Consider the following 111,961-nt stretch of genomic DNA (forward strand, 5'->3'; position numbering starts at 1 on the left):
ACAAGTACACATATAAAGGATAGTTTGAAAATGTGTATAAAAAACATAACATAACGTTGCAACAGTCAGACCACAACAAACAACCCTGGTCTACGTACCAAGACTGGAGTTGATAAAACTGGACCAATTCAACTTCTTAATTTTCTGATTTTAATCCAGATTGTTTTGCCTCAATAATAACATAGATCTTATTGTGACGATGAAGTATTTCAGGTCTTTTGTAAATGCGATTCAATTTCTAAACCGATTTTGTCTTCAACTGTTCCGTTTCAACGCACAGTTTGGTTTCATATACTAGACGGAATCCGTCCTTTATATTTAAACACTCAAATCAATTTTAAATGTATGCCATGATTCCAGGCCAAGACAGCAAAAAGGAAACAAAAGTATCAATAACAAAATATGGATATAGACAACACTTAAAACTCAGTCGTGCACAAAAACAATTAGACCGGTCATCAACAACAAAATTAAGAAGAATGGATAGATTTTCTTGATATGAACGAACATTGTCTCCACTGTAGTTTTCAAATTCATTACTGAGCAAAATTTACATATCAGTTTTTGGCACTTATTTACTGAGTTAGATTGTATAAAATGGTTTGTATGTGCATTAAAGGTGGCCAATATTGAAGCTTTTTTTTGGTCAATTATCAGAAAAAGAAAAAAAGTTTAACATTTACCACATATATAGATTGATCTATCTCGACCATTTTTTTTATTCATCATTCTTATTATTTTCAATTTATCAAGTCCGAATTCATTCAGGAAGTTGCATAAGATTATTATTTTTATTCTAGGTTTCAACACGAGTGGTTATTTGGTCAGTTTGAAAAGAGAAGAAATTAAGAAGAATGGACAGATTTTCTTGATATGAACGAACATTGTCTTCACTGAACAAAGTTTGCAAATTCAGTACTGAACAAAATTTACATATCAGTTTTTGGATTTTATTTACTGAGTTAGATTTTATAAAATGTTGGACTCAGAAGCACAATAAAATAAGCATGCCATTTACTATCTATGCTGACCTATTGTTCTTTACTTTGCCTAAAATATCAATGCTTATGTTCAATGCTGACGTACAGATTTTCATTTGTTTTTACTATGTATACCCGTTTGTTTTTAATATGTATACTCATTTGTTTTTACCATGTATGCTTACATTTTGTTGTACCTGCCCTAAGTCAGAAACCTGCTGTTCAGTGGTTGTCATTTGTTGATGTGATCCATAGAGGTTCCTTGTTACTATTTTTTTCATATAGATTAGACTGTTGGTTTTTCTGTTTAAATGGGTTAGCACTAGTCATTTATGAGGCCCTTATTAGCTTCCTGTTCTGTGTGAGCCAAGTCTCCATGTTGACGGCCATACTTTGATCTATAATGGATTAATTTTTACTAATTGTGACTTAAATGGAGAGTTGTCTCATTGGCACTCATACCACATCTTCTTATATCAAATAGCATATTGATATTTTAACTTTGCCTTTTACTTTTCATGCTGACTTATGTATTTTCTTTTTGCCATTTTCATTATCTTCCATGCAGACGTATGTATTTTCTAGATTGTATACTATTCCTGCTGACATAAGAATTAACAATTTTTGCTATTGTATAAAGGCAACAGTAGTATACCGCTATACTATCCATGTTGACATCTGATTTTCTTTTTGTCTTTTACCATGCACATTTACATATGACATGATTGTTACTATCCATACTGACTTATAGGTTTTCTTTTTTAAATCCAGTCGATTTGTCTGGATTTTAAGCAAAATTGCTCAGATTGTGGTAAAAGTACCAAATTTAGCCCAAAAGAAGTATATAGGTCATGGAATTCATTTCCAGCTATGTACCCATTCTGAAAAATGAAATTAGCGGGAAAGGCGGCCATTTTTAAGATGGCTGACGTTTGATTTGCATTAACTACTTTAAAAATTCATGAACATTATATCATTACAGATATTGACATGAAATCTGGTTAAAAAAGTGACAACGCTTATTTCAATTGTCTTGTGGAACAAAATTCATTGAAATTTAACCAATTTTTGGGTTTTGAAAAGTCTTAAATTCCAAACCAGATAGATCTAAAGGTTCATAATTCAGTGACAAGAAATCATTTGGTTGATATTGTTTATTTAAAAACAATTTTCATAAAACCTCCATGGCAGACATAATGAGTATCACATCATACATGTAATGTCATCAGTATATCATATGCTATAATGTTCTCAATTGAAGTTAATAAAATATCACACAATGAATGAGCTATACATGTTTTGTAAAACTACACAATATCTGTCTCTGGCTATTATATCATATCCAGAAGTGTTCGCATATAGTCCAGTCATTGTGTGAAACAATTTTTCAGTTGGTGGTTTTAGCATCAAAATTTGCAGTCTTTTAGTCATGGGCAAACGATGGACACATTTCAGAAAATCAAAAATGATCATCTTTTGGCAGCATTTTTTAATTACCGTCAGGAAATTGATAAAAAACAGTTTTAGAAATTCGTGAAAAATAAATGGCTTTACCAATTGGTATATTCATCACAAATGACAAGGACTATCATCTGAGGACTTCAGATATTGAAGTACTTGAGGCCCTCTTGAATGAAAAAGGCAAATGTTTACGAAATAGAGCTATCTGATCCAAAACTTATTTTACTTACAGTTTTGCCTAAGTATTTATTTTACCACAGAATTTACATAAATATAATATAATATTTGACCAAACTTTGTCGAAAAGGATTAAAATTGTAGATATTGATATCGAATAACATAATGAACAAAAAAAACTAAATTGTTAGGACACGTTTAAATTTACAATGCCAAGCAGATATTAAAGAGACCAGCCAAAGACATTGGGGCTGGTAATCAGTCCTTAAATGTATACAAAGATGTTGCACATTGCATTGCTTCCTCCCACCGCTCAATTAGGAACAGTTGCATGTAGGCAAAGGAACTGCAGAAACACTCTTGAATCACAAGACAAAATGGCACAAATACTGTCGAAACAAATTTTCAGATCTTAAAATATTTCTTAATGTACAACGAAATTCAAGATTTTTTTTGTGATGATGTATTTGACGATCTCCATGATGCATCGTCATTTATGATCAATGAAAGAGTACATGACTAAGATCTTGTACTACACGACACTGTTCTCCTAGCCAATCAAAGTGGTGCTGAAGATGTGATATCACAAGAGGCTAAGTACCATGCTTAACATGACAAGTAGGTAGAATATATATACACAGAAAGAAAGCAAGGATTTAGTTATCCACTGAATTATGTTTGCTGAAATGATAGAATACACAGACAGCACATGGTCTGGAACAGATATTGTTCCAATCTCCAAGCTTGCCGATCGCGCTAAAACAATATAGTAAACACATTGAACAACTTGGAGTTGTCATGGAAGGTGAAATTGATACAATGCATCTAAAGAATCTAAAACTAGCTGTCAAAACAGACCAGTGAGCACTCAAACAAGGCAGATTTGCTCTCCTGATCTTGAAAGGCGGTATAAGTGAGACTCTCAAACAGGCCACATATCAAAAGCGTGTAACTTAAGGCATCATCATAGCCACACCATTTAAAACAGTTCGAAGAGATATGCTTGATATGAACAGCTTTACATGGATATAACAGTTGTCATCATGAACCAGTTCCATAGACATTAGTTTCCTTATTAAGAATGATTCTAGTTAGGCCAATCATTGAGACTCTTTGAACTGCTAGTATTCCAGTTGATTTGGCTATGATGATGCCTCAAGCTTCATCGTCACAACATTAAAGACATAGCCTGTTTCAAAACGTCCCCAGCATATCTATTGAAAATCAGGAGAATATGTGCTTGCATATCATCTAAGGCAGCTAATATCAAAATTTTCAAAAGCTTTGCATTAATCATTCCTTCCATGACAACTCTGAGTTGCTATTAAAATATGAACTGTACAATTTAGCGATATCAGAAAACTGGAAGATTTGAACAATAGCCATCAATGCAATCTATTTATTCGGCAAGCACAATTTAATGAATAACATACTATTGACTTTCTTTCTGTGTCTTTGGGTTCTGTATTATTGTCTTGTGCAGTTTTAACATCCATTTGACATTATACCGCGACTCATGCAATATTGAATCTCCAGCACTGAAATTGACTAAGAGAACAAGGGTTTGTAGTTCACAGTCACATACTCTTTTGTCGATTATGAATGTCAATGATTCATGAAGATCGTCATATATACCACCACAAAAAAAAAACCTCACTGCATGCATTGCTCTTGTTGATTCACAAAAACTGTCTCTAGTTATTGTACTGGTATTTTCAATCGATGACTCATTTTCAAACTTCAAAACCCTGTTTTTTTTCGCTTTTCCTGAGGAAATATTGTGAGATCTGAAAATTTATTTTGACAACATTATTACAATTTTGCCTTGGGATACTGGAGTGTTTCTGCAATTCCATGACCTTTATTTTATAACTGTTTCAAGTTGAGTGATGAGGGTAACTTATTGAATGTGCAACATCTTTGTATACTAGCATCAAAGGACTGATTACCAGCTCTAAAGTCTGTTCTGTTTTGTATCTGTAAGGAATTGTTAACAATCACATGTCCTCTCTTGGAATTTTACAATTCTTTCCTGGCTATCTGAATATTGAAGTTTCCAGCTCCAGTCATTTCAATAACTACAAGTCTTATCCTTTTCGTATACTGTGATCATAGATTATATTGTATACTGTGGATTCATTTATTTTCGTGGGTACCAATTTCCGTAGATAAAAGAAAACTTGTACGTTCGTGGATATTTAATTTCGTGATTTGCCAAGGTCTGCATACAAACCTATTTAGAACTTGTCAATTGTGGAACATTCAATTTCATGGTTTACCTGTACCCACGAAATCCAGGAAAATTGGTATCCAACGAATAATAATGAATCCACAATATAAGTCATTTTCTGTGATAAAAGGTTATTTAGGCAAACCTGCCACTTGACCTTGACCAACTGTATGCCCTAAATAATCAACAGTGGCCTGGCAAAATTCACTTTTACCAAGATTAACAGTAAAATTTGATTGTGACAATCTATCAAAAGTATCATACAAATGTGTTAAATGCTGTTCCCAGCTATCACTACATACAATTAGATCATCAATATAAGCATAACAACAGTTTAAATCTTTTATAACATTATTGATCATTCTTTGAAATGTAGCTGGTGCACTTTTCATACCAAATTAAACGGCATTACAGTATATTGAAATAAGCCATCTGGTGTAACAAAAGCTTATATTTCACGAGCTCTCTGTGTCAATGGAACTTGCCAATAACCTTTCAACACAATTGTCTATCCTTGGAATCGGATAGGAGTTTGAGACTGAATTCACTTTTCTGAAATCAGTCACGAAACGAAAGGTTTTATCTGGTTTTGGCACAAGGAGACAAGGAGAGCTCCATTAACTGTTACTCTGCTCAATAATATCATTGTCAAGCATATATTTAATTACTTTTCTCATAACTTCAAGTTTGAGTGGATTGAGCCGGTAAGGATGTTGCCTAATTGGAGAAGCATCTCCTACATCAACATCATGACAAACAGCAGTGGTTTTGTTTGGCACATCTGGAAAATGATTTTTAAAAGAAAATATCAAAGTTTTTATTTCTTCTCTACGATCAAAAGACAGGTGTGCAAGTTTTGAGTCTAAATTTAACAAAATTTCTGAATTTTTCAATCTAACTGTCTCTTCCATAGTTTTAGAACTAAAAGGTGGTTCAATTACATCTGGTTTGTCATGATTGTTCTCAAATTTAACCATACCTAAAGTGGCAACTGGTTTACTCTCACATTCATTAGTACGCTCAAAATATGGTTTTAACATATTAATATGACACACTCTGTTTTGTTTGCGCCGACCTAGAGTTTTTACAATATAATTCAAATCATTGATTTTACTCTATATGGTATAAGGACCACAATATTTAGCCTGTAAAGGATGTCCAGGGACTGGTAAAAATACAAGTACCTGATCACCAGGCTTAAAAACTCTATCCCTGGCATCTTTATCATACCATATTTTCATCTTGTTCTGTACATTTTTTAAGTTTTTCTGAGCAATTTGACAAGCAGTATACAATTTTTCTTTAAATCTAGATACATAGTCTAAAAGATTCAAGTCAGTATGTTCAGTAAGCCACTTTTCCTTAGTCAATTTTAACGGTCCCCTTACAGTATGGCCAAATACCAACTCAAAGGGACTAAATCCAAGGGATTCTTGAACAGCCTCTCGGAATGCAAAAAGTAGAAAGTGAACTCCATCATCCCAGTCTCTGTCAAATTGAAGACAAAAAGTTCTAATCATGTTCTTCAATGTTTGATGAAAACGTTCTAAGGCACCTTGCGATTCGGGATGGTATGCACTTGATCTATACTGGTACACGACTTGCTAAAATAAACCTGACATGAAATTTGATCCCTGGTCAGACTGTATAGACTTAGGAAGTCCTACTAATGTGAAAAATTTTATAAGTGCTTTGACAATAGTAGGTGTCTTGATATTTCTTAGCGGAATAGCCTCAGGAAAGCGAGTGGATGTACACATGATTTTCAAAAAATACGCATTTCCAGTTTTGGTCTTTAGTAAAGGTCCAACGCAGTCAATTAGAACTCTGCTGAAAGGTTCGTCAAAGGCTGGAATAGGCAGAAGTGGTGCTGGTGGTATTTTCTGGTTTGGCTTACCAACAACCTGGCATATATGACATGACTTGCAATATTCTGCAACATCATTTCTAAGTCTTGGCCAGTAGAAATGCTGCAAGATCTTAAGGCAAGTCTTCCTTATACCTAAGTGTCCAGCCAAGGGGGTGTCATGGGCAAGACCAATAATTTCTTGCCTATAAACTTTAGGCACCACCACTTGGTATACCACTCTCCATTCCTCCTCTGGGGTAGCATCAGGAGGCCTCCACTTCCTCATTAAAATGCCGTCCTGATGGAAATAGCATTCCGCCATTTTGTCTGCTTCCTCCTGTGGTTGAGCCCTCTTGCAGAGCTGAAGAACCTCAGGGTCTTTATTTTGTTCTTCGAAAAGGTTCTTTCTGTTTACTGAATGGTAGTTTACGTCTGGCCATGGCATAATTACATTCATGTTAACATTAGGTGGTCTTATTAGGGCCTTTTCGGAGCTACCGGGACCTTCATTGTCGGCTAGGAAAGTGAAAGTCAAACTGGTTTTCTTGAAAATCCTCATCTTGTTGTTTTCTAGCCATCGCCCTGGTGACAACACAAGCTGGATACAATTCAGCAGCATCTTCAGGTAATTTAACATCCACCACCGGTTCACTGGTAACAATTGGTTCAGCAACCACTTTGTTCCTAGCTAGATCATTTCCTAGCAATAATGTAACACCCTCAACAGGGAGATTAGAACGAACACCCACAATAACTGGTCCAGTTATCAAATCTGACTTCAGATAAAAACGATGGAGAGGAACATCTATACAACCTAACTCTACACCTTGTAACAAAACGGAGGCACCAACAGAAGTCTTTTCGGACAAAGGCAACATGCCTTCTAACAATAAAGACTGAGAAGCTCCAGTGTCCAGTAAAATCTTAATAGGCTGAAGAGTGGTATCATCAACAATAGAAACAAACCCATCAGACATAAAGGGTTTATATTCCTCCATGTAATCACAAAAACTAGACTTAAAAGCCTGATTCGCAGGACATTCCATGTACTGGTAACAACGGGTGTCGTACAGGCACTTGACTTTGGCTTATTATCTCGTTCATTCTTCTTCTGGAGTCTAAAACAATCAGCCATCAGGTGACCATTCTTCTTACAATAAGCACAAATCAGTGTCTTCTTCTCAAAAGTATCAAATTTTGGACTAGACATATTATAACTGGACTGACTCTTATTCTGTACAACAGGCTTATTATCAGTACGCTCAGTGCTTTGATTTTTGTAATTTCCACTGGAAGTATTAACATTTTGACCCTTGAAACTTCTTTTATGTGAAAGAGTATAATTATCTGAAATAACAGCTGCATCATGTATTGTCTCAACAGTTTTGTCGTCTAAATGTGTTTTTAAGTCTAAATGAACACATTGTTTGAACTCTTCTAATAACATCAATTGTCTTAGGTTATCAAAATTGTTATCTGTTTTCTTTGACGTACGCCATTTATCAAATAGATCTTCTTTTTCCCGAGCAAATTCCACATAGGTTTGCGAATCAAACTTTTTATAAGATCTAAATTTCTGTCTACATGCTTCTGGTACTAGCTCATATATATATAAGCTTTCAAAACTTCCTGTTTTACCGTGTCATAATCGGAACTTTTTTCTGATGGAAGTGCGGAGTATATTCAGCGGCCTTACCCTCAAAAACACTTTGTAGCTTTGTAGTCCAATATGGCTTTGGCCAATTCAAATTATGAGCAATTTTCTCAAACTGTGGAAAATATTTATCGACTGTTTTATCACAAAATCTTGGAATCAAACGTATATTTTTTGCTGCATCAAAATATTCTGATTTCAGCTGGACTTTAGTGTTGCTTTCTTCTTTGAACATTTCAATTTTTAATTTCTCCATCTCTAGCCTTTCCCTCATTTCAAGTTCTGCCTGTTTTAATTTAAATGCATCTTCTTTTTCTTTTATTTTCTCCATCTCCAACCTTTCCTTCATTTCCAGTTCTTTTAATTTAAGTTCATGTTCTAATGCAAGCTGTTTTAATTTGATAGCGTCAACATTTTCGACCTTAAGTTCAAGAGCCTCTTCACCTAAAATTTCTGCATCAACTAATTTGTCTATTACCAAATTTTTTATGATTTGTTTTCTCATAGATACTCTAAAATTTAATTTCAGATGTTTAGCAAGCAACACTAATTCCTATTTCTTTAAATTATCAAACCCCTCCAGGTCTGGCGTTTTCAAAAATTTACCGGCATCAAATGCCATTTTGTAGAATTTTGTTGGCTAGTTATAATAAAAATACTGAATAAATTTTGAATAAGATATTTTCGTTATCCCGGACGAGCCCCCAATTTCTGTTACGGCCGAAATCACCTGTAAATTGTAGCCAACAAAAGACACAAATCAATTATAAAAATTAACAAGATTTATTATACAAAAGTTTACACAACTATTACTGTCAACTTAACTGTCAAAATATGAGTCCAATCTTTTATCTTTATCTGTATCCGGAAATCTTCTTGGAATCCAATCTGAATATTACGTTCACTACTAAGGTCACAATCCAGTATGATGTTGTTTGTAGAATTAAAGTGTCAATCCAAATGCGGTGAATACTAATGTCTATCGATGTCTAAGTCTAAGTGTGCGCGTTTAACTTTAGTGTCTGTATATATATAGTTGTCACGGAAAATTCTAGAACACTCTAAAATGGAACGTCCTAGAAAGTTATAACAGAAGTTTCTAGTAGAATGTAGAAGTTTATATAACGCATCTTTTATTAGGATCATTCTGGAAACATTATGTAAGTCAAATCGAAAATTCCAATCATTCTGTGATTGTTCCAGTGATTTCTTAACTGCACAGTTCTAAGATTATTCTGTAAACAACTATTAGGCCACACAGCACAAATCAGGCCAACATAACTAAATACAATAATTAAAATATCATAACATTAGGCAGACTAAACTGTACCTGTAGTATCCTTTATCTCTAGTTCGATGGGATAGATGTAACAAAGTCACCAAATTTTGTATTATTCAGTGAGAGAACATCAACTATATAGCAGAACGTAAAGTTATAGGATATTGCTAACTTCTTATCTTTCTTCCAAAGAAGTTCCTGTATGAAGTCAGCCTCATAATAATAAAGAAACAATCGGGAAAAAGAGGGGCACAATTGGTTCCAATTGTAATTCCGACAGTCTGTTGAAAAAACACGTCTTCCAAGGGTAACACAAATGTTGTCAATCAAGGATCTTGATTATGTCAGTTTCATAGAATTTTTTGTTCGAATCAGAGAGATTCTTTACAGAGAAGGATTTATTCCTCCAGAAGACAAGCTACGTCTACGTTCGCCATTTTTTTTTAATGAAACAAAGCTATAGTAACTCTTTGTCTTTTAGTTTGGAATGGGGAATACTTGTGTAAAGTGTAGAAAAGTCAAAAGTAAAACAGATTACACTTGACCACTTCCGGTCAATCGAAATTTACTCCTGGTCATGAGTGAGAATTTTATGTATCAATATTACTTAATATATGAAGTCTGAGAATTTTCCATGAAAGAAGTGCAAAAATGGCTACTTTCGATTTTCTTTAGGTCACTTCCGGTTGTCATTTTTCAAGGTCATGTCACCCATCCTTTTGTAAAAGGTCATATGACTTTATAATGAACCAAGTTGAAGTAACTAGATATCATTGAGATGGGAGCCATCTCTGTGGGCCCCGCTGTGAATAATGTGCATTAAAAAATTGTATCTTTACCATAGGACATGGATTTGTCAACTGAAATCAAAGTTTTTGACCTTGACCTTTGATCTATGAAGTTGTAAATAAATTATGACACACCCTTTGGTGTTGGTTTATTAACATGTCAAGTATAAACTTTGAAATAAAGGTTCTCAAGATATAGAGCGGACACGATCTTTACCATAGGACATGGGGTTGTCAACTGAAACCAAAGTTTTTGACCTTGACCTTTGACCTAGGAAGTTGAACATAAATTATGACACACCCTTTGGTGTTGGTTTATATACATGTCAAGTATAAAGTTTGAAATGATAACGGTTCTCAAGATATAGAGCGGACACAATCTTTACCATAGGACATGGGGTTGTCAACTAAAACCAAAGTTTTTGACCTTGAACTTTGCCCTATGCAGTCGTTCATAAATTATGACACACCCTCTGGTGTTGGTTCATATACATGTCAAGTATAAACTTTGAAATGATAACGGTTCTCAAGATATAGAGCGGACACAATCTTTACCATAGGACATGGGGTTGTCAACTGAAACCAAAGTTTTTGACCTTGAACTTTGCCCTAGGCAGTCGTTCATAAATTATGACACACCCTCTGGTGTTGGTTCATATACATGTCAAGTATAAACTTTGAAATCATAACGGTTCTCAAGTTATAGAGCGGACACGATCTTCAACACATGACACAGGGTTGTCAACTGAAACCAAAGATTTTTTACCTTGACCTTTGACCTAGGAAGTTGTACATACATCATGACACGCCCTCTGGTGGTGGTTAATAAACATGTAAAGTATAAAGTATGAAATCATAATGGTTCTCTAGATATGGAGCGGACACAAAGTGTTACGGACGGACGGACGGACAGACTGATCACTATAGGGGACCGCCTTTGGCAGGACCCTAATAATCTCATAATTAGACATTTCACGGCATTAACTCCTATTAGATGACATTAGATTGTTGCAGAATGAATATAACATATCTTCATTACCAATAAAGCAAACATTTTGAATTTGTTCTTTTATATATATATCTTTGAAAGTGTTGGAGAAAATACAAAAACAAGGAAAGTCAAAATTGAGAACTTGACCTTTATCTTGGACCTTGACCTCATTTTCTAGGTTAGAACCTAGGGACCTCAAATAATCAGATTTCAGGGTTATACAGTTAACGGTTTATGAGTTAAAAAACATACTTACAAATTTATTTGGTAAAGGAAGATAACTCCAATTAAATTTCATCGAATGATAATATATAGGAAATATCTAAGCGACATATTGCTAAACAAAATTTTACGTGAAGTTCAAAATTTGGCGGAAGAAAAAAAATATAATCAGAAAGGTCTTTCCACAGAAAAGTTTATTTTTAATAAATGATTTATATTGATTTTATGGCAGCCATTTTCAAATGGCGAACTAGAAAATGCATTATTGTTTTCTGAAATTGGTATATAGTTATAACTGTTTGATATTATCTAAAATAAAATTAAAACTCTGCAAAGTTTGATGCTTTTACCAGATTCTGAACAATTGTTACACAATTTGACTTGACTATTTTGCTTGTTACTATCCATGCAAGCTATCATTTGGATTTAATTTGAAAATCGCTTAAAAAGATTCAGTTAGGTAAAGATTCAAGATGATTGATTTTAATACATGGATTCATTTCTGTGACGTATACAATTTTCTGACGTCAGACACACAAATCAATGAATGTGTTTGTAGATAGATATTTTTGTGTTCTGTTAAATTGTTCCTTTTAAAATTGTTATACGATGATGACTGATGTACCCATATTCTGACTATTTTATTTATTGTGTCTGTTTAGTTAATGCATCAATGTAAATATAACGGAATTTGATGAGACTGTCATCAAAGTGAGAGGGTTAGCGCTATAAAACCAGGTTAAATCAACCATTTTATACATTTGAAAATGCCTGTACCAAGTCAGGAATATGACAGTTCTTGTTCATTCATTTTTGATGCGTTTTGTTATTTGATTTTGTCATGTGCTAATGGACTTTCCGAATTGATTTTCCTCAAAGTTCAGTATTTTTGTTATTTTACTTTTTTCTAAAATTGCAGTATATTAGGCAAAACTTGTCTGTAATGTCTGCTGAAGTATTTGTAGATCTCAAGATTATAAGCTGAGGAATAACTGGTCTATAAAGCTAGTTGTAAGGCAACTACAGTTAATAAAAAAATCTGTTCCCCTAGACAAAAGTCAATAATTTTTTTCTATTAACCAAGGAGTTGACTTCACACAACTTGTGGATTTCGTTTTCTTTCTTTCTTCCTTCTTTTTTTTCTTTTTTCTTATTCAAATGTTCCATCTTAAAATACTGATCTGCAGAGACATCCATCAAATAATAGTTTTAGAGAATACAAAAACTAAATGAAAACTCAAGTGTCTATAGAAACAACATTTATTTTGGTTGACCTTAACAATATAAAGTCATAACTTTTAAGTATAAGAGCAGGGAATAAATTACCTTCATCCAACTTCTCGTTGAATCATTTACACATATTATATTATAACTATGAGCAATTATCATGATGTTCACAGAATGCAATTAAAAATTGCTCAAATAAAGTTCTACCTTTAAAGACATCAAGACAATATCAAAAAAGAAATTTTTGTATGAAAAATACAGCAATTTCAATTTTGTCCTTGACAGTGAAAATATTTGCTACCAAATAAAATAAATAAAGCAAATCAACTCAATTAAAATCAAAACTATGTCAAATTTTTGTTAATCGTTGCAATGTTTTAAATAAAACTAATCTCATACAAGAGTTGCAATACTAACATATTTGATTATATAAAACAATTAACAGACATTGATCTTATAGTAATATATGATCTGTATGATGAACATTCAGCTACATGTAATAAATTAACATGTTCAATACTTTCAAACTATAGCATATGATTAATGGATAACAGATCTATTCTTAACAATCCCATTGAAATTGGTTAAAAATTTGTATTTATTTTCAATTAAAAATTTCTTGCTATTTCACAATGCTGTGCTGTTGCACAATACTTAGTTAAACTGTTATATATAATAATTTACACACCCTGTTTGGTATCAGTATTTTTTGCTTATACATGTAAATATTAATCAGAAATAATCAATGTAAATTTGGAAAATTTTAAGGAAAAAAAACCCCAAATTATGAAGAAAACAAGAATGTGTCCATAGTACACGGATGCCCCACTCCCACTATCATTTTCTATGTTCAGTGGACCGTGAAATTGGGGTCAAAACTTTAATTTGGAATTAAAATTAGAAAGATCATATCATAGGGAACATGTGTACTATGTTTCAAGTTGATGCAACTTTAACTTCATCAAAAACTTCCTTGACCAAAAACTTTAACCTGAACTTTGCACTATCATTTTCTATGTTCAGTGGACCATGAAATTGGGGTCAAAACTATAAATTGGCATTAAAATTAGAAAGATCATATCATGGGGAACATGTGTATTAAGTTTCAAGTTGATTGGACTTCAGCTTCATCAAAAACTACCTCGACCAAAAACTTTAACCTGAAGCGAACGGACGCACAGACGGACGAACGGAGGCACAGACCAGAAAACATAATGCCCCTCTACTATCGTAGGTGGGGCATAAAAACCTGACAATCCTGATCACTTTATTACTATTGGTATTGTATGAAAAAATAGAAGGGTCAGGTATTACAAACTTTAATGATAAACAGCAAGTAAAATTAGGAATTAAATGACAAGGAATCATTGAATTAAATAAATAAATAAATAGCATAAACAGTAAATAAAATTATCAACAGCTTTCCATTTTACATGTTTAACATGATCATAACAGAAATTTTCATTGCACATTTTGCATTAAAAGCATGATACTGTAGGTCCATATATCTCCCATACTGGAAACTGTTGTATGTGAATTCACTTTAAATTTATCTTCCTTTAACCACCCAAATCAGCTTCAGCTTTTGTACAGTTTAGTTAGAAATTTATCAACGTTCAACTTCTTTAGGTCAACTGGTGTCTTCAACTAAAAAAAAGCCAAAAATATTAATTGCTTACAACACAGACATGGACAGTTAGTTTATTAATAAGACTTGTTTAATCAATTGAACACTTTTTGTACTGTACAATGTGTTGAATTTTAATTTAAAAAAAATGATTGAAGATTGTTAGCCTAATACATGTACATGTAATACATAGATCTAGCATGTTTAGGGGCAAATTTTATGAAATGATAAATAGCATATAAATCAATACTTACAATTTAAACAAATATTTATTTTTACTTTATTTCACTTATTTTCCTAAATTTAGTGTATAACTTAATTATCAAAGCAAAGCTTGTTTGTTACTATTGAGGACCGTTATGTTGACCTTCAACTGTTTTGGACTTTTTTTGTTGTTGTCTCATTGACATATTCACTCCATCTTCTTTTATTCAAACCTTAAAAATCATAAACAATAACTACGGCATAATTTTAAAACTAAGAGATAGCCAAATTACTATTTTTTTGTTTTAAATTTGACGTCAATATACAAAGACCCCTTTGGTATGTCTTTTCAATAAAAGTTCTTACAACATGCCAACAGTATTTTATCTGTTATTTTTTATCAAATAAGATGTACTATTAAGATTTTCGTCTTTAAAATCTTTGCCAATTCTTACAGAAAACCTATCATCTGTCCCAGTTATTATGAAAGATAAAACTTTTAGTTTTCCTGTTTCAATGTGAGCATGATTTTGTGATCAATTTTGTTCAATCTTTATTCTTTTTACGTCTCAAACACATATTCTCTTACAAATTTTTAACATACTTTTCCACTTTATACACATTTGTAGACATTTTCCAGTGTAAGCTGTTCAACTGCATTTCTCATTGACAGCTAGTAATGTTAACTGTATATATAAAATGTATGTTAAAATAACTAAATACCCAATCTTTCAACTGTTTATTGCTACTTTCAGATATCTTATGTTTCAAACAGTATGACAATATTTGTATTTTTAATTGATATAAATATTTACCTTTCTTGATTTAGGTCTAGATTCTGTATCCTGTAAAAATATACATAATGTAGATGTAGACATGACACCTATATTTCTTTAACATGTTTAATACAGATTCATCATATTTTTTATGAGATTTAGAATTATTGAAAATAAGCTTCAATTATTTCAAAATTACTGATTATTCTACAGTGAAAACCACTAGACTGATCCCTGTTTATATTTAAAAAAATATTAACAATGCATCTTTAGAGTAAATTAGCACATGAAATTCAAACAAAATCTGAAGTCACAAAAATGTCTCAATCCATTTTACTGTTTATGGAATCACCTTGTGTCCGCATATTCAAACTGTAAAGTGGCATTTTGTTAGATAAAAACATAGTTTAGTAGACTTCATAAGTCATAGTCACTACATTTTGTACTAGTTTTTGTTTTGATTTTTTTTTTATTGTGATTTTACTTGTTTGTTCAGTTGTCCCTATAAAAATACGAAAAGATGAAGGTTTGCGTGTGTGGACAGTTAAGTATTTACTTTGCAGGTCTGATACTTTCATATGTTAAGAGCCTATTATCCACAGAAAGTTCGTAAGTGGTTGAAATAAAAACATTGTTCAGTAATCTTGTCAGTTCTTGTAATAAGGCTTTGGTTTAGTTTAATTATGTATTCAGTGTAGACACCTTATTTTCCTGTTCTTCCTAAAGATTACATTCATAATTTGCCTAGTTTCAACTTTCAGGGATAATCTTTCACCTAGATGATCAGGATATATTCAACCTCTTACAATAAAGGCTAAAGTCCATATCTTTTATATATTATTTTTCAAAGGGAGAAATTGTAATAATTACCATTTTATTATCTTCTGATTCATCCCTGGGTCTCTTGCTTCCAATTTGTATTCTATTACAGTTTCCATCTTCCTGAATGTTTGTTAGGTTTCTCTTGACTTTATCAAGCAGCTGCGGAGATTTACCACAACTTTGGGGCGTGGAACTTAATCTTGGACTTCGTCTTAAATTTGTGAATTCACTTAATGTTTTCTTGGGTGTTCTTTTAGTCTTTAAAATCTTTTCTGAAGCCTCAGTATTTTTTTGTTCATTAGTAGATACAAAGTAAAGACCACTACCACATTTCATAGAAGCTGTTATCCTTTTCTTTGGAGGAGTCATTATATATTTACCAGTCAACTGAGTATTTTTGCTAGAACTACAAATAGTTTCAGTTTCTCCATGTGATTTAAATGTCACTGGTTTTGAGGTAATTTGGCTCGATACTGGATCCTTGTTTGATATTGTTTTGTTGGGTGAATTCTCATCTACTGATGTTCTTTTTTCGTATACTGTTACATTTGGGGAATTCACAAGCGTAGTGTCACTTACATCACCAGAAATATTCTTCCACGGATTTTCCCAATCGCCTTCAACATCAATATCTGAACTACCAGTTGACAATTCATTGTCGCTACATTGTGAATTGACCAATTTTTCAACAGCTTTTGTTTTACATCCAGATTTATTCATCATGTTCATATCTGCCTTTTTAGCCATAGCGTTAATTTGTTCAACCTCTGAAGAACAAGTGTCATTGGAACTATCTTTTGTAAGATGGATATCATAAAAGACCGGCATTAACGGTGAACCATCAATGTTACCAGTACCAACTGGCGGCTTTGGTGTAATATTTCTTAATTTACCTGGACTAGATACTTTTGAAGATGAGGTAGTTTTCCGATCAACAGAATTTTTCAAATTAATATGAGTATTCAGTGGTTTCCCTAAAAATTTGTCATTCTTTGGATTTAAACCAAACTGACCAATAAATTTCTGGCAAGAAGGAGAAACATTAAATCCTTGATAGTCACTGGCTAACTGTTCAACAGGAGTTCTTGCACGAATGGGCAATTCATTATGTAAATGTCCTTGCATTGGAATTTGTGACTGAACTGAAGCCTGACTTTCAGTTTGTTCTGGTCTATCACCAAAACTCTGTGAAGAGTTCCTACTTTTAGTTTGAACTGGTTTTACATTAAAATTTTGCGATGAGTTCTGGTTTTGTCCATCTTTCAGTGGTATTTGAATAATAATATCTGTACTGTGTGGTCTAACATTCATGACTTGTCCATTGTTCATGTGAACATTTCCGCAAGCATCTGGGATCAAATCATCATCAGTTGAAATAAAATTGTTCACTTTGTCTCTCTGTACAATTGTAACATTTTCTTGTTGTTTTCTCTGAAATACAGCACTATTCCCATCTTCACTTTCAGTTTCACTTAATGGTCTATAGATAGATATGTCTTTTTGACCAATATTCAAACCAGATATGTCACTAAAATTTACACTTTTGGTTTCAATTACAGGTCTATAAATAGATGTGTCTTTTGTCACACTAGAAATGGCACTAAAATTTACAACACTAGAAGGTCCCATTGGCTCATCAGCAGTTCTTTTACTAGACTTGATTTTTGGAGTTAGTATATCTCTTGTTGGATAAATTCTGGCATCATTTTCAGTCTCATTTCCAGAATCAATTGCAATGACATCAGGTATTATCTGTTTCATAACAATTGCAGGTTTTACTGGTTTCTTTCCTCTTTTTGACTGAGTTACATTTTGTTTCTGTTTTCTTTGTTTCTGTTTGCCATTGTTTACAGAGACTGCTAAAGGACTAGAATTAGACTTAGAATCAAAATTCAAGGGTCTCATATGTACAATTTTTGTTCCAACAAAATCTGATATTGGTGTTGCTGTATAAATAGCTTGGACTGGTGGGCTGTTTGGAACACCATTTAAATTAGGAGTATTAATATGCTGAATTATGTTTAAGCTGTCACCTGAAACTTGTTTGACTGGTGATTCTAAATAATCAGAATTTGGTGTATAAATTATATTATCAAATTTAGATGGAGGTGTTCTGGCATGCATTACATCTGTACTGGCTTTTGGTATCTGTCCCATTTCATTTTCATCTGCAACTTGTTCCGTTACCTTTTGAACAGTTGGTGTCAAAACTATGGGATCATTAAGCATAAAATTGTCATTACTATTTCCATCCAACGTTGGCATTGAAAGGATTTGCGCTATTGGTTGTGGCGATATTGTTCTTTTATTCATACAAATTTTAGAAGATTTACCATTAGGTGCTAAATTTTTTGAGCTTGTTGGAACATTGTCAGGAATTATTACTGTATTTGTGCATTCAGAAAAATGTGTATTCATTTTAAGAACACGACCTAAACATGATGGTCCAAGCTTTATAATTCCTGAGGGCGTCTTTTCTTCAATAGTGCTAGCATTTTTCAGTGGCACATGTCTGAAGTCCTTAGAAGTTGGTGAAATACTACATAGAAAGGTTTGTGGTTCAGATTGTGATGTTTGTTTACTAGCATCAGATTTCTTTCGATTAGATGCAGGTGTTTTTCTTGAACTATTCCCTGACTTTGCTGAAGGAGTTCTTATAGGAGTCTGTTGAGATTTCCCACCTTTCTTTTTTCCTGTGGGAGTCTGTATGATTCCTGTAGATATTTCCTTGGTCTTCTCTTGTCCACAATCCTTTTTTACCTTCTCTGGGGATGCAATCTTTATCAATGCTGATAAATCTAAAAAAATACAGATTATAAAGTGTCTGGTCATTACAAACAGTAAACATATTTATTTGGTATAGTATTTAATCCATACTGTAGCTATACATTTTATGTATAATAACTTATTATGGAAATTTTTGTTTTATTGTTTCCTGTCATATGTTCATGCTTTTGGAATGAAAATATAGAGAAGAAATGTGATGAAATATAGAAAAAAAATTATTCCAACAGAGAGAAAACCAACATTGTATATCATATAAAAAAGAAGATGTGGTATGATTGCCAATGAGACAACTGTCCACAAGAGACCAAAATGACACAGACATTAACAACTATAGGTCACTGTACGGCCTTCAACAATGAGTAAAGCATTGTATATTCCATTGATAAAAAAATGAAATGTTGTTCTTTTGTAAACCTGGTCTGTTCTTTTACTTTCATTCCTTCTAAAACTGATCTTACTGCCAAATAAAATGCTTGTTTAAAACCTTCCAAAGCAGATTTGCTTTTGTGTGTTAATCTTTCTTGAGTTTAATGTGTACTTCCAGTGAAATCTAATGATCAATCATTAAACTTAATTTAGAGAAGAAAAAAAATATACCAAGATAACTGACCAAAGAAGTACGTCTGGTACACAGAGAAGGCACTTTCAAAATTGGGTGACCAACTATGGATACATATTTTGAATTACACTTTTTTTAACACATGTATGAGATAAATCATAATATATTGAATTTTGCAGTTATCCAGTAATCAGCCACAGAAAAGTATGAGACAAAAAAAGTACTTGACATTTTTATCGCAATAATTGCTAGTACATTGTTTTCCATGAAAAATAAATGAAATTATCCATAAGTATTGAGCTAGTTATTATCTCCCTTGAAAATTTAGCCCATGGTCTTTAATGTATCAAAAAAGCTTCTAACTGGAGTTTTGTTTTCTTAGTCCAGTTATTTACCATGTTTATGTTAAACTAGAATATGAACATTTTCCAATTGCATAAATTTTTGTCATAAACCTATCTTCCTTAGACCTTAACGCTTTTTATTTTCTGTTCAAGAACCAACATATTTTCCCAGATACTTTATTTCACTTTAGCCCTATCTAGCCAACCTAGGAACATTTTATTTACACAATTTTCTAAACTTTATTATGTAACCATCTAAGGGAATAAATAAAACATGTTTGTAAAATTACAGTCCAGATATTTTTCTACTTGCAGAAGTCACAAAAATGAATTGCTTAAAAAAATTAGTTGGTTCACAGTAAAATTATGAGAGGATAAAATGAAGTGAACATGTAAGAGGTTTCTGATTACCATTTCTGAACTTGCAAATAGGATAATTTACCTGAAGACCATTTAGAAGCTGATGTAGTAATTAAAGGTGATGATTTTGTCCCTTTGTTGTCATTCTTGGGCTTGAGAGGATTACATCTAATCTGTGGTCTGGGTGTAAGCTTTTTATCTTTTGGTTTACCAGCTATTGGGGATCTGGTATCCTTACTTTTGGCTGTGCTGTTTTGGGAATCTTTCTTCACAGGTATTTCTATCGCATTTTTTGAAGATGGTGATGCCTTTTTACTATTTTTTGGAGACTTTTTTGTTTTATTAGAATCTGACGAGACTACTTGCTGTGATGGTAATCCTATATCTGATTCTACATTATGCACAGATGCTGAGTCTTCTATTTGTCGACAGTCCTTTTTCTTTTTAGATTTGGAAGACTTTTTTTGTGATTTGGGTGATATTTTTTGGTTATTTCTATTAGATGGTGTCTTTGGAGATACTTTTTTGTTCTTCCTCAGTGATCTGGTATAAGCATTTGTTTGTCTTTCATTTGCTTCTTCCTGAAACAAAAGATCAAGAATGTTAACAAATAGAAAATTTATCAAACATGTAAAATTCAATCTAAAATACAGTAATCCCACTGTCTATAATCATTTCCCCCTAGGAATATATGAACCATAATTTGCTATTGGGCTCGTTTCCTATAACTATAGAAAAGTGATAAAAATGTGTATTACTGTAAGAAAAGTAGTAACTACATCTAAAGATGCCTTTATTTTTATCAACATACAAGTGTATGCTACTCTTCCCTAGAAAAAAAATTGAAATTAACAAATTTTAAAGATTATACGACCGTATTTTTGTGTCGTTTCTCGCGTTACTTTTCGCTTCCGAAGTGCATAACGCTGACTGATTTATAGATAATCGTCACCGGCAAATTCATAACTTTTGCTTTCAAATAATAAAGAACATCGACCAATAAGAAGAGTCAGATGAAAATGCCGAGAACTATAAGTATTTCTGTAGCAGGTGTAAGAAAACTAGCGTTACTTTGGTTTCCAATTTCGTAACGCAAATTTTAGATGATGTAATCTGCTTTGTTGTAATAGAATTCTTTATAATATGAACTCTCGTGAGATGTTCAAACAGGTAAATCAGAGATCGTTTACATTCTAGTTTTGTTCTTCGTAATAATTAAGTTAGAAAATGACGTTATCGTTATGCGTTACATTCCAAACGAAACAGAAGTCCAGTTATTTCCTTTTTTTTATTAAAATTGTTTTTGTCGTTAAGTTCTAATCATTTCCAGTCATACGTGAAACATGTGACTAACATGTGATCACGCTCTTACGGCCGGATGTATGAAATACTAGGTCTAAACATTGATTTTGTTTCCAACGGGATGTTAGCAAACATAATCTGTAGACTTGTTTTGTCTTGTTTAAAAAAGGAAAATACAATTTTTAAAGAGATTGCGCCGGGGGTCTATTATTTTTCCTATGTGCATAATGTTACAAATGTACATACGATCTTGTGTGAAAATAAATTCCCAATGACTTGACAAAATTGATTTCAGATTTGACAGACGTTATAACACACTTTGTTTCCTGATAACGATGTAAAGGGTCCTTGGAAAATTCAATAGACATTACGACTCTTATCATTGTGCCGATGATCGTAAGATTGATTTTGCTTCAGCAGTAAATATTACTGGATATTTTAGGTGAATAAAGATAATTTAATAAAAAATACATGTTAATATACCGTTACACTTGGAATGTACAAAGTTGGTATCAGACTACACGAAATCTGTCGGACCGTCGGACAAATCCGGTGAATAATGGATCGGTCTGGTAAAATTTTGTTGAATTCCAGTCCGAATGTCCGGTGTTTTTTTTTCATGGATTTTTCTAACATTCTAGCAAAATTGCCAAACCATCTCAAATTCATTTTCATCTTTATTATTCATCACAGCGATGTTTATTTTGTTCAACCGCTAGCTTTATGTCGATCATCGCCAACCAGTGATGTGTAAATCCGGGTAAAAACATATCTGACTGTCAAAAACAACAATGGATGCCATCATTGGCACAACCGGAAATGTAAATAAAACCGGATCAGATTCTGGGAACGGATAAGGATAATTCCGGGTTTGCCGATTCAAATACAATAAATGAATAAAAATCCAAGCAGATCAAAAAATTTAGCTATAAAATATAACCACAAGAATTGAAAACCAAAAGATATACGAAAAAGAAATAAGAAACAGGAAATAATATTTTATACAGAAACTCTAAATTATGTTTAGTTCACAAACATTGTCAAAATCCAATAAAATGGGACATTACTCTTCAGTCAGAGCTCAGACATAAATAAGTCTGAATCTGCTTTTGACTCATAGAGGTCTAAATTTGTAAGTTTTAGGATTTGTCTCCCTTTAATGCAAGACAAAATACGACTTTAATAAGTCAAATATTGTTAAGCAAGAAATGATTGACCAAAATCAAAAAGTTGCAAATATCGACTCGTACAAGTCGATAAGTTACCAAAATTGGTTAACTTCAAGACCCACGCATATTTATAAAAAGGTCATGCATCTAAATCAAATAATGACAACATTGAAAGCCAATGCTTTGTCTTCTAAAGAAAAATATGAATGAGAGGCTAAAAAATGGGGGAATCATGTTAATTAACCTTACAATGCAACCACCTGGATCCACACTTAATGAGGTAAAACATCTGTGTTAAGTAAGGATGTTCAATTAGATAATTAAATATAGATAGCTCAAGTCCTTGTGAACTCTCAGACAGGTTTTTGCTGTCATAGGTGGTGTACTTTGGCCACCAAGTCAAGTTAAGTTTTTTCATCAACATAAATAGACCTAAACAAGTCTGTCATTTTCTGACTTAGATAAGTCTAAAATTGAAAACACATTTTTATAATAAATACATGTTTTGACTTCTTTAAGTCAAAAACAGAAATCGACTTGTTTATGTCTGAGCTCTGACTGCTCTTCACTGAAATGCATTCAAGCAATTGTGCACAACTTTCATAACAATATCCCCTCTTGTTACATCATTTTGTTTTAATTTGTGCATTTTGGGGAGGAGTAGGGCACAACAAAGTCATATGTTTGTTGTTTTTTGTCGGATAATATACAATTAGATGTAAAAAAAAAAAATTGGTCTGGTAAAATTTCATTCGGTCTGGTAAAGCTAGGATGCTTACCAGACCGAATGTCCTGTAAAAATAAAATTCATTCGCGTAGTCTGTGGTATCTTTGTCACAATTTTTAATTATTTTTTTTTTATTCATGTTTCTGCAAACACTTTTCAGAAACGCAATAAACTTGTCAAAGGAGAAGTAAACTTTTACCATGCATGACTTGAAAGGAAGTACTTTATTGATTTTAGCCCACTAAAGTAGGTTAAAATGTGGAAACCATGTAGATGGTGTACAGGTCACAAATATCACATGGTGCCTATTTTAAAGATTTTAATTCCAAGTTAAAAAAAAATTTCTTTACAGGATTTAAAGAATTTTACATTGCCAATGATTTGGAATAAATTGTATATAACTGGAATTTCAAAACCAAATATAAATACATTTTTTTGGCTAAAACATCAAGATACAACGATTATGGTATCCTGTATCAATGAAGAAAATATGGAAATTTCTGAATAAATTGTACTAATTGTTTTCAAAACAAGCACATATTTAGGAGTTTTATAATACTGTTACATTTAAGATGGATTTTAAGAAAAAGTATACTGTTCAGATTATTTTAAGCAGATTTTGCAATAAAATAAAACTAAAAAAATGCTTTCGGTTTCTTATGGTTTCCTGTCGCATTTAAAAAAAACTTTAATTTAACATTGAAAATAGATTTTAAATATTAACATGAAGCAAGTAACACTAGTAATCATGTTCATTTATGTCTTTTGAAATATATTGTGCAAAATAAAGAAAATAAAGATTGGTTTCCTGTTTGGTTTCCTGTCACGTAAACGGTGAATCAAAATGTATTATTTTTTTCTTGAAAAACTCAATTGTTCCATTAATACTATTCTAACACCAACACAACCCACAGAATAAAAGTTAAAGTTTTAGAACTTATAAAAAAGGATACAAAAAGAAACCAAAGGCCGAATACCAAATTATGGTCCATACATGTATATATTTGTTACAACTGTACAGAGGTGAAAAATCACCTTGATCTACATTATCTATAAAGTAGAAACTCACTCGGACTTCTAATCCATTCAAACCTCACCCTTAAGCTTAATAATCAGGTAGATGTATTTTGGTGCTATTGGTTCATTGGATGTCTGTCTAACTGATGTTTTCCCCATATTATTCACATTAAATATATATTCAAGATTGGAAAAAAATTGTATCTTTTCAGCTTTTTTGTGTAGTTTTGTGCAAATGTTATTTGTTTTTGATTATCATAACTTATTTAAAAATATTAAATGAAAAGATTCATTACATTTTATATCATTATTTTTTCTAAATTTCACCACAAATTCTGAACAAACCTGGCTTTTGGAAAGCTCTGACAGATTTTCTTCAAATGAAGAAAACAGCTGTTTAACATCTGATGGTAGTCCTTTAAATGTTTCAGTGGTATCTTCCATCTGTACTGTAAGAGGACTCGCCCTTTGTCCAACTGGTGTACTACTGTTTTCTGTTGCTGCTACGCCCTTCACAAATGTTATATACGAAGTAGATTTTGATACTGGATTAGAACCTGTTGTCACTGGAATAGACTGGTTTGATGGTGTACTGATAGCGGAAGAAATGTTATTTGATGTCGGGCCAGTGTTGTATGACGGAGAACATATTATGCTTGCAGATGGCAATGAGTAATTTGATGCTGATGATACCAGATTTTGATCAGAAGTCAATGATACAGAGGATGTTAAACATTTTGATGATCCAGACTGGCTGACTACTTCTGGATCTATTGACTCTTGGTTTAACATGGTTGATAATGATGGTTGTAAACACACAACAGATCCAGATGTTGATGTAACAGAAGTTGACTGAGATGATAATTCAAGTCTAGAAGATGATGATATTGTCACTGTTGGTGTAATACTTGATGATGTTGAAGTGTGAACAATTGAAGAAGTCATATTTGAAATGACAGAAAAATCTGTTGGAGTATTTAAAGTTCTTGTGTGAACAGATGAGTAACTTTGTAAAACTGCATTTATTGAATCCTCACTCACATATTTATTCTCAAAGCTTTTCTCAAAACGTGTTTTAGTCGTCACAATAGGAAATGAAGGTGTAAAGTCACATTCAGCGCTATTGATAGGTTTAAATCCAGAATTTATAGTTGTATTATCACATGTTTGATAATTTGCCGTAGTCACTGGTAATAAAGGTGAGACAGTGGACACCATACTATGGACCTCATCTAGTCTGTTATCTGATGAACAGGAACCAGCTCTGGAATCTGAAATTTAATAAAATAGCCATTTTTACATTAGTTTCAAGGTATAAATGACCTATCAGTTTGCCACTTAACTTCTTTCTAAAGGTTTTATACAAATATTTTTGACCTTGCATCTATTTATTAACAAGTGAAAATTTAAAAAAAAGATCTTATTATTGAATTGACATAATTGGTAGCCTCCTACATCATTTTGTCACTGGTTAAAATTTGTTTCATTAGCTATCATACCATATTCTCTTATTAACCATCAAATGTAGTTATTACTCATTGTAAATGAGAAACTATGAATTGTTGTCACCTGTACTAAAACATTTGTATCATAATCCCATTATTTAAGATGTGAATTTTTTTTTTAATTCCAAGTCAGTTCATGAATTTAGGATCAATAATTAGTGTCCTCACTCATCATCCATATCATAAACTATTAGAAAAGATTCTCAACCTTTACTAACAAAATGTTGATGTCTATCAGTGTTTTCCATTCGGCATTTAAGCCGGGTGTGCCGACCACCTTCTTTTGAAAGCCGACCACCTTTCGATTTTAGGAGGTGGTCGGCTTTTTTTTCAAAATCCGGATTTTTTTTGGTTCCGTACCGTTAAAATTTGAATACTAATCCCGCCTTTGACAAAGATGGCGTCCAATCGTCAAATTTCAATGTTTTCATTAATCAATCAGGGGAAAAGAAAGGCAGATGACGATGATGATAAAGAAAATACTAGACCAAATAAGTTAAATAAAATTGATAGTAATGTTGAAGTTGTGGAAATTGAACAAAAATCAACCAAACAACGGAAAAGACACGCTAGTGAAGACAAATATGAGCAAGACTTCAAATGATTTATACTATAGTCACAGAGGAAGGATACTACTGTTCTGTGTGCCAAAAATACGGCACAAAAGCAAGAAACAGGACAGAAACCTTGATCGAAAGGCCTTAAATCCATGCTGATGCATAAAATTGTAAATGAAAGAAGAGATAAAAGAGATAAATTTTTGAAAAAATAAAATCAAATAATATTTGACAATTAATATGACTACTTCTATTTATGTTTGTTCAACTCCATTAACATGATTAAATGTGAATATTATACTAATCTTTATTTCTGTGACCCCAGCGTGCACCCACAGTAAATTAAAAAAGGATGGACATTTAAAAAAAAACCACCCGGTTGCAAGTTATTTTTTTAAAACACCCACCTTACCTTAGTGAAAAAAGGAAAACACTGTCTATGTTCATTGAAACCTAGAGTGACATCTTTAATCTTAAGAGACTGCAAAATATTAATTTAATTTTATAACTTATTTTGTTCTAATAATTAGCTCATTTTTGTGTATGACGTCATTTACCAGATAGAGGTGATCGCCTGTATCCCTGCACTCTAAAAGTTCATCAAGCGTCTTAGTGATCATCATTGTGCAATTTTGAGAATTCAACTTGCTGAATATTTCATGCAACATAGCATCCTAGTTTTCCTACCACTTGCTCAACATAAAAACAGAAGTGATGATGCTCCTAAACGCATGTATGATGTTCACTAAAACCTGTTTTTGGTGGAAATGCATCAAACTTGAAAGTTGTCTATTGTCCCTAGAGGGTTACATATACATTTGACCAGATGATACAAAATTTGTTTAAGGAAATGGAAGCCATGAAATAATGAATAATTTTTATTTGATTGTTCATTGTCAAATGTGAACATGCATCAGCCTTTTATTCATGTAGCAATTGTTTCAAATGCTGCATTTGTTTTTTGCTTACTGGGTATTTCTTTTTACTATTGTTTCAATTATTATTATTTACCTTCATGAAATAGTTTGAACAATGAATCAAACACAGCGTCTCCTTTGGTCATATCAATGACATCATTAATCTGGTCACCAGTCATCTGGGTTTCCTGAAAAAATATCCACATGTATAGCTAGTTTGCTATAAAGAAATCGTTGTTTTGTAAATGCTTCTTTTTAAGGAAACATAACTTCATTATCTGTCAGCATGCTTAGCTATTTCTTGATGACCAGCTTTGTTGGTGGAGGAATCTAGAGTACTGTGAAAGTACTTTTATTTGTGGGGTACCAATTTTCGTGGTTTTAGTGGATGACTTTATCCACAAATTTAAGTGTCCAACGAAAGTAAACAACCATTGTCCAAATCAAGACATGGAAAGATCGCCATCAGTAGGTTGGACTACTGATATGATGTGGAGAATATATTGAATAACGCCAAATCTGAGAATACTTTAATAGCAGTCACAGAACTACAACCACATGCAGGATTATACTTATTTAATCTTTAATAACCTAAACTTCAACTTTAAACCTTTAATTCTCATAAAAAATATTTTCGATCGATGAAAGTCAGATTTCCGGTATTGATATGCTAGTATGATAAAGTGTTCATTTCATATCCTCATAGTTCTTGTACATATGGGAAATGATAATTTCATGCTGGGCTTGATTTTGATAAGAATTATTTGACAATTCAAGATAAGTTAATAGCATTTGTTTATTTTTACTGTTTTCTTTAGGTGACATGTTTATGGCCTAATGAACACCTTTGATGGTCTTAATCTGTTGATCACTTTATCATGGGTTAATTAGTGTTATCACTACGATTTACACGGGTTAATGTTTACTTTGCAATTTCCTTCAATCCAGACTTTTTGTAACCATCGTTTCTAAAGGCTTTTTTTTTAAATTTTTTTTTAGAAATCTTAAATCCATGAATTTAAAAACCCACGAACATGTAAATATTGCTCAAACCACGAAAATTGATACCCACGAATTAAAGTACTTTCACAGTATTGTGACATTAAAATGATTAATGTTTAATGCCACTTTCAGCACTATTGTCCATTTCATATCAGTCAGTTTTTGTTGGAAGAGACAAGATTTGCCTGACTAGTAATTCAAGGTTAAAAAACACTAAAATTAATACATGATAAATATTTTTTCTTAAAGACAATACATATTCAAAATCAAATTCATAAAATTCAACATGATTTCTTGTTTCAATAGGGAGCACTTGATAATTTTGTAAGGATTATTTTAGATAGCACTGGTCTTTAGTCAATAACATGGAAACACATTCATATTGGCAAACAGTAATATCAAATGCATTGAAGAGGCCGAAATTATGAATGATTGTTTTCTTGATACATTGCAAAATAATGAAGAAAAAAAAAGTTCAGTTTTCTCTCCCTGAATGAAATTAAAAAACTCAAAATTACCTCCCATTGACAAATCACAAATTCTTAGATTTGTTTGTAAAATTATAGTTTAGTGTTTTAAATGCTAGGTAATGAAAGCCATTATTTCTTAAGACATTTGCTTGAATATACCATTGCCCTTATTGAATTATATCAAATACAAAAGTATGTTTAGATGACTTCTGAGTTTATTGTAATTTGATGGATTACTCTTCCCCTGATGTATACCAACATTCTCTCTTTCTTGATACATACATGTGGATCTAATATATCTTCCAAACTAGTTGATGGTTTAGGTGTTCCAGCTCCTGATTTCTGACTAGTATCCTGCATTAAAATGACATCTGACAGATTCTGTGATTTACTCAGGTCAGAACAGTTGATAGTTTTGTTTATATTTTCAGCTAACTTCTCATGTAGTAATGGGTTGTTCAATAATTGTTCTAGAAATTGCTGCAAAAATACAAAGAAATTTTTAAAAGAAAATTATATTATTCAACTCAACAAAGAGGACAAAATTCATGAAACAAATAGAGTGTACCTTGAATAAGTTCTATCATAAAATTTGATGTAAAGCAGACAACCTCATCAGAGAATGTTCAGAATTCATTTTGTTCCGTGAGGGATTTCATAACTTATAGTGTTTACCTTTGTAAATATTTGTGTAGACTTTTGATTTTATTAGTAATTGATTTTATATCTGTACTTTTGTGTATAATTACTATAAAAATACAAAAAAATTGAGATTGAAAACACAATCAATAAGTGTAATACAGAAAAAAAGTCACACTGTTCAAAGTATCTAGTTTACGCAAATCTCATACAGTATTCCATGCATTCCAAATTCATGACAACACACTTAACCAAAGAAACTATTTAGTCTGGTCCCTTAAACTTTGACTAGAGGTTCAACTGTATACATTACTCTGTTTTATAATTTTGAAAGCAAATTAGTAAGTTTGTGAATAACAGTTCTATACAAAATTTATTAATTATATGTCTGTCCTCGTCGAGCAACAAACACCTTGAAGTCATTCATGCGCAAACACTATCTCATTTAATTACGGAAGTGATATGACGTAATAGAATTTAATAAATATCATGAATATAGGAAAGAAGCATTGCTTCTGTATGAACTATACTTTTTTTTTCTTTTTCCTTTACTGTTTTGTCTAATAATTCTAAGTGACAAATTCTGACATTGTTTAAAGGGGCACTAGCTACGAGATATATGAAAAACCATATATATTTTTTTTTTTGGCTCAATCAGTAATGAAATACAAATAATATAATTATTCCTTTTTAGTAGCCAATAAGGTTCAATTTTGTCAAAATAAACAAAAAAACATTGATAATGAATTATTCACTTGCAAGTGAATAATTTGACAACATTGAATCCGTATTCATGTGAACTATAATTCAACCCCTTAGCTTGAGATGGATAACACGTGAATTGTATGTGTAAAGTTATTCAAAGAAAGAGAATGTTGACATTAAAAGTGAAACAAAGGTAAATCATTTGATTGACTGATTCGATCCACAAATAAACTTTCTAATACAGGTAAAAACGATGATAAACATTCATTTTCTATCTGTAATATGAAATTAAATGGATGAAGAATAATTTAACAGCATGTGTTTGCTTAATCAATTTATATCTACATTTATGTTTACATTGCTTATATGGTCATCGGATGACTATAGAGGTCAACTCGATAAATAATTAGATGGCGTCTAGACTCAAATACACACAAAATGAAGCTACATATTTTCATGCCTGTACCTTGTTTATTATTTTATTTAGACTTTTAATAGTTTGGATAAATGTTTTACATTGTTATAAATCAAATATGAGAATTTGATTAGAATCGGTGAACATGAATTTGACAGCTAGTGCCTATTTACATGATTTAAATGAATGTTTTTAAAATTTATCATAATGCCAATAAACCTACTGTGGGAAATGAATCATGCAGGGATCCATCATTGCTATTACTACTGTCATTCAGATGTGGTAAACTTGATCTTCTCTCTGTTATTTTATCTCCATGAGATTTTCTTTTAGGTGGTCTGAAATATATTTGACCATAAAAGATAATTTATAAGTTATGTTTAAACATATTTCAAACAAACAAAAGATCTTGTATTTATTAGTTAATAAATTTAGTTGTTTGTCTTCATTTTAGCCCCAGTCACACTAGATCGTACAAATTTTTTGTCGTGGAAGATATATAAAATAGCTGTTGTGGCACGGTCTTGCAAAATGTTCCAAAAATATGTGGAGTGGTCACATTCAGATAGGACATGTCTACAATGGGTACACGACAGAAAAAAAAAACATGTCTACAATGGGTACACGACAGAAAAAAAAAGTAATTGTACTGTCGCGGGTTTGTCGCAAGTCGGTAGTGCAACAGTCGTATGACAATCATGAGTTATTTTGGGCTTTTGTTCAGGTTTTCATGTCATGCAATGCACATCTTACTGTTGTACAAATGTTGTGCCACTGTTGTACGACTGTTGCACCACAGTCGCACGACTGCGGTAAGACACTCTCACGACAGCCACAAGACAAAAAATCGTAGAGTAAAAAAGGTCCATGTCCAATTTTTGTCCCAAGGCGGCGCTATGATGCTCAAAATATCGTGCGACTGTTGTAAGAAGATCACAGATGACCCGCTATTTGACAAAATTTTATGTTGTGGCGCTGCATAGATGGGTCATGGGTTTGTTGTGACCAGGGCTTTAGATAATATCTATGTATACCTATGTAAAATTTATCATTTGTAAAATTGTTTGCAGTCATGGCAGTGATGCCCATTTGAGAATAACAATGAATAAGCGAATTAGTTTTTAAAAAAATCAATAGTTCAAAGTCTAATACAATTCTAATTATTTACCCTGAAAATTGTACCAAACAATCATTCAGAAGTAGATTTCATAGACATGTTAAAAAATGCTGATCAAAAGTACATATCTTTTTTTTCTGAATTTGTCCATGTAAACATGGTAAACTTGTGTTCATAAACAAACCTTTTTCTTCTGGGAGACTTTCCTTGCCCTTGTAGTCCATATTCTCTTATTTTTTTCCCTGGAGTTTTCATTATAGGCAAGTCATTAAGAGGCACCACTTTCTTAGGAGTAACTGGAACAACTGAGTCAGCATATTCTGTTTGAACATCTGGAAGCCTAATAACAGCAATTTCTTCTGTGGTTTCCTGAACTGGATCGTTTCTAAACAAGACAATATCCGTTGTTTTGTTTTCACTGACTGTTTCATTTGGCTTACTACCTGTAACTGAAAAAGAAAATATTCAGTATTTTTTAACATAATTTTTTTTTACCAAAATATAGAATGGAAAAATAAATGAATATTAAGTGCAGTTCATGTGTTTTTAGTTAAAATTGTTGAAAAAAACATACCTTATAAAATCTCATTGCTGATAAATGTACATTTTTTGTACTCAAGATGTACATGATTTTTTTTTAACTCAAGCTTTCTCACTGTACATTTGTTCTAGAATTTTTTATTTAATTACTCAAAAACAGAATTCAGTATTTTGATTTTTCAATTCATTACATTAACAACTGGTAATTGTGTTTCATGTGTATTTTATGACAACCTAGTTGATGGAAACCTAAAATTTATTTTTGCAGACGCAAACCGAAATGCATGATTGATTGATTATGGCGGACCTTGAACTCCTTCATATAAAATCTGATGCTGAAAATACAATTTTATCCAAAACTCTTTATCATCAAATATCTAACTAAAAAATACATATAAAAACTTGTTCAAAATACAATAATTATACTTCCATACCACTTATATCTCTCTTATTTTGTGTCTGTAATGGAGAGGTTGGCACGTCTGTGTTCGTTCTTTCCGTTGACAAGCTGCCCCTGTTTAATTTATCACAGACAGGTATTGTAATGCCACTTGTTAACAAATTCTCACAAGCTAGAGTCAAATTTTCTCCACCAGTTTTATCACAAACTATTAATATTTCTGCATCATTAACATTTAAGGCAATTTGGTTGGCTTTGTTTATAGAATCATTAGTAGTCAAATTCTCCTTACTTCCTACATCACACACTGAATGATTATTCTGGTTTCCCGTTTCACATGGTGCTAAATTCTCCTTACTTGTTCTATCACAGACTGAGTTTTGCATTACTTCCCTTGAAATATCTTTTTCTATATCAACATTGTTACTTAATGATTGAGGTAAGGGAGATAACTGAGTATCACATTCCATATCATCATGGAAACCAGCTCCATTATCATCATCAACATGACTTGATAGATTGTCTTTTTCTGATGGCACACAATTTATCTGTACAGTATTTATTATTGTTGGAACTATTTCACTGCTTTTATGTACAACTTGATCACCTCCAATACTACTTGAGGTGGTGAAGGTGCTATTGTTTGTGGGTAATATTTCATTTGTTGAATAATTGGAAGAAAGAGCAGACGGTGAAATAACAGGAAGTGATGTGTGACTAGGTTTTACAGTTTTTGAAGGACTTTTCAATATTATTATTTGAGTTCTATTACTACTTATTTGTTTTTCAAGGAATGGTTCAGGTTGAACTAATAATTTTTCATTTTGACCTTCATTTGTTTTACTAAACGTCTCTTTCGGAACTAATAATGTACTTATTGGTACAGGTATTCTTTCATTTGAACTTTCATTAGGCACAATTGTTCTATTTTGTGTAATTTTCTGTGACCTTTGAGAAGATGTCTTTAAGTCTGAGGCACTGACACCACTTGTTCTTCCACTGTCCCCTTTCTCATTTACTCCATATTTTGCTATGACATTTGCACGTCTTGTGCGCGAGGTTTGACTACACCCCTCTACTCGTAAATTTTTGTTTAATGTTGCTCTTTTCAAACAAGCAGTCACTGAATCAAGCTGATTCCATAATGCATTCAATCCAACTTTCTGATTGTTAACATCTATAAAAAAAAATAAGATTTTTTTTAAACATCCCAGTATGTGTATTATTACAAAATATATATGTATCTAATACCCCAGTCCCACTAGGCCACGATCGCACTACGATCTGTGAAAAAAATGCAAATTTTAATGATCGTAGTACGATCGTGTAGATCGCAGTAAGGTTGTATCACGGTCGTGGTGAGGTCTTCAAGATCGTGATGAGCGTGGCAAACTTTGAACATGTTCAAAACAATCGTGGTGAGGCCTAAAATAAAATTTCATTTGTTTGGCATTGCCGCCCGACCCACTGAAAAACTTGCCGCCCAAATAATTTTATTTGCGTTTCAGAAATTTATTTTTTTTTATTTAAAAAAAATCGCAATTGTGCCGGAATTTGATCGTATCCGCCTAGTTTGTTCCTGGCTTTACTTATTTCAAATCACGATCTTTAAAGCGCTTGCCTTACACTATATTGGGAGCAAACATTTAAATGACATGGAATAGAAAAAGTCTGCCAAAAGTAATGTCAAAGAGGCCGACAGGGGAAAGCATCTCCCTATGCTGCAATGCATTGGTAAAGGGAGATGAATTTAATCAAAAATCAAATTTTCAGCTATTCTTTGAAAGAAACGTTCTGAGACACCTTGTAGAGGACTTAAATTTTATCTTTTGTAAAGCAGAAACAGATGATGTCTGCTCGACTTTGTCGTTTCATGAGATAGAAGTTTTTCACCGGGACATCACATAACAAATATGCGTGGCTCTTAAATTTGTTGAATATGCGTGGCTCTTACATTTGTTGAACTTATTATTAAATATTTGAAATTTATCATTGACAAATTTTCCCTTGAACCAGAGAACAATGTATCTACTATAGTCAGAACCACAATGATGCATTCAAGATAATTATGGCTGTAATCACCAAATCTTAGACCAAAATCATGAAAATGGTCCCAGATTTACAGGTTATAGTAGTTTTGTACCAGTAGATGCAAGCCTGGTACAAAACATACACATTTTAAAGACTAGCATCTTGTGTCAATTGAAGTACTTCCCCCTTTTCTTGCCTTTCTTCTTAACATGAATAAGATAATTCTTAAAACATAAAAAGATACTGACAGAAACATATTTATAAACGTATCTTGTGTACTAGTGATGAATAAAATCCCCTCCTTTTCCACAATTCTAAGGACTCATTAATTTATCTGTATGCATGTAATGCATGTCCAGATTTCTGTTAATCAAACAAGCATTACAACCCATAATTTATTTATCTGCAAAAATTGTCTGTCCTGCTGCATATTTCCATTTTGAATTTATCATACGTTTTAAACCTAGCCCTGATAAACCTTGCACTTAAATATATTAGTATAAACACCATGTTTATTTGTGCCAACCTTTCAAATTTTTAATATTTTGCTATCCTAATTTGGTACAGATCCTTAATTTATCCTCAAAACTTATCAGGGGCAGTAGGCGTGTTTGTATGGTAGTTTGTCACACCTTACATGTATGATTACTAGCCTCTAGGTATTGGTTTGAGCCCTAGTTGGGCAGTTGCAAAATTAAGGTTTGATTTTCATGTCATATGTGGTAAGGTTAGTCAGTTTCCTACCGCAGGTTGGCGTTTTCCTTCAAGTACTACGGTTTAGTACGCCACTTAAACTGACTGCCATGAAATTATCCATATGGTGTAGAAAGTGATGTTTATAAAACCAAGGCAAACAATCAAAGTTTTAAATCTTTGTCCATTTGTACAAGGAGCCATAGTGGTTGAGCCATTTAACTTATGGTAATTTTACCAAACTTAGACCACAACTTCAAGATGTGACATCAGAGGCCTCTGTTCAATGGGCAGTCCCACAAGAAACGTTCAATTTTCATGTCATACATCTTATATGGTTAATTTGTCAGTTTCCTGCCTCAGTTCTGTGTTTTTTCTGGGTACTTTGATTTACTCTGCCAATAAAACTGACTTTCTTGCATGAAACTATCCATATGATATAGAATGTGACATTGACGGTTGACCCCTTTCAAAGAATCCACCAACATGTACACACAACAATGCTGCAATGCTTTAGACAACATTGATCTAGAGACTTCATGATTTACATGTATAAAGCTTTTAAATGTAAAAAAAAAAAAAAAAATCCCTACCTACCTACCTACCCACCTGCTGATAGTGTGGGTCGGCAATGCCAAACAAACAATTTATTAAGGGTGGCCTGAGATAGAAGTTTTTCACCGGGACATCACATAACAAATATGCGTGGCTCTTAAATTTGTTGAATATGCGTGGCTCTTACATTTGTTGAACTTATTATTAAATATTTGAAATTTATCATTGACAAATTTTCCCTTGAACCAGAGAACAATGTATCTACTATAGTCAGAACCACAATGATGCATTCAAGATAAATATGGCTGTAATCACCAAATCTTAAAGACCAAAATCATGAAAATGGTCCCAGATTTACAGGTTATAGTAGTTTTGTACCAGTAGATGCTAGCCTGGTACAAAACATACATATTTTAAAGACTAGCATCTTGTGTCAATTGAAGTACTTCCCCCCTTTTCTTCTTAACATGAATAAGATAATTCTTAAAACATAAAAGATACTGACAGAAACATATTTATAAACGTATCTTGTGTACTAGTGATGAATAAAATCCCCTCCTTTTCCACAATTCTAAGGACTCATTAATTTATCTGTATGCATGTAATGCATGTCCAGATTTCTGTTAATCAAACAAGCATTACAACCCATAATTTATTTATCTGCAAAAATTGTCTGTCCTGCTGCATATTTCCATTTTGAATTTATCATACGTTTTAAACCTAGCCCTGATAAACCTTGCACTTAAATATATTAGTATAAACACCATGTTTATTTGTGCCAACCTTTCAAATTTTTAATATTTTGCTATCCTAATTTGGTACAGATCCTTAATTTATCCTCAAAACTTATCAGGGGCAGTAGGCGTGTTTGTATGGTAGTTTGTCACACCTTACATGTATGATTACTAGCCTCTAGGTATTGGTTTGAGCCCTAGTTGGGCAGTTGCAAAATTAAGGTTTGATTTTCATGTCATATGTGGTAAGGTTAGTCAGTTTCCTACCGCAGGTTGGCGTTTTCCTTCAAGTACTACGGTTTAGTACGCCACTAAAACTGACTGCCATGAAATTATCCATATGGTGTAGAAAGTGATGTTTATAAAACCAAGGCAAACAATCAAAGTTTTAAATCTTTGTCCATTTGTACAAGGAGCCATAGTGATTGAGCCATTTAACTTATGGTAATTTTACCAAACTTAGACCACAACTTCAAGATGTGACATCAGAGGCCTCTGTTCAATGGGCAGTCCCACAAGAAACGTTCAATTTTCATGTCATACATCTTATATGGTTAATTTGTCAGTTTCCTGCCTCAGTTCTGTGTTTTTTCTGGGTACTTTGATTTACTCTGCCAATAAAACTGACTTTCTTGCATGAAACTATCCATATGATATAGAATGTGACATTGACGGTTGACCCCTTTCAAAGAATCCACCAACATGTACACACAACAATGCTGCAATGCTTTAGACAACATTGATCTAGAGACTTCATGATTTACATGTATAAAGCTTTTAAATGTAAAAAAAAAAAAAAAAATCCCTACCTACCTACCTACCCACCTGCTGATAGTGTGGGTCGGCAATGCCAAACAAACAATTTATTAAGGGTGGCCTGAGGTCGTGGCGAAATCAGGTCGTAGTAGAAGCGTAGTGAGAGCGCACTAAGATCGTAGTAAGATCTCAAAGTTTGCTGTACCTCCATAGGGAGAGCGTAGCGAAAGCGTGATTCTATTCGGAGAAACTGCGCTTCGATCTCATTGCGACGTTATTACTACCTCACTTCGACCATCACGTTCTCACCGCGACCAAACTATGAATTTATAGAATGGTCAAAATAAACCTACTGGACCTAAAATGCCATATTTAACACATTTTGTGTATAGCCTGGCCTACTTACTTGCAATAGAAAATTATTGCTAAAAGAATTTGGAACCCAGTGTCTCGCCTACTCTTTCTGTTAATCGCAGGCTCAACAAAATTGAGGAAATAATTCAATAAAATATTACTGTTGATACTATCTTTTGATTGTAAGAAGAGCATCTGTCCAAGTTTGGTAAAAATCCAGGATAGTTTATGAATCTAATAAATGTTTAAAAACTTTAACTGCAGACTGAATGTAATGTTAACTGGAAGAAAACAAAATTTCCTTCTAGATACTAGCTTTTAATCATAAACAAGCTTCTGTCCAAGTTTGGTACAAATCCAAAATAGTATAAGAAAGTTATTAAAATTTTAAAAAGTTTAGCCACAGAGTGAATGTGTTGTTTCCTGGCAGAAAATCTAAGTCCATTTAAAAGTAAGATACGGAAAAATAGATTTATTTTTTTACTAAATTTTATTCTAAATACTAGCTTTTGATCATAAAGAAGCTTCTGTCCAAGTTTGGTACAAATCCAAAATAGTATAAGAAAGTTATTAAAATTTTAAAAAGTTTAACCACAGAGTGAATGTGTTGTTTCCTGGCAGAAAATCTAAGTACATTTAAAAGTAAGATACGGAAAAATGGATTTATTTTTTTACAAAATTTACTTCTGGATACTATCTTAAGATCATAAACAAGCTTCTGTCAAAGTTTGGTACCAACCTAGGATAGTTTAAGAAAGTTATTAAAATTTTAAAAACTTTAACCACAGAGTGAATGTAATATTTCCTGGCAGAAAAAATAAGTCCATTTATAAGTAAAATATGGAAAAAATGGAATTTTATTTTTACAAAATTTACTTCTGGATACTATCTTATGATCATAAACAAGCTTCTGTCCAAGTTTGGTAGAAATCCAGGATAGTTTCAGAAAGTTCTTAAAATTTCAAAAACTTTAACCACAGAGTGAATATTTGTGGACGCCGCCGACGACGGAATGTAGGATCGCTTAGTCTCGCTTTTTCGACTAAAGTCGAATGCTCGACAAAAACTATAGACAAACACTTTCAAACTTGAGGATGTTTTTCAGCCACATCTCATCTCAGATCTCTCATCCTCTGATGAGACTAATCAGATGTAGCTAAGAAATTATTACCCAAAGATGGAGAATTTTGCAATATTGATGTAAATATTTATTTTGATATTTTATAAACTTTAGACATTGTCAGATTTTTTACATTTTTTTAAAATAAATTTATGCATGATTTTGACAAGAATGGAAAGGGGAATTATCAATCAAGGAGTATATTTATTATCATGATTATATGCCATTAATAATATTTTGCTTCATAATTTCCAGAAATAAACATGAGCTACATATATATCATGTACATGTATATGAGCAAACAAACAATATGATCAATTAAAACATAAATTGTATGCTGTATAACATATTGATAAAATGTAAAGTGTGTGTAGTTAGGTTGCTGTCACTTTGAAATTTACCAAAAATGTCAATTTATTCATAATTTTAAAAGTTAAAAATAAAAGATAGTTTTTAATAATGTATGCCAAAACAATATGTCTCACTAGTACTGTTACCACACTTTATAGCTGTAAATTATGGATTCTTGGCTTAATATCAAATTCTAATATGACATGCTTCGTTTAGCTTTGTTAACAAACCCATGCTAGAAATCCAATAAAATTTGTTTAGACATTATACATGTATTCTTGGTATTTTTGACATCGCTATTGCTCCGGCAAAAATAATCATGAATATAATGCCTACCCATGTTAAAACTACAATAAAATATAGCTTGCATCAATTATTTCTTAAATGTGAGAGGTTATTTTGTATGAAAATTTATATCTGTTTAATTATACATTTGTATGTTAATACTCATGTATACACACAGCACTTACCAACTAAATAAAACTGAGCAAATTTCTCAATAATTTGTATAAGAGTAAATCCACTTATCGTCAGAGGATAATGTCTTCCTCTCTTCATCAAGGCCACATACTCTTGTAGATGAATGCATTCTTTCACAAAAGTTTTATATGTAGATGTGTATCCTTCACTTTCCAGAAAACCTACAAAAAATAACATTACTTTAACATGTTTAATGCCTGTCTGGTTTTAAGCATTAGCATTCAAATGTTAATGCATACGTGGCTTTACTTGAGAAAGATTGGAATGAGAGTCATACATGTAATGACTGTGTATGGCATGATTTTTAGGAATAAAACAAAAATAATAGGTGTGTTTCTGGTTGCATGCCACCAAAAAATAGCATCAGGTCATGATTTTTTTTTTCATCTCTTCAAGTTTTATTTTTAAAATTTGTTCAAATGTTTTTGAGTTTGAAACTTTTTATTTCAGGTTTATAGTTGCCAAGAGGCCAAATTGTCACTGTACTTTCAAACCTACCCAACTCATACATTCTACAAAAAATCTACTTTAAAAACATCTAGTTACAGTAGAATAGAAATTCTAAATTATGAATGAACATGATAAATGAAGATAAGTATTACATGTATAAGCATGATAACTTAAGGTGGAATATAAAAATCAACGTAAATAAAAAAGAATATATTAAAACAGGAGTATACATTTACAGAGTGTTTACTATATATAAAGTTGTATTAATATAATTGACAAGATTTAGGGTGAACATGGTGAATAACACTTTCAACAATACAACATGCTCAAGTCTTCTTAAATCATTGAACCTTTTCCGGGAGTGTTCCTGTATCCCTTTCTGTGCTTTACTACATGTATAAGTTATCTACGTTCATATCCGTAGATATGGATATTTTAACACCCTGAAGTACCCCAGTACACCTTGAGGCGTAGCCGAAGGGTGTACAGGGTACTGAAGGGTGTTATAGCCGAAGGGTGTACAGGGTACTGAAGGGTGTTAAAATATCCATATCTATGGATATGAACGTAGATAACGAATTTATCCCCGGTCTTAGTCCGAATCGGGCGAGTTTTATGGAAATTCGGGTACAAAGTGTAACGCGAAAATAACGGTTTTTTCATTATCTAAAAAAGTTTTATTGAAATTTGGAAATTTTACATATTTTTTACGGGGTGTAGGGTACTACCTTTGGTAGAACCCTACAGGTAGTCAAATATAAGACGTTTTTAATAGAGAGACAGAGAAACTGGATTGAGTCAAATATGGCGCTCTATGTTGTGAGCGTTACGCCATACAGTACACACAGAGAGGATGTAATCTCATACTCCCAACACTGATTCTGGTGTAACACAGTGTCACACTGTGAAACACAGATTCCCCTCCCGAAAAACACCAAGTAATTTCTCCCATCTGGGAGGGTTTTATGACCTGTTGATTGCAGGTAAAAGTAATAAAAATCAACAAAGCATGACTGCATGGTCTGACAGTGACATAAAACTAAATGTCAACTATTCTCTCACTTCTTCCTATTTCAATCATTTCCTATTTAGTTTTATTTCTGAAAGCTATAAAAAAAAGGTTAATGAAATGATTTTTAAAAGTTATATCCAAAAGTATTTTTAGATTGGAAAATTATTTACATTCTTTCATAATCTCATAATTAAGAATGTCAACTTGATATTTACAATAAGTTGTATTTATACAGTTAGTTTAAACATGTAGATATTAAAATATATACATGGTTTAAAAAATAATAGTAATACTAATGAGACAAAAAAAATGAATAAAATAAAATAATGTAGATAAATTTCATACATCTTCATTTATTATTTAATTTTATAAAAAAAAATTGAATAAATTTAATTAAAATATTATGTCTTTATTTTCTATTAATTATACTCAACTTACACTACAGGTGATGTTTTGTTTGTTTTAATTATGTTTCTTAGGTATGAAAAACCAACACTGTCCAAACAAATGCTGAGTATGTTATTAATAAAAAAAAAGTTGTGCAGGATTCTTTAATAAAATCAGATTATAATATATCTCTGATTAAATTTAACAAATCTCACACTTTTCATCATTTTTGTGACTGTCATTTAATGACAGGAAACACAAGAAATGTTTATTGTAGTTATCAACTCCTTGCACACTTCAAAGGTGAACATAGCAATAAAAATCATGGTGTTGGGAGAAACCACACCAAGGTAATAAACAATTAAGGAGTTTTAGGGAGGAATTACTCCAAGTTTCTCCCAATTTCCTCCCAAGATTTGGAGAGTGTTGCTGGAGTTTCCTGGTGTGACACCAAGTTTTTACACAGTGTAGGGAGTATGCAATTACATCCTCTCTGTGTGTACTGTAGACAGGCCATTCATTAGGAGGCGGTACCCGGTACTTTTACCCTCCTATGCTATTGACAAGTACCGCCTAAATGTAGAAATTTTTATATAAGATATTCATGGAATAAATTGAAAAGTACCACCTAGAAACGTGGAAAGTACCAGTCAACATGAAAGATAATGAAACCCCTGCAGTGACTGTGTAGATAGTGTGACGTCAACGTGGGTAATTTGCATAGCTAGGTCAGTAGTCCCATTCCTTGAAAATATGGCAGTCAAGTGATGCATTTAATGAAATGAGTGTAAATGATCGGCATAATAGGACAAACTCGTTAATTAATTAAATATTTAATTACATACATCATGGATAATCTACAGACTTCAATTTTCACAAGGAGCAATCATGGAACTAAGGAAAACTTGCGTGAAGTTCCCCGGGATAATGGTTAGCAACGTCCGGGGATATGGGTTAGCAACACCCAGGGGCTATGGGTTTTGTAACGACGTGCGTTAACCAATCAAAATCCTAGATATATACTAAGCCGGGGATAAAACTTTATATACATTTGTAGAGCACAGAAAGGTTTCACCACAGAACTCCAGATAAGCTGCATATTTGCGTGATTATGCAATAAAAATAATTGAAAACCCAATGCAAATGCCCATAGCAGTGTTCTAAAACCCAATTCATGCAAAGGAAAACCCAATAATTTGTCAAAACCATGAGTTCTTAACGCTTTTATTCACTATTGTATGCGTTATTTACCCTTATCTATTACGTAGTCGTCGCATAAATCTATTTTTGTAATATTGAAATCGGATTATCGGAAATGTACTTTCGTTCTAAAAATAGAGCATTGAAAGGGTCCCTGTTGAAATGTTCCGTTGCTTAAAGGTACACGTGGTGATGAAAACATTTCGATCTTCTCTGTCTTTATCCAATAAGCGTTTGTCATGTCGTCATAATTCTTTTCGTATTGCTCGGGATTTAATATTACACTTAGCAATGAATTAAAACGAAAGTAAATTTCCAGTAAAAATATTGAATAAAAGCATGTTTTTTGCTACTTTTGGAGAGCGGAGGAATTATGATGATAAAAAGACTCAGCTAGTTTAATCAGGAAGCCTCCCTTGAACGCACGGGGTAGTGCAATGGCGTGTCCAGGGAATGTTTGCGTGTCTTAACAAGAAAAGGGTTAGAACTCGTCAGAACTCGTCAGAACTAAACCAGTTGGAACATGAAAGGCCAAAGCACTTATATGAAGTCAGCATCGGAAACCAAAAGTTCTAATAAGGGACAAGAAAACCCAGATTTATGTTAAGATTAAACAAAAACACTGTTTATTTTTAGTTCAAGAGTATATATAATATCTATTTCATTTTAGTGAACACACATATACATGTATTAGTTTTGATGTAAATGTAGCTTGCCATTTTTTTTGTTTTAGGTCTATTGTTCTGCATGCCCAAGATACATGTAGTTGTCTTTTTGGCAAGTGCAGTACAGCACTTTTAAAATGTTCACAAATAATACATAAAAATCTAAAAACTATTAGCCACACCTACAAATAAACTGAATGGTGATCATATGTACTCTAGAAAGGTAATTAGGTACTGTCCTATTAGTGTCACCAGTAAATATAAGTTATGGAAAATACAAAACTTTATGTTGAAACCAGACACAAATTAAACGTACAATTGCTCGTCAGTACATGTATATAAACCAAATAAAACAGCTATCACATAGAAAAATTTTTGAACCAAACTCGGTACATTTTGACGGACCTGAATTTCCGGATAATGTAAAACAAAGGTTCCGGAAATTCGGGTCTGTCAAATTTTACCGAGTTTGGTGTAAAACTTATTTTATAATCTCCTAAAAATAAATCAGATAATCGTTTTAAAAAATGCAGTCGACATGTTCCCGCCTTGGATGGAATTGTTACTTATATTATTATTTCTGTAGGGATTAATTATATATATATAATTGGAAATATTTTGCACAAACAAACACATAAAAGGTAAGAATTTTTATATATGCAATTTTTTTAGCCTTCAATGAAAATTTGATGTCCAAATTGGATCTCAAAGTTGAGAGCAAAATATGCTCTCAAAGTCCAACCGAAAATGGCGGCTTCAGCATTATGACGTCGAAGTAAGGTATCAAAGAAGAAAAATATAATAGCCTTTCAAGACGTCATAATTATTTGGACTAGTATAAGTTATACCATATTTATATTTGTAAACTCAAATGCAGGGCAGCCACACTTTTATGCTATTTGATGGTTACAATTTTGGCAAAATCTCAAGCATTAATTTGTTTTCAAATTTCATTAAAACTTGGCAGTCTTCATCATGCTCATGGAAATCCAATTCAATTGCTGAAAAAATAACCTTCAGGTCTGACCTACCTCATGTAAAATTCAAGGGGACATATTTTCTTGGTTGTAAATTGCTTTAATGCGTTGCATCTTTTGTAACCTGAACAAAAATTATGTAAATTTGTTAAACATGTTAAAAAAATATCACGCAACTTATCAGGCCTTGTGTTTATGCTTATTTTACGCACCTAATACTAATCTTGCTATTTCAGAAGGAAGGAAATGCGAAGTTGTTGTGTCCATTCTCAATATTGTTTCAATACAACCTAGGATAAAAGATATTTGATACGCATTTTTGATGTAAACTGTAGCTGTCACTTGTAAAAATGGCGGGCAATGTTGTTCGCCGAATTATGGCAATGTCGCAAAACTCAGAGAAATTCGTTGTTTTACCTTTCTATGAATGAATATAATAGTCTCAGTATCAGTCTGTAATAATAGCAAAATATTAAGATATTTATTATTGAAGCTATTAGAAGATCCTTCATTTAAAAAATCCAGTTAATGTCGTAAAGTAATCTTCTATAATTTGAGGTCAATATCTAGGCCGAAAGATTTTTTTCCCGTAAATGTGAACTCTAGGTTAAAAAATGTAAATGTCACTTCAAATTAAAGGGAGGCACGGATATTCTGTAGAATTTTCTCCGTATTTTCAACATAGATTTGCATGTGCCTCATCACAATATTATGGAATTGCAGGCAAGCATTTTTTTTTAAAAAGGGGGATCAAGGATTTGTACACATGTATAGTGTCACTATACAAATCCTTGGGGGGATACATGGTGTGGCTCTTCTCCACGGTGTATAAAAGCCTTAACAGGATTCTACACGTACCTATACAGATACAGATGTGGGTGGTACATCACTAAAACCGTAAAAATTCTTGGCAAATGATGATACGTTAATTTTTGCTGTATTTTAAACACTCATAAAAGCTTAAATGTTTGTATTGTTATATGTTAACCGAATCAAAAAAAAAACTTTCGTAATGGTATTCGTTAAATGTAAACTTTCTTTAAGACGATAAAATCAACTATTTTTGATGAATCACGTTAAATTTTATCCCAACGATAATCTTTTCTTAAAACTTCTGACGAAACATGATAAGGATATTTAGACAAATCACTGTAAATTTTTAACCAATTTGACGCTAACGGTAGCAGAAAATGACTGACTGTTTGACAACTGACTGACGGTTAAGGGCATTCATAGTACCCTCATAATCATGATGATATATATTAGAGACACCAGAATACAAAAATAAAGTAAAAATTGTTCAGAGGTGTGCTCACTGTGCTGCTCGTTATGTATGTCACAAAGTTACACAAACTATACTGTTTGTGGGCGTAAATATTTTACATAAGGGTACTTTATGTGTCAACAGATTGACCTTAATTGGTCAGATTCAGGTGTTTGCTGTTCAACTCACTTTCATGTACCTATTAAAACCAGTAGCATGATAAGTCTTACATCCATGATAAAATATCTTCAATGGCCCTAACATTCTGAGCACAGCAATAATATTAAGTGGATTATGTTCAATATCACTTATATTAAAGTCATCCATACTTAAGACTCATTGCAATTCTCTTGGACAGTTACAAGTCATGCAAGTGGTAATTTTTTCCAAAAACAATATAAATACAATTGAAATTGTAGTGGCCTGCAAAACAGTTGAAACCTCTACAACATAAAATAACTTACTATATTTCAATGTACATATTTTGTTGAAACTTATTTTATTAAGGAAAACCAAATTTAAAAATGTATCCTTTTTGCATTTGGCAGTAATATGATAAACAATTCTATAAATAGTCATGATAGTAGGTTCCAGAAACAAGCTGTTTACTTATTTCAACATTTTTGAAATATTTGCTTTAAATATAAAAAGGGTATCAACTGAAGCCTGTATTGCTGCAGAGGCATCTGTGTTCCCCCTTTTAGCTATCATTTTTTATTTTTCATTTTCTCCTGTCTAAATTTCAGGGAATGGTACACTCTTTATCATAGACCAGACCCCCAATGGACTGGTCCCTACTGTTGTATTTGACTGGAATGATGGACTGTTTGATGTGACCTGGGCAGAGAATAATGAAAATGTACTTGTAACTGCATCTGGTGATGGTGGAATTGTTGTGTGGGATGCTTCACAACCCAGAGTAAGTTTAGATTTGTCATCATGTACATGGCATTATTGAAACATAAAAATAGAATTCTTTAATTCATTACCAAAAGCAATTATTGATATATATCGATAGTTGTTAAATTCCCATACCTGCCAACTGTCACTATTTGTGGGGGATTTCCCCCATGGAGGCTCCCAAATTGTAATTTTGAAAGAGCTTTTTTGTCCACAATTTTAAACAAAACAATTAATTTTACAATGACATTAGGCTTATAAAAGTATTAAGAAGCCAAAAAAACAACATTAACAAATGATTAAAATGTATTTGTAGCCCCCCTTGAAGGTATTTTAGGATTATGGCAGCCATCTTGCACGCAAAACCCCCATGGGCATTTTGAAAAGTTGGCAGGTATGAATTCCTGCATGTAATGAATTTACAATGTACATTGTTCAATGTTTTAAGCTCTTTATTTCTAATTAAGGTATCCAAAGGCCAAGGGACACTATAATGGCAACACTACACAATGCCTTCTCGTTTATAACTCATTTACATACATGGCATATAAACATGTACAAATTAACCCACATGGTTGTGGTATAAAAACGTTTGAAACATGAACAAACTTAAAGGGAGAAAAACATTGATTTAGACAAATGTACGTAGTACAGTCAGGGTAACAACTGAGCACAAATGTTTGAACAACCTGCTAATTGATTTTTTTCTAGTAGTGTATTTTGCTAAATTTAATTGGTATCAATTTCTACCATACATTTTTCTATATATACTTTAATCAGATCATTATTAAACTGGATATATTAAAGATTTTTTTTCTTTACAGGGTCCTATCAAGGCATATAAAGAACATTCAAAAGAGGTACAGTTAGTTACAAAGGTTATAGATTTTAATGAAATAAGCCAACAAAAATGATCAGAAATTATGTACATAAAATTATAAAAAACAGAAATGTCAAGATATAAATAAAATCAGATCTGCTCTAATCATCATTAAAAACAAATAAAGATCATGTTGATCCCCATAAGATTTTCTACAAACATAGGAAATGATAGCAAGGGAAATTTGCAATAGTTAATTGCCACTGTACAATACATGTACAATACATGTATAATATCAGCAACTGAGCTGCCAAAGATTCAAAGATTCAAAAGTTTTATTATCCTCAGACACAACAGTGTACAAGAGGTCAATATACATACATACATAGATAGACGAAATATCTATACAGTAATTACAATACAATTATGATAAACATGTATATGTTACAGTAAATAGGTGAAATTAGGAATTACACGTAATTACTAAACATTTCAGTAAATACCTGTAATCACTAGTCAATTTAGTAATTACATGTATTTACTAGTTGTTTCAGTTATTACAGGTATTTACTGATTTTTTTTGTCATTTTTACAGCTATTTACTAACTTGATATTTTTGTTTAAAAATTAAAGACATAATTCAAGATATCAAATAAGAAAGTAAGGGGTAGGGATTTGTAGGGCTTACTTAAGGATCAAGGATTATAAGGCACATTAAAAGTGCATACTCTTCAGTATTTGTGAATTGAAACTGGAAAATGGTTGTTTTATAAGTTTTGAAACTCCCTAAAAATCATTTTGAGCATGCAAGACAATGATACCAATCCAAAATTGAGAAAAACATTTTTGAGAATTGTATAGGCAACTTAGGCAGCTATTTTTTAAGATAGACATTAGATTATGGCAAACTTGGTTAAATGATCTTGATAATTCTTAAAATCTCATAATTTTGTTATATTAAAATCTCCATCAGAATGATCAGGCATACTCTGCATATCAACTTGGCCAATAACATGAGTTAAATTCCTTTTACAACATAGGTTTAACTACGACTTCTTTTTTCAGACATTTGTGATGAAGCTGACATTCTTCACAAACAAATTTACACAAATTGATGGCGTTAAGAGTCACATTTTCATATTTCCGTGTTTTTATGAGTTCTTCAAGGCCTCCAAACTAAAGCTTATATACCTCCAACAAAATTTTATCATCGTTTCTTCCTGTATAAGAATGATCTTTTTGTGGATTGAAAAAGTCACCTAAATGGTCCATCCCTTTTGTTTTACTTTCAATGTTGACATTCTTTTCCTTTTCGTCTAGCCTGCGTTTTTTGTCGCAAAAGTGAGACATAGCCAACCAACCTAATAATTTCGTCGCCAGAGGCGTCCACAAATATTCGCTCTGTGGTTATATTTTTTAAATTTTGATAAGTTTCTCAAATCATCCTGGATTTCTACGAAACTTGAACAGAAGCTTCAGTTGTTTATGATCAAAAGATAAATTTTAAAAAGTAAATTTTGTAAAAATAAAATCAAGTTTTTCCGTATTTTACTTATAAAGGGACTTAGTTTTTATCTCAGATAACATTACATTCACACTGTGGTTAAATTTTTAAAAATTTTAATAACTTTCTCAAAATATCCTGGATTTCTACCAAAATTGGACAGAAGCTTGTTTATGATCATCAGATAATATCTAGAAATAAAGTTTGTAAAAAAAAACTATACTTTTTCGTATATATTACTTATTTAAACAGACTATTTTTTTCCAGTTAACATAACATACACTCTGCAGTCTGCTAATTTCACCTATTTACTGTAACATATATATATATTCGCCATAATTGTTACATTGCTCACAATGAGAACATGAAAAACAATTTTTAGGAAATCCTAATATAGAAAGTAGTATGTCCTGTGAAGATGAAATAACATTCATGAAAAAGACATCATGTATGAAAGAGAAAATCATACACGAAAGAAAAATTGTACACAAAAGAAGAATTGTACACAAAAGAGAAATTGTACACAAAAGAGAAATCTGTACACAAAAGAGAAAATTAAACATGAAATAGTAAATTATACATGAAATGGTTAATCATACCTGATTATTTCTAGGTTTATTCAGTACATTGGAGTCAGACAAGAAATGAAAACTTTGTTTTAAGTGGCTCATGGGACAAACTAATCAAACTGGTATGTGTATTATAATGATAGGTCTTGCATGAATTAATAGCAGTTCATATTCATGTACTATATGTGTTACAAATCCACTTACAATGAATATTGATTTCTATATGTATTGTTACGTAATAGCCTATGTTCAGTGGACCATGAAATTGGGGTCAAAACTCTTATTTGGCATTAAAATTTGAAAGATCATATCATAGGGAACATTTATACTAAGTTTCAAGTTGGTTGGACTTCAACTTCATAAAAAAATACCTTGACCAAAAACTTTAACCTGAAGCGTTCAAGCTGGACAGACTGATGAACGAAATGAACAAACGGACCCACAGACCAGAAAACATAACTACATACTATCGTAGGTGGGGCTGTACTTCAAATTCATCAAAAACTACCTTGACCAAAAACATTTTTACCTCAAGCAGGACAGACAGACGAACAGATGAACGAAGGGACGAACAGACCCACACACCAGAAAACATAATGCCCTTCTTCTATCGTAGGTAGGGCATAAAAACAACTAAATCCCTAGAATATAAGTTATTTATCTTGCTAGTGGGTAGTACTTAATTCTATTTGAAAAGAAAGAAAAAAAATGTCAAAGTTTTACATATTTTTTTTTTTTTTAAATAAGAGTTATAAAGAGTAATATTTTTTAAAATGATGTCTTTTTTCAATAGGCATTATAATCTACAGTAAAAACAGATGATTTCATGATATTTATCATCTTCTATTTTTCAGTGGGATATTGGTCAAACACAGTCACTTGCTACATTTTCAGGACATGAATATATTGTGTATTCTGTCAGATGGTCACCTCATATCCCAGGATGCTTTGCTTCTGCTTCAGGTTTGTATATTTTTATTGCAGAGATACGTTTTATAACATCAAGTTAACAAAAGCAACATAAGAAGATTATATAGTGTAGAATATAGTATAAAAGAAACTTTACTAATGGCATTAGGGTTTTCCAGAGGTTGCTCATATAGAAAACCATAACTAGAAAGCATTGATTTCATTTAAAATCAAAATGCCTCAGAAAAGGAATTACAAAAAGCAGTGTTTTACAATTACTGATAAATTCCGCTGTTGAATTTAACTGACACTAACAAAAATAAATGGAATCTTGAAAGATCCTGAGTAAGCTCAATCTTTTTCTCAAATTCAATCAGAAGTGTAGTCAAATTAAAAAACGAAAAAAAACAAATGCATGTTAAAAAACAGAGAATTTGTATTCAGATCATTCTAATCAAATCAATCACATACACTCAAAATGAATTAACATAATATTATAACTTATATGCAGAGGTATGTCAATAAATATTTGTCAGAGATCAGATGAGTATGTTCTTTGCACTTTCTTAGCTTTTTAAATCAAGTAGACATGAGTTATCTGTGAAAGTAATGTCAATTTGTGAAGTTTGTTATCTATCATCAGATATGGAAAAAACTTTTTTGTTATCTCTTTTTAGGAGATCAAACGCTGAGAATATGGGATGTCAGAAAACCTGAATTTCCTTTGAATGTTATTCCTGCACACAATGCTGAAATCCTTACCTGTGATTGGTCAAAGTATGATCAGGTAAAAACATAACTTGCCAATACACTTGCCAATACTTATATTTACATACTTAGCTCATATATTACTTTTATCTATGTTTTAATGTCAACCAATTCATACAACATATGTTGGTCCAGGAAACAGGGCAGGTTAATTAATTGTTTTGTGACATCACAAATATTGACAAAGAATTCACAAAAACTTTTGGTAAAATGTCTTACAAGTTGATATGATAACAAATGTCAAGATGAAAAGATTATTTTCCTCTCAAAATAATTCAGAAAAGCACAATTGCATGTTTTTATGCCCCACCTACGATAGTAGAGGGGCATTATGTTTTCTGGTCTGTGTGTCTGTGCGTCCGTTCGTCCGTCCGTCCGTTCGTCCTTTCGTTCGTTCGTCCCGCTTCAGGTTAAAGTTTTTGGTCGAGGTAGTTTTTGATGAAGTTGAAGTCCAATCGACTTCAAACTTGGTACACATGTTCCCTATGATATGATCTTTCTAATTTTAATGCCAAATTAGAGATTTTACCCCAATTTCACGGTCCACTGAACATAGAAAATGATAGTGCGAGTGGGGCATTCATGTACTGAGGACACATTCTTGTTTTATTTTGTTTTTATGCCCCGCCTACGATAGTAGAGGGGCATTATGTTCTCTGGTCTGTGCGTCCGTCCGTCAGTCCTTCCATCCGTTCGTTCAGGTTAAAGTTTTTGGTCAAGGTAGTTTCTGATGAAGTTGAAGTCCAATCAACTTCAAACTTAGTACACATGTTCCCTATGATATGATCTTTCTAATTTCATTACCAAATTAGACTTTTGACACCAATTTCACGGTCCACTGAACATAGAAAATAATAGTGCAAGTTTCAGGTTAAAGTTTTTGGTCAAGGTAGTTTTTGATGAAGTTGAAGTCCAATCAACTTCAAACTTAGTACACATGTTCCCTGTGATATGATCTTTCTAATTTAATTGCCAAATTAGACTTTTGACCCCAATTTCACGGTCCACTGAACATAGAAAATAATAGTGCAAGTTTCAGGTTAAATTTTTTGGTCAAGGTAGTTTTTGATGAAGTTGAAGTCCAATCAACTTCAAACTTAGTACACATGTTCCCTATGATATGATCTTTCTAATTTAATTGCCAAATTAGAGTTTTGACCCCAAATTCACGGTCTACTGAACATAGAAAATGATAATGCGAGTGGGGCATCCGTGTACTATGGACACATTCTTGTTTTTCTTTGCTTTTTGAATATAACACTCATACAGAGTTATAACTTGAAAACATATTTCATTGTACGTAATAGTGAAATGAAACCTATTCATATTACCCTTTAGTATAAAAAAAAACAAAATAACAAATAATGCATAATACTTATATTGGATGATAGTGTACAAACCAATCATTCAGCATTTTTAAACTGTATAGACCTCATCTACACTGGGGTCCATTTAATTAAGGGAGAATAACGATCTTTTCACATGCATCCAATAGCTGTGAATCAATTGTTTATGACTTGCATCACAAAAAGTAAATATCTCTGTGACCATTTCTAACTTCTATACAAATAACAACAATTTATTCTTAAGAAACTAGACTGAAATCTACCTTATGGTTCCATAAGAATAACTACAATTATGCTTCCATAAGAAACAACTAAATAAGGGAACATGGAATTTTATTAGAGTTAAGGGGAGATAATCACATTAAAAATATATATTTTTACTGTGGTTATCTCCCGTTAACACTCATGAATTCCTAAATTATTTTATCTAATAAATTGTAGGTTATTGGTTTATTGGTAAAAGGTATTGAATGCTATTTAAAAAAAAATCAAATTTATTGAACCATTTTATATGATTTTCTTGATTAAGACATGTAATTTGGAGTTTGTGGGTAGAGTGACGTAATATTCTGCAGTCTGTTACCTTGTGAATTAAAACATTTAATACCTGGTTCAGCATTCCAATTTATTAAAAAGAACAGTTCATATTCATATCCTATTTTTGCCACTGCACATTAAACACCAATCTATCGCCAATTTGACAACTAAAAAGGTGTATTCAACCCATGTTATTACATCATTTTTCTTCTGTTGTTCTGACAAAGATATTACCCATAATTCTTTTGATTCTGAAAAGTTTCCTTTCTTGTCCTTTAATTTTCTGTGTGTTGAAGAAACATTAAACATATCAAATAAATAAAATTTTCTTTGTTTTTTAAGAATATAGTATTTACTGGTAGTGTAGATTGTTCAATAAAAGGTTGGGACATTAGAAACTCTAGAGGACCCATCTGTGAATTACGTGGACACCAGTATGCTGTTAGAAGGATAAAGGTAATTTAATATTTAGTTTCATATATTATGTTTTGTATATATATATATAACAATTTTGTTAACACAATTCAACCTGAGGTTAAGATCCTATAAGGTAGGAAATTTGTTCCAAATTAATAAACAAGTTTTAACTGTTTTGTATATAAAACTGGATTATAATTGAACTTTTTGTTTTAATCAAAAGTTACCATGTCAAATACTTTTCAGACTTTTCTGTTTAGCAAACAATTGGTACTTTATTTATTTCATATGATTTTACTGTATTTTCCTGATTTTCTTCAATTAAAGATTATTTGCTGTTCTGATCCCATGATTTAAAAAAAAACCATTCAGACTCCCCAGTTTCGTAAATATTTTGTGCTATCCTGTTCATATGACTTTACTGTTTTTTTTTCAGAATTCTCCATTGAGTGATGATTTGTTTCTATCCTTTTCATTAGATTTTCTGTATTTTTTCAGACTTCTCCATTTAGTAAAGATTTATTGCTGTCCTGTTCATATGACTTTACTGTCAGGTAAGAAATCCCTTTTTATGTTGGACAGTTGCAATATTCTTCCTACAAGAGACCAAATGTTTCACAAAAAAGATTCCTGCCAAATGAATATTACATGTTAATCTATCTATACAATTAATGCTTTTTGAATTATATTTATTTTATATTTTAACTTGTTCACCCATTGTTTAATATAGTTTAAGATATAACATGATCCAAGATATATAATGGGAACAATTTCTTATATAAGATTCTTCATTAAATCAATTCACTTGATAAACTCTTTAGTTAGCAAAATAAGGTGTTGAAGTATGACATTTCTGCTGGCAAATATCCAGTTTGCCTGATGTAATTTTACATCTGAAGATTACAGCTTTGCACATTATAAATCTCTGTTTATGTGAAATGACAGCCCTTATTTTGCAAAATTTAATGTAAATTTATTCAGATGTGTCCAGCTTATAGATCCAAAGAACCAGTAGTGTTAATCTATTTAAAAACATTCTCAAATAGATAAATAATCCAATATCAAATATATAATTATAGGGAAGTGATTACATGTACTTTAAATCTGAAATTAGTGTTCGGCCAACTGTAAATGTGTAAATATTGCATTCTGTATTATACTTTATGGTTTAAATTGGCAAATAAAAAATCCTCTGAATAGTTTCAATTGCATTAAATTTTGATGTGATGCATGTATTTTCCTTTTTTTCTGTTTTTTTACAGTTTGACCTTATGACATTATGATAATTGGCTTTGATAATAGAATATTTTTAAAATAACTCTTTATTCAAGAGCTGAATTGTTTTTTATTGTTTGTTTTCCTATTTTTTATTTTTGTGATTGATTGATCAATGGTTTAACAGGGGGGAGGGAGTACTGTGTTCTTTTAACATCCTGCCATATGTTCAAGTTTTGTTTAACTAAATTGAAAACCTCCTTGTGGGTTTATATTTGGTATTATCAACAACAAAATATTTCTTTAATGTACGACTATAACCAGTATATTTTAGATGCAAGAATGTTAAAATAAAAATTCAAATAATTGTTATTACTCAGTATTAGTTAAGATATTTAGCACTAGCTAATAGGAAATAATTTACTTGATGAATAAAGTAATATAAATCTTCACAATTTAGATAAGTGTAAAGCAAATTGTTATGTAATCCCCTGAGGGCTAAATGACATTATAGAATTAAGGATTAGAGAAGTGTTATACAAAAGGGATTTCTTACTTTTTAAGATAAGTAATAGTTATCCCATGAGGATGTGATGTGTCAGTGTAAGATCACCCCATGGCCGATATTTGGGAATATAGCATTATTATGTAAATTAGATATATAGTATTAATGTTATATAAATTGAATAATGAAAAGAATAGGCATTAGTTGACCATATAGTTTTGGACACTTGTATTTTCCACTTGTGCAAGAATGTTAAAATGTAAAAATTCAAATAATTGTTATTACTCAGTATTAGTTAAGATATTTAGCACTAGCTAATAAGAAATAATTTACTTGATGAATAAAGTAATATAAATCTTCAAAGACTTGGATTAAGACAGATGTATTGGATTGATAATAGACATGCTGTTTTATTATCGTATATTATGCCCCATGAACTTATGTGATTATTGTGATTATTGTGATTATACTGAATGCTGAATTAATAAATGATCATATAGAACTTGAATCTGTGTTACGTTGACATGTATTCAAATGAAAGCTACCAGCTAGTTCCCCCAAACTAGCAAGATGAGTTAACCAGGTCAGAAACGAGCATAGTACTGGCCTTGGTTATACAACTTGCTGTAAAAAGCAGATGTTTGACAATCTTTTCATAATTTATTCACAATTTTTCTAGACTTGGAATAATATAGTGCTTGACATATTATATAAACACTTGTCAATTGTTGAAGACCAGATGTTGGCCTGTAATTTTGTTTTTGTATAATGGTGTTGTTGAACTCCTGTCTTTTTATATGCATACATCACAACTCCTTTAATTCAATATTAAAAAGTAAAATATTTTTTCTTCGTTTTTACAGGACATGGGAGATTACTCACTCAGCTCCTTTAGAGACAATAGAACACCATACAGAATTTGTGTATGGGATAGACCATAATTTACATAATCCTGGACAGATAGTGGACTGTGGTTGGGATGAAATGGTCAAAGTTTATAATACTAAATCATTACTGTCAGGTGTCAGATAACACTGAGACAAATCATAGTGGATTCATTGTAATTTGTTAGATACTAATTTTTATTGGATATTGTGGTTGCAGGCGAACCACAAATTAAAATGCTCAGCGAACAATAAATTATGCAGACTTTAGCAAAACTATGAAATCAAATATCAATAAATATGCTAATTTTCCTCGATCCAAGAAAATTGGTACAGACGAAAAAAAAAAAAATTTATATGCAGAATGAATGATAAACAGCATTATTGAAAATCATGCGTTAATTCTGTTAGTGTTTACACTAATGATCTAGTCCATTTGTATGAAGAAGAGGGAATGTTGAATGTAATCCAGGTACAAATGCCTTTTTTTTTTTATAAAATGAAACAAATAAACAACCAAAAACTTTATACTAAACAGATAATATATTTTATTGAGTGATTTTGATTGAATGATATAATAAAATTATTTATATATGTATATTATGTTGTTAAAATAGCAATTTGCTATTCAGGCACTGAACTTTAGTGAGAGAAAAAAATATATCAAATTACTAATTTGTCAGTTAAGTGATATTTTGTAAGTTTGTTATTTTTAAATAAATCTTAATTACAGGCTTTACAGCATGCAGAAGTGTTTTGTTTAAAATTTTATTCAGAATGATTTAAATTAAGTTGAAAAGAAGTTGCTGAAAAGAATGATATTTTTATTACTTTATTATCTATTGAAAATGATCAGGGGCTGATCCAAAATGGAAGGGGGTTCTGGGGGTCAGAATCACCCCTTTTTTTTGGACAATCGATGCATTTGAATGGAGACATATGGTTGGACCCCCCCCCCTTATATCATGGGTTGGGAATCCTCCCTTTGAAAATAGCTGGATCCGCCCCTGATGATCCATGGTCTACTGTTATAAAATGATTTCCTGTAGTAAAAGCAATTACTTTAGTAGTAGATATATACATTTTTGTAGTTCATTGATATTACATTTAGAGAAAACATTTCCAAGGATAGTATATGACAGAGAGTTATTTATCACATTAATGATCATTAATAATATGTATGAACTTTAGAATTACAACATATATTTGGATTCAGACATATATGTACTATCACACAACAAACCTTTAAAAGTTTGTACAAAATTCTCTGTGACTGATATCATAAACTTATATTTTATATTTGGATTTATAACCAAATAAAAGATAGCACATTCATGTGTCGCAATTTAAAAAAAAAGATGATATTTGTAAATTATTCAAATTAAAAAATGGAACTAAGTATACATTTAGTTTTATCTTATGGTATCAAGTTCATGAATCATTCAAACAATTTTTTAAAGAAAAGAAGAAAATTACTAGTAGATGAGTCATGCTTATTAAGCCCTACCTAGGGGCATTATGTTTTTAAGTCTGTGCTTCCATTCTTGCATTAGTTTGTCGGTATGTTAGTTCATCTGTCCTACTGCAGGTTTAAATTTTTGGTCAAGGTAGTTTTTGATGTAGTAGAGGTCCAATCAACCCCAATTACATGGTTGACTAAACAGTAAATGATAGTGTGAGAGAGACATCTGTGTACTATGGACACATTCTTGTTATGTAATAGATGTATGGTGACATAAGGTCTCAGGAACTTGACTTTGTAAATAAAATAACTGGAGGTACAGATATATTACAGTACATTCGTGACGAATAGTAGCTAGACCAAAATGTGATATTGCATAAAGGTACATTTAATATTCTCTGAAGGATCACTTATATTTGTGCAAAACATCTTTACTTTATGGATTTTAATACTTTAGAAGCTGCTGCCTTCTTTTTAAAGTATATATACTTTTACATTATTTTCAATATGCAGCATCAAAACTAAATTAGAAAGTTATTTTATGAATTTAATTATAGTTTAAGGTGAATTAGAATATTTGTATTGAGATCTTTTCCTTCCTACTTTTTCAACTGTCTGACCTGTAGTGGTATTAACCTTTAAAGGTTCATTGTGGTGCAGAAAGATCAAAGAAATTTAAACCTTATAAAAATTCATTAAAATTTGATGTTACAATATGAATCAAAATGGTTCAACTTTTTGAATTTTATTTGGAATAAAAAAAATTATTTTCAAAGCGTATTCCTATTTCAGAAATAATATGTGGAAAATTTTCCCCATTTCCAGCTGTTGGAAAAAAAACAATATCGTATTGTGTAAAATGCAAACCACATTTTTTTTTTTTAATTGAGCATCACCTTCTCTCATTTAAAATTGAATGTTTGATTCCTCATCAAAATTCCTGACTATATTATGTTGTCAGTTGTTTGTGTTTATTTTCATATTCTTTTTTATCCATTTATTTTTTTGTGATTTACAGTGATGTACTTGTATGTCTAAAAACTGATTTTTTATTGGTAAACAAATTATAAGTTTTGAAGCATCCAAATACAAGATTGTTATTTCTTGTTTTCTCCTTTTTGTACATAAAATTATCTCCTTAATCAAAGACAGAACTGTCACATTGACAGATTCCAATGAATTCCAGGAGTTTCTTAACAGAAGTATTTTTAAAACCAATATATATATTTTTTTTTAAATTGAGCTGACACTCATGTATTTATATAAACAGTTTCTTTAAAGTCCTTCATGTTCTTAAATATTTATAGTAGATTAAAGCATGACTGATACTATTTTATAAAGGAAGTGATTAAAAAAAAATGTAAGACAATGCACGTAATTACTCCATGGTACATTAAAAAAATCAATGTTGAACTTCATCTGTTTGATTTTAAAGAACATGGATACTACCAGTTTATATACTTTAAAACTCGAAACTCGATCAATATCCTTGTATAAATATACTGGCCAGTTTAGGAGGAAGGAATTAGCCATTGATTTTCGTTAACCTAATTTTGCAAAACAGTTTTATAATTGTGTTGAAAGGTCAACTGTTTGAAAAGCAATATATACTACTTGAAGCTTCCACGATCAATATTCTAAAATATACCAACAACAGTTAGAATAAGAATGTGTCTATACTACACGGATGCCCCAATCGCACTATCACTTCATATGGCCAGTGGTCAAAACTCTCATTTGGCATTAAAATTATAAGGATCATATCATAAGGAACATGTGTACTAAGTTTCAAGTTGATAGGACTTCAACTTCATCAAAAAATACCTTGACCAAAAACTTTAATCTGAAGCGGGACAGACGGACGAACGAACGCACAGACAGAAACATAAATGGGGTATACAAATTGCTGGTTCATAAAGAATAGAACTCTGTAATAATAAATCGTTGTCTCTGTAAAAATCACACAATATATGGCTGTTTCCTATTGGAGAATCTTTACTACCTTTTAAATGAATGTTTCAAAAGATTTTCTCGGACAAATGTGTACTGGAAGGTTTTTGTCTTCCAAAAAATAAATAGTTGAGAAAAAAAAGTAAATAGTTATGAAAAATCAACATCGTCTGTTTGCAATATCGTATGCTGGTCAGTATGAAATTCAATTTAAATGAAACTTTTAAACACACACTTTAACGAATTGTTTAAAGGTAAAATTGTCTACATTTGTATATATTTGAATAGGATAGCAATAATATTAACTACTAGTATGTACTTTTAAGTTTAAAATATTTACCTAGTCTAGACATAAGCTAGCATGATATTCCGTTTTTTAAACAAAAATATATGTGTCTGCTGAATACAATTCGATTCTTAGAATTAGACATCCGTGATTCGAATTTGGCTTTCATATATATTCGGCTTTGGGCGTTCCTTGTCAAGGTAAATTCAGAAACTACTGGAATCCATAAAATGCTGTGAAACGTCGCACGCTACTGGTGTTACTTTGGTGAAATAACGGACAAGACACATTCATCTTATTCATGTTATTTATTTTTAAACATAAACATTAATAGTATAAAGTGTTGTGTATCATTTTTTTTAAAAGCTTTAAAACTCTTCTTTCAGATTATTGCGATTTTGTATATGTAACAGGTCATTTTCATTTATTAAAACTCAATAAAACCTTTATTTTGCAATATGATTTCCTTGTCCCGCGTTACACTTTTAGTTTTGTGAAATTCTGAATACCGTAAAAAACATATGAATTTTTTTAGCAAACGATATAAAAGTTTGTCTAGAACAAGCAATTCATAATTGGGCGATGATGTAATGTCGATTTTTTTCTCTCGAAAAGACGGAAATATAAAAAAAAAAGGGATCAAAATGATAAAAATTATGTGTCCCATGCACCGTAATTTTTTTACATTGTCCCAAAAAAGGGAATTCCAGAGCAATCCCCATGTCGAAAGTTAATAATTCTTATACTAGTATTTTGTACAAAGATCACACTTTCGTCTCATGTAATAATCAGGAATTTTCAAAACAAATTCTTTTTATTCGAGTTGAATAGCAATGTCCAGGGGCGGATCCAGCCATTTTGAAAAGGGTGGTTCCTAACCCAGGACAAAAGGGGGGGGGGGGGTTCCAATTACATGTCCCCATTCAAATGCATTGATCGTCCAAAAAAAGGGGGGTTCCAACCCCCGGAACCCCCCCCCCCCTTCTGGATCCGCGCCTGATGTCCGACATTTTGTCCCCTTCATACCAAGTTAAACGTAGGGTTACGTCTTTTGTTTTTTCATGATGTTTATTTAGTACAATGCCATTCTCTACATAAAACAAATTATAATGGATAAAAGTACAAAAAATTATCTCTATTTGATATTAAATTCCCATAAATTAAATCTAATACACGAGATATCAGATAAAACTAAAATGTCCGATACAATGTCCCCACATACTATTTTGACGTTATTTAATAAAATATACAGAACGTTCCGTCTAATTGTCATTATTGCGGTTTTCACAGACGATTTTGAATACGGCTATTTTGTTTTGTTGCTTAATAAGAAAACTTTAAAATTAATGTTTTATGTTGAGTCTCTATCGATTCATAGAGAAGGGGTGGGGAGAGAAATTTCCTCGCGGAACTGAAGTGTTTCCGGACTATAATAGTCGGATCCGTTATAATACAAATTAGTAGAAAAAAAAACCAGCTATAATAATTGTTCCCGCTATTTCCCTTGCTTATATTTGTGCAGAACTGCCATACTAGATATGCCGTAGTCCTTTCGACTTGACATTCTGGAGTGCAAAAATGACTGCATTTGCAGTGCATAGTTTGTCCATAAAAAAATAAATCGATTGCCTTTATAATTAAAATGTATATAAAACAAATGGTTTCAATTCAAGTTACTTTTTTGGAAAATGACGCAGTCATTGTTCCATAACTGCCGACCTGAACTTCATTACATTTCTCTGCCTACCGCGCTTGGTTTCGTATTTCCTATTTTCCATACAAACTGGAATCTGCTTGTGTTATCATTATGCATCATTGTGTAGTATTAAATCAGCCAGGACCCAGTTTACACTGGTTTTTGCTTGTATTCCACTACACTCGAACAAAGTGTTGTAGTTTGACGGGAACCAGTTTTAGAATTTGTAAACTACAAAACGTAATCGGTTATTGTTCATTCCGTTTTGGTGTTTCATACCGACTTATATGGTTTGAATAAGCTTAAGACCCTTCAAACATTAATGTGATAGGTATATTAAAGATTGTTTTACAAAAGGATTGAACTGTTTTACTTTCAAAGTCGTACTATAGGGATATCTGTCATATACGGATTTCCACTCTCACCGGTTAATTTCTTCTTTTACACGTGCTTTGGAAACTTCCTGTTTAATCGCAAGTTTTAAAATTGTTTTTGAGTGAATTAAACTTATTTTAACAATCATGAAGCGTTCCAGAATCATTTTAAAGCAGTTTCTTCTTCTCTTTGATGATGGAAAATAGGTTTTCTCAAGAAAATACCGCAAACGATCGCAGAGGAATTGAAACGTACAAGTCAAGTCGGCACCTGGTTAAATTGGCATCTAGTCAAATCGGCACCTATTCGACGTCAATTCGGCATCCAATAATATTTGTTATACTATTTTCTATTCAATTAATTAATTACTGTTACCAAGTACATAGTGAATATGTTGTTGTGTATTTTGGTAAACCACGAAACGAAAGTGAATATGTAGTGTATAAAGGTAAACAACGAAGCCCTTACCAAAGCTGTTGTTTTAACAATTAGACAATTTGTGTAATTGTAAAAACAAGTCAATTATTAAAATAAAATGGAAAACTATGAGTCCCTTTCAATAAATCAAACTTTCATGCCAAATAATTAGCAAATTTAAGGTGTTTGTTTTTCAGTAAAGTTTAAACAGCATTAAACCAACAATCCTGTAAAATGCTCAACTGGTTAAAATAATGCAGAAAAATACACAATATCTCATGTATTAGTCCAAATAATTATGACGTCTGGCAAGGCTATTTTATTATTTTTCTGGGACGCCTTCCTACGACGTTCGTAGGAAGGCGTCCCAGAAAAAAAATTAACATAGCCTTGCGGTCATAGGAACGTGTTCCAGAATAAAATTAAAAAAGCCTTGCCAGACGTAATAATTATTTGGACTACTCATATATATATATATCATTAAAAAACACCAAAAAAGTCATTAGTTGAGAAAAATAAATATATACAAAATGTACATGAACACCCAAAAATGTGAAAGTTAGTATTTAACTCTTTTTGCTTAAATACTGAAAAAAATTCTGGCAACCTCTTTCTTATTTTTACCCTATTGCTTAAAATACTGTTAAAAATATATATTTAACATGGGTGACAAATTGACTATATCAGGTGTCGATTTTAACCAGGTGCTGATTTGTCCAGGTGCCAATTTAACTAGGTGCCAGTTTGACTAGAATTCTTTGACAAATGTTTGAAACTATCTGAGTTTCATAAGACCTTTGATAGCAGTAACACAAAGATTATTTACTTAATATTTTGTGGGAGAAGGGGGTTCAGACTGTGTGGTATCAGGTCTGTTTGTGCCCAATACATATTCGCACCCTACACGTTCGCACATTCACACTCCACTCATTCGCGCCCAATTTTAATTCAAATTCAAGTTGAATAATTGGAAAATCATGGTTGTTGTTTTAAATTGCTTTGGTGTGAATACTGAATGTATTTATAGCTTGGTATGAGTAAAACATTGAAGATTTTAAAGGAAAAAACACAAAAGATAATTGTTTTTAACAGCTTGGTCCCATTGATCTGAAACAACGAAACAATAAAACATAGAAACCAAAATATAGCAATCCACTAATATAACCAAAACATGATAAAATTTATTCAACACGCAGAAACAAACATAGTCAGAATCTCACTTCATTTTGAAACAAGTCAATGAAACAAGTTATAGCAATACACTAACCAAAACATGATTAAGAGTTATTCAACACAAAATAAAACGTTGACAAAATACCACTTTATTTAGAAAGGATTATTATTATTTTTAGCAATACCTTATCCAAAACATGATTAAGATTTATTCAACACAAAAAAAAAAATTGCTGTCTCACTTTATTTTGAGACAATGACAACAATTATACTTATAAGAAAACACTTGCTTACAGAGTTATTAAACACAAAACCAATTAAGATTGGGTGCGAACATGTAGGGTGTGAAAGTGAAAGGGGTGAAAATGAGTGGGCGCAAACGTGAATGGAAGCGAACGGACCCAGATTCAGACTATGTACCAGTGAGAAATATACATGCCTTTCTACGGTATTTATTTGTACAATTCAGCTAGTCTTGACCTATTCATTTGTCTTAAAAAACAGCCAGTTGTCACCTTCACTTCACACACACACACATATACGAATATCAATTATATGCTCACGATACATGTTGCATTGTTAAACTAATTACGGTATGTGAAAATCAAGACTTGCATAAAAACTATCCCAATATTAGAGACAGTGGCGTCATTTTTCTTCAGAGCTTTCAGCTCTTTGATTATTTTTAATTTGTTAATAAAACTAAAGCTTAACATCTGTTATCTAAGAAAAAAAATAATCCTTTCTTAATAGGGAAAAAAATCAATTCTTTAAAAGCCATCTGAACAACATACATTCCAACGTTGTTTTTTTTTTTTTTGGCTTACGTCTTTGAGTGTGTAACGTTAGGTGACACCAGTATCGTGCGACGTTTCTTTGTTAATTTTTGTACAGCCTTGAATCGATACCGCTGCCGGTGGACTGGCTATCAGTCACTGATGGTATCATCAGCTCAGTAGCCATGCAATACTTGGGCACTGAGATGATTTTTAAAGGCCCCGAAATGACAAATGTAAAACAATTCAAACGAGAAAACTAACAGCGAAATGTTCGTTTATTTATAGATTATTAAGAAACTATAAAGTTTCAAAACCCTCAGGGAAAGTTAATGTTATTTACATATATTTGGCTATAATTTTAGTTTTTGGTCAAAACGCTCTTCAACTAGTTCGCTTTTTATAAATCCTTGGCTTTCAAATAATCGTCTTTGAGCGGTTCCCGATGAAGGTGAATCAAGAAAAGCGCTTCGGATGCATGGTATTTATAAAGTATTGTTTTCCCTTTGTATTTATAATAAACCGTATGTGATTACTTTTGATATGCATTAGACAGATATAAACAGTTACAACTAATGTTGGCATATTTTTTTTAACTGTGTGCATTCAAAAGTAAGATCGGTGACTTCTTTTGTCTTCATGCCGAGCTGATAATGAATTTAATTAGAATGGCAACTATTTTGATATCTGAGCAAGAATGATGATGATGTTTTTTCTACTTTCCTCCGTTTCATCTTGGACTATTATATTATACTAGTAGTATAATAGCCCCAGGTTTGCTGTATGCAATAGTTGAACACACAACTACGTTGTATGTTATTGTGTGCAAGTTTATAAAACTTGTGATTACTATAACAAATAGTAATCTCAGTGAAAACAGAGGAATTCAATATTGCATTGTTTTAGTTTCTGCCTAATACTTTCCAAGGGTGGATATCACCGTCAAGATTTTCTATTACTATGATTGCCAATGAGACAACTCTTCACAAGAGACCAAATGACACAGAAATTAACAACTATAGGTCACCGTACGGCCTTCAACAATGACCAAATCCCATACCGCGTAGTCAGCAATAAAAGCGGCCTCGAAGTGAATTAAAACCGTTCAAACGAGTATTGGTACACGTATATACTGTCGCAAATACAGTAATTGAACGGTGGATGATATATTAAGGATATCCAGATGATGATTTCGCTTGTTACTTCTGTCAGAGACTTATATACATATGATTACACATGTCTCTGCTTCTGTTAAGAGTAATTTAAATGTGGTGTCTATAAACACGAAAATATAGAGAACACAAAACTAAACTGCATGACTATGGGGGCAAAACCTTTTAATTTGCTTAACTTTGAAAGACGCAAAAGACATCATGACAAGAATAATATATGTGTGTTAACTTGTTGCATCAATCAGAACATTTAAGGCTGCATACCGATATATGAAATTGAAATACGAAATACTAACGTATAATTTTACTGCATTACAGTTGAAACATTTATATCTCGCAAACATGTTTAACCCCGCCGCATTTTTGCGCCTGTCCCAAGTCAGGAGCCTCTGGCCTTTGTTAGTCTTGTATTATTTTAATTTTAGTTTCTTGGGTACAATTTGGAAATTAGTATGGCGTTCATTATCACTGAACTAGTATATAGTTGTTTAGGGGCCAGCTGAAGGACGTCTCCGGGTGCGGGAATTTCTCGCTACATTGAAGACCTATTGGTGACCTTCTGCTGTTGTGTTTTTTTCTATGGTCGGGTTGTTGTCTCTTTGACACATTCCCCATTTCCATTCTCAATTTTATAAACAGTTATTTGCCTTTCCTTTAAGTTTATATACTTGGACATGCCAAAACTGACTTAACTTTAGTGTGGTGATTGCGGGTGGGTTGTCAGACAGGGATAGATGGGAAGTGGGTACCTTTATGCAATCAACATCTACGGTTTTCAACCCATATCCATACATGAAACTTCGCAGGAAGATTGCACATACGTTTCAAGTTGTGTATACCTGCTATTATGGACTTAATTTGAGGAATATTTGTTCATTTGTCCAAACTTGGGAACTTAGTTATTTTTCAGCAAAGTTTATGACATAGGGTACAAAATTTCAAAATCTATAGGTTTCACCCAAGATCCATAACACTTCACACAAATAGTGTACATTATGTTGACGTTAACAACTGCTATTATGAAATTGTTTGAAGATTGTTAGTTCAAAATTTTACGGCTTCTTGGCTTTATGAGCATGATGAGTCTTTGTGATCTTGACACTGTGAACACTATTGAAATATCGTTGCTTCTCCTTGTTTGCTTTGAATTCATTTACAACACATTCGAATTACTGTAATATTCACATTCTTTTTTCTCTCATTTTTTGAACTTTTTGTGATAGTCCCTCCCATCTCTTACGCTAGCTACTACCATGAACCTTTGTCATTTATTTAAATGCATACATGATACCTACTTAAACGTCAACAGATGAGAATGAAAAGAAAAGTTAACCTGTTTGAATAATACCTAAAACAGAAAATATATACTTTAAACGTGACCTTGCAATGACATAATTGACTAAAAATATATATTTTGCCATATACTTTTCGTAACCACAGAATGATAAACAGCTGAAGAAAATGACACAGAGGATTATTGTTATTCTGGTGATTTTGTCAGTTTTTGTTGTGACTGATGCAGGAAGGCGTACAAAGTGAGCATTAAATAAATTAAGAGCAACTAAATAAATATATATATAACTATTGTTTATATTTAGATGTATAAAACCTTGAGATTTTCAGTTTCAACTATCCTTTCACCAAAAGAGAGAGAGAAGATGGGATACAATACAAGATTGTAGGTATGAATACACTTGGGTGCGAGATTTTCTCGCAGTATAATCTCGCAGTATTGAAGTTGTTTTTGCTCTTTTTTGGTCGGATTATTTTCTGTTATACACACGGCCCCATTTGCATTCTCATTTTTATTGTAATATTCTAAATAAAGTTTTTTTTTAATATTTTTTAACTGCAATTATTGGAGATTTACTTATAATGTTGTTTGACAATTCATTTTATGTAAAACTAAATAACAGGTTCACGACTTTACATAAATATGATGGATATGTACGGCAGAGCAAAACAAAATTCATGTGCGGAGAATTAACCAAAAGACACTTTTAAAAATTCCAAAAGGCCTGTTCCTGTTTGTACTTATTCATCAGAAATCATTCTGAAGAAAACCGACAAGTAAATTAGAAAAAGAAGATTTTAATTCTTCACAGCAACTGTTCTATTTGTATATTGAATAAAAATACGTCACGTGACCCTAGTATAGCAGTTTGCAGTGTATAGACATTCGAAAGTGAATTTAATTTGACTGCATTTCACTAGGATACCAATAATATTCAGGATATTAACTTGGTTTAAAATAGATTTAATGAAATTTCATGTGTGAGATTCTGTACTTTTCCTTTATCTAATATTTTTGTTGTTCGACAAGGCATGAAAAGGGTGTAACACAGAATATATGTTACCATTTGTTAATATGTGTATATTTACTGTAGGGTTGAATATCCCATACATATAACTTGTTATACGAGCTGTTCGGTATAAGAACAATTCACAAAACAACCAAATGACAAATATATATAACTTCATTGTTAAGAATATTTGCGATATAGCTATATATGTTTGCCGTTCACACACACGAAATACGTGGAGCTGTAAAAAAAATATGTACTGTTCAGCTGTTTTTACAGAAGTACATTTCTGGTTCGACTGTGACTTTCAAAGTTTTGTTTTTAATTGCTTTATTAAATACCATAGTGTTTTCCCAAATGTTCACTCAATCTTTTAATGAATAAATGAGACAGGTTACGAGCCAATGTGTCAGCAATATAACGTCAACACTAACCAATAGATATCTCGAGATCAACATGCAGCCTTCAACCGGTCTATCAAGTTTGAATAAATTTTAATTGTCCATCGACTGATGCTTGTTTGACTTACTTTCATGATCAATTGACTTAAAATATAGAAAATCACAAATGTATTTATCACATTGAGAGTAAATTCTGGCTAGGGGTAAATAGGGTCACTACGGAGATGTGAAAGAGAATGCGAAAAGAAAAAAAAAATAATGCAATTGTTGATTAAATCAGTTTTTACGTCCTGTGTTTTTAATGTCTCCCTATTTCATTTCTGTCTTGCCTGCACAGAATATAGCGGAATTGAAGTATGATAGTGACTCTACAAATTCCGTCGACTTCGTTAATCTATGTGATATTGTATGAATCTTTCAAAGAAGCTTCTTCGTGGTCAAGTAATAGCGTTTGTTTGAAGAATCAGATTTGAAAAAGAAATTCCTTATTGAACTTATAAAACACTTAGTCAGTGAAGATAACACTTTTGCACTGGCAGCAGAAAATGCAAGCAAGACGCAGGGTTCCACGAAACTCATTACGAAAATGAAAAAAAAAGATAATCGTTTTGACAATAGAAGGCTATGGACTTGAAACATACCAGAGCTTAATATAATCATGAACCACCCGCTCTCCCTATGTTTGAAGATTAGTCCTTTTAATTGTAAAAATACGTAACCCTCTCAGCCTTAAGGTACGTCTATACGAAAGGGAAAAGGAAAAGTTGAACCGATTTGGAGCATGACGGTTTCACAACTAAATACAATAATATAAATTCATTGAGGTATTTATTTACCTTTAAACAGTTTGGTTTTTTTCTTCTTCTTGTCATGATGTAAAAAACCTTGGGAATGTCGCAGAAAGTGTTACTTATTCTGGTGTTTTTGTCAGTTTTTGTTCTGGTTAATGCTGGAAAACGTAAAAAGTAAGTAGAAACTGCATTTTATAATTCATGTCTTTAGATTGCTAGATTGCATAGTTGAATATTTTTACAGCCATTTGCCTTGTTCATTTTCGTATTTGAATGTTTATTTTTAACTATATTCTGAAATTATTGCAAATATTGAAAAAAAACTGTTTGGTATTTATAAATTGGAACCCGGCATTTAATGCTCAAATGCAATAACAGCTTTGTATTCTCTTTGCTGACCTGATTTATCATTTAAACGACAACGATTATTTTCTGTTCATATGTAATGTTAAAATCATTTGAAACTCTAAACTTCTTCAAATCCAGGCGTAGATGGCCTTAAAGCCAAATTATGCCATATCTTTTGGGACTTTTTTGTTTCAAATGCTCTTCAACTTCGACATGTTTACATTCGAGTGCTACTGGTCTGTCCTTAGTAGACGAAACTCGCGTCTAGGGTAATAAATCATAAAACTGGTATAGTTCATGAGTTGTTTACACCCTTTATGCTATAAGATAATTATGTAATTTCAGGTAGTTATTTGGTAAAATACTTTATAAGCTTGTAACAGTTACCGAAAGTACAGGTTTAACAATTCAAAACCTTGAAGGACAGATTAACTAACAATGAATATTATTTATCAATAACACCATCTCCCCATATATTCTTGGTCCTATTGATTAACAAAAATACTGAGATAGAAAAAAAAGACAATTTAACAGAAAACAAATTCAAATAAATCGGATTTTATTAGGTAAAATTTAATATGTTCAGAACAATAAACACTGAACTCAATGTTATATTAAATGGTACGTGTTAATCTAATATTAAATGTATATCTACAGGCAAATTCATTTAAAATAATGACACTGCAATTCATAGGAAATAAATGTTAGGTTCACAATGAATAAGAATTATGTAAATTGTTATTGGGGATAAAATTCTTGCGAATAAATCAAGTTAACTTCATATTTGAAATGTCTTTGTGTGAGGGGGCTTCATTCAGTCAGATGCTTTATGCAAATCAAAAATATAACACTCGGAATGAACTTATAGCGAAACCTTACGTTGTTTTGAATATCTTTATAATATCGCACGCAGAGGTGAAACCACAAAATGTGCATGAAAAATGTCTCTTAAACACTTTTAAATTCAGTTAAACTGATCAAAAAGAGGTTTGGAGTATTCGTATTTGAAACAGCAACACAACGGCAGCTTCTTTCTACTTTCTTTATCTTACGAGAATGTTATACGCTAATGTTAAAACAAAACAAGGAGATTTCTTTGAAATTTACTGCCACTGCACAGATGAATGATTTATAGTAGTTAGAATGTATTTGTGTAAAATAATCAGACAGATCTACAGAACATCGATTTCAGTGTTATTCCTCTGCACAAATTAAAATGATAAGATCAGATCTATTTACGTATACATGTATAACAATGTAATTTTGTGTGTAATGGTATTTATTTTTATTTCACCATTTCTATTTTTTTTTTAATTTAATTTAAATTTAAAATGTCGATGTCTGTTCAAATATGACGGTCACTTAATTGAATTTGAAACAAAAATCAGCATAAATGTAATGCATATACAAAGGAATTAATAACAAATAATAAAAAAAGTATGCAGATTTAAAAAAAAACATATTCATTTATATGAAATTAAATGTTAAAATTGTAATTACAATGTCCGAAAAGGCGTCAGCCAATGACGACCGATCGATGCGAGAACTTCATGTGTAGTTAAGGTAGTGAACACCCCCTCGTAGCTTTTTTGTCACTTTTTTTTTTTGCCTTACAAAATGTAGATTACTGCTGATTACTTATATTCACAGCGTGTCTAGACCATGGACAATTTAAAACTTGTCGTAATAAACTATAATAACCTTTAAGTGTATATTGTTGTCTCGACTCGGATCTACACGACCTTTACTTCACATTAACTTAGGGTCATGTTAACATAACAACAGTATCGGTCATTTGGTCTCAATTACAGCAAAACATGTGTGCATCCCAACGATAATATCTCTTCTGTTTATATATTCTTGGTTCGATTGATATGCACTTTCATATCAGTACATTGACTGCTTGCAGTAGCTTATTTCATTGGTTGTATGTATTCTTAGTGTCTTATTCAGTATAAATTTATATATATTACTTCCATGGTTGAACGCATCTGTTCCAACGAACTTGAAATGAAAAGATACAACATATATACGGTTTAGTATGTCTCATATTTTACTTAAATCTAGACATTGGCAATGAGGGTCGGTTGACAATAACAATTTACGACAAAGAGATGATTTCAGCTTCCCAATTATGAACTTTCCATTTTTATGTAGCAACATTTCAAAAGCGCCTGCATAGGAAGTACACATACCCTCCAGATATTATTAAAAAGCTTGCCTTTCATATCATGTTTTTATTTTTTTAAACCGGGTTACTGTGTACTAGGAAGCTAATTCACCAAGAGTTTCTAGTGTTGAAGAAGAAATCATCGTAATTTTTCGGCTGCCAAATACAGTTAGATGTTGATTTGATATTTTCATTTACAATGTCGTCCAGACCGGGTGCCTTTGTATTTTGTTTAATTCTAACAGCTCACAAGATTTCCTCTTCATCTATCCGTCTGTTCAACATATCGTGTATGGTAAAACAAATTTGACTTTCACCAACATTAAATTCAAATGATGTTCAAATCTTATTCATAATCTTTTGCGTCATCATCATGGCTATATTATAAGCTTTTGAAAATACTATAAAAAAAATCACGCAAACTGACTTCCAATTTACTGTTTTTACATGCTTGCCGCTTATTTTTTCTCTCCAGAAAACATGTACTGTTGTGAAGATGTTAATAAGATTAAAGATTGTCTTTCAAAAGAAAAATCGTCCTGAACATGCATGACATTTTTGCCACTGGATGTTAAGCAACCAACAATCAATCAATCAAAAGAAATAGCATGTGTTATATATCTACAAGTTTAATTTAAAAACTTAGCCCTTCAAGTGTATAAAACATATTAACTTCATTTTAAATTTGAAGTATCATATGACTTTAAGTTTCTAGCGATTTGGATTAAAAATAAACTTATCTCAACTATTGTATGTAATATCATGTTTTTAACTGATACATTGTGAACCGTGAATAATTTTATGCTTATACCCTAAATGTGCCCCTTTAGAATTTGCACTACACAAATGAAACCATTTATCAATTTTGTTAAATTTCTGATTGAAACGAAACACAGAAAAATATAAATATTGTAACTTAGCTTATTTGTAATAATTTGGATATATGGGATAACAATAAAAATTATTTAAGCAGTAGATTAGATGAAATTAGTTATATTTGATTTTATCTAGTTTGTAATATATGAGGAAATGGTAATGAGAAGCTAGCGCTGAGCATAAAGTTTTATAACATATACAGCATTATTAGTAATCCGACATAAAGAGTTATCTGGAATCTGACAAAGTAAAAAATTTATCACAAGAACAGGTTAGATTTATTATTGATAACCCAATATAGAACAAAATGCTTATCAATATAATCGTTTTGGAGGATTTAAATTTTTTTTAACTTTAATTCGTAGTGAGAGAAAAAAAGGTTTTCCCCAACCCCCCAAAAAATCAAAAACAATGTCATCCGTCTTCGAGCATTCGTCTTCCAGATCTTTATATAAAATATATTGTTTTTTTTTTTTGTTTGTTTTTTTTTTTAAATTGGAATGAATTATGGATCTCTCAAATATGAAACTGAGGACGTAGGAATCATTCCGGCGAAAGAGACGTTTGTATTCTGCGACTCCCTTAAAATTATCCATAAATTTTGAAATTATAAAGAAACTAAGGTTTCAACTCCATTAGACAAAGTTGATCTTCGTCTGCATGATTTGGCTATTTATTCGGTTCTATTTGGTCTGATAGCTCTTCAACTGTTTCTGTTTTTTGTGCATGCTTCGTTCCAAAAATCGAGAATTTTGTCGGAACTCTTTCACGAAATTTCATTGTTGTAATTATTATTGACACAATGTAGGAGAAGGATGTAAGGTTAACTAAGTCTGCAATAGTGGACGAATACCGATGCTTATTAATGAACATAATCTGCATGGCTAAAATCATTGAACCAGTTCTGATAAGGACCAGTTCGACATTTCATTCCACATGATATACGTATATCAATATTTAATTTGGTATGCAGAAAACGCAGAGTTTAGTTATTTTGTCAACTTTACTTTATATTCTCTCTCTTTTTTTCACTTTTTTTTGGGGGGAGGGGGGAGGGGCATTATTCTCTATATCTGTAAACCTCATTCACAACCTCATATATCTTGGGTTATTCCAAATAAATATCTGGTATTCAAGCGCCTATTAATGGGATAGGATGCTTAATACTATAAGAGTATCCACAAGTAGAGTTTTGGTGGTCTCTTTTAAAAGTCGGTGCATGAGAATATTATGCTACAACCCTGGAAGTGTCAATATTATACTTCCATGCTACAACCAACCAACAAAAAGGGTTGCCTACTAAGTATATAAAAGCTAAAGAATATGCAAAGCATGTAATTTTTACAACGCAGGAGTTCGGGTTAAAGGGGTTCCCAACCGTGAATATTAAATAATATATACCGATTTGATTGGCCAATAAATGTTTTAACACACGACGCCATCAATTTACGTAAATATTTTGGAAATATACAGACGATATTTCGGAATCCACGGCTCCTAGGAAAATTTCTTGTAGTGTTACGTAAAGCGGGAAATACGCGTTTATGTAGTTAAAAATTGGTAATTTTAAATTATTAACTTTTTTTACATTTAGGCTTCTTCCTTTTTTTCCTAAATTGTTACATTATTTGGAGAATTGCGATTTAATGTTATTTTTTTGTATCGTTTCTATCAAATTTTATTTTTATATTTAAACTAGAAATTGATCTGTTGTCTCACAAGGAAACAGCTGTTTTGACGTTTTTTCTAGAAAAAAATCCTAAATTTTCTAAAAACTTTTCACCCACATTTTGTCGGCTTCAATTCAGTAAGCAATATTGAATTTCATGCTAAATACAGGAGCTTACCAGATTAAATTAACGCGACCTATTAAAATAGTCAAAACAATAAGTTTTTATTCCAATTACAATTGAACTTTTTATATCAATTCGAAATTTATGTTATGTTGATCTGTAATATATTTATTTGTATTAAAACTTGACCAACTTCTTAAAATCTCACAGACCGTACGCGAACAGTCCGACGTATGCCGCGTATTTTGAAAAAGTACGCGTACGGTACAAATACTCATATGGTCTGGAACATAGACGTCTATCTATATTTATTGTTGAAAACTATACTATACTATGTTGCCTTCTGGATGTCCTTAGTTTGTCTTTGTAATTTGGTTGCTGTCTTATTAACGTACATGTATAACCTACATTTCCAACAGTTTTGTATAGCTAAAACGGCTAATGTATATAGAATAATTGTCTTTCTTTCCCTAAATAATATGCTTAAAAGAAGAAGGACCGAGGAGAGATGTGCACAGGCACTTGTTTCGATCTATCAATGGGAAGGTCGACTATCCATATATATTACATATTGATAGTCGACCTTCCCATTGATAGAAACAGGTGCATGTGGCGATGTCCCTAAATAATTTTTTTTTAAAGTAAACAGAAAAAAATGCTTCACTTTTCAATCTTTAACTTCCCCTCCCGCTTCCAAATTTTTTTTCTACTGTATTAATTTTTGAAGACATGTCGCATCTACACAAAGTCTTATTGATCTGCAGCTTACCACATATAAGTTTTGATATATATGATCTACATTAAATTCGAATGAAAAATAGTCACTCGAAAGGCATATATATCTAAATAGTTGCAATAAGTTCCATTAACCACGAAACTAATTAGCTACAGTCAGATATTTATTTCGATATTCTTATTAAAATACATTTCTTTTTTGGCCGAAATTACAAAAAAATAATTATTATCTGGTTTGACTGTGAAAAACTGATTTCAGATTTATATTGTACACATAACTTTAAAAATGGGAATAAAACATCCTTCTTCAAACGTTTTATCGATTACCACTGTGCCTGTAGTGATATAATTATAAATAGATTTCAGAACGCGGACGTGATAGAAAGCCTATTTATTAAATTGTGAAGACGTACGCCGGTGGGAAATAAGATGAGTAAACAATGATTTTAAAATACCTGAGATTTGCATTAAGTTAGTTGCTTGAATATACAAATAATCAAACGAAGAAAGACTTCAAGTGTAGTTCTATAATATTGAAGATTCGTCTTCGTCTTCTAACATTTGAGGCATCTTGACAAAGAATAAAGAACGCTGCAGCCATGTTAGATGGATTAATTTATTTTCGAAGAAAAACTACGATAGAGTTACGACTGGGTATAGCTGTAGTAAGTTACGCCAGGATTTACGCTTTATTTACGATCGTCTTAACTTACGACGGCTTTGTGAAACGGCTGTAAATCCTACGATTTATTTACGATGGACTTACGATGACACGTAGACTTACGAAGGCTTTGTGAAACGGTACCCTGGCCCTTTTGTTATCCACGTTATTAATATTGCCAATAATTAGGAAGTTCCGGGTCGAGTCCGATACCGAAACTAATAGTATAATCACCTGTTACCTATTACCTTATCTGTACGTTCCGCATCTGACAGGCGCACCACCAAACGGTGTATTCAGGATTAATTAATATGCTATATACACGGGTCATAATCACAGGGTTGACACTACTAAATTGTCAAATTGTTACCTATTGTAGTATTTTAATCCGTAAGACTTTCTAAGATAACAATACGAATACTAAAAATCGGGACTAAAAATAAGTTTCAATTTCTTAGCGGGCATGACGTAAAACAGCGAATCAAAGAATTCAACTTTATTTATAACTAATATAGGACAATGCTATTGATTAAAAAATACTCCATTCCAGGACCTTTTGTTTTCCAAATAATTAATATTACCAATAAATGATAAGTTCCAGTTCGACGGGTTCAAACAGAAAGATTTGAAAGCAGAGAAAATTGTGTATCTCATGATAATCGGCATGACTTTATCAGATGACAGTACTAATACTAAGATAAGGCTTGCGCATAGTTATATACTTTAATTCAGTCACGGACCCGCGATATCACGGGTGTGTTCTAGTACAATATAAACATGTATCTTCGCTCGAATCCCCATATGGAATTTACTGACCCCATATATATCGTATTAGGTCACTAGCACACTATGTAACTAATAATATAAATACAGGATATATTTTCCGGTTATCTCTGGAAAAACCTATTAGATCATTCTTCACAAAACCGGTTTGTGGCAGACATACTCCTGAATCAAATTTAGAACAGTTAATACATTAACATAATAAAAATATATTTAAACAAAAGAAATTAAAACAGGACAAACCTATTTTTATCTTCAAAAGTTTGTCAGGTAAAAAAAAAATGTCTATCATTCATTAATCTGATACGAATATTTTGCAAGATTGGTTCGTTTTAACATGTGACATAAAGTCATATTTTTTTTTATCATTTCTTACTTGACTTAATTTTTGCACTATCTACGCATTGAATATTAATTATTTACGTAATGTTTAATATAATCGATTACATATATTGTATGTCTACTGAACTAATGATACATTTTTTGTTAGTTATAAATTTCTAGTTTGAATTGATTGCATCTGCCAGTCCTTTTTACCTTACTGTGTTTCCTTTTTGTAAAAATTCCCCGAAAAACTAATCCTAGATTGTGACATGCACACCAAGTTGGCTAGCCGACCATCGAAACCACTGCGCGCTGGACTGTCTAATGCATTTCAAGTCTTTTCTCTCCAGATGCTCATCTTTATGGTGAAATATCTCCGAACATGTGATACTTTTTAAGCCAAAATAAAAACTATTAATCATTCATATTTATGAAAGATATGTATACATGCAGGTAAATTGTCGCAAATGAGTTCCGAATATTGGCGCAATTGATACATTTAGAAGACAAAATTTGGCGCAAATGATACCCCTGAAAAACAGTAATTGGCGCAAAAGGACTGCTGCCCCTTTACGAGTGATTTTTTTTTATACATTCCAGATAACTAAAATGACAGTTAATACCCAATCTTATCAGTTTGAACATTTCCGAATATTTGTGCAATTTTTATTTGGATAAATAATATAATGTGGGGCTTCTTCCAGACAGAACTGCAGTCATGATCATATTTGTTGTTAATTCATTTAAAATTCGAAGCTTAAATTTCTTTACTGGGATACAATCTATTTTAAATTCATAAAATGAGAGCTAACATTCATCAAAGGCAGTACATAAAATTATACAATGATTTAAAATCAATAAGAAATATAACGTAATGGTCAGGTGTACATACGGAATTTATACTCTGTGTATGTAGACTTTTAAAGTACATCTAAATGAAATAGTTAGGACCTTACTGCAGTTGCAGTCGGAATTTCCCGCCCTTTATTTTGCTGAGCCTACATATTGTATAAGTTGTTAATGGTTTGTCGTCCTAAATATGCAAGCAACTATTGCCTCTAAATGATTTCGGCGGTTACTTGTGTTTTTACAATGTCTTATTTTTGTTAGCCCACACACTATTTATCATAATGATAGCGTAATTTCAAATATATATATGAGACGTTTCTATAAATATGTGCATATTTAAGCAACTGAAAATGTAAATTTTGTAAGAAGCATCCAGCAGACTGAAGATCACAATAAAAGGAATGGAAAGCGAACACTAGAAAATTGAAAGAGACGGAATAATGTTAAAATAACATAGGTTAGGACACGATAATCATTGTCATGTATTCATTATTAGATCAATATTATAATATTATTTAATTGTTTAAACATACATGTATGTTCATTCACATAATGATAATTTTAAAAATAAGTGTTCTTTGAAGCGAAGCCATTCAAATCAATCAACAGGTAAATCAGGTGACATGTAGAAAAGTTAATAATGTAAGACTTATATACCCGAAGAAAATGGCGCAAAGAATTCTTATAATTCTGGTGATTTTGTCGGTTTTATTTATATTATCAGAAGGTCATTGGTGGAGGAGACATCGCAAACGACCGTGAGTTAAACAAATTAATTTTGTTGTTGTGGTTTTTATTATTCCCTTGATAACACAAAAATCAATTTTCTTTCTGTTGCTGTTTGCGGACGTTATGCAAACACATCATTAGAATATATAATAAAGCTAGCTTACAAGTATTATTATTTTTAGATAATTTTGTGAATTAAGAAACAATTGAAGTACATCATTAGAGATGTGGACAGTGTATTTGAAAGACGATGGAGGGTAATATATGCAAAAATAATTCGCGCAATTTCTTCTAATACACCTTGCAGTGTTAAAAAGAACTGCATGGATTACAGGAAAGAGCAAAGCTTTCAATTAATGTCTTTTAATTTTCATTGGCCAATATGATCTGAAATTTGACAATATCTGCCTAAAACTATAATTTGCGCTATGGAATCATCAGTTTCAGGGTTAATGAATATTTTCTGTCCAGTAGCGGGTAGATGTCATCATAGTGCGCACATTATGAAACAGTTCAAAGTACTTGTCCCTATAGATTCTCAGTGCTCTGCGATAAAACTAGACATGTAGCCAAGGCTTCGTGTTGAAGACCATACCTTGACTTATAATGGTTTACTTTTATAAATTGTGACTTGGATGGAGAGTTGTCTCATTGGCACTCATACCACATCTTCCTATATCTATGTAATCCGTGAAATACTCCAGTTTTTATGGAAATGACATTTGTTATTTTCTCTTCTTCTGGTGTACTACGTACTTTACATATTTTATTTCTACAGTAATATTGATTATCTGTTATACTATAACTAGCTGCTAAGGTAGCATCCTATTCTTAGTATAGCAAATAAAAATCGATGTTAATACAATAAATTATTGACAATTGTAACACTATTTGTTGTTTATAAACACGGTATATGATACATTTTATTTAATTTCCAGTTACATCATTGATGTCATGCCTAAATTTTAGAGCATAGATATTAATAAATTGCAATTGGCTTCGAACTAGCTCCCATTAACTGAGAGTACTCTTAGATTGGTACTTCGTGTCTCTGTGTCTTTTATGATATCTCATTGTTGAAAGTCGCATAGTCACCTAAAATTGACTACATCCTCTACATTATTTGCTTATTTTTCAAATAAGCTTTATGTTAAAAGATGACTTAAAAAAAACATATTTCAAACTCGTTATCAGCCAAATCTGCCAATTCATTGGTCTTCAGTATTTGAGCTTTCCAAAGGTTCATTTTTGTATCTCATAAAGGTAGCGAATTCGAATGAAATTCGCATGTCGTTGTCAGACATACTTCAAATTCATTTACATTTGTTGTACAGGTTTAAGTTCACTTATTGTCAGATTACGTGTATTTGTTTTCTTCTAAGAAACATATTTCCCGTATATTAAACCTTTTTGCAGTTTCATTATTTGAATAGCTATAATTGTATAACTACACAATTAGCTGAAACTATCATAACTTATATACAAGGAAGTACGATTTTATTGGTTAACTATATTTAAATATAAATCATGTTATAAGACTACAGGAGATTAAAATTCACTTTTTAGAATTGATTTTTTTTTTAAATTATGAAAAGGAATTGAAATTGGAAGTCGGAGAATATACATAATTGTTCATATTCCATCAAATAGCCGGGTTTCGGAGGTCATATCTAAGTCACTATATATCAATAATCTGATTGACAAAACATGCTGTTTTTGTCGACTGCTCTGTAACTTAACGTTTGCTCATTTTACATTCTTATTATTTATTAAAATACGAGAGACATATTTTTGTTTTTTTTTCTTCGTTAATGTTTGTTTCATTTGAAATCATTCAATTCCGAAACAGAGTTTTCTCATTGTAGAAGTCTGTACGGTTACGGCCTGTAATTTCTTATACATGTAGTTTTATCCACTATATTGAACTCTGATGGCGAGTTTTCTCATTGCCAATAAAACCACATCTCCTTATTTGAATGTTAAAAAGAATTGTACTATTTCACATAAGAAGTATATAATAATATTACACTTCATTTCATGTCTTATAACTTGACGACTTTTCAAGATTTTTAAGGTAACGTGGGTTTTTCCGAGAAACATATACCGTATACTACATGGTGCATCCTGGTTTACTATCTAATTAATTCAATGAATTATATAATAAAATAATATTAAGATTGAATTATCATAAATTCGTCATACACACGTTCGGTTTACCCACAAGAGCCATAAGGTCAGTTATCAGAACATTAATTTAAACATTTATAAAGGAATTGAAAGTCGAAGAAGGTTTATGGATATACATGTATTAGCATTGAAGTGCATTAATTAAAAAGGAAGGATATACCTTTTCTCTTTTTTTGTCTAGGAGTTACTATACACATTGTGTTCATTTCGATCAACAATTATACATTATTGTTTAGGGGCCAGCTGAAGCCCTCCTCCGGTTAAGGGATTTTCTCTCTATGTGTTAATGGTTGGGATTTTGTTTCTTTTGTACATTTCATGTTTCCCTTCTCAATTATTCTGATCTTCACACATTCTCATATTCAATAACACATGCAAATTCCTTAAGCTTATTCTGGATTTGTTTTTGGTTTTCCCGTATTGAGTTAACCTTCAGAAGCCATGTGATCTTTTGCCATTATCTTTGCATTCGTAAAACTTTTGGATTTGGATATCAATCTTCATTTTGTGAAGCATAAAACGAAACGAAACTACGCTTGGCTCAGGTTTAAATTGCAATAAAGTATTTGTTTCTATTTTGACAAAATAAATCATGGCTAGCTATTCCGAATCTTGGGTGAATCAAGTTTTTCTTTATAAATGATGATCTAGGACACTATAAAAATAAGATGTTGTATATTATTAACGAGTTAACTCTCCATTAGAGACCATAATGATGCTCAACTATAGGTCACAATACAGCCTTCAACAATGAGCAAAACCCATTCCGCATACCAAGCATTAACAGGCCCTGAAATAACAAATGAAAATTAATTTAAACGAAAAAAAAACCATAACGGTCTAATGTTTGTTTATAAGAGTAAACGAACATGATTATACAACAAGCAGGCACATACAGAATATGGCCGAGTAAAACATGTTTGTGGACTCCCCTCCCCCTAAACCGAGACGCTACAGCATTAGAACAACTTATAAAAATCATTTGAAATGGACAGAACGATTTATTCTAACCGCGTTGAATTTTCGATTGACGTAAAACAGCAAAAAAGTCTGGTTTACATAAGTAATAATAAGGATTTTATGTCACGTTTTAATAACCGGGAGGTAACTTAGAAAACATTTGACGCATCAACTGTAGCTGTTCCGCTCTTTATTAACCACATATCAATTATGTAAGATGCCTTAATCTTGTAACAAAATGCTGAAATCTTGGCGAATATAGTTTGTTTTTATTAAGAAAATATGACCTTCAACTTTCTCATACAATTTTTTGTTCGACATGTATGTTTTCATTGTGTCTGTTAGACCTTAACATTTAATGAAAAAACAAAATTTGACACCAATTGGGGTTTTGCCAATCTTCCTTATAAGTTCAAATATGTATGTAAAGTTAAATCACGTTTAAATACATCTGTAAAAGATTTGAAGGTTTTAACAATTATTTCACTGTGTCTATAAATAACATTATATAAAATAATCACTTGGGTTATGAATGAAATAATTGACACATCATAAACGACAGAAAATAATTATGAGTGTAGAGTATACATATTTAGAATGGTTATAAACTCAAAAATATATTCTGAGAGAAAATATGATAGAAAAAGCTTACTTGATGTATTTTTTTTGGGGTTATCAAGAAAATATAATATTTAAAATTTATCATATTTACCATTTGCATGTCACATCGATGAAACACCATACATAATGATGATAATGTAGAACGACCATCTCGTATTCCCGCCTTTGTTCCCGTTAAACTTTAAAAAAAAAAACCACAATCATACAAGAATTATTAAGTTTTTATACCGTAATTGTTCATTCAATATATACTTTTAAGAATAATCGAGTATAACATAAACATGCCGTAGTTATGATTTAATGCCAAGGCATTATGAACCGAGGTTAAATAAACGGACATCATTTAGAATATCTTAAATACAGACAAGGATTTATGCATTATTTTTGTTTACAAATAACTTCAGTACGTCTGTCCTACATGTTCTAGTAATGTTATTTAAATCTCTGGATTTACTGGTCCATATGTTTGCAAGTCACGTTCTATAATCAGCCTTTGTGTTGATTATCACGATTTGAATTGTATAAGATGGTATAGTTATACCAATATAGAAATTTATTTGATACTATAAATACCTACTTCAATGTGTAAAGTACAAGTTACATGTAACGCAAGTATATCCTAATACACAGACAAACGACCACACAATTGGAAAAGAATGGAATAAAAAGTGAATTCGAACAAAACGAGGTACACATGTCTGACATAAATCATCTCCATTTACCTGGTCATTTTTTTCTCGTTATACAATTGTCTCAACAGCAACAAAAAATAAACAAAATCCAAATTCACCCACATTCTGTTGTTTTTTTTTTTTATTTTAAAAGATTAATCTTACTTGTCGTTTCCTTTTGTGTGGACACCTTATGCTTTTTTTTTTAGCTCACCTGTCCCGAAGGGACAAGTGAGCTTATGCCATCACTTGGCGTCCGTCGTCGTCCGTCGTCTGTCGTCCGTCGTCTGTCGTCGTCTGTCGTCGTAAACTATTTCAAGAATCTTCTCCTCTGAAACTACTGGGCCAAATACTTTCAAACTTTAACTGAATGTTCCTTAGGGTATCTAATTTATAAATTGTATCCGAAGTTTTGATCTATCAACAAACATGGTCGCCATTGCTAAAAATAGAACATAGGGGTCAAATGCAGTTTTTGGCTTATAACTCAAAAACCAAAGCATTTAGAGCAAATCTTACATGGGGTAATATTGTTTATCAGGTCAAGATCTATCTGCCCTGAAATTTTCAGATGAATCAGACAACCCGTTGTTGGGTTGCTGCCCCTGAATTGGTAATTTTAAGGAAATTTTGCTGTTTTTGGTTATTATCTTGAATATTATTATAGATAGAGATAAACTGTAAACAGGAATAATGTTCAGCAAAGTAAGATTTACAAATAAGTCAACATGACGGAAATGGTCAGTTGACCCTTTTAGGAGTTATTGCCCTTTATAGTCAATTTTTAACCATTTTTCGTAAATCTTAGTAATCTTTTACAAAAATCTTCTCCTCTGAAACTACTGGGCCAAATACTTCCAAACTTTAATTGAATGTTCCTTAGGATATCTAGTTTGTAAATTGTATCCGAAGTTATGATCTATCAACAAACATGGTCGCCATTGCTAAAAATAGAACATAGGGGTCAAATGCAGTTTTTGGCTTATAACTCAAAAACCAAAGCATTTAGAGCAAATCTGACGTAGGTAATATTGTTTATCAGGTCAATTTCTATCTGCCCTGAAATTTTCAGATGAATCAGACAACCTGTTGTTGGGTTGCTGCCCCTGAATTGATAATTTTAAGGAAATTTTGCTGTTTTTGTTTATTATCTTGAATATAATTATAGATAGAAATAAACTGTAAACAGCAATAATGTTCAGCAAAGTAAGATCTTCAATTAAGTCAATTTGACCAAAATTGTCAATTGACCCCTTAAGGAGTTATTGCCCTTTAAAGACTTTTTTCACAATTTGTTCATCATGTTGACTTACTTTAAAAAATCTTCTCCTTTGAAACTGCTGTATCAATTTCAGCCAAACTTAGGCTAAATGAGTTTCAGAGTATCTAGTATAAATTTTATATTTTATTTCCTTGTAAGTCAAGAAACATAGCTCCTATGGCTAAAATAGAACATAGGAGAAAATGATTATTTTTTTTGGCTTTTGAAGAAAATAGGTCGATCCAAAAAACATTTAAATAAATTGAAAAGCCAAAATAATCATTGATGAGAGATTTAACCAAAAGAATTAAGGTGAGCGATTCAGGCTCTTGAGAGTCTCTTGTTTATAAATATTAAAATGTTTCCAAATTGATAGTGTTAGATTACGACACCACTAGAAAATAAGATACATAGACACAAGGTTCAACATTTGTTGATTTCCTTGGCAACACCCTCTATCAAGGAAGTCATGATAGATACGCATGATCTTGGATATCTCACTATTTGGAGATACATATTTCATATACAGTTGCTGCTAAAATGCTTGTTGCTACATAGAAAGGGAAAGTTCACAACTGAAAAACATGCACTATCTCCTGAGTCGTAAAGTTTTAGACAAAACAAAGTAATTATCAAGAGTTAATACCAATCACTTATAAATACGAAATATGTTACTTTTGACAAGTACATGTGAATTGAGAACTCTGTCCCTTCATATGATGTTAATCAGAAATAATTCGTAATAATTCGACTGATACAGTAAACTATCAATCGTTAAAAAAAAAATGTTATGTATGAATATGTTAAAAACAAGATTAAAGAACAGTTACGATAGGCAATATTTCATGAAAGGTGTTCTTTAACCGGAAGGCATATATCTACCAGCGTTATTTGTTTTAATATTTTTTTTATTTTATTTATTTCAGACACAGACACTGTCCCTCACGGGATGATGAAGATCATGTGTGTTGTGATTGGGAGTTAAAAACATATCAACAGACAATTGAGTACTGCAGGAAATGTCAAGTTACACCTACTGACCCCTCTGATATATGTTACTACAGAAAAAGATACAGGCAAGGAATACTCACTGTTATTAAAATTTAAAATAAGAGGATGTGGTCAACGTACGGCTGACCTTTAACAATGAGTAACACCCGTAACGTTTAGGAAGTGTAAAATTAAAAAAGTTCCTGGCATGCAAAATATGAAACATTTGTAAAAACAAACGACCGGATTTAAGCTATAACAATACTCTAAAACAAATATAACAGACAACAACCAATGACAATCAATGATATGGGTATTAACATTAACGTGTAGTAGACCTTAGATACACTATTTTATCACCATGAGTAGGACTCTATTAAACAATGACATATGTGTATTTAAAAATACTAACAAAACAGTTCGTATACAGCAAGACAAAATCAAGTCGAGAGAGGAACGTAAAAAAGTACCACTTACGAATCGAACATTTCACAAGTTAAAGACAGAAATAATTGCCCACCTTTCTATTGAGAAAAACAAACCAATAACATAGATACTTTTTTTTTATTGTAGCTATAAGATTAAACAAGGCTGTGTTGATCGTGTTACGTATAATGTGACGGAGTCAACATGTACACCAAAATGTTGTGACGGATGGACATTTGACGAATATGGCCAATGTTCCATCAGTAAGTTTTTTATTAATTTTGTTTCCGGTTTTGCTTTATTATATTTCTGATAAAAGGGGTTCTGCATGTACGTGTATTTTTTATTTAAATTAATGAATTTTTGGTTTCAAACAAATACTTAATGCAACCTAAAATAAAAATAAGTAAGGAGATATGGTATGATTGCCAATGATGCAACTTTTAAACACATTTTAAATGAAGAAGATGTAAGCAATGTTTAAAAGTGACATTTTGTGTTTGAACCCATGAACCGAGTCGGGCGATAATGAACATGCCTGATTTTGTCTGTGTGCGTCTATTTCTTTATTGTCTTGCCCAATATTGTTTTGTGATTCCTGTTAGTATTTTCATATATATTATATTTAACGCATAAATTAGTGAACAATAAAACTTTACTTCCACAAGTTAATCAACAGTTTAAAACTTTAAAATCCCTTTATGTACTGTTGTAGAAGCAGATGCCAATACCCAAGAAATTGTCTGTGAAAATGGCGGGTCTCCCGCAGGTGACTATTGTTCCTGTCCGAACGGATTTTCCGGGACACATTGTGAATCTGGTATGTATAAATTATCATGACTCCATTAAGTTAATATCTGTTTGTTTAAATAGAGATGATTATGTCATTTAATAATCTTATGCATAACAAAAGATGGTCTGAAGTCTTCAGGACATACTTATACTCGAAAAGCACTTATGTAACCATACACATACCATGTGATTGGTATATTTTGCCATGTGCCATTCCACGTTGAGTCGATTTGTAAAACTCGTAGTGCACCATGGTAAAAAAAAAATAGACCCCTGGTGTTTAAATGTATTGGTAAACTTTTACAGCAGCAAATTGATTTTTTTAAAAGTTTAACTGACTTTGATAATGCAATGTAATGGTTACTAATATATGATTCACTTCACCTGTACCGTTGATTGACTGGCAGTGTTTGATTTTGTCAGTTTTTATGGATATTTGGATGTTCTTCCACAAATTAAAAATAAAAAGTGACTTTAGCTGCTTAAACTGAACTCATTTTCCCGATGCAGCCAATGAGTAAAACTTGAATCTAACATTAATGTATTCGTGGCATACAAACTACAATAATAATCAAAACAGTCAGAGATGTAATTTTCCCTTTATTTCCAGCTGTTTGCACGCCTCATTGTTTAAATAATGGAATTTGTTCTGGCAGAGATGGAGAAGCTGTGTGTGTTTGTCCCGATGGGAGATATACCGGGAAACAGTGTGAAACACGTAAGTTTGGTTGCCATGGACACATTAGGTCTGTGTTTGTTTTTGTGTGGCAAAAATTAATTTAACATCTTTGGCACAAAAACGAATAAAAGTCGAAAGAAATAATTAACTATTCAATCCAGCATTTCCATAGCCCAATAACTACTATAGTGGCAAATACAACTGATGGGTTTGCAAATATAACTTATGATCTAGATGAAAATATTTTCAACTTTTTGTACAGTGTATAATAGCAAAATCTGTGGATCATTGAAATTTAATATAAATTCTTTAAAAATTAAATTTATGAAAGTATCTATCGTTTCTTATTGTAGCTGTGTGTAATCCTGCGTGCCAAAATGGCGGAAGCTGCATTGATGGAATATATAGACCAATGTGTTCTTGTCCACCTGGCTATGAAGGAGAGTCGTGTGAGAAAGGTAGGTACAACATGTAACGCTTCTTTGAAGTATAATTATATACATTTTGGTCTCTAGAGAGCTAAATCCGAAGCCAAAATTGGGGATCATTGGGCTCAAATGTTAACTTTGAGACATGCCTGTCTTTCAATACATGTTTAAAAAGCGTTTATCAACTTTTTAATGGACATGGTGTGTGCGTGAGTATGCTTGAAGATGATACGTGTTTCCATACGAGAGAGTATCGTTTAGGAATCGCATTTTAGAAAAATGGCAATTGTTTTTCCCTTGTTCTGTTGATTGGCTGACAGTGTTTGATTTTGTCAGTTTTTATGGATGTGTGAATGTACTTCCACAAATTAAAAATTAAATGTAACTTATGCTGTTTAAACTTAACTTGTTAACTCGTTTTCCATATGTTATCAGTGAGTAAACATGAATTTACCGTATCATATAAACTACGATGCATAAAAGGAGATATAGGGAATCAAAATTCATTAGACAGCAATCAAATCAACCAAAATGTACAAGAACAATAAATATACATGAACATACATATTTGTTTCCATCTGATGAGTTAAGCCTTTTTCAACTGATTTTTATAGTTCGTTCTTATGTTGTACTGTTATACCACTGTCCCAGGTTTGGGGAGAGTTGGGATCCCACGTACATGTTTAACCCCGCCACATTATTTATGTATGTGCCTGTCCCAAGTTAGGAGCCTGTAATTCAGTGGTTGTCGTTTGTTTATGTGTAACATACAGTATTTGTTTTTAGTTTATTTCTTTTATATAAATAAGGCCGTTAGTTTTCTCGTTTGAATTGTTTTACATTGTCATATCGGGGCCTTTTAAAGCTGACTATGCGATATTGGCTTTGCTCGTTGTTGAAGGCCGTACGGTGACATATAGTTGTTAATGTCTGTGTCATTTTGGTCTCTTGTGGACAGTTGTCTCATTGGCAATCATACCACATCTTTTTTTTTATATGAATATCATATTGGCTGCCAAGGATATAAATCGACCTTATGCAAATGGATATCGATACATCTACAACCTATTTCGCGTTGAAATAATCGCTACGAAAAGTCTGTCACTGTTAAATTTAGCTGTTATACGAAATAACAAAAACCCTACAAGATAAAAGTAGAGGAACAGGATATCGAACCCATTAGGCTGAACACATAATTCAACATTAAAAAACAAAAATGCATTAATTTGAAAAAAAAAAAAAATTGGTGTTCGAAGAAATAAGGAAAGAAGTATAGAAACACGGAACCCTTAAAACTAAAGTATTTGATGATAAAAACTATTACATTTTGCTTTCTTATGTAGCTACCAAGGTAGCGAGCACAATTTTACCCTACTTATTGTTTTCGATTTCCTTTTCCAAGTTAGAAGTTATCTTAGTGAATTATTACACTATACGAGTAGTTAATCCAATGATTTAAATTTTTTTCATTACAGATTTTACATCTGAGTAGGATATTTTCATCCTGATAATCAAAACCCCCTAATTGTGTCTGTAATGAAGTATAATGAAGCACATGTACAAGGTATTGATAAAGTTTACTTTGTGTTTACAGAAGTCAAAGATGGTGATTGTCCTGCAGCATCAGGTGCAGGAATTTGTGCTGAAATGTGTAAAACCGATTCTGGATGTCCAAACGAGCAGAAATGTTGTAGAAACGGATGTGGTGCTCACGAATGCACGGCACCAGCGGCTACAACATGCACTTATCAAAGTGAGCATTATCCAGTCGGACACCGCCGCCAACAAGATTCCTGCACAACCTGTCTATGTAAAGATCCTAATAGTAAACAACAGTGGGAATGTGTTTCTATTAGTTGTCCCAGACTTTCATGCTACAGAACAAAGATGATCCCTAATTTGTGTTGTCCGGTATGCGACGGTAAGTGCACAGCAAAAGTTATCTATCGTAACATTTGGGAACAATATAAAACGTATGAGTTGTTTGGAATGAATGTTACCACACTGATGCTCTAGTCATTTCAGTTTTTGTTGTTTACTAAAATAAAGCCATGTGATAAGTTATTGTTAATGTCAACCTTTGATTAACATTTACCCCTTAAATGTATCTATTCTAGAATGGTAAATATTCATATGTGACCTACTTTCAATTAATAACTAAAACTGTAAGGTCGTTACTAGGCCAAATAAAATAAAGGATGTGTGTTTACTGTACCCCTACCTACCCTTATTTTTATTCCCTACTTTAAAGTTTTTTTTTGCTATTTTTGTTTAAGCACTGTTAAAGTCACAATGTTGCTCCCACAGACTCAATGTAAAAAAATCAAAAAAAAAATAATCCCAACGTACCCACCCTATTTGTTTTAGTATATGACAGTAAACACGCATACTTTTTTGTTTGTCTCTATCCTGAACGACAACTTTAGAATAACTTTTAGCTATTAGCTTATTCCATTCCAATTTTACCTTTTCTACTAATTGATCCTCTGCTGCTTTTGTCCATAGCTTTGAATGCACATACTTTTATGTTTGCCCATTATACTTATGAATTGAAGATAATTCTGTTTACTTTGATCAAACTAATTGCGTCCATTTGCAAAATCTAAAATAACTAAACAAACACACTAAGATATGAGAGCAAACTATTGACACTAATTTGATGTACATGAACACGTCTTGTTAATTTTTATCGTTTACAATTTAGAAGTATTCTTTTTATTTTTAAAGACCAGTGCGTGTATCAAATACTTACTGTAAAAACACACAATATATAAGTGTTCACATTTAGTATTGTAAGAGTATATGAGTAGATAAATATACTTAGTCTAGTATTGTAATTTTCAGAACTTAAAAACTCAAATGATTATATTTTTTGTCTTTTTAATGGATATATGTAGTTAAATCCTATGGGTAAAGACTAAAGCAAAAAAGTGTATTTTTTTTTAATGTTTGAAAAATAAGTGTAAAAGTGTAGTCTATATAGTACATGTTTTTTTCATTGAAACTGAAATGAGTACTTAGTACCATTCGATTGTTCCCTTCTTCCTGCTAGATTGTATCTTTATAAAAATGAGTGTATTTCAATATACCAGATATGCCAACCACAATAACAACAACGCCCGTACCAACCTCAACTACACCAACACTAAAGCCGACCACAACCTTGCCTTCCACGTGTATGGAGAATGGAACACGTTACCCAATGGGTGCTACTATAAATAGAAATAATTACTGTGAACGTTGCACATGCGTGTATACTGCATCTGCCAATGGTGAATTGTATGATACTACAAGCTGGCAGTGCATGGTGACAGATTGTTTCTGGGATTCATCATGCGCCAATTATACAAATATTCCTGGTCGATGCTGTCCTATCTGCACCGGTAAATGCTACGTCATCATAAAATATACTCACACAGTGTAACATAATATATATTTGGTACGGGTATTGGAAATACTAACACTCACTTTGCATGATTATCAAGGGAAAGGTGTCACTGGTAATATGTGTGTCCCCCTCCCCAATATATTTATTATATATTGCTCTTGAATTGTTATAGCAATGGTGGTGCTTATCGTGGCTTTCAAAAATATACCTATTTCCTCATGGCTTAATGTCTTTGTGTTAAGTTATCATCGTCACTTTTCTGAAAACAGTGAGCAGGAAAAGTTATGTATAAAGAAATGAATATAAAACCAAAGTATTTAATTCAGATTTCGTAAAGTATCATTTAACATTTTTAAAATTTTTGGCGAACGGTCTGGGCTCTGAGAAAAATAAAGCAAAATCGTGCATTCTGAGCGTTTCCCAGACTCTTTCTTACATTGAAACGCAATTTATTTTTAGCGCTTTTTTTGACAATATTCTGGTCTCAAAGCAAAAACATAGATTCATTGTAATTTAAGACTTTTACGGGTTTTACGAGGACAACATTAAAAGTAGATCGATATGAAGGATAAAGCAAAAATCGTAATTCTGACAATCATTTAAATCGCATCTGTCTGTCTGTTCTTTGTCTCGTATTGTTCTTAGACTTTGGTGATTTTTTTTTGTGACTAGATTTATATATAGTGACAGTGCAGTAGTATATTTTAAGTACTAGTACTGCTTAAGTCGACACTAAGGATCATCTTGACCTTGTTTTACGGTATTAATGATTCTTTTATTGTTGAAGACCCTCCATAAACTATCAAGATGAAGAACAAGAATAAAAACTTTGACCATTAATCATTTGTATTTTTTCTATGCATTAATTTTGTGTGAAATTAGGTCCCGTGCACATTTACTCCATCTTCTTTTATTTTCTGTTAAAGGGTCTGAACACGACTTAATGCAAGTTTAACCCTTTAATGTAAAAGATCATATGGCAATACATTGATGTTTTTATAGATGATTTGATACCGAGAAATTGGTGGTCTTATTTTAATTTAAACTATGTCAGCTATCTAGTTTTATCTACAACAAAAAGAGCCAGTTTTGCATTCTTTGATATCAAGTCAATTCTCCATGCAGAAACGACCATATTTTTTTTGTGTCCAGTAGCATCGTAAATATTCTTAAAATATTTTTTCGTACAATGTCTGGACATTGGTTGACATGCAACATTGCAAAACCACACGTTTACAAATGAAAATCAACACTCAGACTATTTTGATGGAGAGTTGTCTCATAATTTAGCACTCACACCACATCTTCCTATATCTATATAGTCATAACGTACGTAGGACAATAAATGAACAAAAGACAAACCCGGGACACAGAAGTACAAACAATAGACCATCAACTCTGAAAACTAAAAATAAAATAGAAACATGGACCACGATAAACATGCAAGGGCGACATCTGAGAGTAAATAGAACTTGCGTCTTGCAAGACACTTTACATGAAAACAATTTGATATGAAGACAATCTTTTTTTTCGTTTTTTTTTTTTTGAAATTTCCAACATGAGGCATTTGCCTCATTTGCCTCAATGTAGTTACGGCCCTGGTAGTTAATGTTATGGTTTATATTTTGTGAAAAGTGATCAAACATTTGTTATTGTGACTCTTGCATGGATACATGCTAATTATGTCATGTGACCAAGACATTATTTCATCCGAATTCAAAATGCATCACCAATACTTACATTAACACATTCATCGTGATTGGTGATGCATTTTGAATTCGGATGAAATAATGTCTTGGTCACATGACATAATTAGCATGTATCCATGCAAGAGTTACATGTTGTGATAACTTAACACAAAGACATTAAGCCATGAGGAAACAGCCATTAGTTAGTCATTTAATAATGAAATCAAAATATTCAGCATACTTCATATTTAAAATCATAAAAAAAAACCAGTGTAATCTCATAACCATTTTAAAGTACTTGTCAAGTAGAATATAATGTTAAAATATACTAATCACTTCTCAGAATCATAACAAATTGACAGTACATTTAAACTAACAAAGGACTGAACGTACTTGTAATCAGTATTACAATACAACTTATACTAACAATTGCAAGTTTATCATTCAATATTTAAATCCATTTAATCTCTCAAAATATAAACTTCTTATCTCTATTCTATTAACATAATTTCAGGTACAGTAGCCATGTATACAGTTTAAAATACTGAAATATTTTATATAAATTATTTATTTTCTTACAACATTATAAGATGACTAAGACATACTGTGTTTATAACATAATAAATTAATGTAGTAATTTGTATGCCTAAGAAAGCAATTATTTTAATAAGATTCATCGTGATAAATATCGTTTTTACTTCAAAAATGTTTTAGTCGCTTAAACTGAGCATCTTACTCCATTCATTTGATATGACAGTACAAAGATATGGTATTGACAACGAACCTATCAGTTACTTACTACGGAGACTTCCATCCTGATAAGTTTTTTGTTAAATATAAATGTTCGTGTTTGAACACAGTTATCGTAAATAAAGTTGTCATTGATATACCATCTATTCACATATTCATATATTGAACTCTCGACCTCTTTACTTAATCAAGTTGTGCATTTCCACGTGTCCTCGTTTGTGGTCAACTTTGTATATTTTCGTAAAATGTGCCATAATGTTACAACCCTTATGTAACACGATTTGCTAAACTGGTCTCATATATATCTTTAGGATTAAAATATTAATAATGAATTATTTGAATTATATTATTGATAATATTTTTTTAATTTTTTTTTCTAATGGAATTCTCTGTACAGCATATGTATTTGGAAGTAATGTTTCGTTAAAATGTTAACTCATTTTAAAATTTGGAGAAAAATGCAGTTTATGTCTGTATTATAACTTTTTTACGGAAATAGATTTAGCAGCTTACTAAAATGAACCAGTTACTTTCATTGTGAACTTCCATTCTCAATTTTATGAACTACTGTTCTAATGTGTGCATTCATTCAAATATTTACCGTAATCGTCATACACGAAATGCAACCTTTCTAACTCGATTAACAGATTACTTATCCACTACAACCATGAGACCGCCTACAACCAAGAAGCCTGCTGCTTCCTGTTATAGAAATGGAACGAATTATGTGATCGGCTCTGAAATCCGAGGAAACAATGGTTGTGACAAATGCATTTGTGGTTATTATGGGAAAGATTTGTTACCAACATGGACCTGTTCACCGGCAGTCCAATGTCTTTGGTTTCCATCAAACTGCACAAATATTACGACTGTGGGATGCTGTCCAACTTGTGCTGGTACAATGCAATATACATATGCTTACGTTTTTATATAGCATTTTTTTAGCGTCGGCATTACACTTATGTATTCAAGCATATCGCTTCAATAATCAGTTTGAATAATAACATCAGGAAATTGCATAGAAGAAAGACTTTATTAACAAATGCTTTGAAAGATGATTAATAATTCAAAATTTACTCATATTCATGTTGATAAATGTCTAGAAATGATTAACTGAACATTAAGGTTTTCAAAACTAAGGTTATAAAAAACAAGTGCATACAATAATATAACGTATAATTCGTTGCATTTTTCTTGTAAAAGGGAAACAACTAGAAAGGGAAAATAAATGTCAAAACGTGACATGCATTTTAAATATGACAAATAGACAAGTATCAGGTATGTTGCTTTTATGAACACCTCTAACATAATTTCTAAGTTGTGCATTCCTATTGATTTAAATACAGTATATCAATCAATAGATAACACCAAAGCTATTACTGTGAAGCATATAACCAAGAAACAAAAACCCTCTTGCGTCCAAAATAGAAAAAAAAAATAAAGTCGGGTCAGAAATACGCATGCACAATGCTTATGGTACATGCATTTGTGGTTATCAATTGAAAAGATCGTTTGACAACAGGAACTGTTTATCGACAGTCCAATGCCCTTGGTTTCATATCGACTTCACAAATGTTACATATGTTGGATGCTGTCGAGTTTGTGCCAGTAACATGCAAACTTATAAGCTTTGAATGTTTATGAATCAAGAGTTTAAATTTATCGGAATTATGTTTAAATGTTGAATTTAAAAATAAGTACAATAATGTGCTGGTCCGTAGCCAGGATGTGTTTGAGAAGACAAAAAAGGGGGGAGGTATTTGGGTTCACGAAGCTTTAACTTCAATCTCAACCCCAACTTTAATAGTCTTTATAAATATTGGATCACTTGGGGCTCGTTTCTCGAATACCCTGGCTACGTGGTTTTATACTAACAGTACTTGTATCATGCGTTTTACACAAGAAGATTGGAAATCTTCTTTTTTATAAATTTCCTGTTTACAAAACTATTAACTTTTCGAAAAACTAAGGATTTTCTTATCCTAGGCATATAGTACCTAAGTTGTATTTGGCACAACGTTTTGGAATTTTGGGTCCTCAATGCTCTTCAACTTTGTACTTGTTTTGTTTTATAACTATTTTGATCTGAGCGTCACTGACGAGCCTTATGTAGACGAAACGTGCGTCTGGCGTATTAAATTATAATCCTAGTACCTTTCATAACTATCGACCAGAGCAAATAAAGCTTCGTGTTTGTGAAGTAAACAGTGAAAACAAGTTGTTTTGAATAGTTAATCAAGCTTTGATATACAAAATATTAAGGCTACAATAATTTACCGATGTTTAAATTGAAGATAAATAACAAAACATCGGGAATAAATCAATGGTTACAGCGTGAATATTATTCTTTGTAGAACATATTCTAACGTTGCAAGATAACATTATTTACTAATAATATATAACTAATACCCTTCTTAAGTTGGAATTTGTTTCTTTGATTGAATTTGAAAACAGACACAATACCAATAACAAATTATTTCTCTGCTAATTAACTATAATCATATGCTTGCTTATGGAAATGGGAGCAAATGGATATAGATATATTAATTACACAAATACACATTGTTATGCATATTCCCTTTTGTTCTCAATTATCTTCTGTATTTTGTGTTCCAGAATAGTTAGTTTCATGTTGTCGACATAATTTATTTTTACATAACAGGCAAAGATATTCATTTCCATAAAATGTCTTCCCCTCCTCCGAAAATTTAATGCCCTCAGAGGATGAACGCAGATACGACAAATACAATATCATAATGGCAAGAACATTGTGGTCTGAGTAAAGCACAATCCGAATAAAGATTACTTAAGAAAAATAAAGCGACAAAAAGCATTACATGAAAATAAGATGAGATTAGGGGTTTTCGTGTTTATGGGAAAAGTTATTCGTATAGACATGTATATAACTACAAAGGATGTAAAGTATACGTCAATGTGTCAAGCTCTCATCCGATCAATCCGACTGTGAACTGACAAATTGTGGATCAAGACAGACTTGATAAGTTTTGTCAAACACAAAATATGTTAATAAAAATACTTAATAAACTTGTGTTGAGAAACGAACTTAAAGGAAACATTCTAGTTTTGTTCAAACTGACTATAAATAAGAAAATTGGTTTTAGTCCTCAGCTGGAAGCCAGTGATTTTAACAACAACAATTTAATTACAACCTGCACCAGGACGCCTTAAATGTATAAAGAGAGGATTAATTGACGATAATAAATCAAAGCGCTTGTCATAATGAAAGTGTTTGGTAAGACTTAAATTGATGTAACCCGTAACAGATTTTTTAAAGCATTTTGTAATGTTTATGTAGCAAAGATTCATTCGTATTTTGACATTACTCAATTTACCACTATATTGTTCACTATATGTATAAAAAAACTGTTTTGCTAGACTCTTATTTTAATTATAGATGTTCCTTCAACAAAGGCCCCATCAACAACCACTAGTCCTCCACGTAACACTTGTACAAAGGAAGGAATTGAATATCCAGAAGGGTCTGAGGTCGGCACAGATAGCTGCAACCCTTGTATTTGTATTAAAATTGGAGAACAAAATCCGGAATGGACATGTAGAATTGTTGATTGTCCTCAAATTACATGTTTATCACAGAAGTATATTCCCGGGCAGTGCTGTCCTGTTTGTGATGGTAAACAAAATAAGTTATATCTTACAAAATCCCTCTTTTTATTTCTTCAAGTTTTGTTATCTTTCCCCCCCTTTTATGTTTCATTGAAGAGTTGTAGTAGTCATTGCTTCAGACAAGAATCATATCCTATAGTCGAAAACGAATACAATAAATCATTATAATTAGATGTCACTGCACTATATACACTTGTGAAATGCTTGACAATGAATGAACTGAATCCCCTTGGAAATTTGTATATAATGTTTTGTGTAAATGTAATACACCACAAAGATCATGTTGTCTGGAGTAGTCGAATAGTGAGCCAGAAATTGGTATCGTCTTTACACTTTTGTGAACACCTTATGTCCTTTAAATGAAATGTGTAAATCGCATAACCAAAATCGGTAAAGGTATATTATAATTGGATTAGAAAATTCATAAAGAATTAACTTCAAAGATAAATGATATATTAAATGTTTGGTCTGATTTTGAAAATACAGCAAAGTTGTTATTGGAACACATTCGACAAAACTCGGCAACTTGAAATTAAAAAGAGGGAATGGAATATACTAGTCTGTTATAGGACATATATGCTTAAATCAATATATTTTCTTATCTTGATACCTATTTAATTTTATAATGAACATGGTACAGTGCTGTTTGCGTACATATTACTGAAGTTAATGCACATGGTTCATATCAAATAAAATATACGAGCAAAGTTTCATGGCATAGCCCATAGCTGTTTGCATGTATATCATTCAAGTGAATAATGCGCATTATTTAAGTTGATAATTTACTAGGAACATAATGTATGCGTGCACATTACTCAAATTAATAAAGCACATTTATGTTACATGGTAAATAGCTGAATGCATTACCTGTTAAAATAAGAAACTAAAGCACTTAAACACTAAATCAATAGAGGTGTTCACACAATCAAAGATTTGATGGCATAAATCAACTACAGAGTTTCAATTCATTAATATAACATGTACGAAAGTCAAATATAAAATAATAAAAAATTAATACAAGATATCTTTAAATTATCTTTAGAGACTTCATATATCATAGCCATCTTCTCTGCATTTTAAAGAAAGCATGCTTCAACCTTTTGCTCTTCGCTTCTGGTGCATATAAAAAAAAATTCAATCCTGCTATCTATGAATGTTAATTTGAACGATATCAAACCTTTATGTGTACATCTGTGTAAATGCAAGGCTATTCCTTAAGTGTTTAGACTTATTACAGATTCATCCACCTTTGTATGTTGTCTCTGAAGTATTTAGTGTTGATAGTGAGTTTTAGATTTTTCAATTTTGATTCCCAAACAACTTTAACTGACTTGACTTGGTCTTCATATATATCTTCTTTATATTCATTTATCAAATGTTTTTTATATATATATATAAATGTAGATAAACCACCAGATGAATGTGGACCCATTTGTGAAATGTTTTGTGAAAATGGATTTCAAACTGATGAGAGGGGTTGTCCAATATGTAAATGCAAAAGTAGGTTTTTCTATTCCAATATATTTCAAATTTGAGTAAAATGAGTACACTGTAACTGTAAGAAAAAACCATACCGTAATGTCAGATACTCAAGGTATCCTTAAATAATCTTTAGAGACTTCATATATCATAGCTATCTTTTCTGCACTTTAAAGAAAGCATGCTTCAACCTTTTGCTTTTCGCTTCTGATGCATATAAAAAAAATCCATCCTGGTATTTATGAACATGAATTATCATTGATATGGTTATATTTATAAATTAACTGTTCACAAAATTTCGAATTTTTGAAATACTAAGGCTTTTCTACCTCAGGCATAGATTACCTTAGCTGAATTTGACAAAACTTTTAGGAATTTTGGTCCTCAATGCTCTTCAACTTCGTACTTTATTTGGCCTTTTTAACATTTTTTGGATTCGAGCGTCACTGATGAGTCTTTTGTTGACGAAACGCGTATCTGGCGTATATACAAAATTTAGTCCTGGGTATCTATGATGAGTTTATTTGAACGATATCAAACATTTATGTGTACATCTGTGTCAATGTTTATTTTGTCTCGATAGCAACTACCACACCACCAGCTCCCACGAAAGTCGATCAAAGCTGTATATATAACGGAGAAATTTACCCCTTGGATCCCAATATCTGGAAAACAGACTGTACAATGTGTACCTGTTATTCGAGGAACGGACAAAAACCATAATGAAGTTGAAAAAGAAACCATTACAAAACTCATAATAAGGAATTGAAATTCTATATATGGTTTTTGTAGACTATTTATAATTCATATATTTTTAACATAGATATGAATATATATGTCATAATTATCTAGGTGGAAGTAAATGATGATTTGATTTCAATTGCAAGGCTATTCCTTAAGTGTTTAGACTTATCACAAATTCAGCCACCTTTGTATGTTGTCTCTGAAGTCTTTGTGTTGATATTGAGTTTAGATTTTTCAATTTCGATCCCCACAAAACTATAACTGATTGACTTGGTCTTCGGAAATACAAATTTCTTGCTGTTTCGCAATAATTGACACTAGCGCTTTGTATGACTTTTTTTTTATAACACTTAATCTAATCCTTTGAATGGTTGTGAAAGGGTTGTACAATTTGTAACTCAAGTATGTTTATATTCATTTATCAAAAGTATTTTTTTATATAAATTTAGATAAACCACCAGATGAATGTGGACCCATTTGTAAAATGTTTTGTGAAAATGGATTTCAAACTGATGAGAGGGGTTGTCCAATATGTAAATGCAAAAGTAGGTTTTTCTATTCCAATATATTTAAAATTTGAGTAAATAAGACCATTGTAACTGTAAGAAGAAACCATACCGTAATGTCAGATAATCAATGTATCCTTTAATTATCTTTAGAGACTTCATATATCATAGCCATCTTCTCTGCACTTTAAAGAACACATGCTTCAGCCTTTTGCTCTTCGCTTCTGGTGCATATAAAAATATTCAATCCTGCTATCTATGAATGTTAATTTGAACGATATCAAACCTTTATGTGTACATCTGTGTAAATGTTTACTTTGTCTCGATAGCAACTACCACACCTCCAGCTCCCACGAAAGTCAGTCAAAGCTGTATATATAACGGAGAAGTTTACCCCTTGGGTCACAATATCTGGAAAACAGACTGCATGATGTGTACCTGTTTTTCGAGGAATAGACAAAAACCAAACTGGAGTTGCATGATTAACGATTGTCAACAGCCGAAATGCAGCAATCCAGTCAAAATCTCGGGTCAATGCTGTCCTGTTTGCCCTGGTAAATTACTATGTGCAAAAAACAATTGAAAGTTTGCCATTTCAGAAACTTTTGTGACTGTATTTTACAGTCTTTGCAAACGATTTATATCCTCACATTTTTTATATTTCATACAGAAAACAAATTATTCAAATTAAAAATTATTTATTACAAAGTTATATAGAAATGTAAATCTTCATAGTGATACTTTTGTTTTTCTGATGCAACTAAATGAACATTTTCCTAGCCTTTCTTACAGCTTCGCACATTTACAATTTGCTTTCATTTCAAATTACTTTAACACGCTACATCTAAGAAACAGTTGTACAATTGATATAAAATTGAATCTGATGCTCGGATTGTTTCAATAATTTGATTTGATCAGATACCATAGTTTTTTAACTAAAGTTATTGTACTAAATAAACTGACTACACTTGGCTTGTTTGAAAGTTGCTTCAATAATATGCACCTTGTTTGCTTTGCTTTTTTTTCTTCTCTTAGCAACATCCACACCAGCCCCAACTACACCTAAATCATCAACATGCTCCTTCAATGGTATACAATACCAGCACATGAGCACCATTAAACAAACAGATTGTAAAACATGCGTATGCCAATACCAGTATGGAGGATATTTACATTGGTCATGTCGCACAGAAGCCTGTGTGTACTGTGCAAATCCCAAAATGATTCCAGGACAGTGTTGTCCAGTGTGTGATGGTAAGCTTGAGATGACGATTATTCAAGTCATCTAACTATGACTGATTTATTTTTTCTTGCTGCTTTTAAATGCTACATAATCAATTTGAATTTATGTTCTGTATTTAGCATGCTTTACACTTAGTATTGGCAACCAGACACTATTAGTATTAGAAAGTCTGTCTAAATTTTAATCGTATCCTTAGTACACCTTTTAAAGCTTATACTAGTATTTCAATTGGTATGGTCAGATCTTGTTCACATTAATTATTGCCCTATCCAAATGAATACCAAAATAAAGTTTCAATAATCTGAAGTCTTTGCCTTGTCTGTTACTCTAAACAAATTGTTTCTTTTTTTAGACACAACACCTCCACCAACGACTGTTCGACCTACTCTTCCTCCAAATACTGGTAAGTAATTTAACATATGTCTCTCGTCCTCTCTTCCTCTCTCTCATGTTGTAAAGGAGACATGAATAGTATTTGCATTAACATACATGTCTATAATTATGGTTTAATGCTTTAAAGCGTTCACTTTATTCAAATTGAGCATTCTTTTACATTCTGTTATCATTGACATTTTAAAACCCCGCTGAAAAAAGTTAGGGTATACTGTGTTACCTCTGTTTGTCCGTCCATTCGTCCATCCAATGAATATTTGTCGACGCATCTTTCTCAGGAACTACATTACAAGGATTTCTGAAATTTAGTTTCAGTGTTTATGAGTCGGCTATACCATGTGATGCATTTTTAGATTCCCCTCTAAACAACTTCCTGTTTACCAAACAATTACACCATTTTACACATGACATCCAAGTTGAAACTTTTCGTCACATTTTTCTCAGAAACTACATTACAAGGATTCTTGAAATTTGGTTTCGGAGTTTATATTAATCGGGTATACCGTGTGATACGTTTTCAGGTTTATCACTCACCGACTTTCTGTTTTCCGTCAAGTATTTGGACAGGGGTATCATCAGTTAGCATTAGCTCGCAGTTTGTCTTGTTAAATCAAATTTACTGAAGTACTTACTATTCGTAGTTAAATGTTTGTTTCACAGAGTGGTTCAGGCTTTACAATAAGAATTAAGAAATATATGTTTTAAAATGAAAATATCAATACCTTATTTTTGTTTATGTAACAACGTCACGGATTTTCACTGGCTTTTAACATCAAGTATTTCAAATGAATTAAAATAATTTTGGAATTCTAAGTCTATTTTACTGAAGTGTTTGTTTAATGCGCTCACATAACAGTGGAATAGTTGTATTTATAACTGGTACCGCTTCATCGTTAATTTCTAAGACATACAAAACGGTACCCTCGCGTGTTTTTCATCTACATAACTATCTGCTCATTTGTGTGTGTGTGTGTGTGTGTGTGTGTAACACATGTTTAGCAACACTAAACTTTTAAGCAATAATCACAGTTTATTGAATTCACAGAATATCTGCTTAGTGAGGTACATGTGTGCATATCTACGTGTATATTGAAGTTATCTAAGTGTTGAATTGATGAAATTTTAACTTTGTGTGCCAAATGTAGAAATATCTGCTTTATACAATTAATCGTCCACATGATGAATATCATATTTTATGTGTTATCAATGAGGGGATGACATTTCCGATTGAAATGTAGATTTTTGTTTTTGTTTAATTTTTAATAATAAAACGGGAGCACAATATAAATTATTGAAATTAATTAAAAACATTTGTCATAGATAAGGCATATGACTTTAAAAAGGTAAACCAAGCTTACATTGCAGACATTTTTATTTTCAGGACCATCGTTCAAACATTGTCCAAGTGGTACACTGATTATCAATACCCACAGAGAAAAGTTTATTGACATTCGTAGATCTGTGAACCTGACTGTGGTTGACAATTCTGGAAAAACATACAAGATTCAATACTCCAAGGAAATTATCGAGGCTGTTCCTTGCTCTTGCGGCAAAAACATTCATATTATTACAGCCCAGTCTCATCCCCCAGATCAGTATGGACGGTTTGCATCATGTCACATTACAGTTCATGTTGTCGGTAAGTTTAAATGTTGTTAAATTTCGTATTAAGTTATAGGTCTAAACAAAAGACGGTTAATATTCAACAATTGCGAATTTAAATGTAGATTTTTATGCCCCACCTAAGATAGTAGAGGGGCATTATGTTTTCTGGTCTGTGGCTCCATTCGTTCGTTCGTTCGTTTGTCCGTCGTACCGTTCGTTCGTCCGTCCGTTCGTCTGTGCGTCCGTTCAGGTTAAAGTTTTTGGTCAAGGTAGTTTTTGATGAAGCTGAAGTCCAATCAACTTGAAACTTAGTACACTTGTTGATTATGATATGATCTTTCTAATTTTAAAGCCAAATTAGACTTTTGACCCCAATTTCACGGTTCACTGAACATAGAAAATAAAAGTGAGAGTTTCAGGTTAAAGTTTTTGGTCAAGGTAGTTTTTGATGAAATTGAAGCTTGAAACTTAGTAAATATGTTCTCTATAGTATAATCTTTCTAATTTTAATGCCAAATTAGATTATTACCCAATTTCTGGGTCCATTGAACATGGAAAAGGATAGTGCGAGTGGGGTATCCGTGTACTTTGGACATATTCTCGTTAGGAATAACATTCGTTATACAAAACTGGACTGGAAATTCTATATTCATAGGTCAGATATGAATTTTGTAGATTTTGTATTATTCATATACATTTTACCCATAGATATGAATATATATGTCATCATTATCTTGATGGAAGTAAATGATGATTTGATGTCAATTGCTATACGATAAAAGGCGACGGTAGTTTACCGGTGCTCAAATCCGGTAAATTGGGAAGTTTAGTTATTTTCAATCTTTGTTGTTAATGTAACACCATTTTGTCGTTGTGTGTGCTTTCATAATTACATATACCCTCACATCTTCTTTTTTGTTTTATAATTATTGAACATTATACATTACAATTGGTAAGTGGTAACATCAATTGATGAGAATACGTTATGCAAAAAAAAGTTTTATCAATAACATGATAGCGGAATGTCTGATATAATAAGCCGTCTCAGCAGCCTGAAACAAACACCAAAGCTCTGTTCCGAATAAGTTTTGAATGTCAAGTAGTCAGTCAGAATCCTGTGTTTGAAAAATGGGTTTTGGGCAATTCTCGATTATTGGTACACCAAAGTAAAAATATCAATACGCAATTGGCTCAAAAATCTTAAACGTTGTCAAACTATCACACCGCTTTGGTTGTCGGCTATGTATGAATTTGTGAAAGTAATACGTTTCCGCTTTTTTTTTATATCGTATTTTGTGCTATGTAAATTATTGTCTCAGTGACGTATACTCTCAAATAATTTATACTTATACTTGCAGACAATCATCCACCAATGTACAGCACATGTCCATCAGAAATATCTGCATTTGAGGACGAAATTATTAGCTGGGACAAACCAGAAGCTTCAGACAACGTTGGCATAAAAAAAGAAAATTTTATTTCTGATTATGAAAACAATAGCAAATTTCCAGAAGGCTCACATCTGCTCATGTATGTTGCTGTTGATCACGAGGGTAATGTCGCGGCCTGTCGTTTCCTCGTAGCTGTCTATAAGAGAGGTAACGAATTTTATCGACATATTATCGATATGGGCTTTGCTCATTGCTGAAGGCCGTACAGTGACATATAGCTGTTAATTTTAGGTGTCATTTGGTCTCTTGTGGGGAGTTGTCTCATTGGCAATCATACCTCATCTTCTTTTTTATAATTAATATTTTATTGATTATTATGGTTTTCCAATTTTATTGTATCCCTATAAATAAATTCTATCATTCAATTGTTACATAAGGCAACTTCTAAGATATACAATAGACATATTAACATATTAACCTGCCTAATACTGATTTTTCCGAACAAATAATTTCTGACAATATGTAAAAAGAAAATAGTTTATGTATTTATCTTCTAAATAATAAGTTTCGATCAATTGATCTAAATATGTGTGCTTAATTTTTTTCAAATTGTATATAAATCATATCATAGGTTTAATTATTCTTTATGTGAAACAATATTCAAACTTGATTTTATTTTTTAGGATCATCCGATCCGACTATGCCTAATCAATTGAAGAGAGACGATGAAGAAAATAAGAAAGATATGATTATATGTAAGATTTGACACGATAGTGGTCTAATAGTTTTCTAGTCAAAATCAAATACAAATTGAACTTTGCATTCCACTGTTATACAAGTGAGAGGTTTAGCTTGCTATAAAACCAGGTTTAATCCACCATTTTCCACTTAACAGAATGACTGTACCAAGTCAGGAATATGACAGTTGATGTCCATTCGTTTGGTGTGTTTGAGCTTTAGATGTTTTATCATCTTTTAAATAGGGATTTTCCGTCTTGAATTTTTCTTGGAGTTTAGTAATTTTTCTGGTTTTACTTTTTGCATTCTAGTCATTAGAATCAATCTTGAAGTACAAGTTATCTAAAGAACACTATTTAGATGTAACTATACAAACAACATACAATCACATGGTCTCAAATCTCCCAGAAAGCAAGGGTTCTAATTGCACAAATCAAATCTCTGTCGAGAGTTTTCCTATAAAAAGATTTGAAGAAACGAAAGGAGCCGACCGATTGCATAATCACCATTTCTGTGTTTAAATCTCACTATGTTCCTGACTTGGAATATTGCATATATGTGTAGTGTATACATATGTATAAAAAACGATCGAACTAGAGCTTTAAGATTGAGTACAGACTATATATATATATATAACAAATAATGCACAATTAAGATTTGATAAACTGTCCGAATGTCATTTGCATTGGTCGAATTATACTAGTCAAATCAATAAAGACTATTAGAGTTGGAATTGACCTCATGCCACTTGCAGTATGGAAAGGTCACCGTTTATAGATCAGAGATTGTAGAAAAGGGTCTGTCGTTTATTCAAGGCAATCAGGGTACTTTGATTTTCTCTTCTATGAAAACAGACCAGTCTGAAATTCTGAACACAAACCAATTGACTTTACGTACCAGTTTAAATTTTAATACACAAAAAAGTAATTCTTTCGTGTACCATTCTTAAAGATTCAGAGCTGATTTAATTGGTTATTCTGTTTTGTCGCTTATTTGAAAATATTTTCCAAATAAGTTGATTTGTGTTGCTACTTGAAAACTAGAATTTCTTTCATTCTCAGCGTGCTTTTTTTTGTACTTTACAGCTTAAACACTTTAGAATAAAGACTTGCAAAGTTAAAAGACAAAATGAATACCAGATTTTAAACGAACATTCAGACTCACCAAACGAAAATAAACTTAACAACGCCATGGCAAAAAAAAAAACACAACACAGAAAACAAAAGACAGAGAAACACGAATCCCCAACAAAAACCGTAGTAACCAAAGTGTAATTAAACCAGTTATATAACACCAAATTTCAGTACACTAATTATTAAGCTTATTTGCATAAAGGGGACTGTAAAAAATATTAATTTCAAAATGATCAAAATTATATATGCACGACAAATATCCAATAAAATACCAAAAAATCTATTTTGCAGTGCCCGTGATTGGTGTATTGGCAGTATTGATTCTTATCATAGCAATTATTCTAACAGCAATGTGCTGTCGTCGGCTGAAGAAAAAAGAGAATGCCCATCAAAATGGAAGTGAACAAAATGCTTATGACAATGCTATCTACTCAACTGCAACTCCACCAAGAACTCCTCCTCCATCTTACAGTAAAACCGGTGGAATGAAACTTCCACCAAAGTACGTTTTGGGAGATGAAAAACCACCTCTGTATGAAGAAATGGATGTCAAGGTCTTCATGAAGAAGGGTGTACAGAATCCTGTATACGACTCTTCAGATGAACTAGAAGTTGGGAAAATAAAACTGAGAATGAAAGACGAGGCAGATGCTTAAGTTTGAAGTAAAACAGAATGACATTTACCTTATACATTGTGTAGATACTATAGGTAGAACAATACACATTTTTTATTACATAAGTGCAGACAGATCTAACTATTTAACTGTAAAAAACGTTCTATATTTTAACTTTTTAAGTATTTGATTTAATATTGTTCAAAATATTTGGTATCGATAAAACAACTTATCTAAATTTGATCAGTGTAAGCATTTGTAAGAAATTTGGCGGAATTTTGTTAAATAAATTTTATCATACTGTATAGAAGACATACAAAATGATTTTAAAAGCTGATATCTGACATTTGTTTGTGTTTTTTCTGTCATGTATATAGCATGTTATAAAATTTTTGATGTTATATTAACTCAAAATGACCAATATAATCTCCTTGCTTTTTTCATAAATGTAAATGGAAAGCCCAGATAACTTTGCGAGATTTCACTTAAAGACAAATGAATTAAATAAAATGTACTAATAACTTAGATGATTAATTAAAACTTAAGAAAGACAGCATAATGTACTATACCCTTAAACAGTGCGGAATTGCGGATTGATATAAATTGAGCAAATATTGAAATCATGTGATTCCAACAAAGCGATTTAAATGTTAAAAAGAAAATGTTCGATTAATATAAAACACATCAATACTGATAACATACTTAATTAAAAAAAACACTATTTTATAACTTTTTTACTGCTTACACGCATTATATATATATATGTATAGCCCCATTTGATATTTTTTGTTACTTTTTTTTTTTATCTGATACGTTGTTGAAAATTGAAGACATCTGGTATGTCTTAAGATATTGTGCTTTGAAAGCAACATACTCGTTGACGTTTTTATCACTTGTTGTATACCGTATTTGTATCTATATTTTTATCAAATAAAAAAACAACCTTTTCTTTAATTGGTTCTAATACAAATATTTTTTACGAAGTTGTTGATATTTTAACACGGCTTAACTCGTCAACTCCATACGTGTTTGCTGAAAGTAAAATACAGAAAAATACAGATATAATAACAGGTAATTAAAAAACGTAAGTCTCTTATCAAATAGCGAAGTCAAAAGATCAATGGAAAATAACGGTCCTATTCCAAACTTGGTACAGGCATTTCTTTGTGTAGAAAATTGTTAATCAAAACTAGTTTTAAACCAAGCTAAACCTTTCTCTTGTATGACAGTCGCATAGAATTCCATAATATTTACAACCATGTGTGAACAAAACGAACAGTCTTATTTGGTTAAAATGTCAAACATTGGGCTAACACTGTTATCATTTTCATCACTATAAAAAAGAAACAACCATATCAAGTTGCTGAACCATCATTATCGGCTCAAAACTTGAGTTGACCCTTTCTCAATGAGTAGAATTCAGTTTCATTTATGCCGACTACACCACCGACAACTTTCAACCTGCATATCAAAACAGAAATACGAATAACAGCTAAAAACTATACAATAGAAAACAAGAGGGGTCTAAAATGTCTTTCGTTAAATCTAACTATCAATTCTAATATGACGTGCTTCTTTCGCTTTGTAAACAAACCCATGCTCAAAATTCAATGAAATTTGTTTGCACATGCGTATACTGACTACTGGATTTTTTTTTTAAATTGGCATACATTTAATATATTTCATTAACTTAATACACTTTCAAGCTCTTAAATGATGCACGTGCTGTTACTAATAAATATAAAATGTGCTACAATTGTCAATTGACATACTTGACCTAAATACTGGAACGTTAATGTTGGTTGTTCAAAACCCATCCCTCTGCATGATGTGTGCTTGTTTACCAAAATAATAAGAGAACCTCATGACAGAGCCTACACAAACGCTCTATATTTATACACATCGGACATAGAAATTACCGTAATTGTCCAAATAGGAATCGAAATAATGGATGCAAGCTATACATTATTGTAGTTTGAACCTGGGTAGGCAATATATTCGTGGTATTTTAGCCCTGACTATGGCTCAGGCAAAAATAATCACGAATAGAATGCCTAACCAGGTTAAAACTACAATAAAGTATAGCTTGCATCAATTATTTCTTTTACCAAACCATGTAGTTATGCAAAAAGTAAAAGTCCGAGGAAAATTCAAAACGAAAAGTCCCTAATCAAATGGAAAAATCAAAACTCAAACATATCAAACAAATGGACAACAAATATATTCCTGACTTGGTACAGCAATTTTCTTATGTAGAAAATGGTGGTTAAAACCTGGTTTCATGGCTAGCTTAACATCTCACATGTATGACAGTCTTATACAATTCCATTATCTTGACAACGTATGAACAAAACAAACATACACAATAGGTTAAAATGTTAAAAATAGGGGTACAGCAGTCAACAATGTGTTATTATCTTTATCACTAGGACATAGTAAAATGTTTGATATACGAGGTAACAAGGTTACTAATTGTTAATATTGACTAAAATATCCTTGACGGATAGTTTCAGACCTTTTCCTAATTTCATGACTGTGAGCATGGCTTGCGTTAAAACATTTTATCAATTTAAATGTGTAAGTGCATAGAAGACACCAATGGTTTGTTTTTATCACAACGAGAAGTTATAAATACGAAAAAATTGAATGCACACTATTAGCCATTGAGTTGGTCCATGTGAAATATTACTTTATTTGTCTATGTAAATGTAAAAAAATGACAGCATAATTATTCTCTTCAAACACTGTTGGGTTTAATTTTCAGACTTTTATAAATATTTGTATTAACCCTGTATCTCAAACACATTGAGATACGGTGGGCATGCATATAGTATGGTTTCACTTGCTTAGACTTGTTTATATGATGAACTTATTTTTGGTGACTGTATACTGAATAACAAGTAAGTACATCATATAAACAAGTCTATCCCGCAATCGTAGGCGTGATTCAGCTGACCCCTTACCAAAAAGTGTACTAGTTCAGTGATAATGGACGTCATACTAAACTCCGAAATATATAAATAAACTAAAATTAAAAAGTATACAAGACCAACAAAGGCATAAGGCTCCTAATCTGGACCAGGCGCAAAAATGTTTTTTTGAGATTGCAACCCTCCCCCCACGTACAATATAATCACCAAAGTTTGAGTTATTTATTAAGAAGACTTAATCAATAAAGCAGAACGTATAATTCTAACTCCTATATTTTCCGGACCAATCCCTGTACGTTGTTTGTCTCTTATAGATAACGAAACAAGTCGACAAGAAGAGAAGCATGTGTGATTCCCATATACGAAAAATATAAATGAATAATACCAATACAAAGTTTCTTCAACCAATAAAGATATTTGTACATGTTACAAGGCTACAAGGTGTAATGCAAAACATACAAATCTATAAGGTAGAGCAAAACAGTGGTATTTTAAGACAGGTTCAATTTATATTAAAAATGTTAAATGTTCTGCAGAGGGATTAAAAAATTAATGGTCTTATAACACACGTTTTTGTTTAATACAGGTGGTCTCTTAAGCAGGTTTTACTGTACATGTACAAATATATGTGATGTATGCTTATATAGATACAAAGCTCATATATATATGATATAGTATCATAATTCACATTACATTGGAAATTTATGTTCCCTATATATATAACACAATCCAAACGTTTTCAATTGATATTTATTGCACCACTTCACATTTATTTTACTACCAGTACTTCTATCAAAGGTTATGCTCACTCAGTTGGGGTTATATATTTAATATAACTAGTTGCCCATGGTACTTCTATCTGTTGAAGGGACAATTCAAAAATCATTCAGCTGCAAATACTTAGTATTAGAGCTTTCAAAAATAGGACGATGGATGTCGTGTAAACAATTCATGCCAGAACCCTAAGCTGATAAATAAAAAGTATACATAAAGTCTACATATATGACATATCAGCATTCGACTGGTTACATAAAATGCAAAGAAAACAACTGTATAAATGTTCAGTTTCCAGGCCACTCGACCACATCTAACTTGATCAATCAAATGTTCGGTAATCAACTGCATATTTGAATACAAATGCAACTATGCGTTCTAAACGATGGAGTTTCTTCCCAAATCTACTTTGTATTTGTTCATTTACAATATGTTAGAATCTTGATATATGCCTACTGTATAATTCATTCATGTACTTGTTTAGTATTCATACATAATACATATATTTATTGTAACAAGCTAAATCGAAAATTATATTAAAAAGCATATAAAAAATAGCAAAATAATATATAAAGGCAAAACTGAAATTCGAGATGGATAAAAGTATTGGTTGAAGGGATACAACGAGAGGCAGAAAATAATGGTAAGTGAGTAAGAAGTACACGAAAGAAAGCAAAAATAAAAAAAACGTACAGGTATTCCTGTTTCTCCTTTTTCGTAATGATATTCTACAGCACACTGGCATTACTAAGTGAAAATGTGCCGCAATAAGTCTACCCATTGTGTTTTAACCTACAATGACATACTTATAAATATTAGGTAATAATAATATTGTTTACGGTTTAAAAATAATTGTCATTTAATTCGTGTACAGCGCCATAATTCATTTTACCAGGTGACATGTATATATAAATAGAAAGCCTTACAAAACAGATACATACAAAGAGAATATATTCCTGAAGAAAATGGTGAAAACAATTAAAATGATATTTTAGGTTCTTTTCATGATTTCCCCTTAAGGTAGTTGAGGGGTAAAAGAAAAAAATGACATAATGTTCTTTGCAATAAAAGAAAATTTTACTATGCTTTAATTTTCTTTAAAAATATGATAAAAAGTATAGCTCACTGCGCGATTTTCAAAATGGAAAAAATTTGCTTTGATTAGTCATAAAAAAACCCACATTTTTGTGAATAATTATGAGACAGAATTTTAAAATAAAATATGAGAAGATAGGTTTTATGTATGTGACTGTCCAACATCAGGAGCCTGTAATTCAGTAGCTGTCGTTTGTTTATGTGTTACAGGTTTGTTTTTCGTTAATTTTTTAAAATAAATAAGGTCGTTAGTTTTCTTGTTTGAATTGGTTTACATTGCCATTTCGGGGCATTTCATAGCTGACTATGCGGTTTGGACTTTGCCCATGTTGACGGCCGTACGGTGACCTATAATTTTTAATTTCTGTGTCATTTTGGTCTCATTTTCAATCATACCATATCTTCTTTTTTATATTTATAATATATTTTAAAAAAGAAAAAGAAAAAATTGAGTCACTGAACTTGTATTCTTGCTACTAGTGAAAAATAAAACATTCCTTATATGTCCAGTATAAAATGTGTGCTAAAAGAGTTATTA

General features: G+C 31.9%; 4 protein-coding genes across 53 annotated transcripts in view; 3 read left to right on the forward strand and 1 right to left on the reverse strand.

Annotated features, from left to right (window-relative positions):
* The window catches only part of LOC139490990 (uncharacterized), a 10,580-nt gene extending 8,316 nt beyond the window's left edge, over positions 1 to 2,264 (forward strand). The window contains exon 5 of the mRNA XM_071278182.1: positions 801 to 2,264. The gene's annotated coding sequence lies outside the window, so the exon portion shown is untranslated. The remainder of the gene's footprint in view (positions 1 to 800) is intronic.
* Positions 2,265 to 14,229: 11,965 nt separating this feature from the next.
* Positions 14,230 to 44,968, reverse strand: LOC139490991 (serine-rich adhesin for platelets-like). The gene is made up of 12 exons (XM_071278183.1): positions 44,797 to 44,968; positions 39,884 to 40,054; positions 32,854 to 33,996; positions 32,064 to 32,328; positions 30,986 to 31,100; positions 29,286 to 29,483; positions 27,626 to 27,719; positions 24,898 to 25,823; positions 20,420 to 20,918; positions 16,336 to 19,085; positions 15,505 to 15,534; positions 14,230 to 14,505 (listed from the first exon to the last, which is right to left on the reverse strand). The coding sequence occupies exons 1-12, from the start codon at positions 44,849 to 44,851 to the stop codon at positions 14,437 to 14,439; spliced, it is 6,315 nt and encodes a 2,104-aa protein (XP_071134284.1). The 5' UTR covers positions 44,852 to 44,968; the 3' UTR covers positions 14,230 to 14,436.
* A 163-nt stretch (positions 44,969 to 45,131) lies between these two features.
* Positions 45,132 to 57,557, forward strand: LOC139490992 (peroxisomal targeting signal 2 receptor-like). Its single transcript, XM_071278184.1, has 9 exons — positions 45,132 to 45,307; positions 46,595 to 46,767; positions 47,573 to 47,608; positions 49,686 to 49,763; positions 50,496 to 50,604; positions 51,228 to 51,337; positions 53,544 to 53,657; positions 54,117 to 54,172; positions 56,202 to 57,557. Exons 1-9 carry the CDS (start codon positions 45,205 to 45,207, stop codon positions 56,368 to 56,370), a joined length of 948 nt encoding a protein of 315 aa, XP_071134285.1. The 5' UTR covers positions 45,132 to 45,204; the 3' UTR covers positions 56,371 to 57,557.
* A 9,246-nt stretch (positions 57,558 to 66,803) lies between these two features.
* Positions 66,804 to 107,578, forward strand: LOC139490993 (cysteine-rich motor neuron 1 protein-like). Of its 50 annotated transcripts, none has more exons than XM_071278187.1 (19): positions 66,804 to 67,064; positions 84,919 to 85,068; positions 85,556 to 85,671; positions 86,124 to 86,228; positions 86,811 to 86,918; positions 87,233 to 87,337; positions 88,902 to 89,228; positions 90,400 to 90,690; positions 93,781 to 94,029; positions 96,549 to 96,785; positions 98,183 to 98,278; positions 99,451 to 99,546; positions 99,837 to 100,061; positions 100,543 to 100,761; positions 101,103 to 101,153; positions 102,525 to 102,782; positions 104,107 to 104,346; positions 104,823 to 104,894; positions 106,302 to 107,578. In XM_071278187.1, exons 1-19 carry the CDS (start codon positions 66,991 to 66,993, stop codon positions 106,664 to 106,666), a joined length of 3,384 nt encoding a protein of 1,127 aa, XP_071134288.1. In that variant the 5' UTR covers positions 66,804 to 66,990; the 3' UTR covers positions 106,667 to 107,578. The 50 variants fall into 50 exon arrangements, with proteins under 50 accessions (XP_071134288.1, XP_071134294.1, XP_071134290.1 ...); XM_071278186.1 differs by lacking the exon at positions 66,804 to 67,064 and adding an exon at positions 78,150 to 78,321; XM_071278193.1 differs by lacking the exon at positions 100,543 to 100,761.
* Positions 107,579 to 111,961: the final 4,383 nt, after the last annotated feature.

Source organism: Mytilus edulis, chromosome 10, assembly GCF_963676685.1.
Source record: "Mytilus edulis chromosome 10, xbMytEdul2.2, whole genome shotgun sequence".
NCBI classification, from domain to species: Eukaryota; Metazoa; Mollusca; class Bivalvia; order Mytilida; family Mytilidae; genus Mytilus; species Mytilus edulis.

What these genes read in the sequence shown, in the direction of transcription:
- LOC139490991 (XM_071278183.1), bottom strand. Translation starts at nt 44,851, where the DNA reads ATGGACACAACAACTTCGCATTTCCTTCCTTCTGAAATAGCAAGATTA. An exon ending in TGCTCAGTTTTATTTAGTTG is followed by an intron (nt 33,997 to 39,883) that starts GTAAGTGCTGTG and finishes TTTTTTTTATAG; the next exon opens with ATGTTAACAATCAGAAAGTT. An exon ending in GTTCAAACTATTTCATGAAG is followed by an intron (nt 25,824 to 27,625) that starts GTAAATAATAAT and finishes ATTAAATTTCAG; the next exon opens with ATTCCAGAGCTGGTTCCTGT.
- LOC139490992 (XM_071278184.1), top strand. Translation starts at nt 45,205, where the DNA reads ATGTCACTTCAAATTAAAGGGAGGCACGGATATTCTGTAGAATTTTCT. An exon ending in ATGCTTTGCTTCTGCTTCAG is followed by an intron (nt 50,605 to 51,227) that starts GTTTGTATATTT and finishes ATCTCTTTTTAG; the next exon opens with GAGATCAAACGCTGAGAATA. An exon ending in ATTGGTCAAAGTATGATCAG is followed by an intron (nt 51,338 to 53,543) that starts GTAAAAACATAA and finishes TTGTTTTTTAAG; the next exon opens with AATATAGTATTTACTGGTAG.
- LOC139490993 (XM_071278186.1), top strand. Translation starts at nt 78,230, where the DNA reads ATGGCGCAAAGAATTCTTATAATTCTGGTGATTTTGTCGGTTTTATTT. An exon ending in TACTACAGAAAAAGATACAG is followed by an intron (nt 85,069 to 85,555) that starts GCAAGGAATACT and finishes TTTTTATTGTAG; the next exon opens with CTATAAGATTAAACAAGGCT. An exon ending in ATATGGCCAATGTTCCATCA is followed by an intron (nt 85,672 to 86,123) that starts GTAAGTTTTTTA and finishes GTACTGTTGTAG; the next exon opens with AAGCAGATGCCAATACCCAA.